The 103,681-nt window shown below is 37.2% G+C and overlaps 5 protein-coding genes across 6 annotated transcripts; all 5 read left to right on the top strand.

Annotated features, from left to right (window-relative positions):
* Positions 1 to 1,704: 1,704 nt before the first annotated feature.
* On the top strand, positions 1,705 to 20,394 carry LOC117296862 (aminopeptidase Ey-like). The gene is made up of 20 exons (XM_033779956.1): positions 1,705 to 1,980; positions 3,540 to 3,980; positions 4,509 to 4,585; positions 5,274 to 5,470; positions 6,025 to 6,145; positions 7,026 to 7,180; positions 12,058 to 12,171; positions 12,487 to 12,621; positions 12,843 to 12,908; positions 13,218 to 13,283; positions 13,480 to 13,658; positions 13,859 to 13,941; positions 14,433 to 14,569; positions 15,516 to 15,719; positions 15,911 to 15,984; positions 16,460 to 16,570; positions 17,058 to 17,225; positions 18,902 to 19,042; positions 19,380 to 19,461; positions 20,025 to 20,394. The coding sequence occupies exons 1-20, from the start codon at positions 1,805 to 1,807 to the stop codon at positions 20,169 to 20,171; spliced, it is 2,874 nt and encodes a 957-aa protein (XP_033635847.1). The 5' UTR covers positions 1,705 to 1,804; the 3' UTR covers positions 20,172 to 20,394.
* A 3,142-nt stretch (positions 20,395 to 23,536) lies between these two features.
* LOC117296949 (extracellular calcium-sensing receptor-like) lies at positions 23,537 to 62,902 on the top strand. 2 transcript variants are annotated; one of them, XM_033780055.1, is made up of 8 exons: positions 23,537 to 24,012; positions 41,294 to 42,326; positions 55,794 to 55,893; positions 57,339 to 57,503; positions 57,893 to 58,132; positions 59,026 to 60,829; positions 61,986 to 62,113; positions 62,511 to 62,902. In XM_033780055.1, exons 2-8 carry the CDS (start codon positions 41,936 to 41,938, stop codon positions 62,614 to 62,616), a joined length of 2,934 nt encoding a protein of 977 aa, XP_033635946.1. In that variant the 5' UTR covers positions 23,537 to 24,012; positions 41,294 to 41,935; the 3' UTR covers positions 62,617 to 62,902. The 2 variants fall into 2 exon arrangements, with proteins under 2 accessions (XP_033635946.1, XP_033635947.1); XM_033780056.1 differs by lacking the exon at positions 23,537 to 24,012 and having other exon boundaries at positions 41,201 to 42,326.
* Positions 62,903 to 70,521: 7,619 nt separating this feature from the next.
* On the top strand, positions 70,522 to 82,152 carry LOC117296296 (metabotropic glutamate receptor 2-like). The gene is made up of 3 exons (XM_033779145.1): positions 70,522 to 70,924; positions 71,610 to 73,294; positions 81,475 to 82,152. The coding sequence occupies exons 1-3, from the start codon at positions 70,522 to 70,524 to the stop codon at positions 82,150 to 82,152; spliced, it is 2,766 nt and encodes a 921-aa protein (XP_033635036.1).
* A 9,878-nt stretch (positions 82,153 to 92,030) lies between these two features.
* On the top strand, positions 92,031 to 93,567 carry LOC117296983 (G-protein coupled receptor 84-like). The gene has a single exon (XM_033780090.1). The coding sequence runs from the start codon at positions 92,419 to 92,421 to the stop codon at positions 93,487 to 93,489; it is 1,071 nt and encodes a 356-aa protein (XP_033635981.1). The 5' UTR covers positions 92,031 to 92,418; the 3' UTR covers positions 93,490 to 93,567.
* Positions 93,568 to 96,448: 2,881 nt separating this feature from the next.
* On the top strand, positions 96,449 to 100,205 carry LOC117297051 (beta-1,3-galactosyltransferase 5-like). Its single transcript, XM_033780175.1, has one exon. It carries the CDS (start codon positions 96,619 to 96,621, stop codon positions 97,648 to 97,650), a length of 1,032 nt encoding a protein of 343 aa, XP_033636066.1. The 5' UTR covers positions 96,449 to 96,618; the 3' UTR covers positions 97,651 to 100,205.
* The last annotated feature ends 3,476 nt before the right edge of the window (positions 100,206 to 103,681 follow it).

Below are 103,681 nucleotides of genomic sequence, written 5' to 3' on the forward strand. Positions count from 1 at the left end.
CAGAGTTTCATTGTGTTTCAATGATTTGGGAAAGCCTTTACTGCATGTTCAAAATTGTACAAAAAGAACCAAATCATAAATTAATTGATCCAGATGTAGAAGGATCCCTGAGGCCTTCAGATTATTCCTGGGGATATTCTGAGGAGCAAATCAAGGATCACAAATTTCACGCAGAGAGGCTATATCAACTGTTTTGTCTAAAATATACTTGGAACCAGCTTACTCCATACACAATGAAATTTATTGACTACGGGTTGTTCTTTATGAAACGGCTCCAAATACCCTTTTGCAGATTTTCCACTGAAGGAGGGGAGCACAGCATTTATTTACATAACTGCTTTTATTACCAGCACACCACTAGGCATGGTGGAAAAGGTAAGTATGATCCAACAATTGCTGTGTTCTCATCCTTGTGGAAGCGCCTTGCTTATGAAATTAATAATAATACAGATAGCGACAATGTTTCAGTGTTTTTCAATTCATATGTTGAAAGACACGTGGCAGCAAGAAAAATACAAATGGCATATCGCCATTATGCTGTCAAAGCAAAGTTAAAGAGAACGGGCTGGGTAGAAAATCCAATGACGACCCAACAAGTTGAGTCAAACATGACCAGCTTGTCATATTTACAGGCAGAAATGTCTAGCTCTGTTACAGTCCAGGATGGTGATAAATCATTGGCTAGGTATTCCTTCATTGTGACAGGCAGTGTGCCAAAATTTGGGACATATTGTGTGTACGTGTATAAGGGACTGATGTACAAAACAATGCAAGCATTTCGATACAGAATATCATGGGAAACGTCTCCCCAGAATTCCCCTAAAACTTATAGAATTCTTATTCCCTCACAGGTTACAAATAATCTTAAACATTAGGAATAATTGCTTCTACACCATGAAGCCCACTGGGTGCGCACTACTACTACAGCATTATACATGTACTAAAGTGTGCAGGAGGCAGTGAGCATACACAATTTGTTACATAATCAAAGATAATGGAGTACCAAAGTCAGGCAGAATAAACAGCCATCCCTCTCTAGTGTCCTACTGGGTCCTACTGGAAAAGCCATGGACACCTGTTACATACAGGCAGTTACCATGGACACTGTAGATTTACTGTGGTGATACTGAGTTTACTTATCTTAATCAGTGTATACCCAGGTCTGTCTAGCGGAATGAAAAGGGGTGTGAGTGTTTTAATGGAGTGTTCACCTCATATAAATATGTAGGCCCATGAATAAATATTTGATATGAGTCCAAATTATTTGTTTATGCAAGCAAAACTTCCCCAGAGTTGAGAGAATTCTTACTGGCATAATTTCGTAGCTTGGTTGACCTTTTAGTAAACACTTGATGATTGGACAAGTTCATATCGTCTGTATTTACACGTTCGTATGGTATTCATATTTACCATAAGTTATGATCATAAAAAGATCTGCTGATAACATTATTCGTTGCCATGGTGTCAAGCTAGCTAGTACTTGAATTATTTTATCTGTTTTCATCGCACACACCCATACCAGTCAAAGTCAATAAATACAAAATTTCAGAGGTGAAATTCGAGAACCATTTGACCAGTGCTTTATGAACGAAATCGACACCAGGCCTTTTATTGCATGGAGACACACGTATTGCTGCAGGCTGCGTTCACATTGCATACTAAACTACACACTGCCATATCAAACATACAGTACGGTCATGTCAACCCAACACACCAAGTAAATAAACTGTCCAGTCAACTCAACAGCTAAACTAAAGGACTAATATTCGATGAATTAATTTTTTGAGAAATCGAAGGATTCAAGATGACGAATTTGACGCAGGTGGAGCTTACCGAGAAGGAAAAGTTGGACGAGAAACAAGGCGGTGTTTTCGTGAGTTTCTCGGCCGTGATATTCACTGGTTTGACGGTAGTGATTGTCATTGTAGCGACAGGGCTTCTCGTTGGATTTTTACCGGAAAAACATTGTGACGAGATAAGGTATATAATTATTTCGATTTGTTCTGAGTTGCTGCTGTTTTTGTTTTGTTTTAACAATAATTGTTTAAAAACTTTAACAATATGTTGTGGTCACGTCATTATTCTGGAAATCGTTGTATAAATCTTACGTTCACAAACATGTACATACAAAAAATGATAAATATGTCATCAAATCACAGCACAAGAATAAGTATATAGATAAACATTGTTTAAATATAAGAACATTTTTAAAGGGTGGGAATTGAACCACCGTGAAGTTATGTCATGTGAATGTTCACTATCGGTCTTAGTAATTCACTGACTCCAAAATAAATGTAAGTTAAAAACAAAGTTGTTTTAAAAGGCCTAAGGCACAAAGTTGAACATAAAACAAATAATAATGAGACACAGATCCTGGCCAAGGGAGATATTCCATAGCACGGGCTGTAGCTTAACTCATCAAAAGGCGGTACCTGAAGAGATCTAAGTAAACAATATAATTATATAGTCTTTTTGACATGGTATGATAAATGCAAACAGCAAACTGCACCAAACATGGGACTCAACTGCATGTATTAAGTATCCTTATAATTAATCGTAATGGATGATACAGCTTTCCAATACCAGCAGAAATAACCCAATTACCAATCCATAATTAAAAACTATGTTTGGTTTAATAAGTATTTTAATATTGGACTCATAACGTAGCAAACGATGTCTATAAGCTGAAAGTGAACTATGCCATTTTAAGGCGCAAGATTTTGTGACAATTGTTTTTAAAACATGATGTTTATATCTTGTGTGCATTTATGTGCATTTATGTTTTTGTTGTTGTATTTAATCTTTTTAGTGCCTTTCTCATGTAGCTTTCGAGCTTTTTGTAATTGCTTTTATGGTTTTATTGTTGTATGTAAAATGTTGTTCTTTATGTACCAGTTTTACTTGTAATACGTTCTTTTTGGACTGCCTGATCACCAGTGTTGAATCAAGGTTTTTAATGTGCTTTTGGGTTGTTCTTGCAATTAATTTTAAAATAATTACATATTTATATATATATATATATATTTTTTTAAACGAACTATTTTTACTTGTAAATGTACTTTTTCGGCCTGCTTGGCCGCCAGTGCAGTTAATAAATAAACCATAATATATATATTTTAAACCATCTTGTCATGTTTTGAATAAAACAATCGCTCCTTAAATTAGCACTTCTTTCTTTTGTCGATCAAGCACAATCAATTATTATTTTTTATCAAAACGTGTTTAGAACTAAATGGAGAAAGACCCATTTTGACAAACAGTTATGACAATTTACGTAATCAGTATCGATGACAAAATAACTGTTAATTAGAAAACAAAATGTAGCACTTTAATGACCAACTGATCATTTTTTAAATATTTGCACGAACTTTTGTTGAAAAACTACTTTCTCGGATGCAATGAAGAAAAAATACTTAAACCAAGGTTTATAAACATGAGTCAGTGCTGTAGTGTGACAAAACCCACGACCAATCAGTCCAAAATAAGGATGTAACCATCAAATAACAATTCAATTTTCATTCCCACAACCAATTCATCAGCTCAACAGTCTTCCCAACGGAACCAACCACCACCAAAGATCCAAACACCATTTGGGACTCCCCAAGACTTCCTGAGACACTTCGACCTCTCCACTATAACTTAAAGATGACACCCGACCTGGAAAACTTCACATTCGACGGTCAGATATCTGTGACATTCCTCTGCGAAAAAGCAACTGATTTACTTGTCCTTAACAGCAACAACTTAGAGATTCAGAAAGAGACTGCGAGTATTAATGGATTTGTTGGTGGCCGAAGTGGGATAGCAAACATCCTACGTCTTACCGTGGACCCAACGAACCAATACCTGAACGTCCTGTTTGATGAGAACCTTGTGGAGAACACACAGTATGAATTCTCCATCGGTTTTCGAGGGGTTTTAAATGACAACATCAAGGGATTTTATAGAAGTTCCTACAAACATCCTGATGGTGGCACAAGGTAAAAACATTTAATCACAATATCTAATCATTTATAATAGAACCACCACTAATCGTGGGTAACTTAACTATTCATACATTCAGCTCCCCTGAGTTATTTTCACTAACAATAATTGTTCTTATTGTAGCCCTATACCAAGAGTGGCTTTTAGCCTTGTTTGGAGTGACTTTTAGCCTTGTTTGGAGTGCCTTTGCATACAAAAACAAAATTGTCAAAGACAAAGCCAACCTGTTTCCAGTCATCAAAATTGGATGTGATTTCATGAGAGGTAAACATAATCTAACCTGTCGTTTAAATACATGCTGTAACAGCCCCTCAAATAACACTATGCTGCAATGAAGTGTAATACTCACTGGTTAATATAACCTTAACACTGAGTTAGTCTTTGCTCCAGCCAATTAACCTGCGTGCCCTTGGAGTTAACTTTAGTGTCAAAGGTCAACAAGTTCACATGAAGCTCAGCGGTGATCTTAGATTGCGTTTAGACTGCTTAGGGAATCACTAACATGTTTTTTCTTAACACCGCAGGTGGTTGGCTGTGACGTTTTTCTCTCCTACTAATGCACGAATGGCATTCCCGTGTTTTGATGATCCTGGCCTTAAAGGTAAGGTTCGTCATGCCGTGATAAGCTCTGTTTTCCCCCGTAGCTGGTTGTGGCTGCTGCCCCCAACCCCAACTCAGAGTCGCCCATGATAAAACAAACAAAAACAACATTTAGTTTTGCGCTATTCCAGAGGTTGCAAAGAGCTACAAGTACAAAGCTGTATATGTACTGGTCCTATACCCATGTTTAGATTCAAGCAGTTGGCTGGAAATACTGCTTAACAACTCATGCTTAGTGCATTGAGCGGGTCACTAGTCCCATGTGAAATTGATTTGAGGTGGTATCCTATATTCTGGTAATCAGGATTTGAGGTGGTATATATATTCTGGTAATCAGGATTTGAGGTCAGCTAGTTATTCTGTGGGCTTGGACTTTAGAAAGATTGCTCCTTGTACATGCTTCCTGTATGGCCCTTGCTTAGATGTGCCTCTTATGGGTTCCTCCTACATAACATTACTTTAATGTTTCTATATTTTGTGAACATCGTGGAAAATGAATTGAATTGAACCTAACTAAACATAACACTTTATGCAGTTTCGAATTGAAAACTGTTTAGCAAACATATTGTGTGCTCTTACAGAAACAATGTTGGTTTAGTGTTACGATAAAGGGACAAATCATATTAATTTATGAATATAATAATTATGTTTTAAAAGTAACATAAATTATTTTCAACTTTTCCTTTAAGCAAACTTTACACTGACCATCGTTCACGCCGAAGAATACACGGCCCTGGGAAATATGCCGGCAGAGAGCGCCATCAACGGCCCATATGGACTAGTTACTACTCACTTCGCTACATCACCAAAGATCTCCACATACTTAGTATGTTTTGCTGTGTTGGATTTCCCTTTCATAGAGATGACGTCAAAAAATAACATTACAGTAAGAGAGAGATATTTGTTTCTGCATTACAGTAAGAATGGAAGATTTTATATTTCATTTGAAACAATTTTCGTCTTTCATAGCCATTTAAAAAAAAACATTTTTTTTGGGGGGCCTCTTGTCAACAAAATACTTTCACGGAAGATAATATTATTTTGTTAAATATCGAAACTCTGTTCCAACAAGATACAAAGTTGTATTACTATAATACATAAGGTCGACTTTGTACAACACCCTTAAGAAAGGCTGAAATGATAAAGTTCGCGTTTTCGAGATTTTATTATGTTTTTCCTTGTATATATTACTTACCTTTTCTTGTAAGTTTAATTTCAAAAGTTCAACTATGTACGAACAAAAATATGATTTAGCATGTCAATCAAGTCATGTGATGAACAGAGTTGCAATTGTTGCTATAGTGGGGTTTAGCTTTAAAAATTGTATTTGCCATTTTTGATAAAAAGTGTGCGCAGACAGACAAGACAAAAATCCGAAAATCTCTGTGACAGAAATTAAAAAATTCCTTGTTTTCTGATAATTTATTCTTCTTCTGATAGCTCCGAGGTTGGGCAAGGCCAGATGCGATGGATGCCCTAGAGTTTGGATTAAACATGACAGCAGAGACTTTAGATTTCTACATTCAGCACATTGGAGTTGGGTTTCCACTGCCGAAGATAGGTCAATATTTACTTGTAAATATCTTGTGATTTGTATCCATACTTAGCTATCCTTCTAATAACCTTATGTGGTTCAGATTTATAGGCGTTTTTTATGTGGTGTTTTCTAGCGAAAAAGTCCATGATAAAAACACGAAATTTACCGATAATGATTTCTTTCATAGTATTTGCATAATTATAAGCCTAGTATAAATCGTCTGTTACTATTCTCTGGTAATGAAACAAGGATGCGTATTATCACTGTAAAATTTGAGGACAGCAGCCGGGTGTGACGTCATCACAAGAGGTCCACGCCCGGAAAAACTACCCACCCCCAGGAATATCTGACTCGCGAAAGCTCTATTTTGTGTTTGTTGGTTTTTCAGTAAAAACTGCTGCCGAACGTTTGCTATACGTTTCAACATGTCTGGTTCAACTAATTAAGTCAAATTGTGTTTTATGGAGACTTAAAGACAGTGGACACTATTGGTAATTGTCAAAGACTAGTCTTCACAAATGGTTTATCTCAACATATGCATAAAATAACAAACCTGTGAAAATTTTAGCTCAATCGGTCGTCGAATTTGCGAGATAATAATGAAAGAAAAAACACCCTTGTCACATGAAGTTGTGTGCTTTCTGATGCTTGATTTCAAGACCTCAAATTCTAAACCTGAGGTCTCGAAATCAAATTCGTGGAAAATTACTTCTTTCTCGAAAACTACGTCACTTAAGAGGGAGCTGTTTCTCACAATGTTTTATACCATCAACCTCTCCCCATTACTTGTAATCAAGAAAGGTTTTATGATGATAATCATTTTGAGTAATTACCAAAAGTGTCCACTGCCTTTAAAACATTGAGATTTCAGGCATTTAGGATACCATAACTTCTCTTGTTTCAGATGTTGTAGCGGTTCCAAACTTTGAGGCAAATGCAATGGAGAACTGGGGTTTAATCACGTACAGAGAAACCGCTTTACTTAATAAGGAAGACACTACATCAGAAAGTAGACGCGAGGGTCAAGGCTTCACAATTGCGCATGAGATGGGACACCAGGTTAGTCAGTTATGAATATTCATCTATTATGTAAATTGATTGACTATCAGTATCAGTTACCATTATCAAGGATTCACCATTCCGCATGAGATGGGACACCAGGTTAGTCAGTTATGAATATTCATCTATTATGCAAATCGATTGACTAGCAGTATCAGTTCACCATATGGGACACTAGTTTAGTCAGTTATGAATATTCATTTATTATGCAAATCAATATCACTGTCAAGGTTTCAACTTTGCGCATAAGATAGGACACCAGGTTAATCAGCTATGAATATTCAGGTTTAATATGCAAATAAATTTACTGCCAGTCTTTATTATTAGTTATTAATAGCATTTGAGAAAGCCTTTTCTGAGGTCGTCAAACCGTGGTGCCATTTAACGAGTTTGGTATAATTCAACTCATGCAATCTTTAAAAGTAAAGCATAAAGGGTAGCTTGTAGCGTTGAGAATAAAAACACAAAGACATTGAAGTCGATTATTCAACATAAATTGGAAACAATTAGAATATAATTGGTTTGCAAATCAATGGTAGAAGCTGTTGAGATGCAAATGGAACCTACAATTGAATAATGAAATTCTTTTTGCTTGAATATCAACCCCTATTCAAAATCTTCTGAATGTATTTTTAATTCATGAGGAATTTGTAGTTATAATAAACTTCCCTCTTACTAAAATGAAACGGACGTTGTAATTGTTAAAGGGGAGCAATCTTTGAGCTATTACTTCCAATAAACTTTTGCCTTTCTTGTTTTCTCTCGTTTTCTTCGATCTTTCTTCTTCTTTGCGTTTCGTACTCTCTTTCGATGTATACTCCGAGCAGCAAACTTTTCACTCCAATCCATCTCTTTAGTTGCCCGCATGGTGGCGCTCTTTGAGAATTCCGTGATCAGTTTAGCGCTAGTTCTTCGTCTTTTCAGATCGTCAGCGTACTGCATTTCTTCGTAGACCTGGAATCTTTTTTTCTTCTTTTGCCCGATTATTTCCAATCGTCGAACTTCTGCAAGCTGTGCATCAAAATAAAACATGGTTATTTTGTTTTCATTGTAATGTCAATCATGAGCATTGTTCCCTTTGCCCTCGGTTTGATTCCTTCAAATACAAAGAGTTAGGATAGTCCTTACTCAGTAGTGCTAAGAGATGTTGATAACTTAAGGCTAGTCCTTAGTTAGGACGAGGCGCTTGGAAATAAGACTAGTCTTAACTCCTTGTGAAATCCACCCACGTATATGTAACTCATTCCACCTCCCCACTTCGCTCTGTCGTTCATGTAATTCGATCTAGTACCAACGATTTGATATTATGATTGTTGCGCGTACGATAAACAAGCTTTTTATGCAGACTGGGTTGTTTAAAGGCAGTGGACACTATTGGTAATTACTCAAAAAAATTCTTAGCATAAAACCTTACTTGGTAACGAGTAATGGGGAGAGGTTGATAGTATAAAGCATTTTGAGAAACAGCTCCCTCTGAAGTGGAGTAGTTTTCGAGAAAGAAGTAATTTTCCACAAATTTGATTTCGAGACCTCTGATTTAGAATTTGAAGTCTCGAAATCAAGCATCTGAAAGCACACAACTTTGTGTGACGAAGGTGTTTTTTCTTTCATTATTATCTCGCAACTTCGATGACCGATTGAGCTCAAATTTTCACAGGTTTGTTATTTTATGCATATGTTGAGATACACCAAGTGAGAAGACTGATCTTTGACAATTACCAATAGTGTCCACTGCCTTTAAAGGAAAGTAAATGATACAATTTTCATCAAATTAAACTTAGTTCATCAAGTTGGACTTTTTGATGACTTGTGATATGCTCCTCAATCAATACTTACATCTTTCCGTTCCTTTGCTCTCAACATCTTATCATCAGTCTCAGCTCTACCCATAGTACACATGCTACTCAGTGTGGGAATCGGGGGACAAATCTCACGATTCTGGCTTGGGAAAATATATGAAACTCCCCCAATAGTAATCCTAGGTTCAAAAAGGATCCCTGAAAATTGACATCAAAGAAGAAATGTTTAAAGGATACATTTTGATAATTGGTCATCATATCATGATACAACGACTCAAGGCACTAGAATAAAACTTACACAAGTTGGTAGTAAATTTTGAATTAAAAAAGGCTGGTGCCTTGTTTGATTTAAAGAGTATTATGTATGTAAAGAAGGTGTGATCAGGACCCAAATTCTTAGAGCTGCTTAGCAACTGATTTTGTGCCTAATTTCCATTTCACAATGCTGCTGACCATAAGCACGCGAAAAGGCATGCTAACCTTCCGGTGCTTACCGCACGAAAAAAATGACGTCACAATGCGAAGCCATGGTAAACGCGCAATATGGCTACCTAATAGTTTGTTTGCTTACCATTCCTGTGATAATACGCTTACACCTTAGCAAATCATACACAAATAAAGACATAAATGGATTACCTGCTTCGTGTAGCTCGCCAAGTATTTCTGCTGTATCTCGCTTATTCTTTCTGAACACGTCACGTGATGATTTTAAAGGTGGCAACTCACGTGACTTTATCTTCTCCAACGTCACAGATTCAGCTGATCGTGTTTGTGACGGTGGACTATCCAAGCATTTGATTACAATTCTATCTGTGAAACACATACAAATATGAAATATTTCTTAGTCTACAATTCCAAACCAATCAGGGTAGAAATGTAATTATTAGAAGTAAAATGTTTAGGCACTGGACACCTTTGGTAATTGTCAAAGACAAGTATTATCCACTCGGTATATTCCAACATTTGTATTTAATTAATAACATGTGGAAGTTTCGGCTGAATTGGTCGTCCAAGTTGCAATAGAATAATTTAAATAATAAAGGGCTTCAGGTCTGTTATTATTTTTGAGTGAGAAATGACCTCTTTATCAAAAACTACGTTACTTCAGAGGGAGTCGTTGCTCACAATGTTTTATACTATCAACAGCTACCCATTGCTCGTTACCAAGTAAGTTTTTATGCTAACAATATTTTTGAGTATTACCAAAATAGTGTCCAATTTGTCTTTAAATTTTTGTAAAATTCCTTTGATTGTGTTGAGAAATTTTGACAATTTTACCACCAAAACCTTAACACTACAATGTTTTTGTTCCTGTGGAAATAATTGATTATAAATTTAGAGTTGGGGCAATTTTATACCTGTAGATGATGTTGATGTCTTGCCACCAGTGACACTCATGCTTCTGGTACTCTCATCTACACGTTCATTATCACTGGTATTACAAGTCTCCTCTCCAGTCTGATCTTTGTCTTGATAATTGTTGTTGTTATTGACTAACGTCTTTGCAATGGAATGCTGTTCTTTAGCTCTATGTTTCTTGGGTTGAGTCGTTGCGTCATTTAGAGCAGACTGGTCGATTGTTACAGATACATCATTCTTCGAGATTTCAATTTTCTCTGACGACACGTGATTGGTTGGAATAGCTGAAAGAGGTTCGAGCACGTGAGTGATTGCGTCATTGAACTGCGATGTTGTGACGTCATCAAATATCTTGCTGCCGCAAGCTGGTGCCGCCTTCAAAACAAAACACACAAGTTCTATGTCATTCATTTGTAATATGTGAACTAAATTTATCTATATAAAAAACCAGTCTAGCTTCTTATCCAAACTATTTTATTACCAGACACAAATACAATGGGTTGTTTTTAAATACAAAAAGTGTTCCGTAAGTTAGTTTCCCATTACCGTCAAATCAAATGTGTCATGGTGTTATTTCGTGTCATTCTTGCAAAGCGAAACAATAAAAAAAAAATTAAAACAAGGAACAGTAAACTGAGAGAAAACAACCATTTTGATGTAAAAAAGTTAAAGTTTAAATCCAAGGAAATATTAACAGTTGAAATCGCTATTAGATTATGATATAACGCAGGAGTGTGGAACTGTGGACTATTGGTAATCTATACCGTTTAATGATCTTGATGTTGCAACTATTTTTAATATTTGGCTACTACATACCTGAATCTTCTGGTTCTGTTTGCTGGTTATTCTTCCCAAACGTCCTGCACGAGTTGTGTTCGGATTTACCTTCATGTTGTTTTTGTTTTTATTCAATGAAACCGGCCATTGAGGTGACCACGTCCATTGGCTTCGTGAATGTTAGTGTGATGAAACGTTGTCTGTTTGCTGCTCAACCCACAACATGATCCACATCGCCATGGTGTAAAGCGCATACGCACAATTTTCGCGCGTTAACATTTCTCTTTATGACGCGACGAAGGAGTTGTGGTAGCGCTGCGCGCAACAGTATTCTACGCGTGCGTACACTGACTAACACGTCACAATCAAAATCCGTGATGAAACGCACTGTTCAAGGGTTCACCATAGATATAGAATTGGATTCACGTCGTCGCCGCGCGAACCATACGCACGCCCTTTATTTGTCCACCATGCGTGCAGTTAGAATTTGATGAGAAGGAATTTGCTTTTGTTTTAAGTAGGCCCACTTGTAACTAGTTTATTTAAACCGCAAACACAAAGGTAATAAATAAAATTGAATCTTCAGCAGTCAGATAACACAACTGTTTTGCCTGCACCAATGTAGAACATCTCACTACATTTTTTGTTACTTGTCATCCCAAAATTTCATTCTTAGTCTGAAATTGAATTTTATACGTTGAATATGTTTTTGTGGCGGCCATTTTTCAAAACGGCCGTCATTGCGGTCATGTGACCTTTTCTAGGTGGCTTCCAATTTTAAAACAACTGCTAAGTCATGGTTTTAAAACTCTGTCCACTTTTCATACTTGTCCGTCACAATTATTGTGTTCTGCAAATGAACATAATAATCATTACTAACATTACAACATGATCGCATTATCATCTTTGATTAACCATTGATACATGTTTCTCTCGTTGTAGTATTTTGGTAACTTGGTCACTCAGGAATGGTGGGAGTATATGATCTTAAAGGAAGGAGGAGCATCTTATCTTGGGCTGACGAGTCTTCAAGTTGTTCAACCTACTTGGGAATACGTAAGACATTCATTGACTAACATATCATAGTCTCAGTTTATGGTAATGTTTCATCTACAGGCAAGCGATATCACACAGAATGCTTTAAATTAATTCCGAATTTATGTGCTAATAAAGTTTAGCTTTACTCTCATATCACCAAAGAAAACAGTTTTATAATATGACAGTTTGGCAGGTGTTTAGTTCTTTAATAAAAGTGTGCTCGAGGTGTTTAACTTTTTTTTAATGAAAGTTACTGCACTATAAAGAACACAAAGTGACGTGATTCATCAGATGGCAGAGTTAACTCTGATTATATGATTATATCTTTGTCAGGACGATTTATTTGTGATAAATGAAGTGACTCCGGCTATGGCAAGTGATGCACAAATTAATGCTAGACCAATACAGAAAGAAGTCTCGACTCCGGCTGAGATAGCCGGTGGGTTTGGATCCAGCTCTTACGATAAGGTATGTACATTTATGATTTAAAAAAGGGCCTAGTCACACGAGACAATTTGCAGGCAACCAGGGCCATGGCAGCCGCTATGAGACAGGGCATCCACACCTGAATATTCAAGCTATTGGGGTGTTATCTAATACTGCAGAGGTTCCATATAACTTGTAAGATCCTTAGTCGGTTTTCTCTATTAGTAACCAACATACATTATTTTCTTGTAATTTGTTGCCAGTCACCAGCAGTACTGCGCATGTGTGAACACGTCATAGGAAAGCCGACATTCAAAAAAGGACTCACGGTAAGCCGTTCTCTTCACGTCACAGTCATTTTAACATCACGTGTTTAATTTTACAACTATTTCATCTCAAGTTTCTTATTGACATCGTGGGCTTCTTAGGGCAGGGTCTCATATTGGTCAAAAAATAAAGAAGTTTTAATAAGAACAATTAAAATACAAAGGAAGGACAGAGAAACAGCAGGAACCCGAAATATTGCATAAAAGAAACAAAGTTCCCGTCTAAAGGCTCTCCTTTCCAGTTGCTCTTCAAAGATAAATGACTTTATTAGGTTGTACTATAACTTTATGTTGTATTGCCTTAAAACACAGAAATACATGACAAGATACGCCTTTGGAACTGCAACAAACGATGATTTCTGGGAGTGCCTGCAAGAGGTAGGTCTACAAATAATGCTTCATATTATACATCATCCAAACATGAATATTCATGATCTGATTTGTTCACTCTTATAGGCAGGAAACAAAGATTGGTTGCTAGACATCAATGTGAATGACTTCATGCATTCAAGGGTACTACGTCATCATTCCAATATGAATATTCAATATCTCGTTGTTTTATTCTCACTTATAGGCAGTTAACGAAGATGGGTTGTTAGATATCAATGTTAATAACCTTATGCATTCATGGGTACTTCAATCAGGATTCCCAGTTGTAAATCTAACGAGAAACTACGAGACTACAGATGAGATCTCATTCACTGCCGAACAAAGCCGATTTTTACTGAACCAGGATGAGACAGACGATGCAAAGTAAGTTTATAAACAGCGCCACCCAGAGGCCAATACATGGCAGTGTTGTATAGCTCTTGGTTATGTTCAGTATTGCCCAATGACCATACACATCTCGTCAACCGTGTCATTGCAGAACACGATCACTCAGCAATCAAAAAAATGAATAAACATACAATAATACTAATAATTATTTGTTGTTGTGTTTTTCTCTGTCATAGTTCTCTTTGGATGATTCCATTAACATTTCGGACAAATCTTTCACCGACAAACAGTGAACCTGTTTGGCTGAATGGTCATTCTGGTAAGTGGGGAATTTGTTACTTAGCAAATATACAGGATGAACATCTAGCGGTTCGCTTCAAAACTTACATGAAAAGACAACACAGACAGTTTTTCCTTTTGGCAATAACGATCCAACCAATACCTCGTTTGCATATTCCAAGATTTAAAGAATATGCAAGCGATACGTAAACAAGAAAATGTGACACAGAAAAGAATAATGATGTAGATTCTACCGTGGCATGAAAACTGGCATGAAAAATGACACGAAAGTGGACAGTTTTTATTTTGGGCATTTATGATTCAACTTTGACCTCATTTACATATGCCTAAATTGCAAGATGTTTATAAGAATGCAGAAACAGTTGCACTTGAACAAGAAAATGCGAAACAAATGCACCGCGCAAAAACGATTTTGAAATCCTGATGATAAAAACCAAAATTCCATTGCATTCCAAGAAATAAATAAAAAACGTAATCAAATGTAACTTCGCTTACCCCATATCCAAACAGTTGTGAGTCCTCACGTGATTACTGGGTCGAATGCTGATTGGCTGTTGATGAATCCAGACCGTTTTGGTTTCTATCGAGTGAACTATGACGTCACCAACTGGGAGATTCTGAGTGGTCAGCTCATAGCCAATCATTCTGTAAGTATAAAAGGTTATGGTCATTAAATTAAAAAAAAATAGTTATGATACACATATTTAAGAGTGTCATTATAATATAAATAGTGGCTTCTTTAAAAGCGCTCATATTCGCCACTCAGTGACACTCAAGGCGCTACAAGCGCTCATATTCGCCACTCAGTGACACTCAAGGCGCTACAAGCGCTCATATTCGCCACTCAGTGACACTCAAGGCGCTACAAGCGCTCATATTCGCCACTCAGTGACACTCAAGGCGCTACAAGCGCTCATATTCGCCACTCAGTGACACTCAAGGCGCTACAAGCGCTCATATTCGCCACTCAGTGACACTCAAGGCGCTACAAGCGCTCATATTCGCCACTCAGTGACACTCAAGGCGCTACAAGCGCTCATATTCGCCACTCAGTGACACTCAAGGCGCTACAAGCGCTCATATTCGCCACTCAGTGACACTCAAGGCGCTACAAGCGCTCATATTCGCCACTCAGTGACACTCAAGGCGCTACAAGCGCTCATATTCGCCACTCAGTGACACTCAAGGCGCTACAAGCGCTCATATTCGCCACTCAGTGACACTCAAGGCGCTACAACATTCAACATTTTCTCGCAAGGTCTTCAGAAGGAGCTAAGTATGAGACCTAATCTTTTTTAGGCTAAGCACCATATGATGGTTTACAAGGTGCTTCGGTGCAATATGCTGCCCATCAAACCAGGAACACCGTGGAGAACCCCTTCTCTTTACGATAAGTGCACTGGGTTCTTTTACGTGCGTTACACAGCACACGGGACCAACGACTTCACGTCCCATCCGAAGCATGCAGCCTTATGTTCTTAAAAGTGACTTGCAACCAGGACCCGAACCCACCATATGCTGACCAGATAAGCATCTTGAAAACAAGTGCTTTTCAGAAAGATATTATTTGTATTTTTTCCCGATCACTTGCAGGTGTTTTCAGTAAGCAGTCGAGCCTCCCTAATCGACGACTCTTTCTCGTTGGCCAGAGCCGGTAATATCGGTTATTCGATACCATTGGGAATCACACGATACTTAGCCAAAGAGATGGACTATGTCCCATGGTCAGCAACGAGTAACGTCATGGAGTATCTTGATAAATTGATGATTACTTCGGGAGCTTATGGTTCATTTGTGGTTAGTCCAAACTGTTTTGTTTCTTTGTTTTGTGACGAGTAAATTTTAATCAATTTCTGTAAATTAATGTTAAGTTGTATAATGTTGTTTATGTTTAGACAATATTAAATGGAGTAGGACTTAAACAGGGCTATCAGGTTATATAATGATGGTTACCAATTAACAGAGGGCGCTATTTTCTTTTATTGCAGAAGTACATGAGGAATCAGATTACACCTTTGTACAACTCACTCGGTTGGGAGGATACCGGATTGCATCTACGCATGTAAGAGTTATAGGTTGTCTTTAAGTTGGTTAACCAAATCCAACATAGCAAAAGTACAATGTTGACTGCTGTGAACGCACTTTACGTCAGCAGCTGTGGCATCATTACAATTGCACTGTTTCATAGAGCTGCTCAGCGGCCGAATTGTGCTTACTGTGCGATTTCCGTAACATGGCGCTGCTTACCGTAGCACGAGGGAGGGCATGCTAACCTTCCGGCGCTTACTTCACGAAGATGAATGACGTCAAAATTATGCAAATCCCTTATGAACTTGCAAGATGGCCGCCTAATTTTCTTGCTAACATGTGAAATAGGCTTACACCTTCGCAAATTTGTTAATGGGTTTAATCTCTTACCAATTTCTTTAAAATCTTAGTTGTGTATGTGGGGCCCTAATCCAGAAGTTGTCATTTTATCGCACGACTCATTTTCTTTAAATTATGTTTTGAAAAATGCTCACAATTTAAATTTTCAGAATGACACGTGGTATTGCCATTAGCAACGCCTGCAAGTACAATCTAGTAGATTGCCAGGAGAAAGCCTTGGCCCTCTATCGGACATGGATGGCCAATGAATCAGTCAATGCGTAAGTCTATGCACTTTGTTTTCAAATAATGTTTTCGTAAAAGTTAAAGCAACTCTTTTCTAACTGTTGCACTTCTAGTCAATGGCACTTAGTCATTGTCATAGACCAGTATTCTCATTTGGTGTATCCCAAGACATGAATTAAATATAAAGCTTGTGAAAATGTGACTCAATTTGTTATTGGAGTTGCAAGAGTTTAACGAAAAAAACATCCTTGTTCCACAAGTTTGTGTGCTTTCAGATGCCTAATAAAAGGCTTTAGGCCTGACGTCTTTTAAGTATTAAATTGAGAAATTACCTCTTAAAAAAAAATACTGCGTTAACTCAGTGGGAGCAGTTTCTCACCATGTTTTATACTATCAACAGCTCTCCATTGCTTGTATTATTTGAGTAATTACCAATAATGTCCGTCTATTGCTTTTAATACTGACTGATGAAGATATTAATAACCTTTGTTCGATACCTTGACTGTTTTTTCTTGTTTTTAGAATTCCTGTGAACCATAAGAAGACGGTATACTGTACTGCCATATCAATGGGACGTGGTGAAGAGTTTAGCTTCGCTCTGCAACATTATCTAAAGACACCAGACCCAAATGAGCGATCAATTCTTCTGGATTCTATGCCATGTACTCGACAGACTTGGGCGCTTAGCAGGTAAATTATACTAAGCATTGGGTGTTTGTAGGTAAATCTAGGCAGGTGTTTTGGCGCTTAGTAGGTAAATTCATTTTTTTTTTCATGCATCATCCACAGCAAAAGCGCAAAAAAAAAGATGGACAAAAAATTGTTAACTAACAATAAAATACTCTAAAAGAACAATAATTACATGAACACACAACAAGCTCACGTGCTGGACGAAAATACCTTGGCTCACTCTGGGCAAGACGTTCCCCGGCTGGGCATGGGCTCCCAGCAGAGAACGTCTGGTAGATAAATTTAAAACTTGAACAAGTCAGAATAAAAAATTAGGTCAGATTTGGATGCTAGTAATACTAGGTAAAGGTTATGTTCTTGGCAGGTTTGGAGGGTTAGTAGGTAAATATCTTATACTTGGCAGCCTTGGGCGCTTACGCAATTTGTAAAACAACAACATTAAAACGACAAGTTTACTTGATGATGCATACGTTATACGAAAATTGTTATTCTCAAACAAACCAACGAATAATTATCAATAACAACAATGACAAGAATGAGTTACGCAGAATATTAAATATTTATAACTCAACCTTATGGCAGCAAAGCAGAAATGCATACAATTATTTTATGATGGTTATTAATATTGATTTAATCTTACTGTATTACACAGTATCTTCCTGAGTTCCCTTTTCACAGACCTCGGGGAAGTACTGGTTGTAAAATTCTAACATACATCCGTGTGTTTCTTATCCCCGATGCAAACTTAGTCTATAATTTTGGCAAAATCTAATAAATTTGAAAAAAATTCCCCTAAAAATTCACATTATTTAGCGAGAATAAAATCTCACCATTATTTTCGTTCAGATTTTGGATCTGAAATTGGGTCAATCTTTAACGTATCTTTGTAAGGTTTCTGCGCTATTTTTATTTCGTAGATTAAAGTCTGCAATAAGATTTCCCCTGGGGTAGTAATTTGCAGTCAATAGTTGTGATGAAATGGTTTATTAAATTAAGATAAAACTGAATTGTATAATGGGATAATAAATAATGAGTTTAACGTAAGTTTCTGCCAAACTCTCGCAAGAGCATTTTTCCATATTATTATTTATTTATAATAATATTCGTTTTTATTTTTGACGCCATTCATTCTATATCCCCAAGCACGCTTGAAATTAATAGGAAGGCACGAAAGATTGTCAGCTTTTACAGATTGAGAGATAATGAATTCGTAGTCAGGTCTTGCAAGATATTTTGACAAGACTGGAGTAAGAAATCAACATTTAATGCAGTTTTGGCTGGTAACATGTTTCTACTAAGCGAATCTATCTGTGCGCGGCAACATGTTTTGCTTCCAGGCTTTATAAAACTGTGTCCTGTCGTCGATTTCACCAAACTCTTCCTAACTTAGACGTAATCCTAGGACTTAGGACGAGTTAGGTTCCGTATTCGAAGACGTTAGGACGTAGGACTTAGGACGAGTTAGGTTCCGTATTCGAAGACGTTAGGACGCATTGAACCCATCCTAGTTAGGACGAGTTACTCGTCCTAACTCGTCCTAAGTTAGGACGAGTTACTTCGAGATAGGATTAATCATAGCGTTTCGCGAAATCGGCTGCAGGTCACTAAAGAGATAGAGGTCACACGGAGTACAGATTTAAAATTGAGAAATAATTTCCTCATTTCTTTTATTCCAGTTTATTGTCTTATACATTGGATGCTGACGTGATTAAAGCTCAAGATGTTCCTCTCATCCTTGGTGACGTCGCTCATAATCCCATCGGTACTTTACTTGCTTGGGACTTCTTCAGAGCAAATTATGACATCTTCCGAGAAAAGTAAGTAATGTTTCGAATTTTATGCATAAAAAAAACAAATCTGTGAACATTTTGACTTAATAATTGGTCATCGATTTGCGGCAAGAGAATAATGAAAGAAAAAACACCCCTTTGCACAAAAAGTGTGCTTCAGACAATGTGTTATTCAACAGCTTTCCATTGCTCATAACCAATTTAATTTCTATGCTAACAATTTTGTTGAGTAATTGACAAAAGTGTCCAGTGCCTTTAAACCTTTACAACAAATGTAATAGTTCTACAACGCCATTCTCATTTCGATGTTCTTGTATTTTGACTCTTGTATATTATACTTTAACTGCCTTTTTCTTCTTAACAGATTCGGGGGGAGCTTGTTTCAATTTTCAAAAATTATAAAAGCTGTGACGAAACCTCTTCATTCTGAATTTCATCTCCGACAGGTATAAAGACAGGTTTAGTTTTTTTGTTCATGTTTGGGACACTCAAATAAGGAAGTAACATATCTTCCACTCTATCAACTAAGATTTATTTGCTACACTTATTTTATGGAAACAAGTATAAGCAACAGAAGATGTTGCGCTGAAGACTTAATATGGTTTTACATATCAATCAATACGGCATCATTGGAAGCTAGCTGGACATTCTGTGAGGATCTAAAAAATATCACTGCCAGGGCCTAATTTCTTAAAATTTCACCTGTTCAGACAAGCCTCGCACAAGCCACAATCTGATTTTTCTCCCAGGGCTAGAGGCAGATACCGGCGCTCTAAAAAAATTGTCTTAATTATTACTAATATCTGGGAGCTAAGGTAGTATTACATCCAGAGTATAATTATTGGATTTAAAATCATCAACCTTCATAGGCTTGTTTGCATAAATTATATTATTTTTCGTTCTTTCTTCCTCTTTACCTAAGCTTCAGCCAATACCATTTTGCAGTGCATGCAATTAATTGCGCAATTAAAATTGAATGTTTGGTGTTATTATTTGTCTTCCCTTCAAGTTGGAGAAGTTTATGTCTGAACATCCCGATCAGGGAACCGGAGCCTCGGCATTCAAACAATCAGTGGAGGAAATAAAAACCAACATACGCTGGATGAAATCGTACTATGAGGGAGTGCGAGAGTGGTTGGAGGATGAGGTAGCTTGAGATGGTCCAATATAGTCTTGATTTGAGACGTTCACTTTGTTATCTTACTACCAATGGGGGACAATTGGGACGCTGGGTGGCAGCAGACATAATGGAATCCTGTCATGTCCCCATCCCTCTTATGGTAATGTTTGGACCCCCTTCGGACCCGTGTAAGGGATTCCAGCCCACTTCCGGGCAGAGCCCCTGCCTGCCAGGTCCCCCTTTCAGGGCCACTCTTCTATCAGGACACCCGCCCCCCCCCCCCCCCCCCCCCCCCAGTGAACAATGAATTACCATAGTTTTTTTCAAATAATACTTTCTACAAACGTCAAACATTTATTCACTTTGAATACCCGCATTACCTCAAAAAAACAAATCCGTTCACCTTTTTTAATGCACCATTTTAAATCAAAACTTATTCGACGTGGTATTACTTTATGTAGTGCTCTGAATTACTCCTTCAAAAATTTACCGTTTTCTTCCGAATTTTTTTGTTAAAGCTGTAAAAAACACAACATTTCAATAAAAGAATTATATTCTCTTCAAAAATTTATCAAAACTCGGCAAAAAAAAAAAACCCCAATCACATTTTCAATTTCTACCCTTGCTAAGGTTCATACTGAAGTTTTTAAGACTTATGTTTATAGTAGTTCATGTTTTTTGTCAAGTATATTGTTTGTTTATCGTCATGTGTTCTGTCTCAGTTTGTTTGTCAATAATATGAAGGGTACACAAGAATAGCTCTGCCCAAAATGTTGTCTTGCTGAATCATAAAATAAGATTTTATTTCGGTAATTTGATACAATTTAATGTTCAACTTTTGACCACATCACTGGGTATATTGTCGTACTCTTCATAATTTCTGTTAAATGAAATCATTAGAATCATGATTAGATGATCATAATGTTGTGTTAAGATCATGTGAATCATAGAGTCATAAAACATAAAATTCTGTTCCTCATAGAATCACCGGGCCATCACGTAGATATTCCAAAAGCAAACAATCCTAAACACAGACGCCACATACCACGTTAGGTGTTGAATGAGGCAGCTTACATAAAAGCCTGTACAAACTTTCCCTGGACCGGAACGGGGCGGAACAAACTCCCACGTGTTCGCACGGCCATGGTTCATCCGGGTCACATTGATGACGAATACCGGATTTCAGTTAAACCTAATGGAAATTCCATTGTGATCAAGAGGTTAACAATAAATTGTACTTAAATTTTTTATTCAAAACATTTTCCTTATTAATGTAATGTGACTTGCTTTGTAAGGGTAATTGGTGGAATGAGGATGTTTTTGTGTGTACAGTATTTTGATGACGTAAATGAAATAAATGGATACTCGGCCAGTCAAAAACATGTAGTTACTGTATGTACGATATCAATTAAGAGGGAGCACTATTTTTGTAAAAAAGAAGTTGTCCTCGAAAGATCCAATAATAGTCAAACTTAGTCATATAAAATACACGACAATAAAATTAAAATGTATACCTTGCACAAAAATGTTAGTTATTATGATATATATGTTCAGCTGTAATTGTAGTCTCGGTGCAAGACGTTTCTCGTTTCCCTTTCACGCACACCGCGGCCAATTCACCGACAGCGCGCGCACACACCGACTCCCCACTCACCGCCCCGGCGTTGAGTGGACTATATAAGTCAGGTGAGTCGGTGCGCGCGCTGTCGGTGAATTGGCCGCGGTGTGCGTGAAAGGGAAACGAGAAACGTCTTGCACCAAGACTACTGTAATTGTTGGCAACATTCGATTGATGTTGAAAATAAAGTCCAGAATTATTTTATGTGTTCGGCATAGTTTGCGTAAGGTCATGTGTATTTATTTTTATGTTATAAAACGCCCAGATATTGCTTTATCTTTGTTTCTCTAATCCATGAATGTTTTTGAAATTAAACTAAGCCATGCCAAATTACCAAAATTACAATTAAATGATAAAAAAACACATTAGTCATAAGTTTAAATAGCATTCACAATAAACAATTTCGCCAAGGTAGCTGTGTAAGGCACATTTCCATCAAAAACCTGTTGTGCATAAATTATTACATCTTTTTAAAATTAGTAGCAAATTATTAAAATGAATTTGTATTTTAATGGGAGTAAAGCCTTTTGAATTTGATACAAAACAAAACAGCTTAGCTTTTAAGTATCATTAGTTTGAAATCATAACGATAAAAATTTCATTCAAGGATGACAATAATTGAGTCGCTCTTTCACACAACTTATTTAGAACAGGTAAGATTTATTGTGAGGATTGCATTCTAGAAAATGATTAGGTGTACAACGTGACGAGGTGTCTGAAGGTTCTTTGTCAATTACAATTTATGTTGTTGATGTGGTTTTCTAATGGTATGAACAGTTAAGCTATAATAGTGTATACTTTGTACAAGGTGACTGGAGCGATCAAGAATATTTAGGTTATGTCATGTAATGTTCATCTGTGGAGGCCGTAACTTAAAGACAGTGGACACTATTGGTAACTGTCAAAGACTAGTCTTCACAGTTGGTGTATCTCAACATATGCATAAAATAACAAACCTGTGAAAATTTGAGCTCAATCGGTCGTCGAATTTGCGAGATAATAATGAAAGAATAAAAAAAACCTTGTGTCACGAAGTTGGGTGCTTTCTGATGCTTGATTTCGAGACCTCAAATTCTAAACTTGAGGTCTCGAAATCAAATTCGTGGAAAAATACTTCTTTCTCGAAAACTACGTCACTTCAGAGGGAGCTGTTTCTCACAATGTTTTATACCATCAACCTCTCCCCATTACTCGTAATCAAGTACGGTTTTATGATGATGATTATTTTGAGTAATTACTAATAGTGTACACTGCCTTTAAAGGCACTGGCCACATGATATTCTCACATGCTGTAACAATTCTGTGTAAATCTGGACTCATGTGTTCATTGAAATTGAGAGTAGTGAATGAAAAACACACTTGTTGCACAATTGTTCGTGCTTTCAGATGACCAAAAAGGCGTTCATAAGTCTTTTGACTGAGAAATGGACTCTCTTTCTAAAAACTATGTTACTTCAGAGGATGCCGTTTATCACAATATTAATTTTTATACTACAAAAGCGCCCACTGCTCGTTACCGAGTAAGTTTTTATGCAAACATTTATTTTGAGTAACTAACAATAAAGTCCCCGCTTTATAGGCAGTAAACAAATGGGCAACATGTCCCTTTACCAAGGGGCAATAAATAGAACCTCCCTCTTAAAGACAAAGGGGAAGTACCGCAGCAATATTCTTCATAGTTTGCAATACGAACATACAATAGCGACCTCATGCGTCACCGTAGCTTTGCAAGCTGTCCTTACAGATATAAACCACTGTCAGTTAACAGTTGGTAACACAACAAAAAGTTCAATACAAATGGTCTGCCATAAAACTACAAGGAAACAATGTGTCGAGTTTGGTTGGTCCTTGAAAAAAGGTTGATATTTGAAAGCGTGTATGACCTTCATTAGGAATTACCGCAAGTTCAACTCCGGTGATTACGGCAAACAGTACCTGACAAGGCATGGGTCTACAGGCCGCTCTAGACGGCACGAGGGCGACGGCACTGGACCATTACTACGGGTAATTGTCAGCGTAGTATATCTACAACGACAGATAGTAACAGCTTCAAAAGTGATGTATTTCCTCCAGCGTGAATTAAACTGGAATTATGCTGCTCTCCATGAAGTAATACCGATTATTATCTCAGTGTTAAATGGAGCAAGCGGTAGCTTTACTGCACGTAGAGAACTTTACGCAGGATGTATACAGAGGTCAGGGACTCCGGTGTAACACGCATAGCGTAGTTCGTCCAACCATCCATGTTCAAACTGTCAGGTAAGTTTAAAACTTCTCTACTTTACTGACGGAGTTTAGTTTTTAGCTGTGACTTGTTATCGTTAGGTAGGTTATACAAACGGATTATTACTATAGCGCGCATATCAGTCACTCAATGACGCTCAAAGGCGCTTTTAATGCATTTCAATTCGAATTCTGAGATCTACATACTCCTTTTAGGCCTACATAGCACCCTGTAATGGTTTACGAGGTGCTGTGGCGCAATATGCAGCCAATCAAACCAGAAACACCAGTGCGAACTACTTACATAGCACCATGTAATGGTTTACAAGGTGCTGTGGCGCAATATGCAGCCAATCACACCAATAATAATATACTCTAGAATGAGTGGGTCGTCGGTTCGATTCTCTCTCGAGTAATGATTTAAAGCTACATACGAAGTGTGGGACTGATAACCAAAAAGTCCACATAATGTAGAGACTTGGAACACTATGTGGACTTACACACGTCCACACAGTGTAAATGCAGTGTTGAAGAATACGATTTTTCTCGAGTTTACAGAGAAAGCAAAAGTGTTCACAGAGTGACTGCACAGAGCGGTGTGTGTTTGTGGGTGTTGTTTTCCTGCTCAACTCATGACAACATTTCTCCCCACTAAATCGGTGTATTGTTAAAAAAAATTAAAAAAAATACTAGTGAGTAATAATTGTGTAAGGTTTGTGAAGCTTTCGAAACAATTTGCGTATTTTTTGAACTTTCAAATTTATTGCTGTTAATTTACGACTCAGATTTAATGTTGTAATCTCAACGAGCACATAGGAAAGATAACCTTCACACGCACGACGCTTCCTGGTTTCACTTTGTGATACAGTGTTTGTTCTGTTCTGAAAACAAATGCTGTAAAGGGCTCAAATTATTGGTTTCATATTTTGAGATTTTGCCACTAGTTTATCAGCCTAAAGCAGATCCAGTTCTGTATACATGTATGCTCGCCTCTTAGTTTGTCGCGTTCCCCGTACAGTATAAGCCATTAATAGCGAACATTATCTGTGACAAAGGAACCCAATAGTAGAAGTGAAATCAATTTAAAGTATCTCCACGAAAGTAAATCATTGGTAAAAGGAAACAAATGTAGGAAACAAAAAGAAGGAAAACGGAGAGCAGGAAATGAAATTGAGGGGGGGGGGGGCACATCAAAAGTGAAAGTGGATCAACAAATAACAAGTGTGATAATAAAATAGGTTAGGCCGAGCGGCAGTTTCTAAGTCTAAAGGAGGACGAGCCTTTTCTCAACATTCGCGCGTTGAACCAAACATGATTTGACTTTTTAATAATTTACTGAAGGACGAAGTACCAAACCAATCAATATAATACTACCAATATCAATTGTATGATACATTGTATAGCGAATAATGCAGGGGCCTGTAGACATACCATTAAACAATGACATGAATTATATGAAGCAATCTGTTACAACAATTCAGATTAATTAAGCAAATGAGTCTTTAAAAGTCCCTTGAAAATCTGAGAGTTAGCTTGGCGAATATGAAGAGGTAAGTCGCTCCATACGAAGTTGCAATGAAGTTGAAGGCTCTTTGACCATATAATTTTATTGGAAAAGGTAGTTTGAGTCAGTAGGGATTGGCCAGCAGAGCAAAGCGGACGAAAGGGAATTTGTGGAGAACATCAAATCCTAGACAGGGGAAAGGCCATGAAGAGCTTTGACATTGAGGAAATCTTATTTACACGATACGTCATTTGATCGGGAGCCAGTTGAGTTCTTGTTAGATTGGAGTAATGTGCTGAGAACGAGAATACGTGAGACAAAGCGAGCAGCAGTGTTCTGAAGACGTTGAATTTTTGAAGTTCTTTATCAGAAAGTCCGGTAAGAACAGAATTTCACGAGTCGAGTCTAGGAGTGACAAAAGATAATATCAGAACCATTTTATAGTTCAGAAAGAAAATCAGAAAGAAAATCATCAATACTGCTACGTGCGAAAAACTAAAAATTCCTATTAAAAAAAGAAAGCTTAGTTCGACTTCAGGAATTTGATATGTCCAAGTTATTTTGCTGTATATATAAGCTCTTCAGAAAAAAAATTGAAATAAATGTTTACTCCAACGCCGAATGAAGCAGTATACTTCTGGAATACTGTCGTATAAATTGAACAGCTTGTTTAAAATATAACTAGCTCGATCACATGTCAAAAAAAAAAAATAATAGTGATAGATTAATCTTATTTGGCGCAAAGCATAACTGGAAGAAATCTCGATGCGCTTTTCACAAACTCAAAAATTATAAAGAAAGAGAGAATGCAAGTTAAAATAGGTTGGTTTGACTTTTGTCTAGGATAGTAGCTGGTATTGAAGAAGGTAGGGCATTCCACACTGGATCCATATATTCCTTGTATTACAGAGATAATAACGATTCAAAATTGCCCTTTTATGGGATATTTATTCCAGTGCGTTTGTTTATAATAGAGCAATAACTCGGCACTCAACAGAACGTCCGCTTTTGTGTTGTAGTAAGCCTACATCTTAAAGGCACTGGACATGGTAATTACTAGGAATAATTGTAAACATGAAAACTGACTTGCTAACGAGCAATGGAGAGCTGGTTATAGTATAAAACATTGTAAGAAAACGTTACTCCGAAGTAACATAGTTTTGAGAAAGAAGCAATTTCTCACTCATTGATGAAATACTTCAGCCGAAGTTTGTTTTATTATGCATCTGAAAGCACACACATTGTGCAATATTTGTTCACCGTTCTATGATGACCAATTGAGCCATAATGTTTACAGGTTTGTTATTTATGATTTTTATTTTATTTTAAATACACCAAGTGAGAGTACTGGTCTTTGCAAATACCAAATGTACTCATGCCTTTAAAGGGAAGGTAGACTATTGGTAATTGTCAAAGACCAGTCTTCTCACTTGGTGTATCTCAAATACGCATGAAATAACAAACCTGTGAAAATTTGAGCGCAATTGGTCATCGGAGTTGGGAGGAAATGATGCAAAAAAAAAACCCACCCATGTTGGACGAATGGGTGTGCTTTCAGATAGGAATAAAAGACTATTTTAGTGAGAAATTACCTCTTTCTCAAAATTTATGCTACTTTAGAGGGAGCTGTTTCTCACAAGGTTTTATACTATCAACAGCTCTCCAATGCTCGTTACCAAGTCAGTTTTAAGCTAATGTTTTGAGTAATTACCAAACATGTACCTTCCCTATAAGACAACCGGAAGCGCCTATGGTACATTCAGCATCCATAAGCTTTTAACGACCAATAATAACATTGATGTATTTGCGCTTGAATAGTTCAAGGGCATACAACCACGGAGTGCTGGGAACTATTTAGCAGCAACAACACTACAGATTTAAAGACAGTGGACACTGTTGGTAATTGTCAAAGACTAGTCTTCACAGTTGGTGTTTCTCAACATATGCATAAAATAACAAACTTGTGAAAATTTGAGCTCAATCGGTCGTTGAATTTGCGAGATAATAATGAAAGAAAAAAACACCATTGTCACACGAAGTTTGATAATAATAACACGAAGTTTCGAGACCTCAAATTCTAAACTTGAGGTCTCGAAATCAAATACGTGGAAAATTACTTCTTTCTCGAAAACTACGTCACTTCAGAGGGAGCTGTTTCTTACAATGTTTTATACCATCTATCTCGCCCCATTACATGTAATCAAGACAGATTTATGATGATAAATATTTTGAGTAATTACCACTAGTGTCCACTGCCTTTAAGAACGCAATCTATTTTTCTTTTAAAGGAACATTACATAATTCACGTTTGCTAACAAAACATTTGCTGGCAGGGGAAGCACTTGATGTAATCAACCATATGCACACACTGACAAACCTGTAGAAGTTTGAGATCGATCGGCCATCTGGGTCACGAGAAAAGAGTGAAAAACCGATGACACATTTTGCATGACATCGATTACAACAAAATGAATGAAACGCTCACTGAGCGATAAACTCCAAACAGGAAATTAGTTTGATTTATTTCTCATCAAATAATGACAGAGATACTACAAGGGATGTTTTCTACTATTATCATCATTAGATCGACGTGTAAGTTTATGACAAATCTGTGATCTTATAGACGAGTTTTTTTCTTATTTATTCTGTAATGTTCCTAGCCTTAGGGTTAAAGAACTTAATCTATTTTTTCTTAAATTCTTATTATGCAAGTTCGCCTAACACAATGCTAAGAGCCACTCGTGGTACGAGGCTATATATAAGAAAACATTAAGGATGGAAATAACTTAGTGGAGCACCGTAGAAATTGACAATAGTCTTGATTGTAGGATGGAGGGAAACATGCAACTGGCAAGGAGTCCAAAGTAGATACAGTATGTGGAATAAAACTGTTGCAATGGCAATTTTTATCTCAGCAACGGAAGAGTGTATTGGTGAGAAGAAGCAGAAAGCCCAGTGTCATATCGGTACTGATAAGAGAAACGAGGTCGGAATGAAAAAAAAAATGTAGAGAAGACAGAAGCTGCGTGACTACAGATAAAAGGTGGGAAGGAGGTTGGATATAACGTTGACCCTAACACTTCACCAACAATATTTATTAAACTTATTAACAATACGTCTCTGCACTCTATCTTATAAAACTGTTTACTCAAGTGATGTGTGAATGAATACAACATCAAATCATAATATACTACTACAACTCAATGTGCAGTCTACTCTAGCACCCTGTGTGCCCACTATTTTTTTCCAAAATGGTTTCTTCTATCATAAGCTATTGCATATCTCCCAACAAACACTTCTAAAACCGACATGCAACCACATCTGTTAAAGAGGGGTCTGGTCTAAAACACTAACTAAAGTTTAAAGCTGACGTCATCGTGTCGATCATCGAGCCGCGAGTGACATTTTTCTTTTCTAGTTTATTAAGATGAAAATCTCAATCAAACATTCCTAGAAGGTTGAAAAGGACGAGAAATCACGTTCAATCGCTCAATCTAAGTAATCTGGGACCTCTACTTCATTATTCGATTAAAGGGACTTTACTTCAATGAATTAGAACGATCCATTACAGTAATGGGAGATGCAGTGGTCAGATATTGGGAATGAGGGGTCAACTTAATTAGTAAGACAACTCTAGAACAGCATTCACGTAACTGTAATTACGCTCCGTCTTTAGGAGCATATCAATGTTCTTATATTTGTTGCTTCATTCGAATTGCACCGATTTAAAGGTTAGGAAGGGTAAAGTTTTGTATGGTGAGTCATAGGTTCAAAAACGATGTAAGCATTAGGCACTGGACACCTTCGGTATTGTCAAAGACCAGCATTCTCACTTGGTGTATCCCAACATCTGCATAACTTAACAAACCTGTTATAATGTTGAGTCAATTGGTCATCAAAAGAGCAAGAAAATGAAAGAAAAAGGAAAGACAAAATCCCTTGCACTATTTTGTGTGCTTTCAAATGCCTAAAAAAAACAACATCCGGCCTGAGGTATTGATATTTGGAGTGATAAATTACTCCACCCACTCTCTCAAAAACTACGTTACTTCAGAGAAAGACGTATCTCACAATGTTTTATACTATCAACAGCTCTCCATTGCTCATTACCAAGTAAGATTTTTCATGCTAAAAATTATTTTATGTTATTCCAAAAGTGTGCAGTTTTTATCTAGTCCAACGAATGAGTAACAGTTCAAATGCTCTGTAAACAGTAAACAGCTTGAGTTGCTAGGGCAACGATGAATTCAAGATGGTACAGGGCTCTCCAGGAAGTCTTTCCCAACATAAAATTAGTTTCTCGAAACACCTCTAAGGACCAATACAGAATACTGATTATTTTCTGACCTTTATCGAGTTGGACAAGCCTTCGTTTCTAAGAGAGAGTTGGTTCAATATTTGATCACAAATTATCAATGATTCATAAAATTGACAGCGAGTTTAGACCAAAGGTCTGGTCACCCAAGAAACAATTCCGACGTAACTAGGATTGGTTTAACACTGCGACACCAACGAGTGTCGTGTCCCACAAGTATGGGAATTACGTTCACGCCTTGTCAACCTGTCATGAAGAACTAACCCAGACATGTTTGCGATTCTAGAGCTAGGCTGAGTCCAGAAGATTGAATTACAAAACAATCCAATTAGTCTAAGTGATTTGACACTGTCAATGAGCAATACGATACATCAGTTTTGCTATTTTAAAAGTACAGTATATTCGTTCATACCGTTTCATAATGCTTTATTTATGCTGTTCTGCCCCAATCAGGACGACATAAAAGCCACTCTCGTAAAAGGGTTCAAGAATAAAACATCCGAACGACGTTATTAAAAAGCTACTTGAGCGACAAATTTCCAGGAATGCTTTAAACTTGTTTCTAATGTCCATCAATTAATTGTCATTTTGATGTTTGTTACACTCATTAACTTTTCATCAACATCGATCAAAAGCATAGCTACACTTCTGCCGTTGGTGGCGTGCGTCAAAAAGACAATTGTTGACGTCATTTGTGGGAGGTTGCATGCAACTAAATGGAGCTTTTTTAAGTGAGTGCTTGGGTAAATGTTTTGCCAAGATTCGGCGCTCCATACCAATCAGCCAGTGCGGTTTATTTTATCAACAACGGAAATCTCTGTATGATTTCAGAGAATTATTACCCAGGGAAAATGTCTCGTAGCTTGTCAGTTAAATGCACTGGACACCTTTGTCAAAGCCCAACATAATGCATATATGCAACAAATCTGTGAAAATTTTGACTCCATTGGTCATTGAAGTTGCAAGAGAATAATGAAGAAAAAACACCCTATTGAACAAAATGTTTGTGCTTTCAGATGCCAATAAAAGGCCTGAAGCCTTTTATTATTTGAGTGAGAAAATACCCCTTTCTCAAAAACTACGTTACTTCAGAGGGAGCCGTTTCTCACAATGTTTATGTATCAACAGCTCTCCATTTGCTCGTTACCAAGCAATGTCTTATGCTTGCAATAGTTTTCAGTAATTACCAAACGTGTCCTAAACAAAAGCAGTCACCAACAGTGAGGTGATTGTTTTTAGAGAGACCTTTGCAATTAAAACGCCCGACCCATTAACAAGAGTGTTTACTAATTGTTTGAGCGGAAATTCATCTTCACTGATATTGTAACTGACCTCGTGTTAATTATTCCTAATAGAGTATCAATGCACAATCATATTGTAACAATTTGGGTTGTTTTAAAGGGTTTGGGTACCCTTTGTACAATACAAAACACAATGTCGACAGATCTAAGTTAAACTCACTCAGTTTGAATTAATGATGTTAGAAAGCTTCCCTGAAAATATTACTTACTGGGATGATGAAGTTTTTGAGGAATGAGTGAAACAATGGCACGGAAATAATTTTCCTCTCAGGAGACGAAAATTATTTTAGTATGTAACTTACTTACAAGTATTTGTATTTACTTGAATCTCCTGAAAATATCGCTCTGTGATTTTCACTTTTTTTTCTCACAAACTTGACGACTAATGAAGCTGAAACTTCTACAGGTAAATTAAATTACAACATCTTCATTAACAATGAGTAGGGATTCATGTCATGACAATTGATCTACAAAAGGTATCAAACCCTTTAATGTTCTCGTTGTTTTTATTTCTGACAGCATCTTACTGATAGAAGAAGATTAATACGTTTCATGGGGTATTTTAAAATGTTGACCTCTACCAAAATTTGCTGGACCTTTCGCGATGGACATCCAATGAATTTAGTGAAGTATCTTTGAGGCAACCCCAAATCAACTGTCATGGCCAAAAACTTGATCTACAAAAGGTAACACAACCCTTTAAACCAAGCGTTTATCACCATCATTTTCGTATTCAACCTCCCTTTCACGAGTGACTGATTTACCAGCGGCTACCTATTAATTATAAAGGTGTTTTGTTTCATGCACTCAAATATTAAACCTAAACTAAGTGTCATTTTATCATTATAAAACTGTCAAAAAATAAGACATTGTATAACAAATCATTGCTAGGATTTCGTTTATGGCGAGGTCTTCAAAACCTGTTGCGTTCATTGAGTGTTTATTTATTACTCTTAATCAATCATAGAGGTTGCTTTTTACATAGCGCACATATCCGTCACTCAGTGATGCTCATGACGCTTCAACATTCAGTATTTCCTGCAAGGTTTGTGCATGGAGGAAGAAATAGATAACGGACTACGTTTTTTTGAAGTATGTGACTTATTCCCTTATTCATGAAAGCGAACCAGTTATCTCGCAACTCTTCGCGAGACTTCTCCTCATGCGAGACTGAGACTACAGACCTATTTGTAGCCGTGAGCTAGTAGTATCGCGAGAGTATAGTGTAGTCCCGAGAGAGCCGTTACTGTAATCAACGTGATTTAACGACTTGTTCACAAGCCTAAAGTGGATGTTGGACTTTCTGTTGTTATATTGTAGGTTGCCATCTTTAGGGAGTAGAAACGCATTACTGAAAATAGTTTTTCCTTGTCGTTAAGACTTGGAAGATATCGCCACACAAGTATTAAACAATATTAATGATTGAACTTTATCCACAACATTTCAGTTATAGACCAATATCAATGGATGCATTTGTCCTAACTGTTTTATACCAATCTGATAGTAAATTTACTCTGTCAAAGGTTTACAAAAGTGTATAGCCAATAACACCATAGAGACACAGATAAATGTTTAAGCCTATCTGTTCCCTTATAATTATTATCAAACACTTTGAGAAAACAACAAATGAAACAGACTCACGAAAAGATGAAAAGAACGTGAGAGACCATTCATAATGGTGAGCAGTTCACCCTTAAATGATCAAACTAAATATTTCTACCAAACTCGCGTCTGCATCTACCTCACATATAAAAGCAACCCATAAAGACCAGATGACAATTGGGTTTAGAATTCACAATCCTTGGAGTCATTCCTGTTTGGATTATGGTCGCTATGGTTAATATAGCGTGTTGAGCAAATATGTATTGATCATAATATTGCTCGAACTGTATTGTGACGTAGTTAATATAAGTCTACCGGTATTGAAGCATCTGTTTGCTTTCCCTTAGGGTCTTTGATAGTTGCTGCTTAGTTATATAGGTCCATCTGCAATGTGACATCTGCCAGCTACCTTATGGGAATGGTGGATCATTTCTTTTCAGTTTCATCTATGGGTCTTTTCTCTAAGTTCTTTTCTTTATAGACATTTTTGTTAAATAGTATGATTTGAGTAGGGTAGAAAGCTTACGCTTCCGATCCAAATCGGATGTTATAAATAGTTGTATAGGTCTATCTGTATTGTGACATATGCCAGCTAAACCTTAAGGAATGGTGGCTAATTTCTTCTCGGTTATATCTAAGGGTCATTTCTTTAAGTCTATATGAAAATATGCTATATATATATGTGTCTATAACTGCATTGTGACATATGTCAGTTCACTAAGGGCTAAGTGGTAAATTTCTAAGGAGCGAGTGAGTTTGCATTCAATTGGTATTCAAACAGTGTTTTTGCATGATATTGTTTGGTGTAAAACAACCATCAAAATTCAGTTTGAAATTTGTAAATACAATATGATGAATTTAAGTTTAACATTCTTACTCGTTAGACTTTTGTTTATTGCAAATCAGAAAGGATCAAACTGACCGAGAAAGAGTCAAAATGTACGCAGAACCCGAGTTAAAAATTACCTTTTAAACACTTTCTGGGTCACCCTGACTAACCCCATCCCCCAGCCATGTGACCTGGAATCAGTATCAATTATGACAGAATAATTCTTTACAAACATTAACAGCAATATTGAACCTTGGATAACACGATCCGCTTTACAATCCAACCAGATCAAAACTTCCACAAAATGTATCATGGGTTTATCTGAGGTTTATCTCCAGATTGCAAAATGCTAAAGAGCTCCAACATATACCAAATTAAAGCTTCGAATATGGCCTTGCCATCCATGTATGTAACTCCCGAAGTAAAATGTTTGCAGAGCGTGTTACTATTGGTATGAGACGTTGTCATTTACAACCCGTGACCTTACACTGAAAGAAGAATAAATCGTAGTAGGCTACAAACTTGATCGAGTATGGACTGCTCTTCACTAAACATTAATTACATTTACGTCATGCAGAGCCTCTCTATGATACAAATTAACCATCCCCATGATATCGTGAATAGTTTAGCGCCCTTCAATTATCTACATATTTATTTATTTTGTTTTAAAGGGCATGCTATACGTATAATGCTATCACTGCTAAAATCAATGCCACTAAAAACATTTGGTCAGAAGCCTACAGTAGCTTTGGATATAAATAGAATAAAAGAAACATTATGAGAAACATTTTACTTTGAAGTAACGTGGTTTAGAGCCATTATACACTTTCGGCACAGAACAAAAAGTTCACAGATTTACAAATAACTTACAGGGTTTACAGAAGGTAATGGTGAAAGACTTCTCTTGAAATATTATTCCATGAAATGCCTTACTTTTCGAGAAACCATTTAAACAATTATCAATTCTCGTTGTCGAGATTTACGGATTTATTTTAAACACATGTCATGACACGGTGAAACGTGCGGAAACAAGGGTGGGTTTTCCCGTTATTTTCTCCCGACTCCGATGACTGATTGAGCCTAAATTTTCACAGGTTTGTTATTTTTTATATCTGAGTTGTGATGCACGAAGTGTGGGCCTTTGGACAATATTGTTTACCGAAAGTGTCCAATGGCTTTAAACAGGTGAGATTTATGCCCCCAAATTTAAATCTGAGAAGCGTTACCGCGGTAACGTTTATCAGATTGTGTATTTCTATTAGGGAACATTCTGCGTTGACAAAATTCACTTCGGATTGTCGACGGTATCTGAAAAACGCGACAATCTTTTAAAATAATTGTGTTCACATGTTAGTTTAAATTTAGACATCTACAAGTATAGGTTAAACCAATGGAACCTTTATACTATGCTTTTAAGGCTTTGGAATGCATGTCGTTACCCTTTAACAAATGCAAACGTGTATATTATGGCAATACCACCCATTGTCCCTAAAATTGCTTAACTGTTTCCAAGTTACTCGAGGTATGTGCACGTATATCTAATTAAAGGGAGTAAGCCGTTCAAATACTTTTCCCCTTTTAGTATAACTTTATTAACAACAGTCAAAGTTCAATAATGCTGAACTTAAACATTACTGTAGTTACCTAAATCTATATTGCCCTTCCTTTGTGCAGTTTTTTCTAATGTTTTTGCTAACTACATTAAATCGTTTAGCCGCATTAAGCATTCCCTCGTTGATAGACATGGGTCCAACTTTATAGAGCACAACAATTTGCTTAGCATTGATAAAGACAGGATAAAGACAAAATTTGTATTTGTTGTATATTTCTTGTTACATGGTATTCAGCTGTTGTTTGCTTATCCTGATAATCACGAGGAAATTTGGTTGGTAATCCTGTTTTCATCAAGGAAGACATTTCCTGCTAAGCAAGTATTTGTGCTTAGCAGCTCTATGAAATTTTGCCAGCTACAGCCATTACATGATGCAATTCTATTATCTGAAACTTCGGAGGAATACCACTTCCTTCCTCTTTCATTGAGCGCTTTCTAACCTTAGAAAAAGGTGCTATATAAATGGTATTATTATTATTTATTATTGCTGATTTGAAAGAAAAAAAATCTTTCAATTTCGCTGGAGTACTCTAAAAGGATGTGTGTTGGGTGTGTTTGAAATATAAATGACTTCACTTTGTGTTACGATTACCTCATTTATTCTCAAGAGACGATACTAGTGGTAGCTATCTCTAAAGATGGCGAACATTGACATGAATCAGACTGTATAATGGAGAACAATGATGATAAAGTGACTGATGGTGCTACTAATTTCCATGGAAGTCTGTCTCCAGTTTGTCGCTGAGGGCTTTAAGAGCTGCCTCAGAGTGGATGGGTTATAGAGTCAAGTCTACATCTTGAACTACTCAGCACTCCTTATTAACTCGGTCGTCCATGCTGTTTAACCATCCAACAAATGTACAAGTACAGAAGGAGTTGACATGTCCGTTCAGTTTAATTAGATTGGTGTTGACTAGGATGCAAGTCTAATCGGCAACCATCGGTTGAGACTCACAGTGTAAAGGGGATAACCTACTCTAGAAACAACAACGACTTCGTGTTGAGTCAGATGCTGAATCACTTTAACCGTTTACCTTTAACCTTTGACCTCGCACTGACCCGAAGTTATTTGGGATTCAGATCCGGGCATTTTCTGACTGAAAACAATGGATACCAAGTTCATGGGAAAACTGTGAAAAGAACGTCACACTATGTTGTCCAATATAATTACATTGTTTTAAATAACAATGTGTAATTCGATTCAATGTGACGTGCTTTAAATCCCCGTGTATTTGAATTTTGTATTTCATTCGATTCAGCCAAAGAAAACAAATCTCTAGTGTGCATATTGAGCTCATGGCGATGGAACATGGTGTGCATGCATGAATACAATGCTTTTCTGGGCAACATAAAACAAAACTAAACAAACATTATTAATAAATGTATGAAGATATTTGGCAATGCGAAATAATCAATCAATAAATTGTTGTTTTAACACTTACAAAACGTACCACCCATTGAGGAGGTATTGGCACATCAATTATTGTAATTGGGTCCAATACTCAACTTCACTAACATGACTTCAACAATCAATTATGAAGTTATTAATTATACTTCATTAAGTGAATTTCTTGTAATCAACCTCAGGTTGTTATGATTGCTTTGGGTCTAAAACTAAATTTCACGAACTAAAATGATTTACTCAATCGTTAAACTTATTTATGTACTTGATTAACTTCATTCCTTTCTATCGACATGGGTTCTAAACATAAAAAGGATACTATACATTTGGGAAATGAATATATATTTCTAATCGATTCAACGCGACGGTCTGCGAATAAATGTTGACATTTTGATTTCCCCACTGGCCTGAGAGGAGTGTATTGAGATACTTTCTCTTCAAACACTTGGCCATAAATTGACCGAACGTCAAGCAACAACAGTTAATGTGTTTCCATTGATTGTTTCTTGTATGGAGCTGCAGGGCTGAGGCAATTAACTGCATGACGAGTATGCAACTACACAGCTGGAAGGACCCGATTAGCTGGGCCTGATTGCATAGAGCTGCTTAAGAACAAAAATATGCTAAGCACAACCAGATTGTAGTCACCACCGATTTTCTACCTTCCGCTGTGTAGTAGTTAAAAGCAGGACAGTTCTTTTCAGAACTGGGAAGTCTCCCGGAAAATCTACTCCGCGGTTGTAGAATATTTAGCAAGACAGTTTTCTAAAGAACAAACTCTACCTGGCAAGTAGATACACACATGGTGTTACCGAAAACCAAATTATATAACTAAATACAATATTTTGCTTACCAGAATAAGGTTACCAGCCAATCTACCATGTCACATGTACCATTTGTGATTGGTATCCTGCTAATTTCTGCTTAGTGGAGAGTTGTTAAGCAATATTTTTGCCAGATCCGAATGAAAGAGAATTGAATGTTACTCCGTAGACCCCCTATGATTTATTGTCCCGGTTTAGCATTGTATACTTATTCTTAGTTCATTTCTGCCATGCCTTTGTTTTGGGGTTTCCATCAAATTTGCAAAATGCATTTTCGATTGTAATTTGTTTCTATTGTATATTATGTTTTGGACTGTGAATTATGTCGCAATTCAGAGATGACATAAAATAAATAAACTACAAAGAAGATAATAATTGGCGAAAACAATTACCTCTTGCAACAGTAAATCATTTGATCTACAGTGTAATGCCCATTAACAAATTATATTAATTTAATATTTATTGTGTCTATAAACTAAAACTGACTAGGTAAATTTTAATTAGTTGTGGGTTGAACGAAGGCAAAATTACTATTTACTATCAGTCTGACCGTTAATCTAAATCAATGTTAGTTTTAGGCTGTGTTTGTCGTCGCACCCTTTGTCCGTATAAGTGGTTAGTTCTAATTAATAAAAATGAGTAATAAGTAGTAATACAAGTGGAAAACGTGGTATTTGAAGATGAACATTTGGTGACAGAAATATGTTTTTATTAAATCTAGTTCTCGCCTTCGCGCACCATGCTGAGTCAAGCACTTTAACAGTATCTAGCAACAGAGTACAGCATTCTCCTAAAGATGACCAAAGCATACTGATTGAAAGGTTCCTCAAACACAGGTTCTTTTTAGAACCAACACTACTCAAAAGGTGTTACCGCAAACCTTTATTAGTTATTCTTCCACCATGCAAACGTTTCAAATACTACCTGGAAGTATCTATAATTGTAATGCATTATTCAAATATTACACTTTTAATGTACTATTTGAATGCTGTACATTAGAAAACACAATTCACGAGACGAACAAATAAATGGACCAAATAAAATTGAATTAAATATGTAAGTATCAATTGAATTGCGACAATTGTTAATAATAATAGGCTTGCACCAGTATGTCCGCGTCTTGTGAAGAATCTCATACTAAAGTCAGTATGGTATTAATGGATTCCCTATGACGTCATTGACCACCATCTTTGATAAAAACCAATGAGAAAGTGCGCGCGTGTATGCGCTGCACACGACTCTCAGCCAGCGAAAGGCTTCATGGGTGCACGTTTCATCGAATATGGCTGCTAATACCATTGGCTTCGGCAATGGCTGAGGCTGAACCGCTGAACACACACATTCTTCCACATACTTCAACATTGTTCTTGCAGCTTGAAGCCAAAGCCGTAGAGACGTTTAATTAAAGATGGCGGCCAATTCATGTGGTCTATTACATGCCTTCATTACGAATTCATGATGCATTCGTAATGTACTTGTTCTTCGTGACATTGGTTTATGACGCCGGAGATAACACCGGAGATAATAGATGTTCAATAATTTACATCCGGGATAAAGAATGTTTTTTTTTTCTTTCTTTTGAGTGGAGCTCTAGGAATCCGTTTAAACACCGATGTATGTTAGCATTGTCTACGCCTACTAGTACTTTCCCAAGTCCCGTTATTTTTCTTCACAAATCAGTAAACCATACTGACAAACATCGGTGTAGGCTAAAGAGTTGAATCCAACACTTGCATGAGTTCGGTGAGTGACTACACTTTGAAAGTGTTGAATCCAGCATTTTATATGTTAAATCCAGCATTTCAAAGTATCCAACATTTCAGCAGAATTTTTTTGAGAAATGTTGAAATAACACTTAAATTGTTGAATTAACAACCCTTTTTGCGTTACATCAAAAACTTAAAATGTTAGATTTAACAAACAAAATGCTGGATTCAACACTTTCAAAGAGTAGTCACTCACCGAAATCATGCAAGTGTTGGATTCAACTCTTTAGTTTTTAGAGTGTATGGGTCAAAACCAAAATTAATAATTCCTTGGACGGTGAAATAACCCAGATTTATACCAGCAGGCATTTCAATAAGCCCACTGAAAGCTCCAGAAAGTCCAACGACCTTGCAATACACTACACCTTTCAACGAAAACACAAGTAATATTGATTTAGTGTAAACCCAATCCACTTAAGTGTCACCATACACCATAATGCCATAAAGTGCACAACTTCTCTAATGGGAACTCTAGACGCAATACGACATTTTAACGACACTTTAACCCAATCAAATTAAAAACCTTTCTGTTCTCCGATGTTATTAATAAAATTGAAATCCCACAAGATCAGATGTATCTCTTCTTGCAGATTACATCGTGGATAAGTTAGGATTTACCATCAGTAAAAAGATATTAGTCACAATCTGTCGTTTGATCTTTCAACGTCTATAAGCTCTTTTATCATGACTTCTGTGTCTTTGGCGGTTGTATGTTAATATCACATAGTCTACATCACAGGAGCGTCCTGGCTTAAAGAGTTTAAAACGGCTTGATACAAGACCACCGCCCGGTCTTATTGAGTGCCAACAAACGGCTTGATACAAGACCACGAATCAATACGATGTTGATATGAAGCAAAAAACTAACTTCCTGGGGTCTACTTGATACTGCAGGGGTGATCAATGTTTAAAAGGGACTTGACACTATTGGCAATTACTCAAAATACATCTGCATATCAAACTAAACTTGGTAACGAGCAATGGAGAGCTGCTGATAGTATAACTCATTTTGAGAAACGGCTCCCTCTGAAGTATATTTTTTGAAAAAGAGGTTATATCTCATTAAAACATTTTAAATTGAGAACTTCAGGCCTGAAGTCTTTCTCCGGACTCTGAAAGCGCACAACAAGGGTGTATTCTTTCATTACTTCCTTGCAACTTCGTTAACCAATTGAGCCTAAATTTTCACAGATTTGTTATGTTATGCATTTGATGGAATACAGCAAGTTAGTGAGAATATTGGTCCTTGAAGATATCCAAACGTCCCATGCCTTTAAGTACTTGCCAAGATTCTCAAAAATCACTGTTACTGAGCAACAACTCAAAGGAAGGTTAAGCATGCTCGTCAATCTGAATTGATTTTCTGCGCAAGTCTGCGATCGATTGTAAACAGATTAATTTTTTTTGCTGAAAAGTTAATAGGCCTTATATCTTTTGCTAAAAACATGATATTAAATGTACCAAACCAAACAATTGGCATTTGCAATTTACTGGCGCCTCACTGAGTGCATGTATCTAAAGACTTCACTAAAAAGGTCGCTTAACAGCCAGTCAGTTTAGTGATGCGCATGAAGTTAAAAGGTATTTCGAGAAGCGGAAAAAAGGTCGCTAAAAAAGCCCGTTAGTTTACTGATGTGATGCGTATAAAGTAAAAGGGTATTTGAAAAATTAAAATTTTTGCCAGAAATTCAATTCAACATAATTGTTATTCTCATTTTTAGCAAAACATTATATTTACCTGTGAGTGTTTGCAAAATAAAATATTATATTTATTTATGGGGAGAGGGATTCACTTTTCGGTCAATACTCTCTAACGAATGCAAAGAAATTGACTACCATTCTCTTGAAGACAAGCACGTTATACTGTTCGAAACGTCGAGACTAAACCGCCTCTTTTCGGAGCCAAAACTCCCTGCCACACAACAGGTTGTTTATACATTACCCACAAGTTTATACATTTCTAGTTACCTCTGACAACCCTACGTTTGAATTTGCGCGCTTCCCTGATCGTTTATAAAACAGTGTCTAGTTTTGTACCAGTTCCCTGTTGGTGCAGAGAAGCACTTTAAAATGTCTAGCACCATTACACGGACTTCCTATTCAATATCCTGTTTGTTCCACGATTCTTGTATAATTGTGTTCTTTTCTTTGTACAACTACAGATGAGACAACATTTGTCACCAACAGTGCCAGTAGCAACACCATACAAACGTGATCTCACGCTAGTAATTTAGTTCGTTTATTTGCCACTATTCAATCGGTGGGTTGTGGCACCGACAGTTGAGTAAATAAAAACGAAGTACCACGTCATGGAGAGAGCACTTTGCAACGAGCTATCAGTCAAACCATTGGTTGAACTCCCCTCCCCGGCTGTAGTGCAACTTGGCAGTAGCGCAACTTAGCACAGTACTGGGACAACCAAGTTGACTTCGAGCAAGTTTGCCAGTAATACACCAATCGTAGTGCGCACATTTTCCTTTGGTGATAGCCTTGCAAAATGAATGTGGATTTTTGATTTTCTCTCGAAATAATCTAAGCCTCGTGTTTTACGAAACAATCTTTGGTACTTCAAGAAGAAAACATCGAAGTATTTCCAGCGACATTCATTAAGGACTGATGACAAGAGCAAGTTCCGGTTCGTGAGATGTAGCGTCGAGGAAAGTTAGACTTTGACCCTGAAGATGTTATATTAGATTCCTGACACACAGAAAGGGGTAAGTCATTTGCTGCAAGACGTCGTACAGTACAAATTGCTACCACAATATGCTTAAAATATTTCACAATGTTTAATACAATCAAAGAAGATGAAGTCAAGTTTCTTTAATCGTTTGAGACAATCTCCTAAAACCTTATATATCTCAACTTCACTGAGACGTCTTCAAGTGTTTCTGCTTATTTGTGTCTTAACTTGCCTGCTCGGTCCAGTCAAAGGTACTGAACTTACAACTCAAACATCAGATATTCATCAAATTCTCCAAGGCGTAACGAATACACCACCGGGTCTGGAAGATGCTTCGGAGTCTAGCTTCTCAAGAAAAGGAGAATTTTATCTTGGAGGACTTTTTGATATTCACTTGGAGCAGGATGGAGTTTGCAAAGCGATAAATCCAAGGGGTTTGCAGTGGATGTATGCAATGGTGTATGCGATCGAACTTATTAATGCACGGCAGGATTTGCTTCCCAATATAACACTAGGTAAGTATACAAACAGTAAGAACTACTTCTGTATTATTGTGGACTTTTTGTGTGTGATTTCAGGCCTGTGTATGCTTCGTTTTTTGAAAGGACAAGGGCACCAAGGCAATTTATCCTTGGTAAAGTAAAGGGAACACTGTAAGGAAATTGCAATATATGTGTACCCTTTCTGAAAATTGTAAATATCGGAGAGTACCTTTAAATCATAGGTACAGTAACGGAGACAATCTGGTATTGTTCTGCCCGTTGTTTTTAATGAAGCACTATTGTGCGCCCTTTCTGAAAGTTATACATATCTGTGAGTACCTGTATTCATCGTACACTACCAGAGACAATGGGGCATTGTGTTGCTATTGACTCTCATACAGGTAGAGTATAGATTATGAACCATTGATTTCCCCCACCCCCTCCTACGCGATTCGCTCCGTTGCTTCTGAGATTGTTCAAGTGTCAATAACATAGAAGGGATCTTTTTATTTGTTCGATTGGGTTTTACGAAAGGACATGTTGAATAAGGCATGAGGTTGCTGTTTGGTTATTATATTAAATAAGAGAATCTACACACGTAGGCCGCGGAGGAAGGGGCCTATACCTCTGCCAAAGTATAGCCCTATACAACGTGTATGACATGGGTTTGGAACAGTGCATGTACAAAATGCATGTACAATTTTGTAAACTACTATGTGATTTTGCTTTTGTTACCTTTCTATGCACTATGCTTCTCTATGAAATTGGGCCCAGGTCATAGAGCCAATCGCCTTCGTTGCCTACGTGAAGTATCAGGCCGGTATTGTTTGACTCCGAACATGAAGTCAACTGAAAACCCCGCAATTTAAATGGAAATTTGAGTGAATCGAATATTCTACTTTTAAAACATCTTCCCAGCCATTGTTTGTCTCCTAACAAAGTGCCGGATCCGAACAATTCTTTTACGAAATGTATACAAAAACCCTAGGCCTACACAAACCCTAACCCCAACCCTAACCCCAACCCCCACACCAGCTCAAGCGTGTAGATCATAAAAAAGGTCATCTTTAAGCTTAGGCATGCAGGTACATACTAGTCACCAATATTACAACAGATGTTTGAGCTCAAACACAAACAAGTATTTGCTGTTTAGTCTCGGAAAGTCACCAGTCTCCACCAAAACTTGAATAGAAACGAACCAAACGATATGCAGCCAGTCACGTATGCTTGTTTTTTAAAGGGCAAGGGCACCAATTTTTTTTCCATGGTAAAGGGTACGAGGAAGTTGTTAATTTCTACCGGAATGTTTCAAGGGCACCAAGGCAATGACCAGGGGGCATGGAGGCAATCACCTTCGTTGCCTCCTTGAAGTATCCAGGCATGTATATGTTCAAAATACAAATCAATATTTCAGTAAAAGTTCTCTCAACTCGCTTTCTGAAAAAGTCACCGTGTCAAATAAAACAAGCTAAAATTCAGCATAAAGAGCAACATAGCGGATACACATGTATATTAATCATCATTCGCTGTAAAACATAATTTATGATATAGTGAAACCTATAATAAAAGCTATGCATGGTGTTGACTTGCAATTAGGGAACTAGTTTGTGGTTACACCTTGTCATCAATCTCTCTTGAGCTTAGCTATGTCGGTTTATTTGTAAACACAATTAGATCAAGAACAATCCATAGTCATTTTCTTTAAAAGATAATATTCTTAAAACAAACATTGCATTCTGTGTGTTTTGAGTTCTCTAGTTCCTCTGAAAAATTAGGGCGGGAGGCCGAAGAAAAGTAAGATGGGAAAGAAAATTTAATAACATGGAAGTGGGTTAAATGTTTCAAGTCATACCTCACATGGAAACTGTGTAAAAATATCACTTTATTTGATAATGTTTAAGAGCGAAATGTTAAATATAACGTCACCGAAGAGCAAAAAACAAACTGGTTTGTAAATCACCCAAGAAGGAAATTCTGCGGCAGGCATCAAGCTCAAATTAAATTTTGTTTTGATTTAATATCACCAGAATTCAGGATTGAAGTATTACATTTTCGATTCGTTTTTAGGATATCACAAAAGAGTAAACCCAAATGGTTTCAAATACAGTGGCATACTGCGCCATTTACACTTGAGATACACATTTCTAGTTTCCCTCCCCTTTTTACAAACACTAATCGGAAAATGAATGAATCTCTAAAATGAGTTTGACCTTTACTTTATCGGGTATTTTTGCCAAGATTATAGCTATTACCCCAAAGTCAACTCTTACTATAATGCAAGCAGCTCATTATTACAAAAGCCAGTGTAATTATTACAGTCAATAATTCATGAAAGTACCTATCAAACAATGGACTGGCAGAGTCAAGGTCATTATGAAATACTTATGCCTTCTTAATTATTAATCCAGTAACGGTTGTGGGGGATGTTTATGTTTCTTTTGAATAGTCTTCCTGTGCATATTCGCCAAGCTAATACTTTACAATGTTTTAAGTTCCTGTTGAAAACTCATTTGTTTAAAGCTTCTTTTTTGTAATTTGCCTATTTATATCTTGTATCTTTCTCTAATTGTTTATTTTATTGTTTCTTTTATGCGCTTAGAGGCTTTTGCATTAGGCGCTTTACAAATGTCTTATTATTATTATTATTGTTATTATTATTATTATTATTATTATTATTATTATTTGCACATATCTTGAATAGGGAATGAGCATCATTGTTTGTTGTTTGCTTGGTTGTTTGTTTGTGGGGGGTTGCATGGATGTATGATTCGTTTTTGCTTGACAATGCAAGTGCACCAAGGCATTTTCTCCTAGGTTAAGGGCACCCTATGAGGAAAGTGTACAATTTATGCGAGACGTGTGAACTGGAAGTAAAATGAACACATGTGACCTTAGTGTTATAGTTGTCGAGACGCACACGTGTAGCAACTCTGTTAACACTTTTTGATCGCAAGATCCAATTTCTTCTCACTTCAGTCCAGTTCTTGACCAAATGCCCTCTTTGTTTCTATGAAAGGGTGAGAGATTCACCACCAACCCTCAGAAGTAATTTCACAAAATTGTAGGTGTTGCTTTTTTTTATAGACGCGCTTTGGATTGAATACTACTAGAGCCGATTACACATTACATCCATCTCAAGATGACCCTTCAGTGTTACTGTAGTGGTTTTAATTCTGAAATCACCATGGATCAATCTTAGTTGTTGTGAAATCGAGCTCATAGCTCATCCTTAAAGGCACTGGGCACCTTTGATAATTGTCAAAGACCAGTATTCTCACTTCGTGTATCCCAACATATGCAACATACATTAATAACAAATCTGTGCAAATTTGGACTCAATTGGTCATTGCGATTGGTCATCGCAGTTGCACAAAATACGTGTTTGCTTTCAGAAGCCATTAAAAGGCTTCAGGCCTAAAGTATTTTTATTTGTGTGAGAAATTACTCCAGAGGGAGCCGTTTCTCACAATGTTTTTTACTATCAAAAACTCTCCGTTGCTTGTTACCAAGAAAGTGTATATGCTATTACACAATATTGTATTGATTCAGACCTAATACTTCACGAAGGCAACGGATGTGATTGCCCCCATGCCCCCTGGTCATTGCCCTGGTGATCGGCCCCAGTAGAAATTCCAAATTCCTCTTAGGGTGCCCTTTACCAAGGAGGAAATGTCTTGGTGCCCTTGCCCTTTCAAACAACGAAGCATACATGCCTGTTGATTGATTAACCAATGGTGTCCAGTGCCTTTAAAAAAAAAGATAAATTTCCAAATCGGTCTGCAATAAATATTCACCGGCTCAGCCGACTTTTAAATATATGAGACTGTGCACCTCTGACAAATGGATTTACGAAAAAGCGATTCGTTCACACTACATGTAGTCAATATCAATAGTTTGTCATTATGATTGATTTGTCGCCAAAGGCTGACTAACAATTGAAAGCACTCGTGATAACTCAACGATCCCACAAATAAACAAGGTGTTCAATTCAGTAACACGTGCATTCACACCCGGCCCAGATCCATACAATATAACCCGATGAAAAATCAATCATAGTGTCCGATATCATGTAGCTTGCAAGACTGAATACTAAATGTCGTGGGGTAAAGAGTTAAGACTTGTCTTATCAAGGGTTGGAACGAGTTACCCGTCCTAACTTAGGACAACTTCTAAAGAGTCTCATGTCCTAACTTGGGACTACCCTGCAGCCATTTTCACCAAACGCTATAGGATTAATCCTATCTCGAGTTAGGATGAGTAAATTATCCTAACTTAGAGGGTGTTTTCAATGCATTCAACGTGTTCGGTAACAGAACGTAAGTCGTCTTAAGTCCTAAGATTAATCTTAAGTTAGGAAGTTATATGACTAGTCCTAACAAAGGACTACCCTTAGCTCATTAAGAGTTAAACAATTCTCCTGAAGACGAGCAGAGTATTCTAATTGAAACGTCGAGACCAAACTGGCTCTTTTCAGAGCCAACACTCCCGCAAGTTTACTATTATTATTAGTTTATTCGTATTCTTCCTAATACCTTGCAAAGCTTCAAACATCACTTCACAAAGTTTGCTTATTGCAAATCTTGGGCTTTACACTTTATGGTAACTTTCCAACTTGAGTACCGGAACAAATAAAATCAAATTTCAGAAAGACTCTTTCGATTTGGAATGCACGTAATAATTAAATTAAATTTCCAACTTAAAAATTACCGACAGTTCCGTGAGAATACTAATTACTTTGTAATTTCTTTTGGCAGGATCTTGGCGAACAACTATCTTTTAAGTTGATGTTTTGCTTAGCAATTACACGACAACGAATGAATAATATTGTGTCCACGGTAAACATTCAAACAATTCTGAGCTGATTTAATCAAAGTTATTGGCCGTCGACGCCCGGAAAAATTATATTGAATTCTAAAAACCCGGATGTTTGTGTTGAAGACATCAGATTTGTAGTTTAATAAAAGCCATATTAATTTTGTCAAGCATCCTTTTTTTTTTTTTATATATATTTGTAAAGACTACGAGCTTCGATGTTAATTTGTAAAATTCTATCCATATCAATTGTATACAGGCCTCGATGAAGCTATGATTTGCTTTGTTTAAAGGCAGTGGACACTATTGGGTTACTCAAAATAATTATTGGCATAAAACCTTACTTGGTAACGAGTAATGGGGACAGGTTGATAGTATAAAACATAGTGGGAAACGGCTCCCTCTGAAGTGACATTGTTTTGGAGGAAGAAGTAATTTTCCACGAATTTGATTTCGAGACCTCAAGTTTAGAACTTGAGGAAATCGAAATCAAGCATCTGAAAGCACACAACTTCGTGTGACAAGGGTGTTTTTTTCTTTCATTATTATCTCGCAACTCCGACGACCGATCGCTGAAATTTTCACAGGTTTGTTATTTTATGCATATGTTGAAATACACCAAGTGAGAAGTATGGTCTTTGACAATTACCAATAGTGTCCACTGTCTTTAAGTGTCTATAGTCGGGAACCTGTTTGACATCATGTAGCCTAAAGTGTTGAGCTTCAGTATTATTTTAATATTTTCGCTTACAATATACGGTGTCAGGACACTTCGTACCTTGGACACTTCGTTTCTTCTTACAAGACACTTCATACCTTCTTACATTTTAAAACCTTTACTGGACAACACAAACGAAAACAAGTATCTGACCGCGGAGGAAGGACCTTGTGGATGGGGGAATGGTTGACATTTTATGTGAGAAAGTCTTAAAAACTAAGACAAAATATTCAGCTTGTTTATGATGCTTAAAAAAAAAAAAAAAAAAAATCAACATGTTGTGTTTGTGGTCACATGGTTATTCGTTTGACTTGCTTCCACACACGACTACCAATGATGTCACTCTTCTCTTTATATACAAGTTTATGCAAATCATACAGATTTACAAACAAAAGGAAAACAAGACGTAAAAAGAACTTTCCAAAGAAACTTGAGCAGGTATTTTGCCACTTTTTTCCCTATGTATTCCACCAATAGCAACAGTTTTACAAACTACTTTGTTGAACAATTTGTGTATACAAATTGTGTCGTCACAGGGCCAGCTTAGATTAAAAACAAGGGGAAAAGATAACACTGATTTTACAAACTACTTTCTCAAACAAGTTGTGTATTAACAATCTGTGATGTCACGAGACCAGCTGACGTAGTTCATTGAACCAAGCTGCACTGGACTTTCGGCATTATGTTGAAGCGCTTGCACTTTTAATTTAATAAAAACCCTTCTACCCACATTCGAATTTACGTTCTTTACAAATATTTACCAAGTCCGAAGATTAAGCAAACACAAAACGAGTACAAAAAGAGAGAGTTGTAAACCACCGCAAAACTTCAACTAGCGTTTATATTAAAAAAATTACAAAGTAAAAAAACAAGGGAAAGGAAAAAGAGCTGTCGCCAGAATCTAATAAACAATAATCACATCACGTAATCAACACTGGCCTGAGATTGAAAACAATGAACATAGGACCTAATCAACACTCTGCCGATGATCTAAGATTGAACAGCAACCATCGTCTGCGCGTCCAGCATTATTATCTTTCCTTATTTTATTAAGCTATAATTACAGCAAGTGATGACGGTCTATGACGTTGAAGACATTCAAGATAATATTTAATAATTATGTTTTAATATTATTTGGAGTCAGGATGTGTAAGTTCAATGACTGTGCTTTCCATATTCTTTAGAAATTTGTTTTGTTCATTTAATAATCGTCATCGGAACAGGAGCCACGACAAAATCACACACACAATGGAACCTTTATAAGAGCGGTATTGACTCAAATATATTCAGCTCTTGAAATTTTCAAGAGAGGACAGTTCAATTAATTTGTGATATAAGTGAGCTTCCTCTACCCGTCATATGGCAGCGTCCCATTACACAATACAACAATGAATACAATTTGAATAGAAGTTTCGATCGGCGATTTCTTTGGTATCAGTTCTGTGTTTTGTAAGAGTGCATTACTAAGTTACAGAAAACATCTAAAGGCGACGTATTAAGTTTCTTTGTTTGTGAGAGCAATGTTGGACAGTGAAGCAAACCAAAGTAAAGTTTACTGTACTGCATTGACTTTACAAAAAGATAAGAAAACCACACAATATTATAAACCAACAAAAGTTTAAAAGAAACAACAATTTAGTTGAAGTATAAGTGTGAAGCGACAGCGACGGTAACAGCGACAGCGACAGCGACAGAGCAACAACAACAACAACAACAACAACAACAACAACAACAACAACAACAACAACAGCGACAGCGACAGAGCAACAACAACAACAACAACAACAACAACAACAACAACAACAACAACAACAACAACAACAACAACAACAGCAACAGCAACAACAGCAACAACAGCAGCAGCAGCAGCAGCAGCAGCAGCAGCAGCAGCAGCAGCAGCAGCAGCAACAACAACAACCATAAGGACACAAAATGTAAATCTAAAGAACGTTCTTTAAGCAGTTTAGAAAATTTCCCAAAATGACAACAGAAAACAATTGTGATTATTCACATAATTATGTACAAATGACATTGTAAGATGATTCATAAATACCCCAGGCAGTTCCGCCATTCGGCCTTCAGCTCGGGCCTTTATCGCACGACCACGGCCATTTAACAAACTAGTCGCTACCCTTTTATTATCTTATTAATTAGCGAAGCCAAACGTAAACCAACAAGTAACTTTATGCAAACACGATTTACAAAATCAATATAGTCCCTCATGTTGAACAAATATTAATTAGAAAAATAATGTTCATGTTCAAACATACATAACGTGATCGTTGAGCATACTTAAATGTACTGGACGCTATCGGTATAAACTCAAAATAATTGTTAGCATAAACACTTACTTGGTACTGTGGGAAACAGCTCCCTCTGAAGTAACGTAGTTTTTGAGAAAGAGATGATTTCTCAGTCAAATAATAAAATAATCCAGGCCTGAAGCATTTTCATACTATTATAATTAAAGCACACACATTAATGTGCATAAAGGATGTTTTTCTTTTGTTATCGTCATGCAACTTCGATGACCAATATTGAGCCCAAATGTTCACATGTTTGTTTTTATGTGCATGTGTTAAGATACACCAAGTGAGACGACTGGTCTTTAACAATTACCATTAGGTGTCGGAAGTGTCTTTAACACGTTGCATCTATATCAACATCTTCAATAGCAATTAAGATATTTACAACGAGTTAATGAGATATCGATTTGGATATAGGTGCTTTTAATATTTGTTTTAATCATCAAGACATACATTTATGCAAAAGAACAGCTTCACTGATGTTTGCACTGTACTTCACTGATGTTTGCACTGTACTTCACTGATAGCAGATAAATTATGCACAGCACAATTAAAGGCAGTGGACACTATTGGTAATTGTCAAAGACCAGTCTTCTCACTTGGTGTATCCCAACAAACTAACAAATCTGTGAAAATTTGGACTCAATTGGTTATTGAAGTTGCAAGAGAATAATGAAGAAGAAAAAAACATCACCCAGCTGCATTACTTTGTGTGCTTTCAGATGCATAATAAAAGGCTTTTTTTATTTGAGCATTTGAGTGAGAAATTACTTCTTTCTCAAAAACTACGTTACATCAGAGGGAGCCGTTTCTGACAATGTTTTAAACAATCAACACCTCTCCACTACTCGTTACCAAGTAAGTTTTATGCTTACCGACCTGCAATAAAGTAAAAATATCCTTTTTTCCTTCAAGTTTAACATTATTTTGGAAACCCTCTTATGCGTGTACATAAACAATCAATAAACAAAAAGAGCAAAGTTAAAATAAGCAAAGGAGGGAGATACTTAAAGATTGCAATCCGAAGGGATTGTTATTGGAAACTGTTTTGGATCTTAAAATGTTTTGCTTTTAAAAATCCGGGACATTTACTTCCAAGGTTTTTTGGTTAGATGTACGGGCTAGATTATGATCAAAGCATGCAACCCTTCAATGTTTGATCAGCTTATAGGTCATGCAGCCAACTCTGCAATTACTATCTATAAATAAACAGTAAGCGGGCTATTTTACGTTTTTGTTTAAATCAGAGACGGATAAGTTTCATTTCTGTTCTTGACACACTTAAGTGACGAACCATTTCTTGAATTAGTTGTAAATACTTCTTATCTTTTATCAATGTAACAATTCAAGTTGGGTTGTCATAGCTTTTAAACAATTAGGACAACGAAGCTCCAGAAAATGTAAAACCCATAAGAGGTAAGCTGCAGTTTCCATTTAGAGACGTATAAGTTTCATTCCTGTTCGTAACAAACCTAAGTGACACACGACTGCTGGAAGTAATTTTAAATACCTTTGAACTTTTGTCATAGTAAAAGTTTAAGTAGAATTATCACAGCTTTATAAGTTGATTTAGCACCTTAAAATGTAAAATAACGAACAGATATAGAGAAAAGCTGCAAATTTAATTGATTTCAACTGTCTTCCATTTATGATTTACACGCACCCACACGTGATAACATTATTACACTATTTCTTATCAGACTGGTGAGAAATATAAGAACGTATGGGTTACAACAAAACAACAATTATATGTGTGACTGTTTTAGTATGCATCATTTGTGAATTGTTTTGGGAATATTTTACCCATGGATATACTACATAAAAAACCTATAGATAAAACCTTAAACGGCACTAAAATCGTTTCTCAAAGCCAATGTCGGCATGTTATAAGGTTAATGCCATTGACACGACTGTAATAAACACTTAGGCCTATATTGCATTTGCAAGTAAAATCCTTTTTCTAGACTTCGTGGTCGACATACTAAACTTAAAGCACATTATTCATTTTGGATGTCAATATATAACTAAACATCTCACACTACTGTCAGGAAGTGTTGTATAATAACACAGTTAAACCGAACCAGGAATGCTGTTAATGGATTGGAGTATATTAGACCGAATGTTCAATGATTTATTCGTGACTAACTCAAACGAGTCGTGCACAGTTGCTCTTCTCACTATTCATTATCCAAGTTATTCAAACTCCTGGTACGACCGATGTTTAATGGCACGCTATATGAATTATGATATAATAATCAATTTTTGCCACTGTTTATGTTGAGCGGTCAGGGCCCCACAAAGTGCAGTTAAAGCGATTTGAGCGAGATAAACTTTGTCCACTGTACGGACAAAACTATTCAGACAATTTTGGCTTGTTGTCAACAAACTTGAAATTGTTTAAACTAATGTACATATATTTTTCTGTCAACTCGAATAGGGTCTGTTTATATACGTTTGGTAAGGACTTTGTAATGTAATGGTTATAAAACACTTACTTGGTAATCAGTACAACAGCATTTTTAGAATCAAACGTTTTACCTTGAAGTAATGCGGTTATGGACAAATATACAACTTGTATCTAAATTTTTGAATTTGAATTCGAGAAGAGTTACCGACGTTTAAAGGTTAGTTTTATGGTATCTACTAATATATAGGATTGACAAAAATAGTGTTTTACAATTACCACACAAATCCAATCCCTTTAAATAATGTTTTCAAGAAAGCATTTTTTTTTTACATTCCGGTTTTGACTCACAGCTTTCTGTTGAGAATTACTGCGTCTTGTGCCAAATATTAAAATAATGTTTTAGAGCATTACTTTAAGGCTAAGTGGCGGTTGGATATTGACCAAGAATGTAAAGTGTTTGTTTTGGTCATCACAAAAGGAAACTTGTCACAGAAAAGAAAATTGAGCTTGTCGAAGAAATAACTGCTTCTTGTGCCAAAATGAAAATGTTTCGGTCATTACAAAAGAAATCTAGAACAGAAAATGAAATTGAGCAGGGAAATAACTGCTTCATGTGCCAAAATCAAATAGTGTTTTTAGAGCATAACTTATCAGGCTAAGGGACAGTTGTATAATGACAAAATTGGTCAAGTGTTTGTTTCGTTCTTTAAAAGAAAACTATAGGAACAGAAAAGAAGACTAAGCAGGAGAAGGACTGCTTCTTGCGCCAAGATGAGAACGTATTGTTAGTGCGTTGTAAGGGCCAGTTGGTTAATGACAAAAAGGGTCAAGTGTTTGTTACGGTCATTACAAGAAGACTAACTTGTAACAGAAAAGGAAATTTCCTTGACGTCGGGCACTTCAACGTCAAGATCACTTAGTAATTACTATCGCTTTATTTCCCCAGGGGTCAAGGGGTGTACGTCCTAACGGATTTACGCTAACTGCACCAGACTTATTAGCCGTCATCACAATTGCATTAGGAACGGTAAAAGCAGAAATGGTTACCAGACGGTGGTGGGGACAATATTTAAAAAAAATGTACTTATAAGTCTCCAAAATGATACAAGATGCTGAAAGGAAAACAAGACAGTCTTAAGACACTGTCGACCAGCTACAGACTAAAGAACACAAATAGGCCTACAATACAATTCAAGATTATTGTATCACATATTACATAGCTACACTCTGGTTCTAAACCACACACGATGTTAGACTGGTTATACAAGTCCTTTAGTCCGCAACTCATGTCATGTAAAGCATTAGATGCCAATATTACGCTATCGTACAATCACTCGTACGATCACTAGACAGAAAAGACTCGCCACTTCAACGCATCAACATTCCACCAGTATTTAGTTTAGCTGATATTTCAAGTTCAAATTAATATCACATAAACACAACCCCGCTGTCATGATGTTTATATGAAGTCCAAACACTTCATAGTTAAAGAACCAGACGACTCTTGGTCAAAATACTTTTTGTTCCCTTCCATCAAAACACGTGTTTACGTTCATTTATTTGAAGTGCGAGCGCGGAGAGTAAAAACCCGACGGCTCTTGAATGGTGCATATTTCGGCTGCTCGGCAAAGAAAAATGTTAATAAAGTACGATCACATTGAAGTGATTTATAAGTCTCAAAGACTGACAGGGGATTGAATTAAAGTGACCTATCAGTTGATAGTACAGATGCAAGGTTTGGGTTACTCACATTTTGTTTTCTTTCATGGAGGTTGCCAAATAGAGAACTGCGACGCAAGGGTAGTACACCACCTTAATAAGAAAGATAAATACGAAAAATAATTAAATTCTGGCTTGAAGATGATGGATTGAATATTAACATTTCCGTTGAAAATCATGAAGAGTGCAGACAAAATGACTTGTCTTCTATAAGAGACAAAACCTAGCTGAAAAGGAACATTCGAAAAGCAAAAACCTGGTCTTCCAATTATTTTAAAGGCACTGAAAAAACGTTTGATAATTGTCAAAGACCAGTATTCTCACAGTAGACTCACTTGGTGAATCCCAACATAGGCTATGTATAAAATAACAAACCTTTGAAAATGTTTGCTCAATTGGCCATCGAATTTGCAAAAACACCCTTGTTACCCAAAATTATGGTGCTTTTAAATGCCTATAATAAGAGGCTTCAGGCCTGAAGTCTTTTAATATTTGAGTGAGAAATAACTTCTTTCTAAAAAACTACGTTACTTCAGAGGGAGCTGTTTCGCGCTATGTTTTTTTACTTTCAACAGCTCTCCATTGCTCGTTATAATTTTGAGTAATTGACAATAGTGTCCAGTGCCCTTCAATCTGTACTTTATTTCGAGAAACTACAACCTGTTGGATTCATCCTGAAATTTGTGATGAAGTAATGGAACTGCAACAATTAATTAGTTAAACATGACCGACTGGTTGTCAACACGGATAACACGGGTAAGGGGACACCATTTCAACCGATTGGTTTTGCAATACGGAATTACAATGGTAAGAAAACCCCGGTCGAAACCTGGAAAGCTGAGCCTTTCTACAACTTTCAAACTCTCGAATAATGAGAGTTTTATTCATGAGTCTTGCTAACGATCATTAACCTTGACTAACCTATTAAACACACTTGAGTTATCGTCAGTTCGTGACTATCAAATGGCCATAGGTAATGACAGAGTTAGCATTATGGAAATTATACAAGCATCATTTACGATCAGTAAAAACTGAAATATTATGGAAATATTATGGAGACGAAGATATGGGACCATTATTCGTCTCCCTTAATTTGCATATCAGTTTGGATAACTAGGGCTTGTTTTGGTGCAATGCAATATAACATTATCAACATTTCTTGGGGGAAAATAAACCTCAACAATGCCCCCCCCCGAATATACCATAGCCTACTTGGGGAAGTTGCTGAGCACTGACACATAATTTTGATTCCCGGCCAAAACGTAATAAAGTTTCCTTTTTTTTGCAACTGGTGCCTATTATGTCACGTACAACGTATTAACCGATATTGGTATTATACCAGTACTGGTGTAGTAATACGTTTGTACATGACAAAGTAATGTTCGTCTAGACAAAAATTATTTTGGTGACACTATTTTACTCATTTCTCAAAAAGTACAGCACCTCTCAGCAGGTGCTTTAAGGGAAGCTTAAACTGCCAGTTAATTTACATAAAGATACTATAATTTAATCACATTTTTCTTCGTTCTCTGATGCAGGATTCCACATTAAAGACACGTGTGGTAACCCCAACGTAGCTGTGACGTCATCACTTGATTTTATCACTAGTTCAGCCAACCTTGGAACTTGTAAAAACGAGTGAGTAAAATTAACAGAAACTTGTTGATCTTTTTTTTCCCCAATTTGTTTTCAAGAATGTTTTTAACAAGTTTTTCAAAGTGGACTTTTACTGAATTTATTTTGGTCACAAGTCCCAACTTGGACTTTTTTAAAGGTCACTTGAATGTCAAAATGGGATAGAAGAATTCCCTGCATTAATTTCCAATTGTAATCCAGATATATAAGAGCTCATTGAGTCAGTACGAGCCTTCAAACTGTAGTCATAAGTATTACTTATTCGGCAAACATTAGACAGTAAAACAAAACAGTGTATGACATAAGTCAAAATGACCAAGGATATACATTAAAGCCAGCAACACATGCCTGAAAAAAAAGTTAAACTTATAACAGCGGCCATCATGGGCCTTCGTAGTCTCCGTTCACATCATACATGAAGTGTAGTCGGGATCCCAAACGCTAAAAGGCAGTGCGTTTTTATTTGTAGCCTAATATGAACTATCCATGCACCACAATCTAGATTATGTCCACATAATAAACCTGCACATGGTGTGTCTGAAAGCTTTTGTTTGAATGACTAATAAAGACCACACAGTAGGCCAAGGTTTCTTTAATTGTTGCTTACAATGCTTTGCAATCTGAATATACCATTGGCAATCCCAGCTGAAATGCACAATGGTTAAAGGAACAGTACAGAATTGATAAGAAAAAATACCGTCTGAGATCACAGATTAACATGAAACTTTCACTCTGTGATTTTAATGATAGTAGAAAACATCCATGGAAATTATTATGGTTTCTGAAAAACAAAACTAATTTCCCGTTTGGAGTTTATCGCTCAGTGAGCGTGTTATTCCATTTTTTCAATCGAATTCATGCAAAAATTTCATCTGTTTTTCACTATTCTCTCGTGACCCAGATGGCCAATCGATCTCAAACTTCTACAGGTTTGTCAGTTTATGTATATGGTCGATTACATAAAGTGCTTACACTGCCAGCAACTGTTTTAAAGGATTTGTATACATTTGGTAATTGGAAACCTTTGTTTGATTCAATCATATAGCTCACGCATACCATGAAACTAGCCAGTGAAAATATCATTATTTTAAAAAGTGATGAGTTTCCAATAATCGCAGTACTTCGAAGTGACCGGTTTTTCAAAATGCATTATACAATCCAAAGCGGCTGTGCTAGTTCTTACCAAGTAAATTTGTATTGCATTTGATTTCCAGAGTCATTACCAATCGTTTACAGATTCTCCAAACGAGGTTATCTCAGGCCTGTATGCTTCGTTTTTGAAAGGGCAAGTTAGTGCACCAAGGCATTTTTTCTTTGTAAAGAGCACCCTACATTGTAAAGTTCAACTGGGACATTTCAAGGGCACAGAGGTAACGGCCAGGGGCACGAAAGCAATCGCCTGTCGCAATATTTTAATAAACTTGTCTCATCCCTCTCATTTCTAACAGTTCAACGACAACAACCAGCAGTGGCAGATTGGGAACTATTGTGGCGGTAGTAGGTCCAGCTACAAGTAACGCAGCTGTATCGGTGGCGAGTCTATTTGAGTTGTTTGAGTTACCGGAGATTAGTTACTCAGCAACCAGCGAGTTACTCAGTCACTCCAGTTTTAGGTATAAATAAAAGTAACAAATAATTATAATAACAATAGTAATTTTTGTCTGCAATGCATGTTTGAATTGTGAGACCTACTCATTTTACATAGCACCATTTAGTGGTTTAGGGCCTACAAGGTGTTGTGACGCACCAGTAACACCGGGGAGAAACCCCTTCGCTTTGTGATAAGTACACTTGGTTCCTGTATGTGCATTACAAAACACACGGGACCAACGGATTTAGGTCCCATCCGGAGGACGAAAGAAATCCAGTTTCCCCATTGTGCGTTCGGCGTTCCATAATCTGTGGATCTCGCGACCCATAGTTCCATAGGTGTTATTTTAGAGCACCTCTCAAAAGATTCAACCCATAATAATGATTTTTGTTTGTGGACGTTTGTTTCCAGTTATTTCACGAGAGTGGTACCAAGTGACATCCACCAAGCCACCGCACTAGTCGACATTGTGACGCATTTTAACTGGTCTGTCGTGGCCACCGTAGCTACAGATGACTTGGCTTACGGAGTTCCTGGTTTAGATCGATTTCTGTTGAAGTCGAAATCAAATGGTGTTTGTGTTGCGTTGGAGAGTCGCATTGGAAGCAGTACTACTAAGGAACAACTGATTGATATCGTCAACCAAATCAGGTTAGTTGAACTGAACAACAGAGGGCGTCCTATTATTTTCTCGAACAGATCCGTAGATAATTGTTTGCAACATCACAGCCCGAGTTTTGTCAACCAAGGTTAAAAAGCTATGGACAGCCATAAGTGCAGGCTGACAATAGCCAATCCTCCCTTATAGTGTACAAACATTGGACTAATATTGTCTAAGGTTATACAAATAATTTACATAATATGATACAGTGCATAAAGCAGGAGCTCTTTGAAAAACACACAGCATAAAACATTATTTAAAAAAAGTCTTTACATATCCCTTGAAAATCTGAGGAGAGCCAGCATGACCCATACGAAGAACATGGTTATTATGTGAAATTGTTTGTCTCTTGTCCTTCCAGGTTGGACTGACACACCTCTTGATGACAGTGCAGGCACTTTTGTCAGTCCTGGCAAACCTGGATTGTTGATGTCTTTCTGTTGTCCTCAGTCGTGTAGTACTTTGTCTTCTCTTTTACTGCATGTCCTCCTTTTCTTATATCTTGATGTATCTCCCTTTTTAATGTTTTCCAATCCAGATGTATACATTTATATATTTAATGTTTTAAGAGTTTTACCCTTTACGTATACAATTTTTTTATTTTTTTATTTTTATGTGAATTGCCAAATAAATAATAATAATAATAAGAAGAAGAAGTAAGTCGTCACATATTAAGGAGCAATGATGTGGCTCTTTGACCATAGAATTTAATTTAAAATAAATTAGAGTGTAGGAATTGGCCAGCACGAAGAGGACGAAAAACAATGACTTGCACAAATCAATAAATTGCGATCCAGTAACCAGGCCAATTTCTTCTCGTAACAAAATATGAAACAAGATGTGACATCACTAACGATACCCCGTTTGATCTCTTTTATTTCAGAACCTTTCCGAAGATCAAAGTGATTGTGGCGTTTGCAAATGAAGCTCCAATGTTACGTCTTCTCGATGCTTTTGCGGAACTCAATGCAACTGGGTATACATTCATAGGTACAGACGGTTGGACAGCCTCACCTGTTCTGACGTCAGATTCAAGGATTTCCAGAGTAACTCGTGGGATGCTGGGGTTACGTTACAGAGCACAAGAAGTGCCAGGCTTCTTGGAATATCTTCATGGAATATCACCAAGTAAAATTGAATACCAAGATCCATTTCTTACAGAATATTGGCAGGAGACTTTTAACTGTTATATTGATGACGGATCGAATGGGTCTGGTGTCTTCACCAAGCAATGCACTGGCGATGAGATGTTACCAAAAGAAGACACTTTCTTCAAAGGAAATTTAGTCTCTTCAATTCTTGATTCTGTGTATGTTGTTGCGTTTGCTCTTCACAATGCTTTGAAGTGTAACTCAACAATGTGTGATGCAAACTCAGGTGATGTGAATGGTAGAAACATCTTATCCCTTATGAAAAATGTCAGTTTTCTTGGTTACTCTGGCTTCAATATAGAACTCACGACTAACGGAGATTTGGGATCCAGTGCTTCTTATGATGTATTTAATCTCCAACCTGTTTCATTGTGCTCAAATGAAACAGTTACTGAACGAGTTGGTAGATGGAACTTAAACCAAGCATTTACAATCAATGGTACTATAACATGGCCAAGTGATGACTTATGTTCACAAACAGCGCCCTCTATTTCCATCTGTAGCGATCCATGCCAGCCTGGTTACCGTCTTATAAGCAGCAGCCAATCCAAGTCCGAGTGTTGTTGGAACTGCGTCCAATGCCCAGATAACCACTACACTATGCGTATAAACGCCCTCACGTGTTCAAGTTGCCTGAGTGAGGAGGTTGTTAATGCAGAGCGAACTGGGTGTGTCCCTCTGCCCACCGTCTACCTGACTGCAAACAGCCCGCTGGGTATCGTCATTTTAGCTTTATCAACTCCAGGAATCCTCATAGCTTGTGTGTTTGGTACAATCTTACTCTGTAAACGTAACACACGGGTTGTGGTTTGCGCTCATGCCGGTCACAATGTCGCCATTTTAACCTCTGCCGTCCTATGTTTTATAATGTCATGGATGCCTTTGTTTTCGTCCACTGACATCTACTGTATCATCAAAGCTGGCTTGCAACTTTTACCACTGGCTCTGCTGCAAGGAACTTTAGTAATGACTGCGTACGTGTCATACAAAGGAAGACAATACGTAACTGTCAAAAAAAGAGTATTTATAATGCTACTGATAACATGTGTGTATTGTACGTTTATAGCCGTTTGGTTTGTGACCGGGCTTCCTCGATCCTCAAGAACACCAGATAGAATGGCAAGATTGGTTTACATAGATTGCAATGAGGGAGAACTCTTCGCTATTGCGCTTTCCTTCAGTTACAGTATTCTGCTTGATATCTTCGGTCTCTTTATCGCATTCAAGACAAGAAAGAAAGAGGATAACTGCAGAGAAGGAAAATTCATCTTCTTCTCTTTTATAGTCCATATTATGGTATGGGTTGCAACTATTGGAATCCAGTTTGCCATCAAAGAAGGGAAACACACACGTCCATTTATTTTGGTGGTGGGGATTATTTTCTCAGGGTATGTGCCGCTCATGTTGTTGTTTGTTCCCAAACTGTATGCTTTGAAGACCAAACCAGAAGCCAATAGCAAAGTGGATGCAAAGATGAAGAGGAAAATCACTGGAAAGCATCGGGGTAAAGGAGCAAAAAGAAAGTTTATACCTGAGGTAATTAAACATTCTGATTTAGTACCTGCACAATGATTGATTAATATTTGTTTAAATGGGAGATCACCTAAATTTACAGGGCGGGTGAGGGCCACCAGGGGCGCTTGCCACCTTCTCCTTGGGTGGAAATGGTTACCCCTTCATAGTCCGTAAGTGAGGTAGGCATGGGTTTCATCCACAGGAGCCTGACTGGTAGAGCATAATGCACTACATCCCGTATGTTAACGAAGATTAGTTTGGTGCCTTGCATTCAAGGGCACAAAATAAAGTCATGACCAGAAATCGAACCCACATTCTGCTGCTGATAATACCAAGTTAATCAAACCAAACAACCGACCAACTCCACTGAACACATAGTCTTGGCCCAAGACTATGATGCTTGATTCTGGATAGTGTACTACGCACGGTTGAATCGCCAAAGCGCGCCCGCCACGATATGATTTAGTTAATTGGACGGCTTGAAATCTAGACTACACTGGCTATTTCAAGCCGTCCAATTAACTAAATAATATCGTGGCGGGCGCGCTTTGGCGATTCCCGCGCGTAGTACACTATCCAGAATCAAGCACCATAGTCTTTGGCCAAGACTACTGAGCACACAGCTCTGTGTTGCAGTCTCCCTGTAGAAAATACTTTGTTCTGTGCACTTACAGAAAATCCTGTCCACAACGGGGACCTCTTTAGTCCTCGGTTCAACACTTTGAAAGTTCAGTGAAAACACAATCAGCAAACATCCGACACAAATCAGCGACTACTTAATTACAACGGTTATAGAAAACAAGATCTTTGAGAAATTATATCTACTACTTTATACAGTCTCTAAAATCTCCTGATGACGACCATAACAAACCGAAACGTCGAGAATCTTAAACAGATCACTCTCCTCAGAGCCCACAAAAGAACCTGTTTACATGGTGGACCCATAATAGTACTCCACGGAAAGTTTGCTGTTTAGAAACAATCTAACTGAAGATGAACAGAGTATAGTGTTCGAAACGTCGAGACCAAACCGGCTCTTTTCAGAGCCAACACTCCCGAAAGAGATTTACTCCTGGTTGTACCCGCAAGTTCACCATTGATTTTTAGTTTCTTCCAAAGCTAACAAGGGACCCCAATATTACGTGTACTTTAAATTGTTCTAAATAATTTCAAACAGGTTGCCAGTGCTCGACAGACCCTATTGAGTAACTACCACAAAGCTCTTAACGCCATCCGAGGTGAGAAATCACAAAGCATACAAACCGCCAAACTATGCTTCGAAAGGATACACGAAATCCAGAACGGGTAAGACTTGATAAATTGAATGTAAAGATGAAAATAACGATGACCCGCTGGCCTTACCGAATGTTACTTTTGGCTCTCTGATTTAGCTGCACCAAACAAACCGAATATATTGGACAACAGAGACGTGTAGTTGCCAAACAGCACTCAATGCTGTACCAGTCAACAGTATGTCATTTTCAGTTTACATGTATATTTAATTTATTTTATTTGCAGGCATTGTCAAAGACTGAACGCAAGAAATCCGAAACGGACAAAGCCTTACATTTCTACCGATTGTAAAAAACGTATTTTACTTATGCTATCTATGTTTGAATTAATTGTTTGTCAACAACTGTTTTCATTACATTTTATTATTATCAATGATATGTAATTTCAGTTTTATTAATTTTTTTTACAGGCATTGTCAAAGACTTAGCGACAAGAAATCCGAGCTTTACCGAATACAACAGAAGAAGAAGATGATGATTGTTTCGAGCTCGTCTATGTTATCGACCAGGGTCTGAACACATCTTCACTAAGCACTGAGGGCGCCCTTCCTCAATCACACATAAGCAACACTTTCACTGAATAAAGCCCGGTGTGGCATGAGATTCTGTTCCACGGAAATTTGGTTTTGGATAAAGAGTATTCCCACCTTGTCAAGTATTCAGTTTTCATTTCTTGTTTTAATTCTATGTCTTCGAACACTTAAGGTTGTTTTCTATACGGACACACTCAATATTATACTTAAAGGCATTGGGCACCTTCGGTAAATGTCAAAGACCAGTAATCTCACTTGGTGTATCCAAACATCAAATAACAAGCCTGTGAAAAATTTGGCTCATTGGGTCATCGAAGTTGCAAGAAAATAATGCCAGAAAAACACCCTTGTTGCACAAATTGTGTGCTTTCAGATGCATAATAAAAAGCCTGCAGCTGAAGTTTTTTAATATTTGAGTGAGAAGTTACTGTTTTCTCTCAAAAACTATGCTCTTCATGAAGGAGTCCTTTGTCACAATGTTTTGTACTACCGACAGCTCTCTTTTGCACTTTACCGAGTAAGGTTTTATGATAACAATTATTTTGAGTAACTAATAGTGTCCAGTGCCTTTAAAGCGTTATTGCTTTTATTACCACGCCCTCACTCGGCACAAAGTAGAATAGACTTGATATCAGTCTTCTAAACACGGAGAACGAGCCCACCAGGTATTTACAGTGTACAATTTGTTTTTCTACACATAAACATACATTGGACTCTTAATAGATGGTGCACCAAAATAGATCAGGTATAAAACAAAATTAAAGATAGTTTGAGAAATTTGAGAAACAGTCTACCAACAAATGATTGATGAAAACCTTCTCTTTTGCCGAAAGTTGTTTTGTAACTGTGTGACTGTGCGAGTCTTTGTTTTCTACATGTTGATGATGGTATTGAGATTCGCTCGTCCCCAGCGCCTTGCTTTAACCAAAGGCGCTGGGATGGGCAAACGTATCATGCACTGTCATTGGTTTAATAATGCGCAGTCCCATCATGCATCACACTCACACTGCACCATTATTTCTATGAGCTGTACGCATGACGTACTTTCTGAACAAGAATCTGTGCAAGCGATTAGCCCATCCCAGCGGTCCTGGATAGACTGGCCGCTGGGGCCGAGCGAATTATTGAGAGTGAAATAAAGCAAAGGGGATGTTTTTTAATGGATGAGTTTAGGTGGAATGGGTGTGAGTAGAATGTGTGTTCCCCTTTTGTATGGTACCTTATGAAGACCAATGACAAAGCAAAAAAGGGAAAAAGGGACCCATAAGGGATTTCTAAAGACTGGGTTGCTCCAAAAGAAAATTCGTGCACAAAGTCTATGCGAGTGTTAAATACAGAGACAAAGGAAAGAACAAAGAATGATCAATAAGATTGAATTTTTGAGAACGAATGAAGTGGAATGTGTGTGGATGAGGATATCCTTACAAATAAAATAGATTTGTGTTCATCTAAAAAATGTACTTAACAATGTGAAATTTTACATTGTTATCTCCATGTGACGAAAGTGATGAATAACAATAATTATTGAGTTTGATATGAATGAAAAAGGTGAAGCATTTTTGTGTTAGTTGCTTTTGGTTTTTTGGTTGGTGATCGAGGAAATGAGTTGTTCAAATTTTATGAAGAGGTGGTCACAGTTGGCAGTGGATTCGTCATCAGAAATATTTATTAAGTGGATTTGAGGAAGTTCGTTGTCAAAAAGTAAATACATGCTGGGACATAGTTTGGGGGAAAGGGGCTATATACATATTTTGTATTGCACATAATATTGCAAATAGTATCTAAGCGCTGAGATGCTGTTTTGATAAGTTTGCCGTCCTGCTTTGTTTGTGTAATGAGTGTTTTGTTTTTTGTGTTTTAGTTTATTTATAAACTCACTTAATTTTAGCGGTTGTGGGACGCGGCGTTTATAGAGAAAAAAATGTGATGTAAAATGTTCACGTTGAATGGAGATAGTATCAGCAAAAGAGCACACTAAAAATGCAATGTATTTGTGCAATGGATAATGATTAGAGAGAAAATTGATAATTGTTATAAGTTTGTTTTAACTAAAATAACACTTAGACGGTTTAAGTTGTGTCAGATCATCCTCAGGTATCACTGGTTTAGTTTTCTCTGACAGTTCTCTTGTCTGCGGTCCTGCACTCCTGCTTATTATCTTAGTTAATTCATTTTAAATGAGCACTACACAATCATTAATTAAACACGAACTCACAACACGGTCCAATATCTTGCCATACTAACATATCAATAGGTAGGTCTATTTAATAATTCATCCATATTGGAATATGAGGCCCTTTTCGAAACCATGGTTTCGCCTCCAGATTGGGCTCAGGCTAGCTTAGCCCTACGGTTGTTTTGACAATTTTTCCGCGTGTTTTGGGTACACGCCCACCAGGGCTTCAGACGAGGACGGATCGAGCCTGATGCCGAATCCAATGCCGGAGACGTGGATTCGAAAAGCGCCTGAGTTTCCGACGACTATACTTCGCAAGTCGTGCGCGTTTCAGAATCGGGACCCGCTAATAGTTTCCTTCAAATGTTTCCTTCACGAGTTAAAGACACTGGACACTATTGGTAATTGTCAAAGACTAGCCTTCACAGTTGGTGTATCTCAACATATGCATAAAATAACTAACCTGTGAAAATTTGAGCTCAATCGGTCGTCGAACTTGCGAGATAAAAATGAAAGAAAAAACACATTTTGCACACGAAGTTGTGTGTGTTTAGATGGTTGATTTCGAGACCTCAAGTTCCAAATCTGAGGTCTTGAAATCAAATTCGTGGAAAATTACTTCTTTCTCGAAAACTATGGCACTTCAGAAGGCGCCGTTTCTCGCAATGTTTTATACCATCAACCTCTCCCCATTACTCGTCACCAAGAAAGGTTTTATGTTAATAATTATTTTGAGTAATTACCAATAGGGTCCACTGCCTTTAAAGCAATGTATGTGGGACCTAAGTGGTCTTCAAAGTGCTTGACTACGTACTTGACTTGCATGGTCTATTGAAGAACCCATTATGTTTCCCTCTAAATTAGTGTTCAGGTCGAATCGAGTCTTAAAATGAAGTAAAGCTTTATGATGATGGTAGCCCTGACAATCGTCTTTATACACGAGCAAATCATGTGGATAATTACCGAAATTTGGATCAGCTCCAAATGCTTTAATAAGGTGAGGTTTGTGGTAGCCCCGTGTGTAAATGTCTTTTGAGTAGTGTTGGTTCTGAAAAGAACCGGTGATGGACAACTCAACGTTTCGACCAGTAGGCTCTGACGGTTTTCATTAGAATGCTGGACTCTGATTAGTAGCTGTTTTAGTGGAGCTCAGCTCGATTTTAATCAAAAGTGATTTACAAAATGGTGCTTCCACAAACCTCACCTAATGACAAATAACATGCTAAAAATAAACTTATATTTTGGATTTTAAAGATTCATCTTAGGCCTATCATACTTAAGAAGTTATTTAAGAAGTTTCTGACTGAGTATAGATTAGCACAAGTCAATAAGGTCAAAACACTGTTAATTCCATGCAAACGTATCACAAATAAAAAGATCTATGATTTCTTAAATGATGTGGTTTTTTGCAAATACTTTTTATGTTGTGAAAGTTCCTTCATCTGGTGTTAGTGGACTCTTAGTTATATTAATATTTTGTTTATTTATTTGCAACAACAAGACAGTACAAACATGGTTTGATTGTATTTTACAATCTAAAAAGTCACAGGGCGCTTTTACAGGAATGCATTCTTCTATTACAAAAACATTACACAAACCTAAATTGAGGTAAGCACAAGAGAAAAGGTGAGAGCCAAAACAATCTTAGTATGATTGTCATTAAACAACATATTATGTTGAGAACTATTTTCCACCATAGACTTGGTTCCAAGTCTTTGATCGTGGCTTTTAGTCGTCGTGATAGCCACAGCGCCCACTTGTAACAAACCTCCGTCATTTTAGATTGCGAGTTTAGGGCGCGTGATAGCTAATAATTTGTTGGGGCGTTTTCGTGCCTGAGGTGCAGAGGAATAACCGCGTTCTATAAGACTTCAAATCAATTCTATTTCCACCAGAGACAGGAAACATGATGCACAAATTCTGTATAAAACTGTCCCCCTGGCAACCATTCACTAATTGATCGACTAAGGTAGTCATTTATTAATAAATGACGTGATGTTTTGATGTACCTGCTAACTTTGATCCATGTTAACCCATGCCACATTAATTGTGCCGATAAACTGACGCCACCCTTTCAGTTCCACATCAAGATCACTCTAACATAAAACATCCGTTGCTAGGAAACACACAATTCATAACTGGGTTTCGCGCCACTTAATCCAAAGTCTAGAATCTGAAAAGAGTTGAGCGATTACAAGCTGTTGTTTGCAGTTAATCGAATGTTTAGTACTTGATCTTAAAAAGGCATGACGAATGACATAATGACTCATAATGTCATGTCATCGTTTCCCTAAACAATCTGACCAAAAGTTCATTGAATCCAATTTGAATTGGCTCATTAAAATAATAACAGTGGTTTCTTATATAGCGCACATATCCGACACTCAGTGACGCTCAAGGTGCTTTAACATCCAGTATTTTCCTGCAAGGTATGTGGGACTACGTTTGAAGTAATAAGTAATAATAATAATAATAATAATTACAACTTATATAGCGCCATCTATCTAAGACTAAACATATTCTGAGGCGCATAAAACAAACAAAGAGAGTAACAAAACAAAAACAAAAATAAACATTACGAAGCTTGGAAAGAAATAAGGGTACGTTGAATAAAAATGTTGAATTACATAAACGTGTTGGCAAAAATAAATGGTTAAAAACAGATAGAAAGTCAATCATACGAAATTTTGAATAGGTGGGTTTTTAGCAGAGTTTTAAGAATGTCCAGAGACGTTGTAGCTCGGATATGTAGAGGAAGAGAGTTCCAGAGTGTGGGTGCGGATACAAAAAAAGCACGAACGCCGTTGGAAGTGTTTGTTTTAGGGACAGTTAAATAAAGTTGGTTTGTAGAGCGAAGATTGCGAGACCTATAGTATGAAACCTATTCCTTTTACAAAGCTCCATGTAATGGTTTACAAGGTGCTGTGGAGCAGTATGCAGCTAATCAAACCAGGAACACCGGGGTGAGCCAGATAATTACTCTGGGTTATTTTAAGTGCGTTCAACACAGCACACGGGGTCAACGGCTTTACGTCCCAACCGAAGAACGATGGACGAAGCACCACTATCAATCGTCTACTTCATGATTTAAGGTCTACATAATAACACGATCAATGCAAATATAAGTCCAAACTAATAAGTCAAAATGGAAATTCGATTCCTTGTTTTTGATTAACTAGACATACGAAGTATGATTGCCGCTATTTTATTCTTTAAAAGGCCGCGCAAGCAAAGCACGACACCATGACCACGTTCCCTCAATCTCCTTCAATTTATTACCCGTAAAAAGTGACATTTGAACCGGTGTCGTGCCGACCAGTTTCCGCTGCCTTTACTCTCCCGCCCCGTGTCTCGGAGACATCACGACCTGCATATAGTCTTTCCCATGGTATCCATCATCAATCATTTAAATGGTTTTCGTCTTGACAGAATAACCGGTGATGTATTAAAAATGAGTTTAGAAGGTGTTTTTAGTCTAAACAAAAGGTACGATATAATGGATAACAAATAATAAACCACCGTTGAAAGTGGCTGGTACCTGGAACAAAGGTTTGGGCAAATTAGGGATACCGCCAACTGGCCTTATACTTCACGGAAGCAACGAAGGCGAGTGTCTCCATGCCCCTGCTAATTGCCTTGGTGCCTGTGCCCTTTCAAAATCAAAGCATACAGGCCTGTGCCAACATTGGGCTAGCTCAGTTGGTTGAGCACCGGCACGTTAATCCAGAGGTCCTTGGTTCAAATTCCGCTCCAACCCTTGTTCTTTTTTCAACCCCTCTCAATCTTTTTTTCTTTCATTATGCAACTTCGACGACCAATGGAGTTCAAATTTTCACATGTTTGTTATTTTATACACCTAGTCAGAACACTGGTCTTTGACAATTACCAAAGGTGTCCAATGCCTTTAAAGATGCCTCCACGAGTAGTTGAAATTGACAGATGTAAATTGTATTGCAATATATTGACTTGTTAATTGACATGTTAGCATCATGTTAACACTTCCAAGTCCAAAATGCACACTTAACCATTAAAACGAGAGATGTCAAAATCTGATTTGCAAAAACTGTCCTTCAGTTTGTTTAAGAAAACAAAACGCGATAAGATGTAAACACAGTCGTGATGGAGGATAAATGAGAACTGTTTGTTGAACTCAGTCTTCATCAAGGGTAAATGAAAACCTTGCTTGGATGGATGACAGTTTTGGATTTAAACCATAAACAAAACTAATATGATATAAAACAGTTTGGCCCTCCTGTGGTCAAACTAAAATGATGATCTAGCCACAGCCACATACACAACAATCCTATCACACAGTGCTATGAAAGGAGAAGAGCAGAGTTTACTGCTCGAAACGTCGAAAGCACACCGGCTCTTCTCAGAGCCAACACTCACCCTAAGAGATTTACTCATGTTTGTATTCGCAAGTTCACTATTTACTTTCTATTTATCCAGATCATTCAAAGCTTCAACCAATACGAATAGTGCTCTTGTTATTATTAAAATGTCCATCACCCATACACGACACCCTTAGCAACAGCCGTAGCCATACACTCCAATGAGGATACGGCTTTAGTATTCTGCCATTCCATTGACTTTGACTGCGGCTATGATTGTTCCATATAATATGACCAATAGCCATAGCCACATTCAAAACTATCCTATCACACACAGTGTGATTGGATGGTGAGAAAATGTGCATCCCTCCAGTGCTACTTAAGCTCACCACTACTAATCCACCTTTCTCCTGAAGACAAGCAGAGTCTATTTCACGAAACGTCGATATATTACCGGTTCTTTTCAGAGCCAACACTCACACATAAGAGATTTACACATGGTTATATTATACCCGCAAGTTTACTACTTATTTATAGTTTCTTCACGGTGTACTTAATAATAATAATAATAACAGTATTTATAAAGCGCCAAATTGCCAAAGGATACAAGGCGCTGAGAAGGAAAGAAGAGGGAAAAAGACAGAACAAAGATAAAGATGACCAGCTACGAAGAGGCAAAAAGGTGGGTTTTGAGAGCACGTTTGAAGGCTGGGACACTGTTTGAGCTTCTGGTAAGGGTAGGGGGGTACTTGTTATTGTTAGTGAGTGATTCAAACCACCGTAAGTAAACGAAGACACCATAGCAACATGCCTTCTATAGGCCGTATCAGAATTTGCGGCTACATCTACGGCTACGGCTTTTGCTACGGATGTTGCTAAGGACGTCATATACATCAACGCATGATGACGCAGACACCTAGCCGTAGCCGAGACACGACCATGTACCAGTTAACCACTTAGAGTCGGGGATACCAAGTCAATCACACACAGCCTACAAACTGACGGAGTAATCATAGGGCAGACAAGTACAGTGTCATACATCAGTTGGTTGTGCACACCTTGGAGCTCCGTGGAGACTTGAGGGTAAAGACAGCGACGTTAAGTGTTCAGTGGTTGAAGTTTATGTCCGAACTAAAGGTGTATTACCAACTGACTTTATTTTACTGGGTGGTCATTTGGTCGCATGAACAGTTGAATTACACTTGTATACCGCAACCTTCAACCAAAATACTTCACATCGACAAAGAGAAGTTGTTGAGGACGATTTATGGCTCTTGGATGTTCGTTACAACTTTCTGTTTGAATCTGTAATCTAGCCGAAATGTTGCGACCTGTGATTCATTTTTACGATCGACTTACAGCTCGACAAAACTTCACCATGTTTGTCAGCTACTCACATTTACTCTTAATTGTTCTCATTGTCGACAAATCATGTTCGACAGTCGACGCTCAAGCCTTTTCATCCAACTACAACGTGTACGAGGAGTCAGGGGACTACATCATAGGTGGTCTTCTACCAGTCCACTACGAAAACTGCTTCTCACTCCGGGAATTGGAAACACTTCACCGTCTCGAAGCCATGGCTTACGCCGTACGACAGGTCAATAATGACCCGGACATTCTCCCTAATGTCACGCTCGGATTCAGAATCTACGATACGTGTTCGTATGAACCAGTGGCCTTGTCCCGTGCTACGCTATTCATACCTGCTTCGCAGATAATTGGCAATACATCCGGGTGTGATCATGCGAAAGAGTTTGAAAATACTACTACTGTTATCGGTAAGTGAATACCAGTAAGAAAATAGGTGTTAGATCATGATTTTGTATCAACATTATTATCGATATTATCATTTCATTTCGTTTATTAATTCTGGTTGTGAACGAAAATTATTTTAGAATGTACAACGAACTCTCATGAAAACATTTCTCTGTGATTTTTACTTGTTTCACAGGTGGATCTTCTACAGGTATTTTACATTACAAACCTGTTCACTTAGGATTCATATCATGGCCACAAAATTGCTCCACAAAAACTATTAAAAAACCCATTTAAGCCAGGACAAGAGAATGTACATCTTTGAGCTTATTTTTGTCTTTCTGTGACTCAAAGCCAATAACACCTATTTTACTTAAAGACCCTGAACACTTTCGGTTTGTTACTCAAAAAAAAATTGTTATCGTAAAATATTGTGAGAAACGGCTATCATGAAGTAAATTATCACTCAAATGTTTAAAAGACTTCAGACTTGAAGCCTTTTATTAGGCATCTGAAAGCACACAAATTTGTGCAACAGTGTTGTTTTTCTTTCATTATTCTCTTGCAACTTCGATTACCAATATTTGGCCCAAATTTTAACAGATTTGTTATTTTATACATATGTTGAGACACGCCAAGTGCGACACTGGTCCTTGACATTTACCAAAGTGTCCAGCATGTCTTGATTATATCGTTTTCTCTTTGTAGGAATCATTGGATCCGAGAAGAGCGTAACAACACAAGCAGCAGCCCAGCTCTTTAGCGTCTACGACATCCCGCTCGTCAGCTTCTTCGCAACATCCGACGATCTTGACGACACCGGTCGGTTTCCTTACTTTCTCAGGATGATCCCTCCAGATGACCTCCAAGTCAAGGCGATTATCGACATCTTATTATACTTCAAATGGGATTACGTTTCTATCATTTACTCCGGAGACAGCTACGGAAGAAATGCTCTCGACTCCTTCCGTCAAAACTTCGTCTTCCAGGAGAGTCTCTGTCTTGCAATTGAGTTTGAAGTTAAAACCAACACCTCTAAAGCAGTTATAGATGGAGTGATTGAGCTCATCTTATCCCGAGCAGATACCTCTAAGGTGGTGATTATGTTCACGCAGATTAACCATGCCAACATGGTATTGAAGTCTATGACCGAGAAAGGGGCCATGGGTAGAATCCAACTCATTGGTAGCGATGGTTGGGGGATGAGTATTGGTGAGATTGATAAAGAGAATCGCGAGATGGCGCTGGGAGCGATTAAGACGCAACTTCCAGATGAGGAGGATTTGGAGTTTGAGGATTATTTCAAACTCTTAGTTGGAGGAACAAACCCCACAATGCCTGGGAGGAAAAACCCGTGGTTGGGAGTATTTACATTAGTATATTTGATTGATTGTCTGACAGAGGGATGTGATTTAATCTACCATAGTCGTGGATACAGTGAGTCTAGCGGAGTATCGCGTGTAATAGACTCAGTCAAGGCTTATGCTTACGCATTGGATTACATACAGAAAGATTTATGTAAGAATCCAAACATACCATGTGATGTTAAAAAACTGTTCCAGTCGGGTAAGCTTGTTTTTGAGTACATTAAGAAAGTTACGTCAAGAGATTCTCCTTATACTGGGATGTTCTCAAAAGAAATCGATGTTAAACAAATGACATACGAGCTTGAAGTCATTGCAAGATCGTTGGACTCAGAATCTGGAGGTTACGAATTGAGAAGGATTGGCGAGTGGAATAAGTTGGGAAACAAGTCTTTGACAATCACCGAGGAGAACATTCCATGGAGTGTTCAAAATGGAGGTAACCCACCTACGTCTTATTGCAGTCAGCCTTGTGAGAAAGGCTACTTAACGACTCGAATAGGAGACCATAAGTGTTGTTGGAAATGCACACCATGCCCCGAGCGGTCCGTTGTGAACGACTCTCGCTGCGTAGCCTGTGAGGATACCGAAACGCCAGATGAAGCAAGACTAGTCTGCCTTCAAGTCGTTCCATCATACATACTATGGAATGAGCCAGTAACAATCCTACTAAGTTTAATGACATCTCTTGGTATCCTCACAACCTGTTTAGTTCTTGCTGATTACATTCGTCATAATCAACATTCATTAATCAAAGCATCGAGTCGAGAGCTTAGCTACATCATGCTAAGTGGTGTCCTCCTGTCCTATACCCTTGTATTCTTTCTCTTCGGTGAACCCACAGTTATCAAATGTTACTTCATTCGTCACTGTTTCATGATGTCTTTTACTCTGACGTACGCACCTCTGCTTACCAGAGCTAATAGAATATATCGAATCTTTAAAGCTGGGAAGAGGTCAGCGAAGAGACCAAGCCTCATCAGTCCGAAATCACAAGTTGCCATAGCGATGGCATTCGTCGCAATGCAGGTATGTATAAATCATAAATCTAGTAAAAGCAAAACTATGGTTGTGTTACACTTATTTACCTGTACATGTTTATTGTGTTGTCATTTAGCCTTTGAGATCAGTCTTCTCACTTGCTGTATCTCAACATATGCATAAAATAACCAACCTGTGAAAACTTGAGCTCAATTAGCCGTCGTAGTTGCGACAAAATAATCTGAGGTCTCGAAATCAAATTCGCAGGAAATGACCTCTTTCTCGAAAACGATGTTTCTTCAGCTGTTAGCAGAAAACCTTTCTGCCAACAGTTTAATCAATGTACTGAGAATGCAGGGAGGGATTTGTTAAATTAGGATAATTAACTGCTGAGTAGCGGCGTATAGGATCAGGGGCACCGTATTTTAGGGGGCACTTCTGGACAAGTTTCCGTTTGCCATTTTCTTAATATAAAAAAAAGTAAAAACAAAACGCTCGTAACTTGAACCCTGGTTAAACGGTCGTGGAATTATTTCCGCATTTCGTGATGATGCAAATCCCTGATAGATTATACTTCATGCATCCTACGTTAATAATGAATTTTTTTGCTGCAAAGGTGAGGAAAAACTCATTTGCATAAATGTCTACGTCATCATCAAACATCCCAACCCGAATGTGACACGCGCTCTTATGCAATCATTAACTATTGCGTCTTTTCATCTAACTGGTCTGTAAGAGCAACGGTTGGAAATGTGATTCTTATCCCCGGCGTTCACTGGAATAACAAAGTGAGAAATCAATTGCTGTTACCAGTATGTTTGCGTACCTGTGTATAAGTTCACAGACAGTCCTTACAAAATCACCCCAGTAACACGTCCATGTGTGTAAAGGGGGGGGGGGGGGGGGGGGGCTTAAAGGCAATGGACACTATCGGCATACTCAAAATAATGATTGTCAGCATACAAACTGACTTGGTAACAAGCAATGGGGAGCTGGTGATATTATAACACATTGTGAGAAACGGCTCCCTCTGAAGTAACGTAATTTTTGAGAAAAAGTAATTCGAGACCTTAGCTGCTGAGGTATCGAATTCAAGGCATCTGAAAGCACACAAATTGTGCGACGGGAGTGTTTTTTTTCCCAATAAACTCTCGCAACTTTGACGACCATAAGCTCAAATTTCACAGGTTTATTATTTCATTCATTATTATTTTGGTGAGCTACACCAAGTGAGAAGACTGGTCATTGACAATTACAAAAGATGTCCAGTGCCTTTAAAGACAATGTTATTATTGGACAGGAGGTTGACATCGAGTAATATAGACGGTTTAGGACCATGATGGATACTCGTTCCCAGGGGTGCTGCTAGGCGTTTATTAAGTGTTTATGTTAGGGCAGTGCATCGGCAAGCAGTGTGTAAATTTAACTGGTTGCTACTTCATCATAGGTCTATAAAACGATGCCATAGTAACAGCTTTTTATAACTAGCTCCTTGTAATGTAACACCCTTTTCAATCTTTATGAATCGTTCTTAATTAAAACGATAATTAATAACGCACGGTTACGTAATCTTTATTGACTAGTACTTGTCTGTTGGCGGGGCTGTTGATGACAACAAAACGCTAAGCTTTAAAATAACAATAAGGGGACTTTGTACACACAGTACAAAGAAAACAATGACGTTTTTGTTTTACATCTCAGCAAACAAAGATTATAATGTTATGTTAAATGTTTACATCTTTTTGCAAAAGTGCAGTAGACACTTCTGAACGAACATCAAATTCATATTCTAGAGAAACATTTCAACTTTGTTTTTCTTCAACTGGCTGTATTTAATATTCTTGGAAAAGACAAGCATAGCAAAAGATGTGGTATGCTCTTTACCCGCCCCTGCCCAACAAAAATATAAGTTAACAAATAAACAAAAAGAAGAAACAAAGTCCCCCAAACAATTCAACCAACAAACATCAAATACACCAGAAAACAAACAAGCAAACACTCACACACCATACAGACAGACAACCACACATGATATAACGAACAAAACAAAACAAATAATTATTACCAACATTCTCAACTTGTCAACTTAGAACATACTCCCTTTGGGTAACGAAATATTACACAATGGTAGGAATTTTTTTCATGTCAAATAATCTGTTATATCAAATGAAATTATGGCTAATTTAGTTCAGGCTCTGGCTTTATGTAGTCTGTCTTGCTTGCCCATAGCGAACTGACGTTCAAAATGGCTGACGAAAACAGATCCTGATCCAAAGATTGCTTCAAAACGATGTCAGAAAGTTGTGTTTACCCTACCAATATGTCTACCCCAAACCAAATCTAGAAACAATTCATTGAATTCATTGAAAGTGTTGATCAATAATCAGACAAACAAAATGGTTTGACTTTTTACCAAGCAGCCTGTCAATATCCCAAACATTGTTAAATTTGTAAAAACAAATTCGTTTCGTACAATGATTGAAAGAAACATGTGTTTAAAAAAACGCAACATCAATAATGACTGGTCATTTTTGCGAGCAAGGTACAGCTCACGTTTAGAGTTGAACTATTTTGCCATTTGTGGTTGATTGTACTTCGGATAATAATGCAAGTTTGCTACAAACCTGCCATAATTTTATTTATTTGCTGTTTTTTCATGGACAACAAAATCAAGGTGATATTAAATATTTTGAATTAAATGATGTTAAATATTTTAAATCCGGCGATCTTTAGATGGGTTGACTTTAGAAATGTTGGCATTTTTCACTGTTTACTGTGGAAAAAACCCTCTGAACATTATAATATCCAGAAACAACTTTCAATTTTGGTTTTCCATATCCACATAATTGAACCTCAAACAGTCCAAGTATTTCAAATAATTAAATAATTTCTTTTCTCCAGCTTTTCTGGCCTTAGTTTATTAAAACTTTTCTTTGTGACTTTAATTTTAAGATCCCCAGCAAATGATGGATTGATAGCTATCTAGTATAAAGTCAACATTGTCAAGTCCTTTTATCTTGAAGTGTCATGTATAACCAAAGTCAATACACTCTGCCATCTGTGCTGGGAGTTTGAAGCATTATTACAGTCAATAATGCTCCACGTACAAAGACACTCTCGCCACTTTAGATGACAGCGTAGAGGTTGACATTCAAGTTTCATTAAAAGTTTCAGCTGAAATCAATGTCTACTTCTTATGAAAACAACAATTTCAAACAATCCTGCTAGGTGACAGCGGGTACCAACCGTATCTCTGGCCGCAGCATAAACAAACGGACACCACGACAAATTAATTTGGGACATACTTTTACCAAACTTTAATCATCGGGGAGGGAAAACTAAAAGACCCTGGACACTATTGGGAACTGTCAAATACTAGTCTTCACAGTTGGTGTATCTCGACATATGTATTAAATAACAAACCTGTGAAAATTTGAGCTCAATCGGCCGTCGGTGTGCTTTTAGATGATTGATTTCGAGACCTCAAATTCTAAATGTGAGGTCTCGAAATCAAATTCGTGGAAATTTACTTCTTTCTCGAAAACTACGTCACTTAAGAGGGAGCCGTTTCTCACAACGTTTTATACAATCAACAGCTCCTTATTACTCGCAATCTAGAAAGGTTTATTGATAATAATTATTTTGAGTAATTACCAATAGTGTCCACTGCATTTAATGGCGAAGTTATTTCTCGGGATGCTTATACTAACAACTTGTTTTCAAGTAAGCCTTATTCTTAAAAACTACTTAACTCGTGAAGTGACCACACCACAATCTTCAAAACAAAGGGTAACGATGCAATGACAAGAACGTGGCGAAAAGAGCACCTCGTGGTAAATTATTCGAGATTTATTCAAGATATTGGTTGCACCAGTTTAGTTTGAGGTATACGGCTTCACAAATTACACCGCAAATGTGTACTGACCGTTTTCAAACTAAATCAAAAACTGAAAACCACTTAATTAAAAAATATTAATCATGGTGATGTTTGACAGGTTTTTTTGTCATTTGATGTAAATTAATACGAGAGTAAACACCAATATCTTAAAGTACTTATGTGTTACTCAATCGGAGTGCTTTATAGTAAACAAAACTCACCTACAGTTCAACCAGTCTATTTACTTAGTATTGCTTCATACACAACCAGTACCAGTGAATACGCACGCTTTGTATGATCAGGCGTCGGGTACCAATGTGTTATTAAACCCCAAGTCATTTATTAACACGCCTTTGCAATTAAAGCAGTGCAGTTTTGATGAAATGAGTTAATATGGAAGAAGAAAATACTGGGGAGGATATGTCGTTGATTTGATTTGATTTGATTTGATTTGAATAATACAATGGATGAGATGCTCAAATTATTATAAGATTACAAAAAAAATCATTACAAATTAGCAATTTTATAAGCCACAATTATTTAAATTTTCATCAATATGAACGAATAAACCTAACGAAACGATGTATGCAATACCTTTAAGAAACCGAATATTATTATGTCTCCGACGCTAATTTGTTGTCATGGTTTTTATATCTATGGCTATGCTTAAAGGGTTTGTGTAATATTGTGACCGGCTCTGCAAAAATGGGTAATAAGGGACAAAAATATTAAGTAAATTGAGTTACATACACAGCTAAATTGGTGTTATTATAAGCTTTATTTTGGTGCAGGTTTGAACCCTTTGGCATTTTGCGTTCTGAAAATATACTGATGTTTGCATATTCTATTCATATTTTACAATTTAATGAAAGAGCCTTCAGAGATACAGCTCCTGAAACCTAGCAAAATAAGGGAAGTTGGCTAAAATTGATACAAAAACCTTTGTTTTTTTTCAACTAAGAAAAAAAAATATATATATTTCTGTGAATAGAATATGGAAGTATTTATGCAATAGAAGCCATTAAACCAAGAAAGACAAAATGATGATGTGAAAATATTTTTAGGATCTCAACATTGAACTCCTCTTTAAATGTAATTAGCATATGGTCCGGGTTCCGACACAAGACAAAAACGTCAACAACGTTACCTTAAACTTAGACGGTTTGAAGATAATGAAAGCTCCCCCTTCAAATATTACTTGCTGAAAAATTAGCAAAACAATTTCACAAAAAATATTTTAGTATGTTCAACAGATTTACGCGACTCTCCTAAAAACGTTGCTCTATGAGTTTATTTTTTTCCCCTCAAAAACTTGACGACTAATGAAGCTGAAACTTCTACAGGTAAATTATATTACATACTTTTTCATTCACTGTGAGTAGGAATTCATGTCAAGGCCGAAAACTTGATTCACAAAAGGTACCAAAACGCTTTAAATTGTGCAAGAGTATAATACTGCAGAGGTAGCTCGAATACACATTATGAGAACAGCCCAACAATTATTATTACCACGTAGTTAACGGGGTATTTCCGTTGCCATGTACCACTTTGGACCTTGCTCAATTTAATAAAAAGTAGACATGCCCAAAGTGGCAAATTTCAAATTACTTATAAAATCATCCAAGATGTCTGGTTAAACAATGGCGTTGAAACATTTCGTGAAGAGGACATTTAGTTCGCAATTTAAGACAGAGATTTCAAGAGCATCAGTACTTGTTTACGAAATGCTCTTACAAGATTCAGTGTTTCTTCCAAGACGATTTATTATCCGAGACGACATCAGAATCGTGGTCTTGTAATTACAGACGCGCCTTTACTAAAAACCGACTATGCCCGGTGCGGTCAATTCCAATCAAGAAAATTAAAAACAAACAACATTTTTGTATTTCCCTGGATAACTTTAAATGGGTTACCGAAATATGAGGTAATTCCAGAAGTCAGTGGAATTATGTAGGGGGAGATAAAGTCCTTCAGTGGGCAAGAATTGCCGGGTGAATCTTCGTCCTACGCTGAGTAAATAATGAGTGTAGTCAACATTTTATCAAGAGTGTCATTAATCAACCAACTAATCTCACAAATTTCATTCGAGATCTAAGAAGTCAAACCATCTCGTCCCCTCTTCAAGATTGTATCCGTAGCTTCGGAATTCTGAAGATGGTTTATGAATGTGTTATTTTAAAGGTGGGTATCGGGTGATATAATACTGACCTCTGATTCGTCAGACTTGTTGTGTAATTTTAGGGTTTTGTCTTTCTGATTGGGGGCAATTATTGTTGAAAAATAAAGAAAGAATTTTTACTGCAACTGAATTAAAAAAGCTAACTTTGCCTGGACCCCTTTTTTTAATTTCTTGTTTATCCTAGGAAATCCGGTCAGTAAGAAAAACTCACTGATCTCCCATGGATCCCAGCTAATAACAATCTACAGAAGTGAACATAAGATAAAAAATTAAAAATTTACACAGAAAAACATTTCACATTCATTTAAAAAGCACTAGATCCAAGCACACATACATTTTGAAAACTACAAAAAAACGTTTTTAAATAGGACGAAGAAATTTAAAGGGGGAAACATACACATCCATTAAAAACACACAACCAAGTACCAAAAAAAACAGATTAACCACAATGGAGTAATAACAAAAGCCATTAAAATTGGGATTAAGAATGTCAGTAAAAATGGGATAAACTGAGCTGTTTGAGTTGATTTAAAAACCCCTTACCTTCTATTATTTAATCAAATAAACCAATCAAAATTTTAAATAGTTGGTTTTGCCTTGACCTAAACTTAAAGCCATTATACACTTTCGGAACAGAAAAAAAAAAAGTTCACAGATTTACAAATAACTTACAGGGTTTACAGAAGGTAATGGTGAAAGACTTCTCTTGAATTATTGTTCCATGAAATGCTTTACTTTTTGAGAAAACATTAAAACATATCAATTCTCGATAGCGAGAATTACGGATTTATTTTGAACACATGTCATGACACGGCGAAACGTGCGGAAACAAGGTTGGGTTTCCCCGTTATTTTCTCCCGACTCCGATAACCGATTGATCCTAAATTTTCACAGGTTTGTTATTTTATATAAAAGTTGTGATACACGAAGTGTGGGCCTTTAGACAATACAGTTTACCGAAAGTGTCCATGGCTTTAAAAGAAACTCAGAATATTTGTAAGCATAAGTATTATTCTCAACTTTTATTGATGATGTAATAGTTTCTACAGTGATAAAAAAATCGTGAGTTTACAAGATTTCAATTTTCACTTAAACCACAACTTTCTGTTTGTTTTAAGAATTTTCCTCCCATATCTAAAACTGAAACTTCCTTCAATATCTTCTCGCCAACGGGTTCATGGCTAATATAGTGATAAACTGCATGAACAGAAATGCTTTCAATAAAGTTTACTATAGAACACATTTTGACAGCAGAAAGTGCAGTCTCGGTGTTTGGTTCTATTACTCTAAGAATAAAAAACTCTATAACAGAATATTGATGAACACACAAATTGGTCCATAAGTTATGGTTACATCAATCAAACTCAATTGTTTCTAGTGACATCCTTGTCTATGGGGCTAACACAAATTGAATTATTGCTTTTATTGAAAGGGCAAATTGATCAGTTTTAACTTAATTATACAGTTCGTGTGGTCACCTTCCTTGGTCAAACTCCAATTTACAATCTTTTGTCATCATGTTCAGCATTTGCCGTCATTCTTTCACTGTCGCCAAGACATTATGTTATCAAGTTTTCTAGCCAGCAGTTTTCTCGGACGCCGAAAAGGCGGGAAAACTTACACTTTGCTCGATGTATTATTTTGTTAATTGACAGTTTTTCCCAAGAAATAATCAATCCTTTTTGATCATCATACACTCGGTTAAAAACAAAATAATAATTAGTTAGATATCAACAAACATTTGAAGCAATACAAAAAGAAGGTGAACAAGATGTAAGAATTATGGCCCCGCGTATATTTTTTATCTTCGAAATAAAATTGTCTGTATATTGCGAAATAATCAATCCGTTACGATAATAAATTCGGTTAAAAACAAAAAATACACTAGATTTGAATAAATTTGTAGCAATTAAACAAATAAACTCATTGTAAGAATGTGGATCCATATCAGCCGCGTATCGATTTCAGCTTTAAAATTAAGTTATCTTTACAAATTGCGTTATTATCTTCTTTGAAATAGACAGTTAAACGTATTTTTCTTACTGATGACGTTTCAGCTACTCATCAACTCACATTTGTTATCTTTAAAATTAAATTGTCTATAAATTGCTTTAATATTAATTATGCAAAATAGAAAGTTATGCAATGTTTTTCTTTTATATTACGTTGCAGCTTCTTATCAACATTGCGTGGCAGATTCAAAACAAACCGAAACCAGAGGAACAAGTTATTTCTCCAGGAGTTGTAGAAATAATGTGCAACACAAGTGATGCTGAGATGATTGTATCACTAAGTTACAATGTCATACTCGTCCTTCTCTGTAGCGTACATGCATTTATGACCCGCAAAGTACCAACCAACTACAACGAGTCTCGCTTCATAAGCCTGAGCGTGTACACCACTGTGGTCATCTGGCTGGCTTTTATACCATGTTACTTTTTACTTCCGGATGCAAAGGTCAAACTAGTCGTCATGTCAGTCGCTCTTATCTTCAGTGGCAGCATCACTTTGGTGTTTATGTTCTTCACGAAGCTATACGCAGTGCATTTTGTGGCTGAGGCGAACGTTCACGCTGCAGGAACGTACAAAGAGAACGGGTCTACAGTCGGGAATGCAAACCTTAATAATCTGAACATTGTTAATAAACTAAACGCTCAGAGTCGACAGAGGGCGATCATCAGTAATATTTTGAGAGGCAAGACTGCTGTAGCGCCGAGTACCAGTGACAACCAACCAATGGATAATGATGACGATGATAAGGGGAATACGGCAGAGAGAATTCGCCAGCGATGTTTTCATTCATTGAATGTTCAAGACCAAGCAATGATTCATGTCTCGACGGACCCCTAAGAAAAATCTTTAAAATTTCAATTTAACTTTTAGCAAAATATTATGAATATTTTCAGCACGAGTAATTCTGTTTTTAATGGTGTGAATATGTAATTAAATATTACGAATATTTAATAAGATAGAAACTGGGTTTCCCTTCTTCAGAACTAGAAATCAATTAAGCTGCCCAAAATGGAGGCAGTCCAAGCTACTTAATGGACCCCTGATCAACTTTTCAACTTAACTTTAACACTTATTTGCATAAATATTTATAGCACGAATCTGTGATTGAATAAATGAATATGTAATTAAATATCCTGAATATTTGATTTGACAGAGACTGGGCTTCCTTTCCCCAGAAAGGAATTGAGTTACCCAATGTGGAACAGTTCAAGAAGGCAACCCACGCCAATAGTAAAATATTTGTGTTTACTTGCACCGTTATCAATCGGCACTTGGCATGTAACGATAGCGCAATGATAGCGCAATAAGTGTCAACTGTTGTGTATATTTATGTAAATAAAATAATTTAAACAAACTTAGCACCGAATGTTCACAGTAACCATAGCAATAAATTAATAGTTCTCAATAATTAATTTTCCCGACGTGCTTGATCATGCTAATCAATCTAATCAAATACTGTGACACTCTTAACGACTCAAAGATTTGTTCATTACGATGTGTTTGTACACAGTGCGATAAGACAATTAATGGGATAGTGCTTCAAAACTCAACTAGTATTAAACATACAAAATATAGGTTATTAAGCATTCGACGGAAGAGGGCGCTAGACCTTTACAACACGCTTCAAACTGACAATGATTTTAATTTTAAGTAGTAATGAGTTGTGATATTATTTATAATCTTTTGCATACGTTGTATTATGATTTGTTTTGTTGCTAATTTTTTTTGTTACTGCATCGTACTGGCATATCTATTCATTATGAAATGAACCGAGATATGAATATTTTACTTGAAAATTTAAGAAATTAGTGGGATACTAGTTGTAGCAATGGTATCTGTAGGGTATTCTGGCTGGAAATGTTAATTTGCTAAGCAAGATTATTTGGTGCTAAGCAATGTTATTTTGTTCTAAGGAAGTTTTTTGTGCTTACAATGCTTTTTGAAGTTGTGCCCTGACCAATTTGTTTTCCTAGGATCTAAAACAAAATTAAAACAAACATAAACTGAAACCTACAATCAAATGAATATTTAAGCTGGGTTGTTTAGGTGTTTGACGGATAGTCAGCACAAAACATTTATATTAAGATTGTCACAGTATGGGATCACGAGTCCATAGCGAGACGGTTTTATGGGATTGGCAAGGCGACCCTACCCAATCACTCTCAAGACTGGACGATAATTATGTACATTTTGATAGGGCCCTTTCACAAAACCAAAATGTCCAGTGCCTTTAAACATCTTCAATGAAACTATCATCCAAGGTATTCAATGGGGTTCTTCGCTAAAAGCTATAAACAATAATTATTATACTTCCTCACAATCAGCAATAATCAATGAAGATGTATAATATTTCTCCATCAACTGACCTCCGCTATATTACATCCCCCAGGATTAAATACGATTACAAATGGTACTTTAAATGGTAATACTGAAATCCATTTAAGTTTAAGTTTTCTAACCTTGTGTCGAAGTCGTGGTCCCAACCTCCGTCATTATTATCTATCCATGTTTCAACGTTGTAGACTGGTGACACCATCTCGCCTATCCTCCTCTAGCAATGTGATCCATACGACAACAAACAGCGAATAACACTTAATAACACATTCCACACGTTCACCTCGGAGTCTCTTTAGTTTTCAATCATAAAACTCCATCAAAGCTGGCCTATTTATCCAATGCACCCCTCATCAATGGGTGGTTCGCCTCCCTACCATGGTCAAGCACATAATTCTGCATTTGTGTTTCTTGGTTGACAAGCTCCACAAACAGAAGTTCTTGGTTTTTGGTTGAAATGTTCCAAAGATAGTACCTAATCCAACATTCTTGTTTCATGGTTGAAAATCTGCCGACAGAGTAAAGACTAGAAAGCATTCTGTGCAGTGGTGTGATACATTCAACATTATGAGTTGCCAATGGTTGGATGTTCGCTTCGTGGTCCCGTTTTTGACTGAGTTTTATGTCTTGTATTCAACTAGGTCTAGACTTGTAAATAAATTGTCTTCAAGCAAGATGTAGCCCTGCCATGCTGTATTCCTTACGCGTGTATGTATACAGAATGACTTAACAGTGTATGAATGGGCTCGACACAATCGGACAAAGGGAACAATGCAATGCTTTTGTTATAAGCATTCCTGGATTAATTATGCAAGTCCTAATCAGGTTTCCAACCGCAGAATGCGTTTTTCAAAACGCATTGGAACGAGACTGTTGGCCTTTTTTATTTATAGATAATAGCGGACTATACAGAGTGTAGCTGTTTTGGGCTATCCTCGGCAATTCCTGTACATGTGTGCTAAGCTCAGAAGGAACTGCATATTTAGCGCTTATGTTGCCCTTGCAATTGAATAATAATTAATTATTATTTCAATCTCATTAAAAAATTCTTTCCACTGGCTGAAAAAAACCCTCGTCTTTTGAATTATAAATCTACCCCTGTGGGAAATCAAAACCCAAAACGAGAAGAGCAACACGTGACATCTCAGTGAATCATGAAAAAGTGGGGTTTTTATTATTAATACTTAGAGTTTATTGTGGTCCAAACAAGAGTATTTGTATAAGTAAATTTAATTTTAATGAGTCACGTGAAATCTACAATAGCCGGTGATTAGTTTTAAATTAGGCTTTATTATTGTGACCTTATTGCAATATTTTCTAATCATCAGTGGTTGCCTCTTTTAAACAGGTTGAAGGTTTTTAAGAATGTTTACCCCCTGTGTTACAATTCTGTTTCTTATTTTTTAACTTGTCCATTACTAAACGCAATGTTCAGCGCCCTTCCTAGAGCATGTCAGCATGATTAAGGCGGTATAAAAGTGTAGGTATTATTACTATTATTATGAAGCTTTTGTGTTTTCTCTTCGGAAATCCATTATCTCCAATTGTATGTAAATTATTGATTTCCCTCACGACATAGATTGGAGAGATTATAGTAGTAAAATGCAGAATGACCATAACTAGGAGCTGTGTTCAACTCTGTTTCTTGCTATCTCCATTTCACGTCAAGGTTGTTACCGATCTACATTTGTGATTTACATTTATTTTAAAAATGTTTTTAGTGTATGCAATTAAAGAACAACCCCGTCAGTTTGTTGTGGACATGGGGGGGGGGGGGAAACAATGGCTGAGTCCAGTATGTAAGTGTTGGTGTTATTCATGCTACTCTCACACTAAACTGGATAGTAATTGACAATGGAACAAGTATTTTTTTGGTTTCGTTTTTCACTTTTTGATTTACTTAACCTGATTTTATTTGACAGTCAGACAGGCGCTAATTTCAATCTTCAACGCTAGCTTTGAAAGGAGTGGAATACCAGGCACTTTAAATGTCAGATGCAATTACAAAGTATGTGAGGCGGACATTGTAAAGCGGCGTGCGTTTGAGTGTCAACGGATTGGAACTTATACTTGTTAAAAGAGCATTACAGATTACAATTTTTGTTAACAAAACAGTTGGTGGTAGTGTAAGCACTTGATGTAATCCACCATATACATAAACTGACAAATCTGTAGAAGTTTAAGACCGAAATACCATCTAGGTCACGGGAGAATAGTGAAAAACCGATTACACTTGACATTATTGACTTAAAAAAAAAATAAAAAGGATAAAATGCCAACTGAGTAATAAACTTAATATAATACGGGAAATTAGTTTTTTTTTATATTTCTCATTCTAAGGGACGTTTTCTACTGAAATCGTCATTAGACTGTGTAATTTGTTGTTACATATGTGATCTATACGAGTTTTTTCACACAAACTCTATAATTATTTTGAGTAATTAACAATGTTCACTGCCTTTAATAATATCCTTTTGAGATATCGCCGAAAATTCCATGCGATTAAGTCCACGCGGGAAGAATTATCTCTAATATAAATACACAATATGAGAAGCGTTACTACTGAAACGTTTCCCAGGTTTAAAGTTTTTTTTTTTTTTGAGAAATGTTTCTCAAAATGTTTTTTTTTTTACAATCGAAAGCTGATGTAGGCTTCTGACAAAAAGTTGTTACTGTCATTCATTTAAAGAGTGACTATAACGAAAGTAAACCTTCTAACTGACCAAACGCCAGAGGCAGAAGATCAGGTTAACAATGAACATGCCTGCTAACAGCAAGCTTGTATTAACGGTTTTGAACTCTGTCAATATAACCAATTATAGATGGATCAATAATTAGGGTGTGTATATAAACGGCTTACACGCACCTGTTGCGTGACACAGTTACACGGTTAAAGACACGGGACACCTTTGGTAATTGTCAAAAACCAGTTGTATCCCAACTCATGAATACAATAACAAATCTCGGAAAATGTAGACTCAATTGGTCATCGAAGTTGCAAGGGAACAATGAAAAGAACAATACCTTTGTTACAAAAATGTGCTTTCAGATGCCTAGTTTGAGGCTTCAGGCCTGAAGTCTTTTAATATTTAAGTGAGAAATTACCTCCTCCTAAAAAACTACGTTACTTCAGAGGGAGCCGTTTCTCATTATAGTTTATGCTATCAACAGCTCTCCGTTGCTCGTTACCGAAGTAAGTTTTTATGCTTACATTTATTTTGAGAAATTAACAATAGTATCCAAGTGCCTTTAATGTCAGAATACTTGAAATCATGAATTTGACATCAACCTGCATACAAAGTGAATACCAGTCGATTGACTTCAATGTCAACTATGATCACCACCTAATTAAAAATTCAACTTTCTAACACATCAATTATTGTTTTTATAAGGACGTTCAAAACAAATATGAAATGAAGAGAATATAACTGACCTGCCTGCATGATTCTATTATTATTATTATTATTATTTTTTACGCAAGTCGCCAGACACACAAGGTTTAAAGCCACTTCAGGGTTTGGGGTACAATCAACTGTTTTCCAGGGGCCGTTGCCACCTACTCTTGGGCTGAAACAGGGTTACCCCATATACAGTCCATACGGATGTAGGCTTGGGTATCATCAGTACAAAGCCTGGCTGGTAATAATGTTGCTAGTCTGTAGGCGGTACATGCCTTCTTTGATTTTACCGATAATTGCTTTTTGGTTTCTGTTGTCTCCCTCCCTGTGTGTGGTGATTAACAAAGACCTTGTGGGGACTAACTCGTCCTTTGTAGATAATTGGTCGGTTGATTATTCCTGGAACCCACGTAAGAATTGATCCATGAGGTGTAATTCAACTCAATGTTACTAACATCATAGTATTATTACATATTTCCTTTAATAAATCAAGCCTCTATATGCCAGTGTACTTTATTGGAACAATCTAATTTACAATTAAAAATCATGAAACAGTTTTGGGTTATAATGAAGCAGAGACATGCAACAGTCATAGGGTTGTTCCCAACTACACGTTGTAGACGAGAATGTCCATAACCAATCAAGGCAAGACATCATAATAGGCTTAAAGGGCTGGAACGGTGGATCTCATTCGGAGAGTTATCGAGTCGACTAAAGCAAGGAAAAACATCCATTTCTGTTTATTCGACACAATTGTTTTACGGTGCAGCTCAAACATAGGTCAATACAAACTTAAATCAGTAGTGGCTTTAACGGATACGTCTTGAGTCACCCACCCAGGTTATGTTACATCCAATTATAGTCTCCATGGCTACAGCTGCGGATTTGGCTACCACCTTACAACGTTGACGAATGGGACTAATCATCTATCTGACCTTTAGCCACAGCCACACTTTGGTCACTGGCTCGACTCTTTATTTCAACAGACACGATGGATAGGATTTGATGAAACTTTGCATGGTGAATATACGATGCTTGCGGTTACACCGTGTAATGATAATCTCTTAATGAGTTTTAGGTGGGTCTGAAAAGAACCGTTGGTTTCAACTCGACGTTTCGATCAGTATGCTCTGATCGTTCCCTGGAGAAAGCTGTACCCTGATGTTGCGTGCTGCTTTGTTCATTGATGCGGATTAGCTTGGTGATGCACGAAGGCAGTGCACGATGGAGTAAAATACTTGATTTACTAACACATGATCTTCACTACGGGGTGTAGAGTTATAAGGAAGGTCGAGGCAATAATCATACATAGCAACAACAGGATTCAACGAATAAGAATAAGGTTAGTTTCGATCAGTATATAGCTGAATTCACTTAAAATCCAATGCACATTTATTTTTCATATTGTATATATAACAATTTTAATTGTCATAGCTATTTCAACAGTATGTTTAAAAACATGAAAGGACAATGAATATAATCACGAAGTGATGGATGCCACATAATTCAACCAAAAATTGTACCGACATTTCAAAAATAATATCCAACTTTAATTAACATAGCTAGCAGATTTTGGTTTGCGGTAACACGATATGTGTGTGTCTACTTACCAGACAGACTACGCTCTTCAAATAACTGTATTGCTTTATATTCTACTACCGCGGAGTAGATTTTCGGATTTCGGGAAACTTCGGGAGACTTCTCAGTTCTGAAAAAGAACTGTCCTTTAACTACTACCCGGGCGGAAGGTAAAACATCGGCCCAGACACCACTTTAGCTTTTATACATGAGGATCTTTATTAACGAATAATATAGCAAGACAGTGAACTCTCTAAAGAAGAAAAATTTACCTGACATGATGGATGAACCGCGAACCAAATAATATACTGATACCTCATCATGCATGTACCTCAAATACAACATTTAGTACCTTGACATATCATAAAACCCTTCTTGATTCGCATTACGAGTAAAGGGGAAAGGTTGATAGTATAAATCATTGTTAGAAACGTAGTTTTCGAGAAAGAAGCAATTATCTACGAATTTGATTTCGAGACCTCAGATTTATTATTTGAGGTCTCGAATTCAAGCATCTGAAAGCACACAACTTCGTGTGACCATGGTGAGACAATGGTGTTTTTCCCTTTAATTATCTCGCAACTTCGAAGACCGATTAAGCTCAAATTTTCACAGGTGCGTTATTTTATGCATATGTAGAGATACACCAATTGTGAAGATTAGTATTTGACAATAACCAATCTTGTCCAGTGTCTACAAAAGTGGACTGACACAACCGCTCGGGATGTGGATTTCACTACACAAACTCCACAGGTTGGTTATATGAAACAAACCCTTTTTAAAAGTGACGATGCTGGGTTAAAACTGTGGCTTCTGTACGCAACCAGCGTCATGCATCATGAATATAATTAATATATCTTCTTTCGTTGACCCAATTGCTCAATTATTGATTACTAGCTTAGTCACAGATGAGCGGTCTAAAAAGCACAGACAAAGTTAAATGGACGACCATTTTGATAATTATTGTATGCTCTTTGTGTGTCTGTTTGTGTCTAGGTGCGGGTTAAATTGCAGTTGCCATTATTGGTAATGACTCCAAATAATTGTTAGCATAACAACACTTAGTTGGTTCGAGCAATGACGAGCTGTTGATAGTATAAAACATGATGAGAAACGGCTCCCTCTGAAGTAACGTAGTTATTGAGAAAGAGGCAATTTCTCTCTCAAACATTAAAAGACTTCAGCTGAAGCCTTTTATTATGCATCTGAAAGCACTAAATGTTGGTTACCAATCAAGGGGGAGGGGGAGTTCTGACAAAAGGAAAAGTCTCAGAAGCTACTACCATAACCACTTATAACACATAGGCTTTCGCATATAATGTACACAATTATTTCAACCACCAAAATATGACGCCACCTTTAAGATACATCCTTACTAATTAAGGCTATTATCATTCCTCATTAACCTGTGCTTCTTGTCAGGAAACTGAAACACATTGGGCAAACTCAAATAATCAGTGAGCTGTTGGTGAAAGAACACGGCATCGTCAAAGTATGTACACAGTTAGTAAATACTATAGGTTTTCTCGGTCAAATTCGGCAAATGAGCAGCCAATTTAACCATCAAGCTGTTCTATTTCGCGCGAAATCGAAATGCTACTGAAAGGGTCATTCGATTTCGTTGTATGATTAGTCAAATGTAATGTTGCGTCTTTCGATTTAACAAAATAATCATTCTATTTAACAATTCATCAAAGCAGCATTAAAATTCGCAACGCTTCTTGAGGCGTGTGTGCCACGAAAAAGAATGACGATACGCTAAACTGAACAGAGTGCTAAAGGAATTTGAATCGACTTAAAACGAAATTGAATGGCCGAACTCTGAATTTGAAACGCAGTAACAACTGCAGAGGCAAAACAGCTTTAACTCGAACGCATGAAAATGAAATTGGCTGCTCATTTTCTGAATTTGACCGAGAAAACCTATATTGTATTCATCTATGTCACATCAACTAATTACCCTGACAAGTCACTCTCAAAAACATGATGTGTGTTGTAATCATCAATGGTTAAAGCCGAGAAAACCTTGAGTAATTATCAAAGACCAGTCCTCTCCTTTGATGTATCTCAACATATATGCACAAAATAACAAGCTTGTGAAAACGTATACTCAATTGGTCGTCGAAGTTGCGAGAGGGACTTTTCGTTTCCAACGACGGATGGTTCTGCGACGGTAAAGATGACATTCGGCGTCATCTGCGCATGCGTCGGCTTTGAGGACGGTCGTCTTGGGATGAATCTTCGTTGTGCTGAAAACGACAACGTTTAGCTGAACAACCGTCGCAGAACCATCCGTCGCCGAAAACGAAAAGTGTCTTACTATGGAAGAAAAAACACCCTTGTACCACCAGTCGTGTGCTTTCAGATGCGAAAAGAGCCACGTTAAAAAAACACCACTTGACCAATTAGAGCGCTTGAACTCTCCGAGGTGTATTAATCCCTCATCACTATTGTTAATATTTATTATTTCCTTATTCACGGCAGGTCTGTGCAAAAGACGACATATTGTGTAGGGAGCACTCTTCCATCCTGTCTTTGAAGATAATGAAGTCTCGAGACTACAATTAATTTGATTTAATGATCATCAGCGAATGTCTCGTCTCTGCAGGTTTCCCCAAAAGCAAGGACATTAACGTTATATTGAGTTTGCCGTTACACCATGTGTACTTGCTACATGTAGAGTTTGTTCTTTAGAGAACTGTCTTGATTTATATTCTACTACCGCGGAGTAGATTTGTCTGATTGTTCGGGAGACTTCTCAGTTCTGAAAAGAACTGTCCTGCTTTTTAACTACTACATATACCTGGGCGGAAGGTAAAGCAAATCCAATGGGACTCCTACTTTAGCTTATATGATTGTTATTAACTGCACTACCACGGAGTGAGTTCTTGAAGTGATCATGGACATCGTTTGGGAATTTGAAAGTAGTGACATAATGTCACTTTAGAGTTGTTGCTCAGACGCTCTTTTATCAACCAGCATATGTGATGAGATATCAGCCTGAACACGTCACAGATAGACACCAAGCTAGAGTATGCTTTCTCCTATACACTACCGATGCTATCTAGTATAATTTTAAAAAGGTTTTCAAGATCGTGCCAGCGTCGAGGGCTTGTCAACAAAACCCAATTGACGTTTTAGGACAAATCAAATAAGCGCTCAGTGAGAGTGTAAACATTACATGTCACGGCTTCGCAGAATAAGAATTTTGCTTCAAACTATTGCCTGGTATGGTTCGGGTTGATTCGATCTGTTTACTGTCTTTGCTTCAAGCGTGATGTTTGATCAATATAGATATACCCAAAGTCTCCAACCCGACTGAAAAACATTGTGTACGGGTCTTTTAAACAGGATCAAATACACCGCGGAAGCTGAGTAAACCTGGAAAGCTGAACGAATTGATTACTGAGGAAATATTGTCACAGCTTGTAAGATAAGTCACCAGACTACTGCTTGTATTGGCCAGAATCACGTCCATGACGTCATAATTAATATCGACGCCCAATTGTCACGATCGTGTTTCACGATACTGAACATATCGATAGTGAGAAGATCGATTTATCTGCCAGACGAGACAAAACAAGATAGCGTTTATTTGGAAATTCTACAAGAGTTTCAAGTGGCTGAGTGCTCAACAAAGCAAGAGAAATAAAAGGAAGTTGTCAGCTACGCAAGTTCAACGCTCTTCGGATGGTTTGTAACTGACGGTAAACCTTTGATAACTGTGGTACTGATACAACCATTCACTTGAATGAGAATTTAAACTTGATTTGCAACACGTTTGGAAAACAAAATGGCGTCGACTTTGATAACAGTGTTGGTCGCCGTATGTGTGCCTTTCTTCATCGTGGGCATCGTAGGAAACATTGGTGTTATTTTGTGTATATTTGTAACGCCATCTCTCAGGACTCGAACCAACGCTATCATAATCAGCCTAGCAACAAGTTGTTTAGCGTTTCTACTAATGGTAGTTCCCTTCACCGTGGATTCTTTTCTGCATTCTAGCTGGCGTGTTGCCTTGTGGTACTGCCACACTACGGCTTACCTAGCCTTTGGATTTATAGGTATTACAGTGTGTAACATCGCAGCGTTATCTGTATACCGTTACTTCTGCGTGGTACATCCAACTAAACTGTTTTTGAGGAGTATTCCCAATGTAGTTTTCCTGATTGTGTTATCATGGCTCATACCAATTCTCACACAGACATCTCTTGCTACGTTTCAAATTGCTCATACGGAGTTTAACCCGTTGTATGCCCGATGTGTCGTCATCAAAAAGGGTAGCCCTATCGTGTATAATGGGCTAGTGTTTGGTGGGTTCCTGTCTACTCTTGCTATAACTCTGTTCAGTTATGCAGGTATCTATCGCCATGTAAGAAAAAGCACAAACAGACTTCGCAAACAAGCACAGATTGGTGCTCAACGAAGCTCTCACCCGGATGTTCAAACTGGGCAAATGATCAATACAGATGCAGAGACTGATGGGACGTCATCGACGCCAAACGCTGTCAGGACACCAGACCATAGCCGTGCAAGGGATAAACGACCAACTTCAAGTGGAGCTACCAACAGACACACAAAAGAACAGAATTACCTGACTAAGATCTGTGTTGTTGTATTCGCATTGTTCATGGTTTGCTATGGCCCTATTGTTATACTGTCAGCTGTGTATGCTAAGGACGATTTCCCAGCTGATGCTTACACAGTTTGCACCATGATCTACTGGTTGGGTAGCTGTTTGCACCCGCTGGTTTACGCAACACTACAACCTCAAATGCAGAAGTCTGTGTTGCGTTTCTTGAGGTGCTGCCGCAAAACACACAGTGAGAACAGAGTTACTTCAGTTGCTGCTGATGTGGCGTAGTGAGAACAAAAGGGAGTTAAGAATTTAAGAAATGTTAAACTTGCATCAGGGATCAAGAACATCACTTGGTTTCACCTCTACACATTATGTCGTGTTAGTATACTTAGTACTTTCACGAGTTCTGTGAACAAAAGTCCCACGCACATTACTCGAGTGGGATTAGAACCCACTACCCCTGCCAATATGATGAACGTGCTACGTGTTCCTCAAGTGAAAAAAAAACAATGTTGCCTGTTCACACGAGGGACATGTTGTACAACTTTACGACCCTGTCTCTTTGTGTGAAAGAGGCTGCTTAATAGTTTAATTAAAAATTCAAGGGAAACTTGTCAGTTCACGGAGAGCTAATCCTTGACCAACTACAGAGGCTATATAATTAATGACTGGCTAAATAAATCGAAGGAAGTCTTTACAATTCTGGTCAAAAGATTTGTTTGTTTTACTCTTTCTGGGTTATGCTCCTTTCTTCTAGGAATGATTGTGTAATGTTTGTTATTCCTTATTGTACAGTAATTATTTGCACCCTGTGAAGTGGTCTGTTATTTGTGTACACCCGAGAGGGCAAACTGTCAATTACCCCTTACAATAAAAACGTATCCCCACTTCGTAACGCGCAACAACTGGGCCCAATTTGGCATGAAATTTCTTTCTTGATATAAACAGGATTGCCAACCAAATTTCCATTTGTTGCATATTGCTTGTTACTGGTATTCAGCTGTTGTTTGCTTATCCTGAAAATCACGTGGAAAGTTGGTTGGTAATCCTGTTTTTATCAAGGCAAAAACTCCATGCTAGGCAAATTGTTGTGCTTAGCAGCTCTATGAAATTGGGCCCTGCTTTGTTATACCACTGTAAACTATTGAAGGCGAACTGTTGAGGGCAAACTGTATAGTAATTAATGATTTCTAAAAGGCTTTGTACCCGGTCAATGTATAAAAAGTATTTGCAGGCGAGGAAGTGAAAGTTTGGTTATTTTTAGGCAATTTCCTTCACTTGGTTTGTAAATTATAAAATTCTCTCTTAGGTTTTAATATTTGTTCTTTTCTTCTTATACTACAACTGCAAGTCGTACAGTGATGCTAAACAAGTAGAAATCCTAAAGTTACAGCAAAAATAGTCGCAAAAGAGAAAATGAAAACCTTGTTATTTTGAGGCAATTATATCACATTTTGTATATTGGTTGATTATCAATTTAGAATTCATAAAGTGTTACAAGTAAAGAGAGTCCTCTAAGGTCAAGTTGGTTATTAATTTCATATTTCTAACGAAACATGCTGGTATTTTCTTGCTTTAATTTACAGTATCTTACTATAAAAACATGGTTTATATTTGGTTAGGAAGTCAATGGGGTGAAGTAATCGAAATTCGGAAATTTAAGCTGTCAATAATCCAGAAATGTCAATATTTCTTAAGGGTCAGTTATTTTGTTTTTAATTATTATCTGAAATAATATTCAAGAAATTTGTGTTTTATAAACCTGGATGTTTTTGTATTAAATTAATAAAATTCGAATGAACTGATATTTTGATTTCAATATTGATAATGAGTTGTCAATGCCATTCATTCGCCATGCTCCCCTAAAACAAACATTTGAGGCGTACACCTTTGTAGTTAGGAGGAGTAGTTGTTTGTTTGTTGTGAGTGTTTATGACTATAATAGATTCTTAGAGTGCAAGGTTGCCCAAACAAAATATTTTGAAAAAAATAATATTCCAGATACTGTGCGCCTTATAAATTTTATGTTATTATTATTACTGAATATTAAAGCTCAAACTATCACAGTCACGTCAAAACGAAATCTAAACTGTCATAAATTATTGAATTAAATGATCATCACTATTGCTTATTTATAGCATTACGTGTACACAGATGCTCCTTTTTAACCAGCAATTGTTGTAGTCAACGGTCCCAACTAAAACTTTGATTTGTTTAAATATTTGACTACCAGTACTTTTCCGCACCTGACATCACAGTTCTTGCTACATTGCTCAACTCACATCGGCTCATTACAACTTAACATTTTTAGTCGGTCAGTCGTTCAGGAAGGATGTTTTCAGACCAATTACAATTATTGTTAGTAGAAAAATGCTGCTGGCTCTTTTTAATCTACTCTTGATTTATGTCTCAATAATACATTTTAAATTAATGCGCCATTACATAAATCATGCGATAATGGCTAGACATTTAATTATTTGGTTGAGAAATTACCTCTTCCTCAAAAACTACGTTACTTTAGAGCGAGCCGTTTCTCACAATGTTTAATACTGGTATACCACAATCTCGATTAATTAAAAGGCCGCGTCCATGAGAACAAAACAAACAGCAATTTCCAGTAATATCCTGAACGAGAAATCACGCACTTGATCATTGTGTTTGGTTTTGAGTGGAGTGGGGTTGATTGCTACCAAGATGCTTCGAGAAAGGTGTAGAAAGAAATATAAAAAAACGAATCCTTCAAAATAACAATAAAACCGAAAACCAAAAGACCGCCCTCTATCTTTTTGTTCGTGAAAGTTTGTTTCAGATTTTAATCATAGGTTTAATCATAGTCTTTATTTCCAATGTGTTAGACATTCTTCACGGGTACTCTTTTAGTTTCTAGTATTTTTGTTCTTTTAAAAATTTTAATCTTTGATTTAATTGTTTAGTTGTTTGTTTTGAGATTTCAACTTTTGTATTGCATCCTATTGTTTGCATTAAGGTTCGTCTTTTTGATATAGTGTTTTTTATTGTTATTGCTGTTGCGTTTTTGTACTTTATTGAGTTTGTCTTTTTTTATAAAATCTTATCTTTGATTTTTTGTGTTGTCTTCTAGTTTACAAATTAATTAATTTTGGCCCTTTTGGCTGCCCGTAATCCAGTGCCACGCAGTAGCTGCAATTTGTTGCCGTGTGGGTGCTGAAGCGTGTGAGTGAGAAGCCCCTGCTTAGTATTTTCTTCCTCCATGGTACGCCGCACAATCAGTGCACACAATTACTCTTGTTCTGCATATACCATTTGAGGCTTTAGCTCCAAACCCACATTTTTAGGAGATTTTCAAATTGTACTTTATTTAAAGTAAGGTCCAAGTGTATTGGGTCTGTTGCTTGATATGGAACAAACTTTGAGACGAGGAGATCCAATGAAACAATGAAGACTAAACCTGCCGTCCGTTTTGCGTTGATTTACGGATTTTTGGTGGTTGTCGCACTGGGATATTTTTGGCTACCATCGCGTAAAGCAGACGGTAGGAGTTTGTCAATCACAACGCCAAGACCAACCAACAAACATACAACCACTGAGATAACAACAGTGGAACCAGTCGTCAATCCTCATCTGTTTAAGTTTACAATACACAACCAAGCTGCCTGCTTCAACAGGAGCAACTCAAACGGAGAACTCTTCTTGGTTTTTCTAGTCAAATGTGCGCCGTTCGAGAAGTTGGACCGGCAGCAAATCCGGAAAACTTGGGGAGGTGTGAAGGAGGTGCTCGGTAGACGGGTCCTGACGATGTTTCTTCTGGGGGAGTCAACGGACCCCATCATTCGAAAAAAAATTCAAGAGGAGGACAATACATTTCATGATCTTATCCAAGTAGACTTCATCGATGCTTACACAAATCTGACTTACAAGAACATGATGGGACTGAAGTGGGTATCCATGTACTGCCCTCAAACCAGCTTTGTGGTGAGTGTAGATGCTGACATGATGATTAACATTGTTACACTTGTAAAACGTCTGTCTACAATGCCAAAGACTAACTTTGCAGAAGGACATCTTCAGACTGATATTCCCGTAATCAGGGCCAAGACAAGTAAGTGGTACATGCCAAAGGAGGAGTTCGCTGAGAATGTGTACCCACCTTATCTTCGAGGTGTTTGTTACTCTATGTCTCGAGATGCGGCTGTGCGAACGTTCGAAATATCGAAGTATGTACCGTTCCTTTTTATCGACGATGTATTTGTTGGGATCTGTTTGACAAAAGCTGGTGTCATTCTGAGGTATTCGCAACTGTACGAGCAGAATAAAAGTATGAATGATCCTATGAAAAAAGGAGGCATTGGGGTTAAAGCGATGAACAAAGGCATTGGCGTTGGGATACTCCATAACAAGGATCATCTCAACCAACCAGCGCTCAAACTGTGGTACAATATTGTTGGCTCACAAATTGCGGACATGTAAACACGATAATGATTGTCTCTGCGACAATGTCGTGAACTTTGTCATCTGTCGTTTATATTAACGACCTGGATTCCTGGGACTGAGTCCTGAACTTTGTCATCTGTCGTTTATATTAACGACCTGGATTCCTGGGACTGAGTCCTGAACTTTGTCATCTGTCGTTTATATTTACAACTTGCAGTCATTTTGTTTGTAGTGGTAATTCATTATGTATTTGTACTCTCCATTATAATAATAGTATGTTTTTTGGTTATTATATTGTGCTCTCTCTAGAACCAGCCTGAAATATTCGTTAATTTTTTTTAATTTTTTTTTAGGATTTCATTTTAAATTATTGGAGACATTTTGTGAACACTTTGGGAAAAGAAAATAGAAAAAAATAATATCCTAAAACTTTGAGAGTTGAGAAACAGAAACAGAGAAACAACAAATAATTGTTCGATAGCCTTTAAGACCTTTGTATGAACCGATTCAGGCATCTTCATCAATCTGTTTTATTTATCTTCAATATTCTAAGCAAACCTAAGTTCACTTTTTTTGTTTAGCTGTTTCAAAATGCTTCCCAACCATAACTACGTACAGTAAACGTATGCAAAATAATTATTGTTAACGGCCTCACCTATTAACCTTTACAAGAATAGGCCGAACGTGGGCTAGGCACAAAACCAATCCTTACACATTCAGCGAGGCGTACTCTCTCATTGTAAGATAGTGTATATTTCATGGTCATAAACTACAACAAAATCCCTCACGTAAAACTCGATCAGGTTGGGACTATAATGGTCTCGGAATTTCGCGCGAGACTTGCTTAGTCTACACAGACTGTAGTGAATAATATATTACAAGCAAATGCAATCGTACAATTACAGAAAACAAAACCTAAAAACCAAGACAAAAACAAATGGTGGAGATGGAGGGCCCAGAAAAAGCAGAGCTTGTCGATGGATTGATATACAATTTGGCGAAACCAAACTTTTATCCTTGAACCGTATGCATGATTTATTAACTCTTTCTTTTCACGTAGCTAGTGAGGTCAAAACGTGAGGCCGGCGCACAATGTTGCAGTTGGAAGCGGTTTGACATCAGCCATTTCTATTACCTTTATAAATAAAATCAGTAAATTAATAAGTTTGCTTGGTACATTAAATAAAATTGAAGAGGACGCCTGAATTGACTTATACAGTCAGAGATGGACAACAGACTAATGTGTTGGACTCCACACTACAAGTGGTTAAATAGGTATAGTGCAACTCAAATACTTATGCTGATGTTTTCATGATGCCAGCATCAACAGGAGGTTCCAACCACTCTCTCCTGCTTTCAAAAACAGCCAAAATATTTGCATACGACGTGCTGTACAGACTACGTTTGTACAGCTTTCATGAAGATACAATAATCTTGTTAATTGAATGTTAATTACTCGTTAATTAATCACGTTGTGAACCAAATTTGTACAGATCTATCTGTATCAGTTAGAATAGAATAATGTTTTATTGTCACTTGTAAAAAAAAACCAAATATTAGTACAGTGAAATTCGTTTTGGTTTTGCGTGTCTAAAAATATTATGTTATATACAAATACACTAAAAATTTACCATTTACAAAAATACATAGAAATATAATATAAACAACTCTGAAAAGTATTACAATATACAGGCGAAATACGAAAGATAAAAATAGTACGATAGAATTAAAATCAGAAATAGACATTCATGATTAAAACCTGTCATGTAGAACACGAACAACTGTGGGATAAAAACTCTGCAAAGTACGGTTGGATCCAGATTTAATTGAACGGAAACGATTCTTAGACCGCATGGGCTGAAAGAGGGAACGTGCTGGTGAAACTGGTCATCTACTATGGAGAGGGCTCGTTTTTTAACTCGAGAGAGATACAGTTGGCAACCTATGATTTTACTAGCGGTGCAAACGATCCGGCTGATACGCTTCCGGTCATCGGCTGTTGCATTGCCCCACCAAACGATCATTTACTGTGTCAAGACACTCTCAATCACCGCTCGGTAGAACTTCAACAGAAGTGGCTGACTGACATGGAAGCTTCTCAGCCGTCTCAAGAAAAATAATCTTTGCTGACCTTTTATTAACAATTGAATCTGCATTACATCCCCATTTCAAATCAGATGATAAATGTAAATCTAGAAATTTAAAACATTTACTATTTCCACTTCAGAACCATTAATGACCAAGGGAGCAAAAGCTGCAGGATTTTTGCGAAAATCAATGACAAATTCCTGTGTTTTATTGACATTTAATTCTAGATCGATCTCAGTGCACCAGTTAACAATAGATTGTACTTCATTTCGGAACGATGTCTCGTCATTTTTAATTAATCCACATACAGTCGTGTCATCAGCGTACTTAACCATAAAATTGCTGGCTGAAGTACTGACGCAGTCGTATGTAAATAACGAGCACAGCAAAGGAGACAAAATGCAACCCTGTGGCGTCCCGGTATTTAAAACCAAGGGTTTGGAATAATCATTTCCGACTCTGACAATCTGAGAACGATCCAATAGAAAGTCTAAAACCCATTTACAAAGATTAACATTTAACCCTAGAAGAGTCAACTTGTCATATAATTTAAAAGGCGAAATCGTGTTAAAGGCCGAGCTGTAATCAATGAATAAAAGTCTGGCATAATTAGGCATTTTTTGATCCAGAAACCGTGTTACATTAAATAATGCGAGAGACACTGCATCTTCTACTGATCTGTTTTTCTTGTAAGCAAACTGATAAGGATCAAGAGCAGGTGGAATATTAGCTAAAATATATTGCCGTACCAGAGACTCTAAACACTTTGCAACAATTGACGTCAAAGCAACTGGTCGGTAATCATTTAAACAGGTGTACGCTTGGGCACAGGAATGACAAATGAATGTTTAAATACCTTAGGAACATGACAAAATTTGAAATATTGATTAGGTAAACGAGGAACAATGCTGCTGTAAAAGGTCAGTCTTGCAATACTCACTTTTTACAGCATTTCCTAATTATTGTGTTATAACAACACATCTCTTTTATGTTAAAACACTTACTATACGCTTGTGTATACAATTTACGCCACCTTTGCGTACATGCTTATGTTACAGCGCCCTCTTGTAATGTGAACAGTGAACAGTGAAGAGCAAGTTCAGAACGAGCCTGAACGTCTGACGTCATTCTTCAAGGCTCGTGAATAAAGACAGGGGCCCAGTCTAGTTCAGAACAGAATCATAGGGAAACATAAAAGTTCCTTTAATTGTTGATTATTAAAGTGCACATCTATCCCATCTCAGGCAAACAACTCAATGAGAACACATCTAAGAATGATGACAGATCAGAAGGAATGAACTACAAAGCATTACAGGACAAGAAGCTCACTGTGACAGAAGTTACTTCAGCACAAAGCCTTGAAGAAGTTACGCTACCCCTCTCTCAGATCCTGTTTCTTGTCTCTACCTTCGTTCTTTCTTCTTATCTGGTTCTCGATGCTTCAACTTAACATGTTTTTCTTTTTGGGACTCTCAACCCGGACTTGGTTCAACTGACAAACAATGGTCAGGCTTTTGGTAAAGTTGGGTTGATAATAGTTATGCAGTTTAGATAGTAGTCGTACTCCAGCCTTGTTGCTCGGTTCTCTGTTCTGAAGCCCCGAGAGCGTATACGCAAAGCGCAAAAGTTGTGTGCTTCAGATCCTTAAATTATTTGAGTGAGAAATATCTCTTTCTCGAAAACTACGTTACTTCAGAGGGAGCCGTTTCTCATCATGTTTTATACCATCAACATCTCTCCATTATTCGTTACCAAGTAAGGTTTCATGCTAACAATTAGTTTGAGTAATTACCAATAGTGTCAAGTGCCTTTAAGGCGGTAAAGAAAAAGATAAATTAAAAATACATGTTTTATGTTCTCAAATAGTTTCCTCAGACAAAAGGATTGACAACCTAAAATATGTATTAGAACAGGTCCCAAATGATTATAAATTAATAAATATTACTCTTGTAATTAACACTCGCACGAAATACTTCAGAAAAACACACAGATGACTTTAAAAACACAAACATGGTCTGCTACGTATGAAACTATGTTGTTATATAACACACACAAAAAACACGTGCGAAGGGCAATGGGTCAGTATTTGGCTGGCTAAACAAAACACAAGTTTATAGTTTGATAATACCGGACTGACATGACCCTAAAAAACATTGAGCCTACTCTCTAGACCTCTAAACAACTTACTGTTAGTCTAGTAATACGCATGATGGTAAAATCCTGCTTGTAAACACAGAACATGTACACAAACAATCTAAAAGCACATCAACCGTAGCTCACAAAAATATAGTTAAAACAACCCGACTGAACAAGCTTTCCCCCCCCAAAAAAAAAAATAAATAAATAAAAATATTCACAGATGTTCACCAACAATGATAAAGCACCATTTGAAAAACATTGGGTTAAGAACAAAGTAGGTTCCCAGATAGTTGTGATCGAGATCTTATTTAGGACAAGAATGCCAATAATCGATGACGGTTTCACCCAGTAGTGCTACGTCACTAAACATGAACAATTAATTTGGGTCTAATAGTCGAATTCCACATGACGTCATTGACCGCCATCATTGATGTTAAAACAATGGAAAAGTGAGCAGCACGAATCACAGCCAATGCAAGCTTTTCATACGCGCACATTTTAATCAAAAATGGCGGCCAATACATGGAGTTAATTTTTCATTAGACATGATTCAAGTATATCCGCCGTCAAAATGTAGCATAGTTTGGTCCCGCAGGGCACAGGTTGGGTGAGTTTTCTGATGTTCGGCGATAGGATTGAAAATAAAAAAGACTCTCACGAATTTGAGACTTGAGTCAAGTCTAGGGTTTAACAGACGTTCCTAACTGACCAGAGGATTGCTGGCATCACTGTGTCTGCTATCCAGAGCTAGCTGTGAGGCCCCTAGTTCTCTGGGAACCCATTGATGGAAACAGGAGCAAGGGCAGGAGGAGACTATCATACGCAGATAAGTTGAAGAAGGACGCAACACAACAAGAAACAACTGAGCTTAATATGCTGATGCTGGACCGGGATACGTGGAAGACGACCATCACAGATTCCCGGGAAGGCGTCGGCTGCACTGCAACTGACACGACAGTAGACATCTCTCTTCAGAGTCTGAATGGATGGCGTCTTTGTAGCCAAACGAGAAATAGTAAAGCCACAACTGTAAGACACTGGACACCTCCCATTACAGTGAAGGCTAGGGTATAGCTCCCGAGAATGTCATAGATTAATCCTACGCACAATGAATAAAACAAAACACAAAAATCAGGATTGGAAATAAGGCGCGCATACTCACGCGACCTCAGAAGTTAATAACAAAATTGTTTGCGATATTTTTTATTTCCTTCCGGAATATGGATGGTATGGCCTACAACCTGGGTCATGTTAATTAATCATTTTAATACGTATTAAATCATCTTTTAATTTTTTAGCAGACTTAAGGAATTATTTTTATTTTTTTAATTGTTAAGTGTTGGCTTCTTTTGCGGGAAACGATAGTTGTATGCTTAATTGATTAAAGACGCCCTCGTTGTTTTATATTCTGTCTCCTAGAGGGCCTTGTCACACGAGGCCCTCTAACGAGCAACCTTGAGACAACCAACTGCAGTGAGCGCTACAGGAACACTTTGGTAACTAACCAAGTCGAACCATTGAATTGTTCTTGTAGCGTCGGTAACATCACAGCAAGACCCTTAATCATACCCATCCATACAATCCAAGCCGAGAATAAACCCAGAACACCAAGCCAACCAATACGGCCACCATCTTTAAAGATTTTAACAACCAAATCAACATTTTTGAGAAGGCAACCCAGTATTGGACACTCCTGTCACTAGCCGCACTCAGCTAGAAGTACCTTCTTTCCAAGAACTGTCAAAAGTTGAAACTCGCTCGCAGCTGTGTTGTTGGCCGTCCCCAACCTATTAGTTGTAGAGTTGCATAAACCCTAAAGTATCGTCAGCAACCCAGTAGT

The sequence above is a fragment of the Asterias rubens genome, chromosome 11 (assembly GCF_902459465.1).
Source record: "Asterias rubens chromosome 11, eAstRub1.3, whole genome shotgun sequence".
Taxonomy (NCBI): Eukaryota; Metazoa; Echinodermata; class Asteroidea; order Forcipulatida; family Asteriidae; genus Asterias; species Asterias rubens.

Bases quoted from the DNA above. Each gene is read 5' to 3' on its own strand.
- LOC117296862 (XM_033779956.1), top strand. From the start codon at position 1,805: ATGACGAATTTGACGCAGGTGGAGCTTACCGAGAAGGAAAAGTTGGAC. The intron at 16,571-17,057 runs GTAAGTCTATGC...TCTTGTTTTTAG, and splicing joins GCCAATGAATCAGTCAATGC to AATTCCTGTGAACCATAAGA. The intron at 19,043-19,379 runs GTAAGTAATGTT...TCTTCTTAACAG, and splicing joins TATGACATCTTCCGAGAAAA to ATTCGGGGGGAGCTTGTTTC.
- LOC117296949 (XM_033780055.1), top strand. From the start codon at position 41,936: ATGAAGTCAAGTTTCTTTAATCGTTTGAGACAATCTCCTAAAACCTTA. The intron at 55,894-57,338 runs GTGAGTAAAATT...CATTTCTAACAG, and splicing joins CTTGGAACTTGTAAAAACGA to TTCAACGACAACAACCAGCA. The intron at 57,504-57,892 runs GTATAAATAAAA...GTTTGTTTCCAG, and splicing joins CTCAGTCACTCCAGTTTTAG to TTATTTCACGAGAGTGGTAC.
- LOC117296296 (XM_033779145.1), top strand. From the start codon at position 70,522: ATGTTTGTCAGCTACTCACATTTACTCTTAATTGTTCTCATTGTCGAC. The intron at 70,925-71,609 runs GTAAGTGAATAC...TTCTCTTTGTAG, and splicing joins AAATACTACTACTGTTATCG to GAATCATTGGATCCGAGAAG. The intron at 73,295-81,474 runs GTATGTATAAAT...ATTACGTTGCAG, and splicing joins TGGCATTCGTCGCAATGCAG to CTTCTTATCAACATTGCGTG.
- LOC117296983 (XM_033780090.1), top strand. From the start codon at position 92,419: ATGGCGTCGACTTTGATAACAGTGTTGGTCGCCGTATGTGTGCCTTTC.
- LOC117297051 (XM_033780175.1), top strand. From the start codon at position 96,619: ATGAAGACTAAACCTGCCGTCCGTTTTGCGTTGATTTACGGATTTTTG.